The sequence below is a fragment of the Hoplias malabaricus genome, chromosome 17 (genome assembly GCF_029633855.1).
Source record: "Hoplias malabaricus isolate fHopMal1 chromosome 17, fHopMal1.hap1, whole genome shotgun sequence".
NCBI lineage: Eukaryota > Metazoa > Chordata > Actinopteri > Characiformes > Erythrinidae > Hoplias > Hoplias malabaricus.
Window position 1 is genome coordinate 31,063,020 of NC_089816.1, and position 141,745 is coordinate 31,204,764.

The 141,745-nt window shown below is 41.1% G+C and overlaps 10 protein-coding genes across 16 annotated transcripts in view; 7 read left to right on the forward strand and 3 right to left on the reverse strand.

Moving 5' to 3' along the window:
* The window catches only part of LOC136673386 (cytochrome P450 2D3-like), a 3,815-nt gene extending 3,090 nt beyond the window's left edge, over positions 1–725 (forward strand). The window contains exons 7-9 of the mRNA XM_066648812.1: positions 1–43; positions 128–269; positions 517–725. The exon at positions 1–43 is cut by the window's left edge and continues 142 nt beyond it. Of these exons, the coding sequence (XP_066504909.1) occupies positions 1–43; positions 128–269; positions 517–701 (370 nt within the window). The 3' untranslated portion in view covers positions 702–725. The remainder of the gene's footprint in view (positions 44–127; positions 270–516) is intronic.
* Positions 726–2,660: 1,935 nt separating this feature from the next.
* Positions 2,661–8,539, reverse strand: LOC136673429 (cytochrome P450 2D3-like). The gene is made up of 9 exons (XM_066648893.1): positions 8,375–8,539; positions 7,956–8,118; positions 7,664–7,816; positions 7,378–7,538; positions 6,198–6,371; positions 5,877–6,015; positions 5,470–5,657; positions 5,239–5,380; positions 2,661–4,519 (listed from the first exon to the last, which is right to left on the reverse strand). The coding sequence occupies exons 1-9, from the start codon at positions 8,531–8,533 to the stop codon at positions 4,335–4,337; spliced, it is 1,464 nt and encodes a 487-aa protein (XP_066504990.1). The 5' UTR covers positions 8,534–8,539; the 3' UTR covers positions 2,661–4,334.
* A 7,356-nt stretch (positions 8,540–15,895) lies between these two features.
* Positions 15,896–20,053, forward strand: LOC136673261 (cytochrome P450 2J6-like). Of its 2 annotated transcripts, XM_066648622.1 has the most exons (10): positions 15,896–16,062; positions 16,326–16,488; positions 16,628–16,780; positions 16,906–17,066; positions 18,082–18,255; positions 18,438–18,485; positions 18,558–18,576; positions 18,798–18,985; positions 19,075–19,216; positions 19,551–20,053. In XM_066648622.1, the coding sequence occupies exons 1-10, from the start codon at positions 15,904–15,906 to the stop codon at positions 19,733–19,735; spliced, it is 1,392 nt and encodes a 463-aa protein (XP_066504719.1). In that variant the 5' UTR covers positions 15,896–15,903; the 3' UTR covers positions 19,736–20,053. The 2 variants fall into 2 exon arrangements, with proteins under 2 accessions (XP_066504719.1, XP_066504718.1); XM_066648621.1 differs by having other exon boundaries at positions 18,438–18,576.
* A 1,061-nt stretch (positions 20,054–21,114) lies between these two features.
* On the forward strand, positions 21,115–25,410 carry LOC136673260 (cytochrome P450 2D3-like). Its single transcript, XM_066648620.1, has 9 exons — positions 21,115–21,355; positions 21,930–22,092; positions 22,310–22,462; positions 22,579–22,739; positions 23,688–23,861; positions 24,000–24,138; positions 24,314–24,501; positions 24,578–24,719; positions 24,898–25,410. Exons 1-9 carry the CDS (start codon positions 21,194–21,196, stop codon positions 25,092–25,094), a joined length of 1,479 nt encoding a protein of 492 aa, XP_066504717.1. The 5' UTR covers positions 21,115–21,193; the 3' UTR covers positions 25,095–25,410.
* Positions 25,411–26,943: 1,533 nt separating this feature from the next.
* On the forward strand, positions 26,944–30,635 carry LOC136673262 (cytochrome P450 2F2-like). The gene is made up of 9 exons (XM_066648623.1): positions 26,944–27,147; positions 27,412–27,574; positions 27,774–27,926; positions 28,033–28,193; positions 28,930–29,103; positions 29,212–29,350; positions 29,458–29,645; positions 29,814–29,955; positions 30,096–30,635. Exons 1-9 carry the CDS (start codon positions 26,992–26,994, stop codon positions 30,278–30,280), a joined length of 1,461 nt encoding a protein of 486 aa, XP_066504720.1. The 5' UTR covers positions 26,944–26,991; the 3' UTR covers positions 30,281–30,635.
* A 2,599-nt stretch (positions 30,636–33,234) lies between these two features.
* LOC136673258 (cytochrome P450 2D15-like) lies at positions 33,235–37,082 on the forward strand. The gene is made up of 9 exons (XM_066648617.1): positions 33,235–33,412; positions 33,806–33,968; positions 34,069–34,221; positions 34,780–34,940; positions 35,067–35,240; positions 35,348–35,486; positions 35,819–36,006; positions 36,095–36,236; positions 36,379–37,082. Exons 1-9 carry the CDS (start codon positions 33,251–33,253, stop codon positions 36,573–36,575), a joined length of 1,479 nt encoding a protein of 492 aa, XP_066504714.1. The 5' UTR covers positions 33,235–33,250; the 3' UTR covers positions 36,576–37,082.
* Positions 37,083–42,475: 5,393 nt separating this feature from the next.
* Positions 42,476–46,344, forward strand: LOC136673259 (cytochrome P450 2D15-like). Its single transcript, XM_066648619.1, has 9 exons — positions 42,476–42,651; positions 43,245–43,407; positions 43,503–43,655; positions 44,314–44,474; positions 44,698–44,871; positions 44,961–45,099; positions 45,424–45,611; positions 45,695–45,836; positions 45,969–46,344. Exons 1-9 carry the CDS (start codon positions 42,490–42,492, stop codon positions 46,163–46,165), a joined length of 1,479 nt encoding a protein of 492 aa, XP_066504716.1. The 5' UTR covers positions 42,476–42,489; the 3' UTR covers positions 46,166–46,344.
* Positions 46,345–52,915: 6,571 nt separating this feature from the next.
* setd6 (SET domain containing 6, protein lysine methyltransferase) lies at positions 52,916–57,611 on the forward strand. Its single transcript, XM_066650033.1, has 9 exons — positions 52,916–53,104; positions 53,344–53,433; positions 53,676–53,820; positions 54,218–54,359; positions 54,860–55,054; positions 55,516–55,642; positions 55,735–55,915; positions 56,093–56,235; positions 57,029–57,611. Exons 1-9 carry the CDS (start codon positions 53,078–53,080, stop codon positions 57,356–57,358), a joined length of 1,380 nt encoding a protein of 459 aa, XP_066506130.1. The 5' UTR covers positions 52,916–53,077; the 3' UTR covers positions 57,359–57,611.
* A 116-nt stretch (positions 57,612–57,727) lies between these two features.
* cnot1 (CCR4-NOT transcription complex, subunit 1) lies at positions 57,728–82,115 on the reverse strand. 3 transcript variants are annotated; one of them, XM_066650032.1, is made up of 49 exons: positions 81,979–82,115; positions 79,198–79,494; positions 78,458–78,565; positions 76,535–76,633; positions 76,311–76,379; positions 76,138–76,192; positions 75,745–75,948; positions 75,366–75,534; positions 74,883–75,009; positions 74,662–74,772; positions 74,339–74,509; positions 73,518–73,645; positions 73,101–73,341; positions 72,457–72,576; positions 72,235–72,357; positions 71,987–72,138; positions 71,136–71,280; positions 70,821–71,022; positions 70,582–70,707; positions 70,283–70,407; positions 69,879–70,165; positions 69,690–69,768; positions 69,147–69,353; positions 68,748–68,888; positions 68,441–68,620; positions 68,238–68,354; positions 68,043–68,153; positions 67,779–67,856; positions 67,508–67,685; positions 67,085–67,236; positions 66,466–66,762; positions 66,056–66,196; positions 65,784–65,888; positions 65,559–65,678; positions 65,205–65,399; positions 64,915–65,057; positions 64,711–64,819; positions 64,418–64,587; positions 63,618–63,849; positions 63,138–63,386; positions 62,847–63,010; positions 62,479–62,596; positions 62,282–62,383; positions 61,973–62,146; positions 61,707–61,856; positions 61,432–61,612; positions 60,810–60,942; positions 60,510–60,644; positions 57,728–59,507 (listed from the first exon to the last, which is right to left on the reverse strand). In XM_066650032.1, exons 2-49 carry the CDS (start codon positions 79,297–79,299, stop codon positions 59,429–59,431), a joined length of 7,104 nt encoding a protein of 2,367 aa, XP_066506129.1. In that variant the 5' UTR covers positions 79,300–79,494; positions 81,979–82,115; the 3' UTR covers positions 57,728–59,428. The 3 variants fall into 3 exon arrangements, with proteins under 3 accessions (XP_066506129.1, XP_066506127.1, XP_066506128.1); XM_066650030.1 differs by having other exon boundaries at positions 69,123–69,353; XM_066650031.1 differs by having other exon boundaries at positions 58,187–59,507; positions 67,085–67,215; positions 69,123–69,353.
* A 1,537-nt stretch (positions 82,116–83,652) lies between these two features.
* Positions 83,653–118,347, reverse strand: kdm7ab (lysine (K)-specific demethylase 7Ab). Of its 4 annotated transcripts, none has more exons than XM_066649679.1 (20): positions 118,227–118,347; positions 104,978–105,063; positions 103,435–103,552; positions 102,824–102,984; positions 99,025–99,166; positions 98,579–98,765; positions 96,913–97,075; positions 95,308–95,395; positions 95,042–95,148; positions 94,684–94,775; positions 94,384–94,470; positions 92,897–93,139; positions 92,644–92,762; positions 91,377–91,534; positions 91,086–91,174; positions 90,400–90,578; positions 90,123–90,271; positions 89,888–89,955; positions 89,538–89,766; positions 83,653–86,761 (listed from the first exon to the last, which is right to left on the reverse strand). In XM_066649679.1, the coding sequence occupies exons 1-20, from the start codon at positions 118,322–118,324 to the stop codon at positions 86,673–86,675; spliced, it is 2,652 nt and encodes an 883-aa protein (XP_066505776.1). In that variant the 5' UTR covers positions 118,325–118,347; the 3' UTR covers positions 83,653–86,672. The 4 variants fall into 4 exon arrangements, with proteins under 4 accessions (XP_066505776.1, XP_066505774.1, XP_066505775.1 ...); XM_066649677.1 differs by having other exon boundaries at positions 90,367–90,578; XM_066649678.1 differs by having other exon boundaries at positions 91,377–91,564.
* Between the last annotated feature and the right edge of the window lie 23,398 nt (positions 118,348–141,745).

Sequence of the window (141,745 nt, forward strand, 5' to 3'; positions counted from 1 at the left end):
CACCAACAGAGATACTCAGCTCAAGGGCTACAGAATTCCCAAGGTAAAAAATTCAGTTCATTTTTACCATTGAACAGTCACTAACTGGTGTCAATTGTTTATTTCTGTCTTCTCTTCTGTGATCCAGGGTACTTTCGTCATTGCAAACCTCTCCTCAGTGCTGAAGGAGGAAGGCCAATGGAAGTTTCCTCATGAGTTCAATCCAGCAAACTTCCTGAATGCACAGGGACAGTTTGAGAAGCCTGAGGCTTTTTTACCCTTTTCTGCTGGTGAGATATCAAAATAACATAAAGCACACTACAATTTCTCAAAGTGTTTTTGCAATGTCTTAAATTTTACAATAATTTCTCATTGTTTAAGGCCTACTTTATATCACATTCTCAGTGCTGATTAGTATATGTTTATATTCATTTGAACAAATGTGGCCGAATTGAATTTGTGCTAACAAACGATGGTTCTATTTCAATGGGAAACAGACTGATGAACTGACATTTGAAATTTGTTAAATGTCCACAGGGCCTCGTGCGTGTCTTGGTGAAGGTCTGGCTCGTATGGAGCTCTTCCTCATCTTGGTGACTCTGCTGCGCCGGTTCCAGTTCTTCTGGCCTGAAGATGCAGGAGAACCAGACTTCACGCCTGTGTTTGGCGTCACTATCAGACCCAGGCCGTACAGGATGGGAGTCAGACTAAGACAGAAATAGAGAACTGTAAAATATAAATGGAGAATGCAGAAATTTTCAAATTTAGGATAAACATGGATAATAAATAAATAAATAAACAAACTACATTTTTTAGGTGAACACGAATTACAATACTGAAGGAATGATTCAAAATCTTATGAAAAAAAAAACAATTAAATCCAAATCTTACAATGAAATATATTTGAAAACTAATTATATATTATATTTCAATGATATATTAAAAATATAATCAAAATGATAAGTAGAATATTTATTTTTTTAAAGGCCATAGTATTTTTCATATTTACTTTACCTGCTATTAGGCAATGTAATTTGTGTAGCCTGACCTTACTACTAATAGTCGGTGGATATTTGACTGATTGAGGGTGAGAGATTAATGTAAAAGTCAGTGTGTGTTCCTATAGAGTGGCTGGGTAAAGGTGAATGGCTTAACAACATTGCTTGAGCGAATACAGTTTAATAGATGTAAACGTTTACCTGGCATGCTTAAGAATCTGTGCAATAGGTTACTGTTCAACTGAGTCCTGCCCTCTGCCCTGAATCAGCTGTTAGCTTGGTGTTTGTTTGTGCTCATTTTGAACAAGTTCTCCTATTTTTTTGTCCCACTGGCTAGATCTCTCAAATTACACAAATTCTCATTCAACTGAACCAGTTTCAGCTAAACTTTGACAGACCACCGAAAGACTTTGAGTGTGTACAGTAGATTGCTCTGCCTATGAAGATTTAGCACTAATGAAACAAAATATTAACCTCGAACATTCTGAACACATTGGAGTTTTCTAAGCTTTCGTCTCACCCCAATTGCTTTGATAGTGATTTCTTTGTACATATTTGAAGTTACTGAGCCACATGAAAGCCTTTCTTCAAATTTCCTTAAAGTTAACCCTTTTTCATACAATAGTTTATGGTACAAAACAGTAGTTTATGGTACAAGTCCATGAGCCGTAACACGAATGAGTTCCACGCGCTCTGGATCGATCGTTTTCCTGATCATTAATTGTATCCTGTGAAACTACATGCCCTCTTCTGAAAAAACAGGTTCTTGCACCAATTCAGGTTTTAAATACTAATCATAATCTGGTCCTGATGTGGCAGAGAGCTGAGAATTTATTCCTGAAATCTATACCATAGTATGACTTCAGCAACACACTGCATTCCTCAGTTACATTGTGGTTGTGTCTGCCCCATTATATGTGGCCCATTCCAAAATTGTGGGTACATTTCATGTCTGCCACATAAATTTCTTGTTATTTATCATAAAAAACTTTATTGAATCAGTTTTAAATTTTAATATTAGTTACATTAAACATTCAATAATAATGACGTTTGATGTGAATTTAAGGCTTAATTTATACATAACATATTAAATAAATGACTTCCAAGCCTCACGTTTTTGACTGTCTTCCATCCTTGATTCATACAGTGAACTTGAATGAACATGAAATAATTAAGTCTAATTTTCTGATTTTTTGGATTAAATCCTTTATAGATGTTGAAATAAGTTGAACAATAATTATATTTTTTGTTTACTATGTAATATCAGTAATAAGAAAATTATGATTTATGTCTGTCCCAATATTTTTTGTCAACTCTGTCACTTCTGTTTTAAAACCACATAAAAATCAGAAAAATTCTAATAAAAATCATGTGACCTGCACCCGGCGATGTCACTTACTTTGGTTGGGTGAAGTATGTAAGCCCTTTAGAGTCATACTGTTTGCTGAAGAGCTGTTCCTTCTCTGTCAGTTACATTCACAATTTCCCCTTTTTTTTATCTAGAAGAGACTCTCATTTTGACAAACTATACTTCTCCAAAATATCCAAAATAGACAATAAAACTCTGTTTGAAAACAGACAGGAGATCTGTGTAATTCCTTGTCTAAACCAGTTGAGGAATCCTACAAACTGGATTCCAAAAAAGTTGGAAATAAAAACTGAATGCAATAATGTGGAGGTGCCAATATCTATTATTTTATTCAGAATCGAACACAAATCACAGATCAAAAGTTTAAACTGAGAGAATGTATCATTTTAAGGGAAAAATATGTTGTTTCCAAATTTCATGGCGTCAACCAAAAAAGTTGGGACAAGGCCATTTTTTACCACTGTGTGGCATCCCCCCTTCTACTTACAACACTCCGACGTCTGTGGACAGAGGAGACCAGTTTCTCAAGTTTAGAAATAGGAATGCTCTTCCATTCATGTCTAATACAGGCCTCTAACTGTTCAATCGTCTTGGGCCTTCTTTGTCGCACCTTCCTCTTTATGATGCTCCAAATGTTCTCTATAGGTGAAAGATCTGGACTGCAGGCTGCCATTTCAGTACCCGGATCCTTCTCCTACGTAGCCATGATGTTGTGATTGCTGCAGAATGTGGTCTGGCATTATCTTGTTGAAAAATGCAGGGTTTTCCCTGAAAGAGATGACGTCTAGATGGGAGCATATGTTGTTCTAGAACCTGAACATAGTTCTCTGCATTAATGGTGCCTTTCCAGACATGCAAGCTGTCCATGCCACAAGCACTCATGCAACCCCATACCATCAGTGATGCAGGCTTCTGAACGGAGTGTTGATAACAACTTGGGTTATCCTTGTCCTCTCTGGTCCGGATGACATGGCGTCCCAGTGTTCCATAAAGAACTTCAAATCGTGACTCATCTGACCACAGAACAGTCTTAAATTTTGCCACACTCCATTTTAAAAGACCCCTGGCCCAGTGCAAACATCTGAGCTTGTGGAGCTTGCTTAGAAATGGCTTCCTCTTTGCACTGTAGAGTTTCAGCTGGCAACGGCGGATGGCACAGTGGATTGTGTTCACTGACAATGCTTTCTGGAAGTATTCCTGAGCCCATTCTGTTATTTCCTTGACAGTGGCGTTCCTGTTTGAGGTGCAGTGACGTTTAAGGGCCCGGAGATCAAGAGCATCCAGTAGAGTTTTACGGCCTTGACCCTTACGCACAGCAATTGTTCCAGATTCTCTGAATCTTTTGATGATGTTATGCACGGCTGATGATGATAACTTAAAGGTCTTTGCTATTTTACACTGGGTATAACCATTCTGGTATTGCTGCACTATCTTTCTGCGCAACAATGGTGGAATTGGTGATCCTCTTACCATCTTGGCTTCAGAGAGACACTGACACTCTGAGAAGCTCTTTTTATACCCAATCATGTTGTCCCAACTTTTTTGGAACCCGGTTTGTATATTATGCAATTGAGAGGGAAAGTCAGGGTTGGGTGCAAGTGGGGAAGACAGAGAGGGACATGTTCAACATCTTTACCATCTTTCAAAGTCAGCAGGGTGTTAGATACAACAAAAGAACAAGAAATATTTTTCAATTTTTCCACATTATGAATAAATGGTAAGAGGTGAAGTGAAAGAGTGGAGCATGCCATGGACTCCATATTAATATTATTTTGGAGCATTTCTATTGGCCCTTTATCATGACATTTTCACACAGTGTAAAGGACAGCTGTTGTGCTCAAATGATGTAGTAAACTGAAAATGGAAACATGTTTTTCATTGTACATCGACAAAATACATACTGTACATTTAATGAGAAATGGTCATTACAAAACTACTTTTGCAATGGCTAATTTTGCTTGGAGAACAGGGCAATGTTCTACATTTCTTTAATTGGCTCTCAGCCTGACTCCCATCCTGTATGGTTTGGGTGTCATTGTGATGCCAAAAACAGGAGTGAAGTCTGGTTCTCCTGCATCTTCAGGCCAGAAGAACTGGAATCGGCGCAGTAGAGTCACCAAGATGAGGAAGAGCTCCATGCGAGCCAGACCTTCACCAAGACACATACGAGGCCCTAGGTACAAGTGAAAATACATAAGCACTATATGTAATTGGTTTCTCTCCTTTATTATAAAACAGTTGGATGTGAGATTAAAGTTTTAAAAAATCAAGCAAGTTCATTTAAAGAGGCCACTTAGCTCTCTCAGTTTCCCCCTCCTTGCTTGTACATTCACTGTCCATTCTCCCAGCTCCACTGACCATACAGGAGCACTTTGTAGTTCTATGGAGTCCACTCCCAAAGGACCCCATACAGAGAAAATTTGATTTGAGTGCGAGTGGTGGATCAATTTCAGCCCTGCTCTGACACCGACGTAGTGGTGGTGTGTAAGTGTATTACTCTGATATGAGTGGATCTGGCACAACAGAGCTGCTCAGCACCACTGCTGAATTGAGAATAGTTTATCGACCAAAATTATTCAGCCAACAACATCCCATGCCCACTAAGACCAAAGAGCAACGAAAGCAAACTGTGTAGTGACCGATGAGCTACTGTCCCTGATTTGACATTTACAAGGTGGACCAATCAGGTAGGACTGTCTAACAGAGTGGATAGTGTGTGGACACAGCACTGCTGTATCTGATCCACTCACACGAGTGCAACAAACACTATTGAAACACTTAGGAGAATTCACCACCCAAATAAGTTCTGTTCTCTACCTCAGGAGGTGGTGATGGTGTTATGGCTGATCTCTGTGTCTAGCAAATGGTTTGGTGATTAACATTGTCTCTCACCAACAGAAAAGGGAATAAAGGCCTCAGGTTTCTGGAACTGCCCCTGCTGATTCAGGAAGTTTGCTGGATTGAACTCATAAGGAAATTTCCACTGGCCTTCTTCCTTCAACACTGAGGAGAGGTTTGGGATGATGACAGTGCCCTGGATCGAAAATAAAAACAAAGGAGGTTTGGAAATAATTCCAACAAAAAAACTTTTAAAAAGTTAATAGAAATTGTTTCCTTTTAAACCTTTGGGATGTTGTAGCCCATGAGATGAGTATCTTTACTGGTGGAGTGAAACACGCTTAGAGGGACGGTATTAGCGACACGTTGACACTCATGGATAACAGCCTGAATGTATGGCATGTTGACTCTGTCTTCAAAAGATACATGATCTTTACCTTCCAGAACATCATCAATCTCCTGCTGACATCTCTCTATAGAAACATGAACAAAAGTGTATGCAACATTCATCTGTTTGAGTTCTATTTGCAGTGAGTCCAGGTTTTTTTTTCTTAAAATACTACTTTACACTTTTTAAGAGTTCTTTCTTTTAATGTTCTTCCAAATTATTCATGGCCTATTCCACTTTTAATTTAAGACTATTCACAAACAATAACGACAACATGACAGCTGTCCTTAAAGTCCTTAAAGACCTTGAATGTCTGGATGGGTCATGAGGTACAGGAATGCTGTTAGCAGGGTATTGGAGCTGGTATCTACTCCAGCAACATGCAGGTCTATAATAAATCTCACAAGTTGTCTCTCATCAAAGGAAGATCCATCATCTCCTCTCTGTTGAGAAAATAGATGCTATCAGATCAGGATATTGGCATGAATATATGGCTTATTTGTGAGGGGTAAAGACAACTTTAGTGGTGCAAGCGCTCTAATTAAATAAGCCCTCTTACACCACACTAAACCAACAAAAGCTATACTACTACTGCTACTATTACTACAGTCACATCAACACACACCTTTTCAAGCTCATCCAGGTAGCAGTCAACAAAATCTCTTGGTTCTCCTGGAACTCTTGAAGTCTTGTGGTTTTTAAGCATATTTGTTGCCATTTCCTCAACTGCACTGTAATTTTCGAAGGCCTTCTTAAAGGGAAGGGGCAAAAATCTCACTATAGGAAGTGTGTCATAGATCTGCAGAAAGAAAATTGCAAAAATAAGAATATTTGATTTGATCATTCTTTTGAAACTTTATTTAACTGGGAGATGTACAAACAAAATACTTACTATGTTTTCACTTACCAGCTTATAAAACTGTATTTTGTAAATGTAAACAAATTTAGAATTTGACTACAAATAATTTGGGACAGAGGCATTTTTCCTGTTAATTACACATTTTAATCATTTGGGAACTGAGAATACACCTTTGCTGAAGTGTTGCAAGTAGATTTGTAGCTCATTCTTGCTTGGTACAAAACTTTACCTGGTCAACACTTCATGATCATTGTGGTCTGATTCTCCTCTTTGTGATGCTCTATACATTTTCAATAAGAAACCAATCTGGACTGCAGAAAAGTCAGTCAAGCAAACACACTCAGTACTTGCCTCACCCTTGCAGCCTGTACAGGGTTTTAAAATCTGTAGTGGTTTATTAAGTTTACTGTACTGTGCCTGAGCCCGTGTAGCTTTATTTATCACAGTCGCATGACAGTCTCTCATGCAATACTGTTTGAAGGCTCAAAGGTCACACATGTCAACAGTGCTTTATGGCCTTACCCTATGGCCTTACCCTATGGACTGAGCCTTTGCAATCTTGCATTACGGAATGTTCTTTTTGAATTTTTTGTCACTTCTCTCAGAAAGAAGGGAGCCATGATTCATCTTTGGTAAGAGTCTTCGGTGGATGCTCTTTTTATGCCCAATCATGATAAATGTTGTCACCTGTTTCCCTTATTACTCAGATTTTGCCTCTATCCCAGCTTTTTTGATTGTGATGCTGTCGTGAAATTACAGATTCTTTAGAATTTCAAAATAAAAGCATGTTGGTCAGGGAAAATTTTGTTATTTTTAATTTTTTAATTTTTTGCATTTTTCTCAGTTAAATTAAATGTAAGAAATGGAACATATCAGATTCTTTTTTAAATTCCATTTTACAAAATGTCCCAACTTTTCTGGAAATGGGGTTTATACAGTAACTCACCATTGCCCAGGGTCCATTCGCCAGCTTTGTATTCTCAGTGTAGGCCTGAATATATTTTTTAAGAGTGTCATCATTGTAATCATAACGAACACCAAACAAAACCAGGTAGATGATGTTTGATGCAGCCTCATGAAACAAAGTCTGAGGATTCAGGGAACATCCTGTAACATATGTTTACAATTCTTCATTGATTAATTGGCTAGCTATAGTCAAAAAGTTATCAAACAGTTATCTATTTAAGGGAGTAGTAACAGAAACATGATAAAGGTGACAGAGGTGCAGTTACCAACACTTTTCTCCAAACGTTCAATAAGATGTTCAGTCTCTCCCAGAATCCTGTCCTCCATTGACTGCTTCCCCATGCCGAAGTTCTTCAAAGTCATGAGAGCAAAGCGTCGATGTTCCTTCCATCGAAGACCATAGTCAGCTAATATGATTCCTGTTGTGTTTTACTTTTATCAGTATGTATAACTTCATAAGTACGTGATAAAACAATTATTCATTTCATGAAACCACAGTCTGCACAAGGTGCAGTACTTAGGCCTCAGTTTTATTAATAAGACAGCGTTATGACAGACCTTCCCCTTCTGTTACATGGCTGACAAGGATATTTTGTGGACGTCCAGAATATTCAGCAGAATTAGTCACCAGAGCTTCCTTAACAGCCTTCAAACCAGTAAGAACCACTGCTGGTGTTCTTCCAAAGTACAGACTGTACACTTTCCCATAGCGCCCAGCCAACTATAGATATAAAATACATCAACCAGAAAAATGATACAGTCTTTCAATACAAACCTCTTCTAATCCAATAGAAAAACTACCCCTGCTGCATTTTATTGGCCCATAAGCTTCTTACACAGTGTTCCATTATGGTTTTTTTTGCATACAATTACTGAAATACTTTACTGGGAAATTTCAAGAAAATTAATTCTTGACTTTTACTAAGTACACAGTACACTTTATGGTTAGAACAGCATTAAAAAAAATGGTACTGTACCCTCTCAAAGTCTTGCAGAGGATTGGTAATGTTCAGATAAAACAGATTCCCAAAGATGGGTACAGGCCAGGGTCCAGGCGGAAAATTCCTGGGTCTTTGTATCCTGAAGAAAAAGAAAAAGCAGATAACTATCCAAAGCAGCAACAAGGATCCCAGCATGGTGTCTGTTGTTTCACTGCTCTTTAAATGCATAACTTTGCCAAACTCTGGGGAAAAAAACAAAACAAACAAACGCCCACTGTATACCAGCCTCTACTGTTTAATTAGCTTACTGCAGGTAAATCATTCACAGGGTTGTAGAACAGAAAAAACTGGGTCTTTAATAAACAGGTCCATGTGGACTGTTCCTGGGTCTCAGGTCCATAATGAAAAGCTACAGGCAAATTACATTTCAACAAACAATGGATGTGTCTTTATGATGTTTGTGGTGTTTTTCTATTGGGGCTTTCTGCTTGTTATGTCAATGTGAAAGGGTTTTCCAAAAGCACAGAGACCTTGCAGATGCAGTGCCTGTAGTGAGAAGAGCTGAGGAAAGAGACCCTGATGATTTTCTCAGCTGGGATAGTTCAGAAAAATCCAGTGGTGGACAAAGTACCCAAAACATATACTTGAGTAAAAGTACAGATACTCAAGGTAAAATATTACTCCAGTAAAAGTGGAAGTCCTCATTGTAGATCTCCACTTGAGTAAAATTTCAAAAGTATTTACCTTCAAATGTACTTAAATATCAATAGTAAAAGTACCTTGATGTATTATGGGTCTAATGTCCTATTAACATTTTGTAATGAGATTCTTAACACATTGCAAGTGAAAAGACTCTAGTGTCACTCGTGGTTCCCCAGTCTTTTAATAGAATGTCATTAATTAGTCTGACACTGAGGAACACAACAGAAATAGACAAAGAATAAATACAATGAATGATGTTACAGTATCTCATAAAAGTGAGTACACCCCTCACATTTTTGTAAATATTGTATTATATCTTTTCATGCGACAACACTGAAGATATGGCACTTTGATACAATGTAAAATCTGTCTACAGCTTGTACAACAGTGTAAATGTTCTGTGCTATCAGAATAACGCATCACACAGTCATTAATGTCTAAACCACTGGCAACAAATGTGAGTACACCCCTAAGTGAAAATGGCCAAATTTTGCCCAACTAGCCATTTTCCCTCCCTAGAATCATGTGACTCCTTAGTGTTACAAGGTCTCAGGTGTGAATGGGGAGCAGGTGTGTTCAATTTAGTGTTATCGCTCTCACACTTCTTATACTGGTCATTGGAGGTTCAACACGGCACCTCATCTCTCTGAGGATCTGAAAAAAAGAATTGTTGCTCTACATAAAGATGGCCTTTTACAAAAATGTGAGGGATGTACTCACTTTTGTGTGATACTGTATATCAACTATTACATACACCCTAGGTGCTGCCCCTCCAAACCAACAGACGTTGCTGTCTCCAGAATATTAAGCCCAATTTAAGCGTATGTGTTGAATCTATGCTTGAAATATAACTTGTCACAACTACGCAGACCACAACGACCGTGATTGGTATGCAGCTGGATGAACATGGTTCATGTTGCTCAAGTCAAGAAGTCCAGAAATATTAACTGCTTTACACTACACTCCCTAAAAAGTGCACTTTAAAGATTAGGTAATATCTAATTTAATATTTAATTCCCTTTAAAAAAGAAAACAAGACAGAGAAGGTGTGTGTGTGTCTGTGTTGCCCTGTGAAGGACTGGCGCCCCCTCCAGGGTGTGCTCCCGCCTTGCGCCCAATGATTCCAGGTAGGCCTTCTACTTCTCACTAACCCGACTATTATAAAAAGTTCACGCTTTGCTACCCACGATACACAGAAATGCTCAAATACCCTTGAAGCTTATGTCTAAGTCACACACCCAAAAAGCTACAACCAACTCCTGTGATGCTACTGCACACATGTAAACCACTGCACACCAACACCCTAGGGTCTGGGTCATCAATCTTATCCACAAAGGGCTGGTGTGGCTGCGGGTTTTCATTCCAGTTAAGCGGCTCACACTTGATTCTCTTTGTTTAATCAACCAGTCTCCTCTCTAAACAGCCAAACCGTGTCCACTTTCCTTTAGGCAGGGATTGAGAGCGTTTATGGAAAGGTGTTTTAACATTAAATTGTGCGACTGGATTTAAATTACAATCTTCTATTCATTTATGACTAGACACAATTCTAAATTAAGATATCTCTAATTAACAATAACAATTTGAGATATCTTTAATTACATTTTTATTAGTGTAAATGACGTCAAATTTACCACTGAATTCAATGTAAGCTCCAGTTAAAGATAAATGAAATTAATTATTGCCTTAAACCTACAAACCGGATTCCAAAAAAGTTGGGACACTAAACAAATTGTGAACAAAAACTGAATGCATTAATGTGGAGGTGCCAACATCTAATATTATATTCAGAATCACAGATCAAAAGTTTAAACTGAGAGAATGTGTCATTTTAAGGGAAAAATATGTTGTTTCAAAATTTCATGGCATCAACAAATCCCAAAAAAGTTGGGACAAGGCCATTTTTTACCACTGTGTGGCATCCCCCCTTCTTCTTACAACACTCAACAGACGTCTGGGGACAGAGGAGACCAGTTTCTCAAGTTTAGAAATAGGAATGCTCTCCCATTCATGTCTAATACAGGCCTCTAACTGTTCAATCGTCTTGGGTCTTCTTTGTCGCACCTTCCTCTTTATGATGCGCCAAATGTTCTCTATAGGTGAAAGATCTGGACTGCAGCCTGCCATTTCAGTACCCGGATTCTTCTCCTACGTAGCCATGATGTTGTGATTGCTGGAGAATGTGGTCTGGCATTATCTTGTTGAAAAATGCAGGGTCTTCCCTGAAAGAGATGACGTCTAGATGGGAGCATATGTTGTTCTAGAACCTGAACATAGTTCTCTGCATTAATGGTGCCTTTCCAGACATGCAAGCTGCCCATGCCACAAGCACTCATGCAACCCCATACCATCAGTGATGCAGGCTTCTGAACGGAGCGTTGATAACAACTTGGGTTATCCTTGTCCTCTCTGGTCCGGATGACATGGCGTCCCAGTGTTCCATAAAGAACTTCAAACCGTGACTCATCTGACCACAGAACAGTCTTCCATTTTGCCAGACTCCATTTTAAAAGACCCCTGGCCCAGTGCAAACGTCTGAGCTTGTGGAGCTTGCTTAGAAATGGCTTCCTCTTTGCACTGTAGAGTTTCAGCTGGCAGTTAGTTAGTTCAAAATGCAGCAGCCAGGGTGCTCACTAGAGCTAGAAAATACGAACATATAACCCCAGTTCTCTCGTTCCTACACTGGCTACCTGTAAAATTTCGCATTGACTATAAAATACTCCTGTTAGCTTACAAATCTCTAAATGGTTTAGGCCCGCAGTATCTTACTGAACTTCTCATACCTTATCACCGTCACATACACTTCGTTCACAGGATGCCCATCTACTCTTTGATCCTCGCTTAAAAAAAACACTGCAGGAGGAAGAGCCTTTTCTCACAAAGCTCCTCAACTCTGGAACAGCCTTCCGGTTACTGTTCGGGGCTCAGACACACTCTCAGTCTTTAAATCTTGATTAAAAACCTACCTTTTCAAACAAGCTTTTGGTTAATCATTCACTTTCAGGTTACTCCTTCTCTATTAGTGTTCGAGCTGGTTTTCATATTATCACTGTTCTGTATTAACCCTGTCATATGACCATAGCTACAGCTCTTTTAGTTAGCTTTCTAGTAACCGCCAACACGCTGTCTGTCGCTGGGTTCTCTTGCCTGACCCGTGGAAGCTTTTTTCGCAGGACAAATTTGCCTGTTCCCCTTCATCTGTCATCATTTCACTTTTACCTCTGTTCTGTTCTCTGTTGTGTCTCCGTTGTCGACCCGAGGAGGATGGGTTCCCCGTATGAGTCTTGGTTCCGTCCAAGGTTTCTTCCTCGTGTGCTGAGGGAGTTTTTCCTTGCCACTGTTGCCCCTGGCTTGCTCATAGGAGGTTTGGACCCAGATCTCTGTAAAGCTGCTTTGTGACGACTTTTTGTTGTGAAAAGCGCTATATAAATAAAATTTGATTGATTGATTGAACGGCGGATGGCATGGTGGATTGTGTTCACTGACCATGCTTTCTGGAAGTATTCCTGAGCCCATTCTGTTATTTCCTTGACAGTGGCATTCCTGTTTGAGGTGCAGTGACGTTTAAGGACCCGGAGATCACGAGCATCCAGTAGAGTTTTACGGCCTTGACCCTTACACACAGCAATTGTTCCAGATTCTCTGAATCTTTTGATGATGTTATGCACGGTTGATGATTATAACTTAAAAGCCTTTGCTATTTTACGCTAGGTAACACCATTCTGGTATCGCTGCACTATCTTTCTGCCCAACAATGGTGGAATTGGTGATCCTCTTACCATCTTGGCTTCAGAGAGACACTGACACTCTGAGAAGCTCTTTTTATACCCAATCATGTTGTCAATTGACCTAATTAGTGTTAATTAGTCTCCCAGCTGTTCGTTATATGCTCAATTTCCTTTTTCCAGCCACTTATTGCTACTTGTCACAACTTTTTTGGGATTTGTTGACACTGTGAAATTTTGAATCAACATATTTTTCCTTTAAAATGTTACATTTACTCAGATTAAACTTTTGATCTGTCATCTATGTTCTATTACGAATAAAATATTGACATTTGCCATCTCCACATTCAGTTTTTATTCACAATTTGTTTAGTGTCCCAACTTTTTTGGAACCCGGTTTATTGTATATTATGTAATTGAGAGGGAAAGTCAGGGTTGAGTGCAAGTGGGGAAGACAGAGAGGGACATGTTCAACATCTTTACCATCTTTCCAAGTCAGCAGGGTGTTAGATACAACAAAAGAACCAGAAATATTTTTCCACATTATGAATAAATGGTAAGAGGTGAAGTGAAAGAGTGGAGCATGCCATGGACTCCATATTAACCCTTAATGAGTCAGTTCTATTGCCACACCAACTGAGGACGTGTTTAATCTGAGCTGATCAGTAATATAATTGCATGTTTGGTACACCAGCGCCCCCTTTCTCTTTAGGGTTCATTAAATTAGCTAATTTAAGTCTGTTTTTTTTATTATTCCAAATTAACTTTGAAAAGTGACTATTTAAGTCTTTTAAAAATAAACTGGATATATAACAAGGGAGAGAATGAAATAAATATAGAAGTATCTTAATTTCATTCACAAGGGGCAAATAAGTTTTGGAAAAGAAATTCTTAAGATTTGGTGTTAGAAAAATGCCCAAATAATTAAAACCATCAATAGCCAAGTGAAATGGGAAACCGTCCCCTAGAAAAGAAGCCGAAGACATTAAACGGTAATGCCATGGATTTTGAAAGGTTCATTTTGTATCCGGAATATATATTATATTGAGCAATATCATCCAGTATTATAGGAAGTGATAAAACATTGTTGGCGTAAAGAGAAATTCTATGTTCCTCATCTCCCATTTAAATACCTGAAATATTGACTGTTCTAATCATCTAATTTAATAATCTGTTCTAATCATCTCGTCCAGTGGTTCGATCACCAAAACAAATATTAAAGGTGAGAGAGGACATCCTTGTCTTCTGCCTTTTTTAATATGTATAGCTTGTGAAATTTGACCATTGGTTAGAACTGTGGCTTGAGGTTCAAAATATAAAAGTTTAATGAAAGTAATAAAATTTGGTCCTAAATCAAATTTCTCAAGTGTGGTGAAAACAAAAGCCCACTCCACAAGCAAATCATGAAATCCAGCACAGTGTCAACTTTAACTTTCATCTTTAACTGGAGCTTCCATTGAATTCAGTGGTAAATTTGACGTCATTTACACTAATAAAAATGTAATTAAAGATATCTCAAATTGTTATTGTTAATTAGAGATATCTTAATTTAGAATTGTGTCTAGTCATAAATGAATAGAAGATTGTAATTTAAATCCAGTGCCTTTCCATAAATGCTCTCAATCTCTGCCTAAAGGAAAGTGGACACGGTTTGGCTGTTTAGAGAAGAGACTGGTTGATTAAACAAAGAGAATCAAGTGTGAGCGGCTTAACTGGAATGAAAACCCGCAGCCACACCAGCCCTTTGTGGATAAGATTGATGACCGAGGCACTAGGGTGTGGGTGTGCAGTGGTTTACATGTGTGCAGTAGCATCACAGGAGTTGGTTGTAACTTTTGGGGTGTGTGACCTAGACATAAGCTTCAAAGGTAATAGAGCATTTCTGTGTATCGTAGGCTCTTTCCCAAGGTGTTTTTTTTTAAGGGTTTTATATCTATTAGTTTTATTCTGAAATAAAGTGTTGTCCGTTGTCTACACTCTGGTGCTCTGTGTCCTGGGGCTAAAGAAAGGTTTGCTCCTTGGGGTGAAGTCTTGTTTTCATTTTTTAAAAGGAATTAAATATTAAATTAGATTTTTCCTTGTCTCAAGGCAGGTGTGACACAAACATGTCATTTCAGGATGGTATCTGTGATACTAATTCTATACCCTTACTTTGTGCAAATACACTTAATGTTTCTGGTAAAGCTATGTGTAGCTGAATGAAGCATGTACTGATTCATTACTTATTTCATAATCATATTTATTAATTTGATCTATTCCAACAGCAGCAGTGTTTAGCGCCACTTAAAGCTCCACATTTTCTCCCTCTGTACCCGGATTGTGCCTGCCTGCAGCACAGAAGGACTCTGCCAGAGACCAAAGAGAAGCAGAGCTGAAATAGCTCCACGCATGACTCTGTTCACGCTCTGCCATTGGGTCTGTCTTTAGACTGAGTGACTGGCTGCCGCTGCTTTGACTCAATGCAGAACTTAAAGCCGAAGCCTGCACAAGTGTCCTATGCCATTGTTAAAATTTATATGTGAGGGGTGTACTCACTTTTGTGAGATACTGTAACATCATTCATTGTATTTATTCTTTGTCTATTTCTGTTGTCAGACAAATTAATGACATTCTATTAAAAGACTGGGAAACCAAGAGTGACACTAGAGTCTTTCCCTTGCAATGTGTTAAGAATGAGTCTCATCTTATCTGTACTTTTAGTCAAGTATATGTTTTGGGTACTTTGTCCACCACTGGCTTTTTCCGAACTATCCCAGCTGAGAAAATCATCAGGGTCTCTTTCCTCAGCTCTTCTCACTACAGGCACTGCATCTGCAAGGTCTCTGTGCTTTTGGAAAACCCTTTCACATTGACATAACAAGCAGAAAGCCCCAATAGAAAAACACCACAAACATCATAAAGACACATCCATTGTTTGTTGAAATATAATTTACCTCTAGCTTTTCATTATGGACCTGAGACCCAGGAACAGTCCACATGGACCTGTTTATTCAAGACCCAGTTTTTTCTGTTCTACAACCCTGTGAATGATTTACCTGCAGTAAGCTAATTAAACAGTAGAGGCTGGTATAGAGTGAGTGTTTTTTTTTGCCAGAGTTTGGAAATGTTATGCATTTAAAGAGCAGTGAAACAACAGACACCATGCTGGGATCCTTGTTGCTGCTTTGGATAGTTATCTGCCTCTTCTTTTTCTTCAGGATACAAAGACCCAAGAATTTTCCGCCTGGACCCTGGCCTGTGCCCATCTTTGGAAATTTGTTTTATCTGAACATTACCAATCCTCTGCAAGACTTTGAGAGGGTACAGTACCATTTTTTTTAATGCTGTTCTAACCATAAAGTGTACTGTGTACTTAGTAAAAGTCAAGAATTAATTTTCTTGAAATTTCCCAGTAAAGTATTTCTGTAATTGTATGCAAAAAAAAAACAAAAAACATAATGGAACACTGTGTAAGAAGCTTATGGACCAATAAAATGCAGCAGGGGTAGTTTTTCTATTGGATTAGAAGAGGTTTGTATTGAATGACTGTATAATTTTATGGTTGATGTATTTTATATCTATAGTTGGCTGGGCGCTATGGGAAAGTGTACAGTCTGTACTTTGGAAGAACACCAGCAGTGGTTCTTACTGGTTTGAAGGCTGTTAAGGAAGCTCTGGTGACTAATTCTGCTGAATATTCTGGACGTCCACAAAATATCCTTGTCAGCCATGTAACAGAAGGGGAAGGTCTGTCATAACGCTGTCCTATTAATAAAACTGAGGCCTAAGTACTGCACCTTGTGCAGACTGTGGTTTCATGAAATGAATAATTGTTTTATCACGTACTTATGAAGTTATACATACTGATAAAAGTAAAACACAACAGGAATCATATTAGCTGACTATGGTCTTCGATGGAAGGAACATCGACGCTTTGCTCTCATGACTTTGAAGAACTTCGGCATGGGGAAGCAGTCAATGGAGGACAGGATTCTGGGAGAGACTGAACATCTTATTGAACGTTTGGAGAAAAGTGTTGGTAACTGCACCTCTGTCACATTTATCATGTTTCTGTTACTACTCCCTTAAATAGATAACTGTTTGATTACTTTTTGACTATAGCTAGCCAATAAAACAATGAAGAATTGTAAACATATGTTACAGGATGTTCCCTGAATCCTCAGACTTTGTTTCATGAGGCTGCATCAAACATCATCTACCTGGTTTTGTTTGGTGTTCGTTACGATTATAATGATGACACTCTTAAAAAATATATTCAGGCCTACACTGAGAATGCAAAGCTGGCGAATGGACCCTGGGCAATGGTGAGTTACTGTATAAACCCCATTTCCAGAAAAGTTGGGACATTTTGTAAAATGGAATTTAAAAAAGAATCTGATATGTTCCATTTCTTACATTTAATTTAACTGATAAAAATGCAAAAAATTAAAAAATGAAAAATAACAAAATTTTCCCTGACCAACATGCTTTTATTTTGAAATTCTAAAGAATCTGTAATTTCACGACAGCATCACAATCAAAAAAGCTGGGATAGAGGCAAAATCTGAGTAATAAGAGAAACAGGTGACAACATTTATCATGATTGGGCATTAAAAGAGCATCCACCGAAGACTCTTACCAAAGATGAATCATGGCTCCCTTCTTTCTGAGAGAAGTGACAAAAAATTCAAAAAGAACATTCCGTAATGCAAGATCGCAAAGGCTCAGTCCATAGGGTAAGGCTATAAAGCACTGTTGACATGTGTGACCTTTGAGCCTTCAAACAGTATTGCATGAGAGACTGTCATGCGACTGTGATAAATAAAGCTACACGGGCTCAGGCACAGTACAGTAAACTTAATAAACCACTACAGATTTTAAAACCCTGTACAGGCTGCAAGTGTGTGGCAAGTACTGAGTGTGTTTGCTTGACTGACTTTTCTGCAGTCCAGATTGGTTTCTTATTGAAAATGTATGGAGCATCACAAAGAGGAGAATCAGACCACAATGATCATGAAGTGTTGACCAGGTAAAGTTTTGTACCAAGCAAGAATGAGCTACAAATCTACTTGCAAAACTTCAGCAAATGTGTATTCTCAGTTCCCAAATGATTAAAATGTGTAATTAACATGAAAAATGATGTAACATACTGGTAAAAATGCCTCTGTCCCAAATTATTTGTAGTCAAATTCTAAATTTGTTTACATTTACAAAATACAGTTTTATAAGCTGGTAAGTGAAAACATAGTAAGTATTTTGTTTGTACATCTCCCAGTTAAATAAAGTTTCAAAAGAATGATCAAATCAAATATTCTTGTTTTTGCAATTTTCTTTCTGCAGATCTATGACACACTTCCTATAGTGAGATTTTTGCCCCTTCCCTTTAAGAAGGCCTTTGAAAATTACAGTGCACTTGAGGAAATGGCAACAAATATGCTTAAAAACCACAAGACTTCAAGAGTTCCAGGAGAACCAAGAGATTTAGTTGACTGCTACCTGGATGAGCTTGAAAAGGTGTGTGTTGATGTGACTGTAGTAATAGTAGCAGTAGTAGTATAGCTTTTGTTGGTTTAGTGTGGTATAAGAGGACTCATTTAATTAGAGCGCTTGCACCACTAATATTGTCTTTACCCCTCACAAATAGGTCATATATTCATGCCAATATCCTGATCTGATAGCATCTATTTTCTCAACAGAGAGGAGATGATGGATCTTCCTTTGATGAAAGACATCTTGTGAGATTTATTATAGACCTGCATTTTGCTGGAGTAGATACCAGCTCCAATACCCTGCTAACAGCATTCCTGTACCTCATGACCCATCCAGACATTCAAGGTCTTTAAGGACTTTAAGGACAGCTGTCATGTTGTGGTTATTGTTTGTGAATAGTATTAAATAACAAGTGGAATAGGCTATGAATAATTTGGAAGAACATTAAAAGAAAGAACTCTTAAAAAGTGTAAAGTAGTATTTTTAGAAAAGAATAACCCTGGACTCACTGCAAATAGAACTCAAACAGACGAATGTTGCATACACTTTTGTTCATGTTTCTATAGAGAGATGTCAGCAGGAGATTGATGATGTTCTGGAAGGTAAAGATCATGTATCTTTTGAAGACAGAGTCAACATGCCATACATTCAGGCTGTGATCCATGAGTGTCAACGTGTCGCTAATACCGTCCCTCTAAGCGTGTTTCACTCCACCAGTAAAGATACTCATCTCATGGGCTACAACATCCCAAAGGTTTAAAAGGAAACAATTTCTATTAACTTTTTAAAAGTTTTTTTGTTGGAATTATTTCCAAACTTCCTTTGTTTTTATTTTCGATCCAGGGCACTGTCATCATCCCAAACCTCTCCTCAGTGCTGAAGGAGGAAGGCCAGTGGAAATTTCCTTATGAGTTCAATCCAGCGAACTTCCTGAATCAGCAGGGGCAGTTCCAGAAACCTGAGGCCTTTATTCCCTTTTCTGTTGGTGAGAGACAATGTTAACCACCAAACCATTTGCTAGACACAGAGATCAGCCATAACACTATCACCACCTCCTTCTTTCTACACTCATTTCCTTTTCTCTGAGGTAGAGAACAGAACTTATTTGGGTGGTGGATTATCCTAAGTGTTTCAATAGTGTTTGTTGCACTCGTGTGAGTGGATCAGATACAGCAGTGCTGTGTCCACACACTATCCACTCTGTTAGACACTCCTACCTGATTGGTTTTTAGTTTTAAGTTTGATCTCACATCCTACTGTTTTATAATAAAGGAGATAGACCAATTACATATAGTGCTTGTGTTTTTACTTGTCCCTAGGGCCTCGTATGTGTCTTGGTGAAGGTCTGGCTCGCATGGAGCTCTTCCTCATCTTGGTGACTCTGCTGCGCCGATTCCAGTTCTTCTGGCCTGAAGATGCAGGAGAACCAGACTTCACTCCTGTTTATGGAGCCACACTCACACCCAAACCATACAGGATGGAAGTCAGACTGAGAGCCAGTTAAAGAAATGTAGAACATTGCCCTGTTCTCCAAGCAAAAATTAGCCATTGCAAAAGTAGTTTTGTAATGACCATTTCTCATTAAATGTGCAGTATGTATTTTGTCAATGTACAATGAGAAACATGTCTCCATTTTCAGTTTACTACATCATTTGAGCACAACAGCTGTCCTTTACACTGTGTGAAAATGTCATGATAAAGGGCCAATAGAAATGCTCCAAAATGACTTTGAATAAATTCAATTTACATTAAATTCAGTTGAAAGTTATGAAGGATTTTTACATTCTTCTGCTGTGTTGCTATTTTTCAATGGACAGTGTTGATGTGCTTAATAAATAACATAGAATTATATGTGACAATATGTAGAAAAACTATTATTTTTTAAAATATTTAGTCAAAGCTAAATTTTATAGCTGTCTCTCATTAGATACTGTGTTTTGTACCCAGTAGAGAAGTAAGAGTTCTCTAAATTCTTAAAAAAAAAACAGTAAAGACAACAACACGTTGTATTAAACAAGTCAGTGTAATAATTGTAATAACAGTGAAATGAATGAGGAATAGTCCTAATGAATAATCCTAGTGAAACTGCATTGTCTATTCTTCACATAAGGTACCATTGTGCTTCATGCTGAGAGCTGTTGAGTGGGGCATCTTGACTTTAATAGATAAGCTGCATTGGGACAGAGAGAGACATAACTGAAAGAGCCTTTACCACATAAGAGGGCCCCTCATAAACATACAGAATCATCAAGTCATTTAGGTCAAAGTAAGTGGGTTAATGCTGTTATACAAAGTGAAAGATGACATCTAGTGGCATTAAAAATGGTAACAATGGGCATGACTAATCGTAATTACTTAATCATTGAAGAGAAAATGAGATCGGAAAATAGTATGAGCTGATCAGATAATATTATGATGCACCTTCTCTGATACAGGGAGATGTAGCTTTTCCCTTGCTATTCGCTCATTTTGTTTATTACTTTTATTTCATTTGCCTTTGGTGTCGTATTTCAGTTTAACTTTGAGCCTGAACCTAGAAAAATTAATAAGAGTTAAAGAAGGCATTAGCAACTTCTGATAAAGAAAGGGTAAATCAAACAGAAATGAAAACCACATAAAACCCACAGCCCTTTTTCAATAGAAAAACCTTGCGTTCAAGGTCTACTACCTTGCCTTTCTCTCCGTGTAAAGGAGAGAAACTTATTCACTTATTCATTTCCATTTTAAACAGCTACAAGTTGTTTATTTTCGGGAGGTATTTCTGAGGAGAATCCAATGAAGCTCAGAAGCAAGATGCTATGCTACTACTAGGATTTACCTATGGGCAAATCTGAGGGGCTGCCCTCATATTACTGATTCATCTGCTCTCACAGACATTGATCCTACAGGGTTATTGGAGCTAGAGTGTTTATGGTTCAGCCGTTATAGTAAAACCAAGCCAAGCAGAACCATTACCAACAACATGCTGGTCTTTTTCTTTCTGGTTTGGATTTTCATCTGCCTCCTCTTCCTCTTCATCAGGACCCAGAGGCCTAAGAACTTCCCTCCTGGACCCCGGCCTGTGCCCATATTTGGGAACCTGTTTGAGCTGAACCTTTCTAATCCTCTGAAAGACTTTGAGAGGGTACAGTACCATGTTCTCTAAATTTTAGCCTCATCGGAATTACCATTAAAATTACAACCAGGTGACTGGGAATTTACTAAAGCCACAAGCAGAAGCCTGAAGGATGTTATCTGTACATAGGAAGAAACTGAAATGCTGGGCTTTAAAGGCAGAACCAACCTACAACAGTTCAGTTACATATTTTGTTGAGTGGAGTAAAACATGGCAAAGAGGTTATAAGAGTCATATAATTTCAGTGGTATACACTATAAAAATATGTGTATAAAAATATAGATTTAATAGTTTATTTTTAACGACATGCAAAGGTTCTGCAGTGTGTGTTAAAACTTTTCTCTTCCTGCACTAAACGTGTATGTAGACTGCATGTAATTCTACAAATATTGTCTGCTTTGCTGGGCTGGACTTTGCTGTTTATTTTGATTGTCTTCCAGTTACTTTACCACTGTGTGACTTTGACCACTTTATTTTATTTGGCTGTATAGAGTTTCTGATGGTTGTACTAGACTTGGGGAAAATATTGTCTTGAATGTCAGTACATTTTCTTTGTTCATGATGGTTTGGACTGTGTCTTTAGTTGGCGGAGCACTATGGGAATGTTTATAGTCTTTATATTGGAGGAAGGCCAGCAGTGGTCCTTACAGGTTTGACTGCTGTGAAGGAAGCACTGGTGACCAAAGCTGCAGACTTTTCTGGACGTCCAAAAAACCTCCTAATCAGCCACCTAACAGAAGAGAAAGGTGAACTTTTTAAACAGTATGAGCTAACATTATACTCTTCTGTTGACAGTCTTTAATCATAGCATAGTCCTTGTAGGATAGTCTACCCAGTGTGGCCGCTAAGCTGAATAAAAAGAAAAAAAAATTGGCTGATGGCTGATTGATTCACTGATGAACAGGCAGCATAATGACCATTATGATTTTCCTATTTATTTTGGACCAATGTCCAAATTTACAGGGCTTGTATTTCTTGAATATGGTTCTGCATGGAGGGAGCACCGGCGTTTTGCCCTCATGACCCTGAGGAACTTTGGCTTGGGTAAACAATCGATGGAAGACAGGATTCTGGGAGAGACTGAACATCTTATAGGACGCTTGGAGAAAAGTGCTGGTATTAGAAAATTGTACAATATCTGAAATGTTAAAAGATAAAAGTTGTGCTGTCAGCATTACACATTACACATCATTATTTAAAAGATAAATTTATAAATTGATGTGTCTTTGTAGGAGGCTTCATAAATCCTCAGACATTATTCCATGATGCTGCATCGAACATCATTTACCTGGTTTTGTTTGGCATTCGCCATGACTATGGAGATGAAACCCTTAAGCTGTTTGTCAGGGGCTTCATTGAATCTACGAAGATTGCCAATGGACCCTGGGGAATGGTGGGACATTTCACTCATAATATAATCATAAACTTATCACTTCAGGTTTTGGTCATTGTTTATGTTAAAGTATGAATCTAAGATATCTACAAACCCCATTTGCCTCATTTTTCCCCATAAATTTTTCAAAATGAAACAAATACAAGAATCTGTTGTTTGTAAATTCTCTTAAGATTTTATTTAAATGGAAAATTACAAAGAATGACATTTGTTTTGTATATTTAATAAATATAGAATTTCCTGCTTATAACAGAAAAAAATACACATTAAGAAAGCCATTTGTTAACAGATGAAGGTGTCTTGACTAGATATTAAAGGCTCAGTTGTTGCCAGCAAAAATGGGTTTTGCAGCATAAATATGTATGAATTTGGAGAAATCTCAGTGCTCACTGGGCAAGGGCAGGAACTACTCTTGAATATGTGTGATTTTCAAGCCTTTTTTATCTTATGAGTTGTGCAATTCCCACAGCATGACTTGAATGTACATTTGTAAATTTTACATTGATGTGGAGGCATCTGTTTGGGTTTTAGAAAGAAATATTTTGTTTGAGAGAAGTCTTTCCAGGGAAGTCCACTGTAATTACAGCAAGACAATTACAGGCCTCATTCTGCACATGCTGCAACCCCATGACTTTGTACTATATATTATATTTGTATTATATAATTAAAGAAAGGTGACACAGTGGTAATAATGCCTTTGTCCCACCTTCATTTGAGTGTATGGCAGACGTCAAGTTTTAAATATCATTTTATTCACAAAATATAATCAGATCGGTCAGTGAAAACACTGAAAAGTTTGTACATTCCTCAGTTAAATCTGAGTTTAGTTTTAAAAAAAGCAAAAGAACGAACACTTTTACAGAAATAAGGTTTGTAAAACATACCTGTAGTGTGCAGCAAATATGTTTGCTTTAATTGCATGAAAATCCAAATGTGTTTTTCCTCTAGATCTATGACACACTTCCTATTGTGAGAAATCTGCCACTTCCCTTTAAGAAAACATTTGAACATTTTGAGAGAGTGAAAAAAATATATACAAACATGGTCAGCAAGCAAATGTCAACAAGAGTTCCAGGAGAACCGAGGAACTTTGTGGACTGTTACCTGGATGAGCTTGATAAGGTGTGTATGTGTACGTATGACGATTGTCTGTTAATATGGAAGTTCTGTAAACGTGGCACTTCTTCAGCGGTGATGTATCTTGCATGCAATATAAACTCCTGTCAGTGATCTGATCAGAGGATTCCTTCTCTTCAACAGAGAGGAAATGATGGATCCTCCTTTAGTGAGGGACAACTTGTGAGGTCCATCATAGACCTGCATTCTGCTGGGACAGACACAACCTCCAACACCCTCCTAACAGCATTCCTTTACCTCATTACACATCCTGACATTCAAGGTTTGAACTGCGAAACATCCAGTTTGCTCCATTATTAGGACAGCATTGTCTCTTGAACTTTGCAGCAAATGCAAGAAGTTGGACACCGTTGACAGAGTGGTTTATTTGTTGATACAGTTGGCCAAGAGACAAGGCGAAAGCTTGTATGGGCTTTTCTTCTACATTTTTTCTACAGAGCGCTGTCAGCAGGAGATTGATGAGGTTATGGAAGGCAAAGCTCATGCGTCTTTTGAGGACAGACACAAAATGCCGTACACACAGGCTGTGATCCATGAGACTCAGCGCATCGCCAGAACTGTTCCTCTGAGTGTACCGCACTGCACCACTAAAGATACCGAACTGATGGGCTACAGCATCCCACAGGTGAAGTTTTTTTTTTTTTCTTTTAAGGCCATATACTTATCTATTCTCCTGTTTGATTGCTTTCTCTGTGATCCAGGGCACTCTGATTATCCCGAACCTCTACTCAGTGCTGAGTGAGGAAGGCCAGTGGAGGTTTCCTCATGAATTCAACTTAGCAAATTTCCTGAATGAACAAGGACAGTTTGAGAGGCCTGAGGCCTTCTTGCCTTTTTCTGCTGGTAAGAATTCTAAAAAGAACAATTGCTGAAACAGGTAAAAAAAATTAAGAAAAAAGAAAAATGTAAAATATGTAAAAAACAAACAAAGATTTTTACTTAGTACTAGACTAGAGATTATATTGAGAATACCATCTTTTTGAAGACCCAACAACCCATGTCATAGTATGTCTGTCCACAGGGCCTCGTATGTGTCTTGGTGAAGGTCTGGCTCGTATGGAGCTCTTCCTCATCTTGGTGACTCTGCTGCGCCGGTTCCAGTTCTTCTGGCCTGAAGATGCAGAAGAACCAGACTTCACGCCTGTTTATGGAATCACTCTCACACCCAAACCATACAGGATGGGGGTCAGACTGAGACAAAGTGCTAGGGAAATGTAAATGCTGGTTCCAGATATCTTTGAATTTGTCTGTGAAAAAGTCTTGTTAAATACAATGACGTAAGTTCATAATCCATGAGTTAAAAAGACAGATCTAGTTTAATGTTACAAAAGTTAAAAATGTTATATTAACCTTGACTGTTTTTATTCATTTAGACTCATGTGTAAGTCCTGTGTTTAAAAAACTTGCCAAAAATGTGACATTATTCTTATATTTCATGTTACCCTGCCTAATAAACACCAAAATACTTTTCTAATGTGTAAAATCATATCAGCACCATACAGTTATGCATAGACCCCCCAAAAAAATCATGTAATCCTATATTTTTGTTTATTCTAAAGTTTTGTAATGTCTACACTGGAAGACACCTATAAATATTAAAAATGCTGGTTTAATTCTAGCTTCATGTGGACTGCAGGATTTTGCTGAGCTTACAACCAATGCTGCTGCAAAGTCTCTTTTTCACAGTCAGCGTGAACTCTTATTTGAACTCTTTCTTTCTGTGCTTCCACTGTCTTCTAAAATAATCATGTAGCAGTTGTTTAGGTTAGTGTGTTTAGTCCCTAGTTTGCTCAGATAGATCGACACACACACACAAACACATCGCAAAGACTTGCCAAACTCAACTTGTGGGTATTACTCGTGCAGACAAGAATTTCCCCAGAATGTGAGTGTGTAACATGTTTTCACTCGCCATAACGTGATATATTCCTGATACACACACAGAGACCGGTCAGAGCTCCCTATTTAAAGAGTGAGGTTTGTTTTCTGAATAATGAGCTCTTCTGCTTTGCGGTGACAGTGGGCAGCATGAACAGGAAAGTCCTAGGATCGACAATTCAAACATAAATATTAAGACAATTCTTTAAAAATGACTTTTGTGTAGACACAAAGTCTCTTGTCAAAATTGTGTTCACTATCCTATATGCCACACTTATTAATTCCCAGCTATTTTTAACCTCTTATTATTTTGAAAGAAATATTTTATAAGACAATTGGATGTCTGTCTTAATTTTGAAGTCATAGTGATGTAAAAAAAAAAAAATAATAAATAAATAAATAATGTATATATTTTTTAAATGACCAGCGCTTCGGTTTAGCTTCTTCTTAAAACATTCATTTGTTCATTCATTATGCGTATTTTTAAAAATTACATTATGTAATTTTTATTATGGTCGGGTTAGTGAGAAGTAGAAGGGCTGTTTCCCAAGTTGGGTTTTTTTAAGGGTTTTATATCTATTGGTTTTATTCTGAAATAAATTGTTGTCCATTATCTATACTCTGGTGCTCTGTGTCATAAGGCTAAAGAAAAGTTTGCTCCTTGGGGTGAAGTCTTGTTTTCTTTCATTCATTCATTCATTCATTATCTGTAACCCTTATCCAGTTCAGGGTCACGGTGGGTCCAGAGCCTACCTGGAATCATTGGGCGCAAGGCGGGAATACACCCTGGAGGGGGCGCCAGTCCTTCACAGGGCAACACAGACACACACACATTCACTCACACCTACAGACACTTTTGAGTCGCCAATCCACCTACCAACGTGTGTTTTTGGACTGTGGGAGGAAACCGGAGCACCCAGAGGAAACCCACGCGGACACGGGGAGAACACTCTTCTTAAAACAGTAACCGTTAAAAGTTTGAATTTCTCACGTGTCATAAACCAATCAAATCCCGGAGGATAGCAGCTCGAATTTGATTGGCTGCCATCGTCATCTATGAGCATGTTTTTCACTCATTGTTGCCGCCCCCTCCCTTTACACAAACTGGGCCATCTGGGGACAAGGCTCTATCTAATCAGTCGGGAACGAGTCGTGTTTTTGGAGAAGTGCATTCAGATTTCTGGTTCTCAAACACTTTCCGCGTACTGGTTTGATTATTTTGGGGGCACGGACAAACATGCTGGCCTTGTTTTTTCTTGTTTGGATTTTCTTTTGCCTCCTCTTCCTCTGGGTCCAAAGGCCTAGGAACTTCCCTCCTGGACCCCAGCCTGTGCCTGTATTTGGGAACCTGTTTCAGCTGAGCCTTACCGATCCTCTACAAGATTTTGAGAGGGTACAGTACAGTGTTCACTTCAAAATGCATTGTGTTATAACAGTCAAAAAGGAATCTAATAAAAGCAATATATACCATAAAACTGTTCATACAATAAAAATCAAAATACACCACACCGTTGTGCATCTAGATTGCATCAATGTTACTGTATTCAGCTTATATTATATAATGCCTAGTTTCAATATCTTTTATCTAAGGAAACCTTCTTGATATCTCCTGTATGTTACCTGTGCTTTTTCTGTTTTGTGTACGGTTGGTCTTTAGTTTTCTGACCTCTATGGGAATGTGTACAGCCTGTACTTTGGAAGAACCCCAGCAGTGTTTCTCAATGGGTTAAAGGCTGTGAAGGAAGCTCTGGTTACCAAGGGTTCTGACTTTTCTGGACGCCCACAAAACATCTTGATGAGCCATCTAACACAAGGGAATGGTAAAATCCATTAACAATTGCAGCTCTTCCAGACAGAGATCAAACTCTTATGAACTCTTATGAACAGACATGTGCATAATCTATATTTCTCTAAAACTGTAATTTTTTGTTTTGACTCAAATTCAGCAATGAACAGGTGCAGATTTGAAAAAAAGCAAAACCTTTAAAATGGGTTACTTATTTGAGTAAAATGTGACAGGGGTTGTATTTCTCGACTATGGACCTGGATGGAGGGAGCATCGGCGCTTTTCCCTCACAAACCTGAGGAACTTTGGCATGGGGAAGCGGTCGATGGAAGACAGGATTCTGGGAGAGCTTGAACATCTTACTGCATGCTTGGAGAAAAGTGCTGGTATTGTTTTTGTGCTTCTACAGTTGGGTGAATACAGCAGAACACTACAGTGTTTAGTGAAGTCAATTTAGAGAGCAATTCATGAGCTTATATTTATTTTGTATAGGAGGCAGCTTGGATCCCCACATTTTGTTTCATGATGCTACCTCAAATATCATCCACCTGGTTTTGTATGGCACTCGCTATGAATATAAGGACAAAATCCTCCAAGAGTACATTACACACTTTGCTGCAGTTGGGAAGATTGCCAGTGGACCCTGGGGAGTGGTGGGTCATCTTATTATGAAAATAGTTTTTTTGGTTTTATTATGTATACGGTCATAATTATTAATAAACGTAACGCCAATGAGGTCTTTTTGCTCAAACTCATTGTTGTGTTTTAAGGTTGTTTATATAGTAAACCCTTGGCTTCCTGTTTCAGTGTAGTGTAGTTTAAACATTAGTCAACACAGAAGTGAAAAGCCCTTGGAAATTGAACAACACAAGAAAGATTTGAGAACACACACATCAGAGAATGTAGACTTTTTCAGTTTTGGCAATAGCTATAAAAATTGCTACATGGCTGAACATGTATATAACCAGTTTTAGAGCAATTATTATGAAGTTTAAAGCTATGACCCTATAACAAACCAGCCTGGAAGAGGGCACAAGGAGTGATAGGAAAAGCACTGTCCAAAATTAGAGGAGCTTGGAATCTTTAGGATCTGGACAGAAGTATGTTTGATACATGGTCTTATTGGTCTGTTATTATTTTAAAACCTTAACAATCATTGTATTAGTTTAATTGTCCTTTTTTCAGGGGGAGATTGATGTTATTTGATGAGGGTTTTTTTCAAAATTTACTTTGAGATTAAATTAAGTTAAAACACATTTTTTTCTTGTTTTTTTTCCTCATATATTTAACATATGACTTATCTGCACTGATGACATGTTTCAGTAACTTTTAAAATGTGATTCCCTTTTATGACAGTTCAACTAACTTTTTCCCTCTTCTTTTCTGTAGATATATGATACACTTCCTATTATAAGAAGCCTGCCTCTTCCTTTTAAGGATGCCTTTACGCATTTTGAGGCTATCAAAAAAATGATAGCAAATATGGTCAGTAAAAATGAGACAGTAAGAGTCCCAGGAGAACCAGAAAACTTTGTTGACTGCTATCTGGATGAGATTGAAAAGGTGCATGTTCTTTTTGTGTGAAATTCTGCAGATGTTTTATTGAAAACATGTAACATCACTTCCTCTGGTGTAATGTGAATTTATCGTTTGATGCTTTCTGTTGAGCAGAGAGGAAGTGATGGTTCCTCTTTTGATGATGCAAATCTTGTGAGGACCATCATGGATCTGTATGGTGGTGGGACAGAAACTATTTCCAACACACTCCTAACAGCTTTCCTCTACCTTATGAATTTTCCAGACGTCCAGGGTTTAAACTGTGAACTAAACCCCATTCTTCATTTATTAATCTACCAGGAAACTGGTTGTGTTGCAGTCAGTAAATTTAATATATACATTTTTATATTGTCTTTCTAGAGAGGTGTAGGCAGGAGATCGATGAGGTTCTGGAGGGTAAAGCTAATGCATGTTTTGAGGACAGACACAACATGCCATATACTCAGGCTGTAATCCATGAGGTTCAGCGCGTTGCTAATATTTTTCCCCTAAGTGTACCCCATTGCACCACTAAAGATACAGAACTGATGGGCTACAACATCCCAAAGGTGAAGATTTTTGTTTTTATATTATTTTACACGTTTTAAGCCAAATATTTCACTTTTCCTCTCTCTCTCTCTCTCTCTCTCTCTCTCTCTCTCTCTCTCTCTCTCTCATATAAAATGTGTGTGTATGTTTTGTATTTTTTTTTTTTCTTCTTTTCTTTTGTAATCCAGGGCACTCTGATCATCCCAAACCTCTCCTCAGTGCTGAGTGAGGAAGGTCAGTGGAAGTTTCCTCATGAATTCAATCCAGAGAACTTCCTGAATGAACAGGGACAGTTTGAGAAACCAGAGGCCTTCATGCCCTTTTCTGCTGGTGAGAATTCTGTTAATGAACTGAATGAACACAGAAATCATATATATGTAGCAGAGCAACGTTTTCAGAGTAATTTAGAATAAGCGTTTGTATCAAGTCTCTCTTGAACTAACAGATGTTGTATTTCTGCATGACCACAGGTCCCCGTGTGTGTCTTGGTGAAGTTCTGGCTCGTATGGAGCTCTTCCTCATCTTGGCGACTCTGCTGCGCCGGTTCCAGTTCTTCTGGCCTGAAGATGCCGGAGAACCGGACTTCACGCGTGTTTATGGAGTCACACAGACACCCAAACCATACAGGATGGGAGTCAGACTGAGAGCCAATTAAAGAAATGTAGAACATGACACCAGACGCATGTATGGCAAATCTAATGCTTTCTGGGTGCAGTGGGGTGGTTCTGGAGTTCATTGGAGACCTATGGATATATAGATCGCCATCTCCATACAGTTACCAGACTGCACATGGGTGTGTCCCACTGGCGACTTATTGGCGATGGAGGCATCACTCCAGTGCATGATTCTAAGGGTTAGGGCAGCTTAGTTCATAATGATATTCAAATGTTGTAGAAAGAACTATGAACACAGATTTGTTTGAAACAGTGGCTTGCAGCACAGAGGAATTTGATGGTTCATTATCTTGGTCTAGATTTTTACATTCTGTTTTATGAAGGTTGTGTGTATGTGTATTGTCTGATTTTCAATCTACGTAACATAAGCAAATAAAATATGCATTTTTAAAAAATTACTTTAAAATGAATTGGAAGTTTGGATGTTATTATCAAGTGCTTCTGCAGATCACTATAGTGTCACTATTTTAATTAATGTTTTTTTGGTTGTTTTCCCCCTTCCTTCAGTTGTTCAATATCCATATCCTGTTTACATCCCGTATAAAGTGGCCCCGCACCAACAACTCAGAAGGCAACTTTGGTATTTTTGTTAAATAATTCTGTAACATTTACCCTGAAAACTTAACCTGAAAACTTGTTTTCCTTTTGGGTCTTTGTGCATTCTAGTGATAAGCAAGTGGTCTTTGGAGTCTATTTTAACGTATAATAACTCCTTCCTGTTAAGATAGACTTATTGGGGAACAGAGTCCTGAAAACAGCAAGAGGCTGAAAGACTCTAATATTACTGACTTGCAAGACTTTATATACACACACACTATGGAGAGGGAAAAATCTCTGCCAGGATCCTGCTAACCAACATTATTGGTGAATTTGGTGTTAAAAAAGAAAGGAAGGTTATATATAAAATAACCTAATTCAAAGTATCAAGAAATATTCAGGATTTGTGGCAGCCTCTGCCAAAAACTGAGTTTAGGTTGTGTTTGGCCATCCCAGTGTGAGCAGAGTGTGCTGAATATTAGAGATCTTGAAGGTGTGGAGATACTGTATAATGGAGAGGTCTTAGAGGCCTTGCTCGTTGTCCTCCATAATGTTGAAGCACCATAAGAAAATAGAGTAAACCTTTTCACATTTTCAGTGTGGGTTTGAATGAATCAACTACAAATCTATAGGGCAATGTTGTCAGTATCTGTGCTGCTTCTGATTTTGGACTCCAGAGGGCCACATCCCCTAAATTCTAGCAGCTATCACAAACCTCTGCCCAGTAATGCTCCCTTTAGACAACTATCCAGACCAGAATGTCACAAATGGCTGTGAATTCATAGCCTTTCTCTAATGCTCCTGAACACAGCCCACCTTTAGACAATTACAGTATGATTACCTAGAGACTGGCAACATGCTACACATAGCACACCAGTCATCAGTATGTTAAGCAAATGGCCTGTTTTCTCAAAGTCATCTTTTAAGACTTCACCAAAACTTATGAGGTTTTACCAATGCCACACACTGCTGGGCTAATGGTGCCCACCCACATTTGGAGAGCATGGGAATATTCATTCATTATCTGTAAGCGCTTATCCAGTTCAGGGGCGCGGTGGGTCCAGAGCCTACCTGGAATCATTGAGCGCAAGCTGGGACCACATCCTGGAGGGGGCGCCATTTCTTTACAGGGCAACACACACTCACACATTCACTCACACCTATGGACACTTTTGAGTCGCCAATCCACCTACCAACATGTGTTTTTGGACTGTGGGAGGAAACTGGAGCACCCGGAGGAAACCCACATGGACCCAGGGAGGAAACACACCAAACTCCTCACAGACAGTCACCCGGAGCACGACTTGAGCTGGAGCTGTGTGACTGTGACACTACCTGCTGTGCCACCACGCCGCCCTTAGCATGAGAATATGTTGGAGTCTATGTTGTTGTTTATTTCTACTGTATAATGTCTGGAGAAGAATGTATTGTCCATCCAGTGACTGTTGTCCCATTGCTCTCTGTTCAGTCAACAAACAAATCTTATTAAATATTCACGGTCATTTAATTTCAGACACTTTACAGCCTTAGAGTATTCAGAATCCAAATTTTTTAAACATGGGACATGGGCATTGGACACTGTCTCCAAGATTTGTTTGTTTCCATAAGTGCACAGAGGAAATATTTATAAGAGCATTAAAGCATTGCTCATGCATGTTTGACCAGGCTTTTTGAATTTCTGAAAAGATTAACAATTTTTAAACATTCATCAGGAGGAAAACAAATAACAGAAGATAATACTGTATCCCCGTAAATAAAGTGGGTTGAACTGGATAAGGGTTATAGATAATGAAAGAGCATGAAAACTGAAAAATGAGACAATGGAATGTAAAATAGTCTCTGAATAAAAATATTTAAAGGTTAGAAATAGTGACGATTTATTCTGTATGCAACATAAACTGAAACAGTCTAAAGTAAACCTATTTTAATATTGTCCCAACACAAGATAGTTGCAATTTTGCATCAGTGTGTAACAGCAATTTCTTGTTTTATAAGCAATTTTTTGAATGTTCTTAGATGTGACTAGACTTTTAGGAGCTGAATTGTTAAATTAACAAGTCTGGGAAGTTGTTACAGTAGTATGACAATCAACTATCGAATCTCCTCAGACACCAAGACATAAATCTTTGTCCAGAAAACAGCCACATCACCACAGATCAGAAGTCTGTATTTTGAGAACACAAAGTGCCGTTATTCGAGTATAAATATGTCAGCGTGCTTAAAAACAGACTGAATCCACACACTGCTTTATCATCACCAAACACTCAATCAGCCAAATTCATGTCAATGATTTAACTACTCACACAAAAGTTCCTCCTACTGAAATGATACAGCTATTTGTTGAAATAGATTTAGGGCCAAAAAGAGAAGCTTTATGACAAATCTAATCAGAGAGCAGTACCACACCAGACACAATGCTCGGTTCTTTGGTCCTGATTTGGCTTTTCATCTGCCTCTTCTTCCTCTTCATCAAGATCCAGAGACCCAAGAACTTTCCTCCTGGACCCCGGCCTGTGCCCATATTCGGGAACCTGTTTCAGCTGAACCTTTCTAATCCTCTGAAAGACTTTGAGAGGGTACAGTACCATGTTCTCTAAATTTTAGCCTCATCAGAATTAACATTAAAATTACAACCAGGTGACTGGGAATTTACTAAAGCAACAAGCAGAAACCTGAAGGATGTAATCTGTACATAGGAAGAAACTGAAATGCTGGGCTTTAAAGGCAGAACCAACCTACAACAGTTCAGTTACATATTTTGTTGTGTGGAGTACAGTATCGTGTACTTAGTGCAAGTCTAAGGGATACAACCTAACTAACAAGGGATGTCCCATTACATTGCTGTAAAGTAATTTCTCAGTGCTGTATTTAGTCTGTTTTCTATGTCTGTTACTTATTCTTGTGACACAGTCTGGTCTTGAATGTCCCTACATTGTATCTGTTCTTGATGGTTTAAACTGTGTCTTTAGTTGGCGGAGCGCTATGGGAATGTTTACAGTTTATATATCGGAGGAAGGCCAGCGGTGGTCCTTACAGGTCTGAAGGCTCTGAAGGAAGCTCTGGTGATTAAAGCTGCAGACTTTTCAGGACGACCACAAAACCTCCTAATCAGTGATATAACTGAACAGAAAGGTGAAGTTACATTTACAGCTGGCTGAATATCCTGATATTAATGTTTTAGAAATGTCCTTATTAACATTTAAATACTTAATCTATAAATAACTTTGGGCAGGGATTGCACTTGTCGACTATGGCCCTCTGTGGAAGGAGCATCGACGCTTTGCCCTCATGACCCTGAAGAACTTTGGCATGGGGAAGCAGTCGATGGAGGACAGAATTCTGGGAGAAATTGAACATCTTGTGGCACGCTTGGAGAAAAGTGCAGGTATTGATATATATCTGAATTTTTAGCCCCCTCTCTCTCCCTCCCCATGGCTGCAGCACAAAGCCACTTCATAATGTCTGTATGGTAAAACATGTGGGTTCATGTGGGAACCACGAGACACACTACCCTCCCTTAAAAGTCCACAGACCCCTGCGACCAGCAGCACAGTCCAAGCTAAAGTTTGATGCAATCCACAATATCTAAAAGTCCCAAACATCTTTTATTCTTCTTCCATGTGCCTTCACCTGCTTCTTATTTATCTGCTCTGCGATGCCACACCAGCCATCAGTGTTATTTGTTTTGCTGACAGAGCTGCTGCTACTACTAGCTTTTCCACTGGAGGCACTCTTGCTGCCAGGTCTTAGGGCAAGGGCCGGGAGCTAAGGGCAGTAGGGTCTCTCTTATCTAGCTTTATCCTGCAACTGTGATTTTAGGCACCATATCAAGGTCCACCAACATGTTTTTCCTTGCTCCTTCCTACAGTGTGTGGTCAGGTGGGGGCCACTCACCACAATATTTATTTATTTAAAAGTTTGTTCATTTTATGTGTCTTTGTAGGAGATGTCATGAATCCTGGCACATTGTTTCATGATGTTACATCAAACGTCATCTCCTTGGTTTTATTTGGCATTCGCTATGACTACGGGGATGAACAGCTTAAACAATTTGTTAGTCGTTTCACTGAAACTACAAAAATTCTCAATGGACCCTGGGGAATGGTGAGACATTGTGTATTCAACAGTAAAACCAATGTTTGTTACTTCAGATATCGAGCTGTTTAAAACTGATAATCATACAGGAGTACTAGCAGGTCGACAGTTAAGTTTAATTTTTTTCCCCCACAGTTATATGATACACTTCCAGTTTTGAGAGCTCTGCCTCTTCCCTTTAAAAAAGCTCTCACAAACTTTCAAGAACTTAAAGAAACAACAGCAAATATGATCAGCAAACACAAGGCATCAAGAGTCCCAGAAGAACCAGAAAGTTTTGTTGACTGTTATCTCGATGAGCGTGATAAGGTGAGTGAATGTGAAGATTTAACCTGGTTTAATCAAAGACAAATTCTGACATAACTCCCACCAACACAGTATATCACATCATTTATTTTGATGCTTTTTTTTAACAGAGGGGAAATACTGAGTCCTCGTTCAGTAAAGATCAACTTGTAAGGATCATTATGGACCTGCACCTTGCTGGGACAGAAACTACCTCCAACACACTCCTAACAGCATTCCTCTACCTGATAACACATACTGACATTCAAGGTTTGAATCCACTGTACTTCACAGTCCAACAGTTCCTTTAAAGATTTAACATGCTCAGCATTTGTAGCATACTGTCGCTGTCCAATGGAAAAACATGAATATCCCAAAATGGTAACTTTACAGTAGTAGGAAAAAACACCTTTACTTTCTATGCAAGTCAATGTAAATAGATTATATCCAAGAAATTTAGCATTTCTACTGCTCCATTCATCATGCAACATTCACACAATGTGTAGCTGCTGTGTTCAAGTGATGTGGTAGAATAATTAAAAAATCAAGATACTTGTTTTTAATAGGATGGCGACTATATGTTTTCTGTCTTGTCTTTCTAGAGAAGTGTCAGCAGGAGATTGATGAGGTCCTGAAATGTAAAGCTGATGCATCATTTGAGGACAGACACAAGATGCCGTACACACAGGCTGTGATCCATGAGAGTCAGCGCATCGCCAGAACACTCCCTCTAAGTGTGCCTCACTGCACCATTAATGACACTGAACTGATGGGTTACAGCATCCCAAAGGCGAATATGACATTTTCTTCCTGTTTTTATCTTTCATTGTTTAGAGCACATGCTAATTTTTAGAACTATTATGACTTTTTTGATCCAGGGCACTCTGATCATCCCGAACCTCTCCTCAGTGCTGAGTGAGGAAGGTCAGTGGAAGTTTCCTCATGAATTCAATCCAGAGAACTTCCTGAATGAACAGGGACAGTTTGAGAAACCAGAGGCCTTCATGCCCTTTTCTGCTGGTGAGAATTCTGAATATTGTAAATGAACAGTAATTAATCATCAGGACATATCGTCTGTCTTATGACCTATTTTAAAGGTTCCTAGGTGTTAGGTCTCTCCATGAAGTGATGAAGTGACAGAGTGTCTTTTATATGTCCACAGGGCCTCGTATGTGTCTTGGTGAAGGTCTGGCTCGTATGGAGCTCTTCCTCATCTTGGTGACTTTGCTGCGCCGGTTCCAGTTCTTCTGGCCTGAAGATGCAGGAGAACCAGACTTCACTCCTGTTTATGGAGCCACACTCACACCCAAACCATACAGGATGGGGGTCAGACTGAGAGAGTCAGCTAGAGAAATGTAGAACATGTCACCAAATGCTTGTAAAATCTTAAATAAAGCTAAAACTGAGACTGGGACAGCCTGTGTGGCACCTAGAGTCACAAGGGATTTGACCATTTGAGCTGTTTAACAAAGGCAGCTAAATTACACGTAGAATTGCAGCCACAATCTGCTTTGGACTTTATCTTCAAATAGGCCTAACACACTGGTTAAAAAACAATATTTATTCCAAAAACAATATCCCTGACAGCAAGGATACGGCGGACCACTGTTGACCCACTGAGGGGAAAGTTGGAGGTCCACTAGTGTTTTGCACAGCATTTTCTGGGCGGACCACTAGTGAGTAAACCGAATTTTAGACACAATGCCACAATTTAGTATGAGAGGCCTTCTAGGACAAAATACAATGAAACACTTGCACACTACACACTGAAAAATCTTTATGTGCACACTACATTGAAACACTTGCGCACTACACAGAAACACTTGCGCACTACATTGAAACTTGCACAACATACTGAAACACTTGCACATTACACTGAAACACTTGTGCATTACACTGAAACACTTGCGCACTACACTGAAACACTTGCGCACTACATTGAAACACTTGCACAACACACTGAAACACTTGCGCACTACACTGAAACATTTGTGCATTACACTGAAACACTTGTGCAATACACTACAGAGTAGTGCGCATGTGTTTCAGAGTGGTGCGCATGTGTTTCAGTGTAGTGTGCATGTGTTTCAGTGTAGTGCGCATGTGTTTCAGTGTAGTGTGCATGTGTTTCAGTGTAGTGCGCATGCGTTTCAGTGTAGTGCACAAGTGTTTCAGTGCTGTGCACAAGTGTTTCAGAGTAGTGCGCAAGTGTTTCAGTGTAGTTCCCAAGTGTTTCAGTGTAGTGTGCATGTGTTTCAGTGTAGTTCCCAAGTGTTTCAGTGTAGTGCGCAAGTGTTTCAGAGTAGTGCGCATGTGTTTCAGAGTAGTGCGCATGTGTTTCAGTGTAGTGCCCAAGAGTTTCAGTGTAGTGAGCAAGGGTTTCAGTGTAGTTTGCAAGTGTTTCAGTGTAGTGTGCATGTGTTTCAGTGTAGTTCCCAAGTGTTTCAGTGTAGTGCGCAAGTGTTTCAGAGTAGTGCGCATGTGTTTCAGAGTAGTGCGCATGTGTTTCAGTGTAGTGCCCAAGAGTTTCAGTGTAGTGAGCAAGGGTTTCAGTGTAGTTCGCAAGTGTTTCAGAGTAGTGCGCATGTGTTTCAGTGTAGTGCGCATTTGTTTCAGAGTAGTGCGCATGTGTTTCAGTGTAGTGTGCAAGTGTTTCAGAGTAGTGCGCATGTGTTTGAGAGTAGTGCGCATGTGTTTCAGAGTAGTGCGCATGTGTTTCAGTGTAGTGCCCAAGAGTTTCAGTGTAGTGCGCAAGAGTTTCAGTGTAGTGCGCATGTGTTTCAGTGTAGTTCGCATGCGTTTCAGTGTAGTGCACAAGTGTTTCAGTGTTGTGCACAAGTGTTTCAGAGTGGTGCGCAAGTGTTTCAGTGTAGTGTGCATGTGTTTCAGTGTAGTGCCCAAGTATTTCAGTGTAGTTGGCAAGTGTTTCAGAGTAGTGCGCATGTGTTTCAGTGTAGTGCGCATGTGTTTCAGAGTAGTGCGCATGTGTTTAAGGTGGAACTGAAAAGAAGAGTAAGAACATTTTATAGTGTACCGGTGTGTTTGGGGAAGTTGAAACGACTACTAGACAGTATAAAAATATCAGTATATGTACACTTTTCTGCTTCAGAGCTGGTTCATGACACGGCACTGCGAGGCTTTTAAGGTTGTGGAGAGCAGCTGCCCAGTGCACGCCACTTCTAATCAGACACGAGAAAGCCTTCATTCATTTACCGGGCCCTACGCAGAGTGCGTAGTGAGCGTATAGTGCGGCCAGCTCTGGGTCTAGTGCTAGTATAGTATAGTAAGTCACAAAAAGAGAGAATGGCTGAACTTATAGGATTCGTGTTTTTTGACCAATAATAAAACGTTACGTTTTTTCTGTAATTTGCAATTTAATTTGTGAGATGCTTATCGGTATTTTGAAATCCTTACAATCATTTTAAAGCCATCCCATGTTTTAATTGTATTCCATATTGACAGTATTTGAGGACAAATTTGAGGACAATAGGGCAGGTAGTGTCTGTCACACAGGTCCAGGGTCCTGTGGTTGTGGGTTTGAGCCCCACTCTGAGGAGCAGTTACAGACAAGGAATCAATGAATGAATAGAGCAATTTTTAAACCCACGCGGACACGGGGTGAACACACCAACTCCTCACAGATAGTCACCCGGAGCAGGAATCGAACCCACAACCTCCTGGGGCTGTGTGACTGCGACACTACCTGCCGCCCAGCTAAGAGGATGTATTTTGCAAAAATGATATTTGGGGGACATAGAGCAACATTCATTAACTTTCCGAGATCCCATAAAATAATATGTTTGCAAGTTTAAAGAATGGTTTAAAGGTATCCTTTAATTTACGGGGAACCCATTGTATGTAGAGTGCTGTGCAAATTATCTTTCAAAATAATTATTTAAAAAAATATATATATACTTTTTTATAAGTTTGTATAAAATTATAGAATTACCATAAAAAGAACACTATTTTTAACAGTATTTTTTTTCTTAATAGTAGTAGATATGTTGTGAGCTAGTCTGAATATCTGTTCTTGCTGATATTTTCCTTGATCATATGGATTTGTTAAATCTACAGCACACTTGATTTAATATAGTTCATTCATTCATTATCTGTAACCCTTATCCAATTCAGGGTCGCAGTGGGTCCAGAGCCTACCTGGAATCATTGGGCACAAGGCAGGAATACACCCTGGAGGGGGCACCAGTCCTTCACAGGGCAACACACACAGTCACACATTCACACCTACAGACACTTTTGAGTCACCAATCCACCTACCAACGTGTGTTTTTGGACTGTGGGAGGAAACCGGAGCACCCGGAGGAAACCCACGCGGACACGGGGAGAACACACCAACTCCTCACAGACAGTCACCCGGAGGAAACCCATGCAGACACAGAGAGAACACACCAACTCCTCACAGACAGTCACCCGGACCAGGAACCCACAACCTCCAGGTTCCTGGAGCTGTGTGACTGCGACACTACCTGCTGCGCCACCGTGTCGCCCATTTAATATAGTACATTATTTATTTACTAGTAAAACTAGGTATTGGATCATAATTTGAAATAATACTGGACTGCCACAAGACGAGATTTGTGAAGGGTTAAACCCAATTCACATACAGAATATCATTACTTACTGTAATTAAGTTATGTATTTATATTTTAATATTAGGGATTATGTTGTTTGTTTTTTGATCATAAAAACTCTTACTGCTCAAATTAATATGAAATTTAATTTTCTCAGGTTTTGCACAGTATTGTACTTTGTTGTAAATGCTGTATTGGTTTAATGCTGTTTTTATTTGCATGTCTGTTACTTATTCTTGTGACACAGTCTGGTCTTGAATGTCCGTACATTGTATCTGTTCTTGATGGTTTAAACTGTGTCTTTAGTTGGCGGAGCGCTATGGGAATGTTTACAGTTTATATATCGGAGGAAGGCCAGCGGTGGTCCTTACAGGTCTGAAGGCTCTGAAGGAAGCTCTGGTGATTAAAGCTGCAGACTTTTCAGGACGACCACAAAACCTCCTAATCAGTGATATGGCAGAACAGAAAGGTGAAGTTACATTTACAGCTGGTTGAATATCCTGATGTTAATGTTTTGGAACTGTCCTTATTAACATTTAAATAACTTAGGAAAACACATGAACTCCTAACAGACCTGCTTCTGTTGTTATGGCTCATATTTGAGCTTTGTAACAGAAACCTACATCAACAGACAGGCTGTAGGGAGAATGGGCAGTTGTAAGTACTTGGGTATGTCTTGATGAAAGTTATAATCAGACAACAAAACACAGGCAATTTTAAAAATTGGGTCTGCAACACATTTGTTTTGTTAGGGAGCTATAATATTTCCCCCCTGTGATTCCCTCCATATTGGGCACATTTTACAGCTCTTCTGTTGAAATATGTTTTCATTCTTTATCACTTGCTGAATTCATTCTTTAAGCTTAACATTTAAGAATTGCCTACACAGCATTTTAATCCACATGTTCCAAAAAGGTTGATCTTTGACTCAGGTCAGTGCCTGTATTATACAAACAAGGAGTATATAGAATAGACAATCATTAATGAATTTGGGTCACTGCTATAAGACTGTTTTGTTTGCTTGAAGAGGCCAATGTTTCTACAAAACCCATTTTCAAAAAAGGTGTATTTTGTAAAAATGTAATAAAAACAAGCATTTGTGATGTTTTTAGATCTGTTTTCAGTCTTTATTCAACTGACAGTAGTGCATAGAAAATATTTCTAGTGTTTACACTGACTAACTTGATGCCTTCCACACACTTCAAAAAGTCGGGGTAGGGGTGCGTAGGACGAACTTCAGGAGCGAATTGTCCAGTAGTTCAAACAAAACACTTCTCAATGTAGGATAGCAAAGATTTAAAAAAAAAATTTTCCTCTACCATACATTATACATACATTCCTCTGCCATACATTATATTGTGAAATGATTCAGAAAGTCTGGAGAAATACCAGTCCATGTAAGGTAAAGGTGGTCCTTCTGGTTCTCTCCTTTTAGTTAAAGCTGTCATAGTCAGATCTGCCAAACTGATTCACATTCACCCAAACAGATCACAACTAACTCCATTCCTCTACCTTTTTCTGAGTAAACGACCGCCCACCTGTCCGTCTGGACACTGATGGATGACTGTCGAGCTCATGCTCCATGCTTCAGACCAGCTGCCCACGCTCCAGCAACCACCTTGGACCTGCCCCTCCACTGAAGTTTGCATGGACTCCTAACTGTTATTACCAGTAGATTGACCAGAGGAGGATAGGTGACCCCATGTGAGCCATGGTTCCTCCCAAGGTTTCTTCCTCACCTGAGGGAGTTGTTCCTTGCCACTGTCGCCCTTGGCCTTGCTCACCAGGGGATTTTTACCTCTTTACATTCTTTACATTTTTACATTTAATGTCAAAACTCTGTCTTTACCATAATTCTGTGAAGCTGCTTTGTGACAACATCAGTTGTAAAAATCGCTATACAAATAAATTTGATTTGATTTGACACCGATGTGGAATGGACTTGACCTTAAGAGGTCACTGCATAATAAACTGTCATGCAACAGATATAAATATTCTTACATAGACATTGGATTACTTCAAAACTGCTTTTAACAAAGAATGCCACTGAATCAGTAATTTCAACCTGGAACTATATTTGTTAAGAAACAGTAATACATCAATTCTATGTGAAACAACTAATGAGTTCTCTGGGCCTAAGCTAATCTCAAATGCTCCAAAACACAGTAGAAATGTGTGCAGTGGTCAGAGGAGTCCATGTTTCAGTTTGTTTTGATTAAAACTGTTGTGTTTTGGGGTCCTAATGACAAATTGGATCATCCAGACAAAAATTAAATATATATATATTTTAAAAATGTAAAATAGTGCATAATAGCAACATCAGATTTCATACCATTCTTGGAACAGAGCAGCTTTCAACCAATTGCCAGCTATACGGCCAAATAAACCGAACATGTTTATAAACCATATAGCCACAATTAAGTCTTAGGTCATTCAGTATGAATAGAATCTACTTGGACATGTCAAATGTCTTCAAGATATCAGCAACCCCATCACAAAAATAGTGCATAACAACAGAGGGTGTAATTATACAATGATTTATCATCACCAGACAATCAATCAATCTCCCTCATGTCAATGATTTACCTGCTCACACACAGGTTAGTCCTCCTAGTTTCACAAGGCTATATATTATTGCACTCCTATGGTAAAGACAAGCCGAGGGCAGTTCCACAACAGCCGCCATGCTGGGTTCCTTCATACTAGTTTGGATTATTGCCTGCCTCCTCTTCCTCTTCATCAGGATCCAGAGACCCAAGGACTTTCCTCCTGGACCCCGGCCTGTGCCTATATTTGGAAATCTGTTTCAGCTGAACCTTACCAATCCTCTGAAAGACTTTAAGAGGGTACAGTATCATGGTCTAATTGAAACAAATTATTGTACTTGCAGTATTTTAAAAACGTTATCTTCAAGATGTATTTGACAAAAACAAAGTTAAAGTCACTATGGATCCACAGTAGTTGTGCAAAGAGTATCAGGTTTTTTTTTTTGCAGTGTTTCTGTCTGCTTTGTAGTCCCTTGATTTTCTGCATGTATATTATATTTCTATAAATAAAAGTAATAAACTGGGCAAAACGTAATGAAGGGGCACTGTGCAAAATTTAAATAAAAACCGGATGCAATGATGCAATCACTTAAAATAATTTAAATCCTGTATTTAATTTACATCTTTACAGAGTCAACATTTCAGATGCTACAACTGAAAATGTTTTTTTTTTAAATATATATAGACATTTTAAATATGATGCTAGCAACACTTTAAATAAGGTTAAGACGGGACACTAAAGAACATCCGTACATTTTGAAATGTGTTGATAGCATCAAGTTAAACATCAATAGGGATTGTATTTATTCAAATTCTAAACCACTTGTGACACAGTCTGGTCTTGAATGTCCGTACATTGTATCTGTTCTTGATGGTTTAAACTGTGTCTTTAGTTGGCGGAGCGCTATGGGAATGTTTACAGTTTATATATCGGAGGAAGGCCAGCGGTGGTCCTTACAGGTCTGAAGGCTCTGAAGGAAGCTTTGGTAATTAAAGCTGCAGACTTTTCAGGACGACCACAAAACCTCCTGGTCAGCCATGTAACAGAACAGAAAGGTGAAGTTAAATTTACTGCTGTCTGAATATGCTGATGTTCCAGAAATTTCCGTATTTACTTTAGAATGACTTGACTGCTGTGTAACTTTGGGCAGGTATTGTGCTTGTCGACTATGGCCGTCTGTGGAAAGAGCATCGACGCTTTGCCCTCATGACCCTGAAGAACTTTGGCATGGGGAAGCAGTCGATGGAGGACAGAATTCTGGGAGAAATTGAACATCTTGTGGCACGCTTGAAGAAAAGTGCAGGTTTCATTTAATATTTATTCATTCATTCATTCATTATCTGTAATCGCTTATCCAGTTCAGGGTCGTGGTGGGTCCAGAGCCTACCTGGAATCATTGGGTGCAAGGTGGGAATACACCCTGGAGGGGGCGCCAGTCTTCACAAGGCAACACACACACTCACACATTCACTCACACCTACGGACACTTTTGAGTCACCAATCCACCTACCAACGTGTGTTTTTTGGAAAGTGATAGAAAACTCCTCACAGACAGTCACCCGGAGGAAACCCACGCAGACACAGGTAGAACACACTACACTCCTCACAGACAGTCACCCAGAGGAAACCCACGCGGACACAGAGAGAACACACCAACCCCTCACAAACAGTCACCCGGAGGAAACCCACGCAGACACAGAGAGAACACACCAACTCCTCACAGACAGTCACCCGGAGGAAACCCACATGGACACAGGGAGAACACACCACACTCCTCACAGACAGTCACCCGGAGCGGGAATCGAATCCACAACCTCCAGGTCCCTGGAGCTGTGTGACTGTGACACCTACCTGCTGCGCCACCGTGCCGCCCGTCATTTAATATCATTTAATATAATTTATACATACTATATTAATATAAATATGATATTAAAATGAGTTGCTTTTATGCGTCTTTGTAGGAGGTGTCATTAATCCTGAGACTTTGTTCCATGATGCTACATCAAACATCATCTACTTGGTTTTATTTGGTGTTCGTTACGACTATGGGGATGAACAACTTAAACAATATGTTAGCCGCTTCACTGAAACAAACAAGATTGTCAGTGGACCCTGGGGAATGGTGAGAAATATTATTTTCAACAGTAACATGAATATTCCTTACTATAAAGTTGACAGCTGTTTTGATGTTAAATTGTTACACAAAAATATACAGGAATATGAGAATACTGATTGAATCATATGTCATTTTGTAAATAAATGTGCTTTGACTGTAGTTGAATTCTATTTCCTGTAGTTATTCTGATTGTACAACAGTTAAAACATTTTAATTTTTTCCCCCACAGATATATGATACACTTCCAGTTCTGAGAGCTCTGCCTCTTCCCTTTAAAAAAGCTCTCACAAACTTTCAAGAACTTAAAGAAACAACAGCAAATATGATCAGCAAACACAAGGCATCAAGAGTCCCAGGAGAACCAGAAAGTTTTGTTGACTGTTATCTCGATGAGCTTGATAAGGTGAGTGAATGTGAAGATTTAACCTGGTTTAATCAAAGAGAAATATTCCCCAATATTTCCCATTTATTATGATGCTTTTTGTTTAACAGAGAGGAAATATTGAGTCCTCATTCAATGACAGTCAACTTGTAAGATATATTGTGGACCTACACCTTGCTGGGACAGATACTACCTCCAACACACTCCTAACAGCATTCCTCTACCTGATAACACATACTGACATTCAAGGTTTGAATCCACTGTACTTCACAGTCCAACATTTCCTTTATAGATTTAACATGATCAGCTTGTAGCATACTGTCGCTGTCCAATGGAAAAGCATGAATATCCCAAAATGGTAGCTTTACAGTAGTAGGAAAAAACACCTTTACTTTCTATGCAAGTCAATGTAAATAGATTATATCCAAGAAAAGTTCTACTGGTCCATTCATCATGAAACATTCACACAATGTGTAGCTGCTGTGTTCAAGTGATGTGGAAGAATAATTAAAAAATCAAGATACATGTTTTTAATAGGATGGCGACTATATGTTTTCTGTCTTGTCTTTCTAGAGAAGTGTCAGCAGGAGATTGATGAGGTCCTGAAATGTAAAGCTGATGCATCATTTGAGGACAGACACAAGATGCCATACACACAGGCTGTGATCCATGAGTCTCTGCGCATCGCAAAAACAGTCCCCTTAGGTACACCCCACTGCACCACTAATGACACTGAACTGATGGGCTACAAAATCCCAAAGGTGATTTTTTTTTTCTTGTTTGACCTTCATAATTTAAGCCACACGCGAATACTTTATTTCCCTTTCTTCCTTTTTTGATCCAGGGCACTCTGATCATCCCGAACCTCTCCTCAGTGCTGAGTGAGGAAGGTCAGTGGAAGTTTCCTCATGAATTCAATCCAGAGAACTTCCTGAATGAACAGGGACAGTTTGAGAAACCAGAGGCCTTCATGCCCTTTTCTGCTGGTGAGTGTTCTGCAAAGTGGTAATAAACAGCAAATATCTTTGCTGAGTAGATTTGTTCTGCTTTAATATTCTCAATTTACAAGTGTCTAAGCCCCAGTCCTCGCCTGAAAATGAATATTGGCATGTCCACAGGTCCCCGTGTGTGTCTTGGTGAAGGTCTGGCTCGTATGGAGCTCTTCCTCATCTTGGTGACTTTGCTGCGCCGGTTCCAGTTCTTCTGGCCTGAAGATGCAGGAGAACCAGACTTCACTCCTGTTTATGGAGCCACACTCACACCCAAACCATACAGGATAGGGGTCAGACTGAGAGAGTCAGCTAGAGAAATGTAAAATATGTCACCATTCATTCATTCATTATCTGTAAGCGCTTATCCAGTTTAGGGCCGCAGTGGGTCCAGAGCAGCAGCGATTGCTCTAAGACTGCAAGGGAAGCTCAGCTTCCCCTGAAATGTCAAACAATAAGTGATCAAATATATACTGTTGTGTGTACATGTCATTGAATAAATATGCACTACAACGCACTCAACTTTTGTTCAGAATCAGCTTCTTATCACTGGTAAAGACGCGGCTTTCCTCTCAATCACTCCCACAGCTTCACAGTGATTTAAACAGTGAGGACGCTGACCGTCCACAGAGTTCAATAGCGAAGCAGCGAAGTGCAGCGAAACGAGACGAGTCATTGGATAAATGCTGGGCTTTGTCCCGCCCATCGGACGCTCAGCGTCTCTGGGGGTCTATGGGGCAGTGGGCCGGCCTCGGCTGGGCCGGACGCTCAGGTTCTGCATGATGATTGGATGATCTGTCTGAGGCTGAATCCCTTTTTGATTGACAGCGAAATGAGCGAATCAGCGATCATTTGGTGTAAAGATCCGTGGAAGCACAGGCGGACACACTTCACATGGGCCAAGGCCGTTTAAGCAGCCTAGCTCTGCTGGCCATTGAGAGGACACTAGTCAAGTCCCTTGAAAAGACGTTCTTAAAAAGGAACGGAGGGTAGAATTTACGTATAAATAAACCGACACATTTTATGATGTAGGCCGAAATTGAGCTTCCCCTCCTTGAAAGACCAGCATCCGCCACTGCTCCAGAGCCTACCTGGAATCATTGGACACAAGGCGGGAATACACCCTGGAGGGGGCTTCAGAGGGTGACACATACACTCACACACAGTCACTCACACATTCACACCTACGGACAATTTTGAGTCACCAATCCACCTACCAACGTGTGTTTTTGGACTGTGGGAGGAAACCGGAGCACCCGGAGAAAACCCACGCAGACACAGGGAGAACACACCACACTCCTCACAGACAGTCACCCGGAGGAAACCCACGCAGACACCGAGAGAACACACCACACTCCTCACAGACAGTCACCCGGAGGAAACCCACGCAGACACAGGGAGAACACACCAACTCCTCACAGACAGTAACCCAGAACGGGAATCGCACCCACAACCTCCAGGCCCCCTGGAGCTGTGTGCCTGCGACACCTACCTGCTGCACCACCGTGCCGCCCAGACCTGGTCCATTCTAGCAAAATATCAGTATTAAGAGCTATCTTGTCTTAACATTATCAGATCCATAGGGGGTGCTACACATGTTTCAGAGATTAGACCTTGGACTTTGGGATGTGTGATGAGGTAGAGGAATGCTGTTAGGAGAGTGTTGGAGGTGGTCTCTGTTCCAGGAAAGTGCAGCTCCAGATAATACATCAAAAGCTGGGACTCGGTGAAAGAGGAAGCCTCGTCATCTCCTCTCTGTTGAAAACACCTACATATATTTTTAGTGCATCAAAAGGTTATGGCAGGAGAAATACATTGAGAGAAGTTCCTTCAAACTGCAGCAAAACATCCTATGCACACACCTTATCAATCTCATCCAGATAGGAGTCGACAAAGTCTCTAGGCTCTCCTCGCACTCTGGTGGTTTTATGTTGGTTGACCAAATCTGCTACCATTTTTTTTCATTATTCTGACAATTCTGAAAGCCCTCATAAAGGGAAGTGGCAGATTTCTAACCATAGGAAATGTATCATAGATCTAAAGGAAAAAGAGGTATGTTGGTTGTTAAATTTCTCAATGGACTAGTGGCATTTTCTAAAACTAGAACACTGCTAGCAATAGTAAAAAAATGACTATGGCTATTATTTTGAATGCTATTGCAATTTAGTACAATGCAAAGTCAGAAAGCGTACTTTCTTTTACCTAATTTCCAATCAGGGTGTGATTATTTGGATTGTGAGAAAGACAAAACCACAACCAATTACATATACGCTCAGAAACATGTTGATTAGGCTGAAAATATTATATTTCTTTGTTCAGAGTTCTGTGTACTTTCCTGTTAAATATAGGTTTCCCAAATATCTCAGTGGTTGTTTATTGCCTGATTAAATAAAGAAAATGACTCTGAGATTTGGACATAATTGTAGATTAACACAAAAACTTGTGACCTATGATTCCCAGGGCTCATTGGCAATCTTTGCACTTTCAAAGAATAAAGGAATAAACTGCTTGAGTCTCTCGTCCTCATCCAATGGTCATCCATGGGGCCTCCTACACAGAGAGGATGCAGTAGTGTCGCAGTCACACAGCTCCAGGGACCTGGAGGTTGTGGGTTCGATTCCCGCTCTGGGCGACTGTCTATGAGGAGTGCGGTGTGTTCTCCCTGTGTCTGCGTGGGTTTCCTCCGGGTGCTCCAGTTTCCTCCCACAGTCCAAAAACACACGTTGGTAGGTGGATTGGTGACTCAAAAGTGTCCGTAGGTGTGAGTGTGTGAGTGAATGTGTGTGTGTGTGTGTGTGTTGCCCTGTGAAGGACTGGCGCCCCCTCCAGGGTGTATTCCTGCTTTGCGCCCAATGATTCCAGGTAGGCTCTGGACCCACCGCGACCCTGACCTGGATAAGTGCTTACAGATAATGAATGAATGAATGATACATCCAGATCTATTTGTCACAGCTGAGAGAGTCCAATATCTTGGATTTTGCTCATAGGGTGATAATAAAACAATTCAAATTAACATAAGACGACGAGCACTTTTCTCCAAGTATGCAACAAGAGGTTTAATTTCTTCTAGAATCCTTTCCTCCATTGATTTCTTCCCCACGCCAAAGTTCCTCAGGGTCATGAGGGCAAAGCATCAGTGCTCCCTCCGTTGCAGGACCATAGTTGAGAAATACAACACCTGCTCATATTGTTAATTAGGTTCTAATTACAAAGACACTCTTTGATCATTCTCTGCTCTTTATAAAATTGTACATTGCTGTACAACAGTAACTGATTTAAACGCATTTCCAGTCAAATCTAAAGTCAAAGCTATTATATTTTTTAGATGTTTCTGCGTGCATAAAGAACATTTCATAACAAACATGCAACATGTTGCTGACCACTGAACTTGCCACCGAAGGATAAACCATATGTAAGGCTTCTGTATTTCAGAAGAAATCAAACTCCACATTTCAGTTGCTTCAGATCTAAGAGCAATTCACAGTACAGTGCTTTTGTACAATAAAACATTTTGTACAACAGTGACTATCTAGTGTTGTTTAAATAACAACAGATGTACCTTTCCCTTCTGTCGTGTCGCTGACCAGGATGTTTTGTGGTCGTCCTGAAAAGTCTGCAGCTTTGATCACCAGAGCTTCTTTCACAGCCTTCAATCCTGTAAGGACCACTGCTGGTCTTGCTCCAATATATAGACTGTAAACATCCCCATAGTGCTCCACCAACTAAAGACATACAAGAGAAGTCCTCTTGCTATAAAACAATCAAAAATGATTAAAGCATTAAAGCCCACTGAAATCAACTGTGTTATTGTACCCTCTGTTAGTGTTTTAGAGGATTTCCAAGATTCGGCTGAATCAGGTTCACGAATATGGGCAGAGGCCATGGTCCAGGAGGTGAAGTTCTTGGGTGTCTGGGTCCTGAGGAAAAAGAAAAGGAGACAGAGGAAAAGCCACAAAAGAAAGCTGCTGTGGTGTCCCTCTCTGATTTATTTCTAGATCTAGAAGGATTCACAGCACAGACTCCTCCCTCTGTGGCCTGCAAGAGGAAAATGTGCTATTCTCCAGTTAAATTACTATATCGTTTATAAAGGATGTGTGATCTGAGGTGTCACAGTCAAATGGAAAATGTCATCCACGGTCTAGTGTAGGGCTGTAGGACTATCTACAGACTCTGTGTAGACTGTTTGGATGACTATGTTGTCTCCTAATGAAACTAGCTTCCATTGTAATTTCACATTTCACTATCGCCCATGAAAACATGTTAATTTTAAAGGATTATTATAACTACAAAAATACACCATGACTGATAATTCTTGAACAAAATTAACAAATTGAATTAAGATCTGGTGACTGCAATAGGGGTGGCATGGTGGCGCAGCAGGTAGGTGTCGCAGTCACACAGCTCCAGGGGCCTGGAGGTTGTGGGTTCAATTCCTGCTCTTGATGACTGTCTGTGAGGAGTTGGTGTGTTCTCCCCGTGTCTGCGTGGGTTTCCTCCAAAAACACACATTGGTAGGTGGATTGGCGACTCAAAAGTGTCCGTAGGTGTGAGTGAATGTGTGTGTGTGTGTTGCCCTGTGAAGGACTGGCGCCCCCTCCAGGGTGTATTCCTGCCTTGCACCCAATGATTCCTGATTCATTTTTATACTCATGACCTCACTGTGTGGTCTCTTGTGCCTCGTAGACAGGTGCATTATAATTCAACAAGAAACCACACCCTACTGGACAGAAAATGTAATCGGTGGATGATGGTGATCAGTTGAAATAACGTTATTGGCTTGCAGGAAAATTTCCCTCTAAGAGGCCAATTGGACCCGACCCACTCTAGTAAATGCTTTCCACAGCCCAAAACAGCAACTGAGTTTTCCCACTGAAGAATGGCACATTTCACAGTTGTGAGGAATATGACTGAACAAGGACTCGTTGTGAATATCATTCACATCATAGTGAGTGCAGTAGACTGTGCTAACTAATAGACTGTGATACTTGTTTTCTAAGTTTTTTTCATTTGTAAACATATCCTAATGATTACAACTGATGAAGGTTATTAAGTTGCTTTATCAATACAACAAAGTTTTACTCAGACACAGTGGCAATGATCAACTTTTTACTTTGGACACAGGCCACCTGTTGTTTTGAATGACACTACTATGATGATGGAGGTTTTGGTTGTTAGGCAGTGAATTTTGCAGAGAGATATTTTGTTTCCTTTGATTTAACTCATCCAAGGAAAAGGCTGATCATTTCAAACAATAAAATCACAGAATTATTAAGTGAAAATATTTTTTTAATTTGGAGGGTAGTGTTGATAGCTTGATTTATAAGTAATTTATTTAGAAATTTTTGACATAACCATCCATACTGGAACTCTTATTTGATATATACCAATGTTTGATGTAGTAATAAAAAAAATTAAATGTACTAATAATGTATTAATAAAATGTAGTAATAAAATAAAGTTATAATATAATGTAGTAATAAAATGCATTAATAAAATGCAATAAAATGTAGTAATAAAATAAAGTTATAATATAATGTAGTAATAAAATGTAGTAATAATATAGTTATAATATAATGTAGTAATAAAATGTAGTAATAAAATGTAGTAATAAAATAAATATAAAATATAATGTAGTAATAAAATGTAATAATAATAAAAATAAATAAAATAAAATGTAGTAATAACATTTCACATTATAATAAACGGAAGTATTGTTAATATTTCATAGTCTGACCTATGGTTTTAACATTCTGTTTGGAAATAATTGTGGAACTTGCCCCATCTACTTACCTGCAATATTTGTGTATATACCATAGAGTTATAAATGGAAATACCTTTATGTTCTTGCCCATATCTGTTTGGGGCGTCATGAACGTTTATCATGTCGTATTCATGTCTAAATGAAAGGTTACTGAAATGGTCAATGACAGTTCTGAGACACTAGGTAATAATTAACAAATGTGATTCTGTTACCAATGGGGTCTATTTGCTTATTGCTACAGTGTCACATTTGCTGACAGACAGTGGAGTGACTGGGGTGTTAGCAATTATTTGCACATCCAATGAAATGTCACTGTGGTTTTAGCTCTGTTCTTTTTTCATGACCTTATCTTCTTTTATTTATTTATCTTAGTGTAATATTACAAAATATAAGAAAGCAGCCTTTAACTCGTAGGACACTTAATGCACTCCTGCAGTCAACTACACAGGAAACTACGACGGAGTTTTAGGGCCACAGCATTGAATAAAAAACAAGATTCAGAGATTAATGTCAGAATATAAAAAAAAACTCGGAATAATTCTGAGGAAAAAAACTCGGAATAATTCTGAGAAAAAATCTCGAAATAATTCTGAGGAAAAAAATCTCGGAATAATTCTGAGGAAAAAAACTCGGAATAATTCTGAGAAAAAATCTCGAAATAATTCTGAGGAAAAAAATCTCGGAATAATTCTGAGGAAAAAAACTCGGAATAATTCTGAGGAAAAAAACTCGGAATAATTCTGAGAAAAAATCTCGAAATAATTCTGAGAAAAAAATCTCGGAATAATTCTGAGGAAAAAAACTCGGAATAATTCTGAGGAAAAAAACTCGGAATAATTCTGAGAAAAAATCTCGAAATAATTCTGAGAAAAAAATCTCGGAATAATTCTGAGGAAAAAAACTCGAAATAATTCCGAGTTTTTTTCTCAGAATTATTCCGGGATTTTTTCTCTGAATTCTGACTTTAATCTCGGAATCTTGTTTTTTTTTTTTCAACGCTGTGGCCCTGAAACTCCGCCGTAGGAAACAGGGACTTTTTTCTAATTCATCGGTCTTTTAATTTGAAGCGTGGTGATTGTGATGACTACAGACGTCAAACACATGCGTCTTGGGGAACTCACGTGGGGGTGAAAGGGGTGTGTGTGTGTGTCTCAAAACCCTCCATGCTGCCTACGAAGTGCACGATGTCGTTCATGAGAAAATGCACAACCATGTTTTAAAAGTGCAATGTGAGTGCAGTATAATTCCTCCATAATGTAAGCGACCCCCGGTCTAATAAGATTTGCACTGTTTTTGTGCAGGCGTATGACAGTAGTGCACTTCGCAGGGAGTAGGGAGACATTTGGGATGCAGCCGCTCTTTCCGGCCCAGATAACACTGGTTTTCATGTTCTTAATATTGAAGAGGTTTATTTGAACTTCAGTGCAGTCGGGAGGGTTGCCTTTGTCTGTGATTAAGTAAAATTAGTTTTAAAGAAATGGTGACAGAAGCAAAAAGAGCAAAGGTTAGATTGTTGAGTTGAATAAATATGAATCAAACAGTTAAAATTACGGAGAATGTATTCTTCTTTAGTAAAAGCTATAACGTTTAATATTTTAATTCTAATAGTCAATTCTGATACCGAGAAATACTTCAACACAGTAGTTAATCCCCTCAAAGTGACTTCTGTAAAGGTACAGATGCTCTTCCTTTATAAATGGCACTGACCAGGCTTAACCCTTTATGTATGTGATCTGATTGTAGGGGGAGGATGGGAACTCCCACGGTGAAGATGAGCCTCTGCAGAAATTCTTACAGTGGTGTGACAGAGTGAACCTAACGCTCAGCAACAAGGCAAGTTTTTACCTGTCCTCTCCACCCCATTCATTTGAGGTTAACCAGGTGATCAGATCAAAGAGAGATTGAGGTTAGATCAGCAAAAGATACAACAAATACAAAGATCAGTCCACTTCCAAAACACAGCGCAGAAGACATCAACATCAGAAACATCCACAAGAACACTGCGTATGTTTGTGATGGCACCAGAGCTTTGACATGCTCTGAAAAAAAATGTTAACCTTTCTCTGCGTCTCCAGGTGTATTTAAGTAAAGAAGGCACAGTAGCAGAGTATGGCATGCTGGCGAAAGAGGACATAGAGGAGGGTCACGTCCTCTTCTCCGTCCCCAGACAAGCACTTCTGCATCAAGGCACATCCAAAACCAAGAAGGTCCTGGAAGAAGGTAGTCCAGAAGACTAAGGGAGGGTTCACTGGGTTTTTAATTAGAAGATGTACCTCCATCCATTATCTGTAACCCTCATCCAGTTCAGGGTCGCGGTGGGTCCAGAACCTACCTGGAATCATTGGGCGCAAGGCGGGAACACACCCTGGAGGGGGCATTAATGTATGATTTGCACATAATTAATAAGACATCAGTACTGTGCACTGCACTTCTGCCCACATTCTCATGATCAAATCCTAATTTTACTAATCCCTACGTACATGTGAATTTTCCGCTATGAGAATTTTCAGATCAGTGTCACTGCCACTTGAGCGAAGAGGAGGTCGTCTGCTGCCTCTGTAAACTCTGGTGTGGTTTCTTCATGCAGTTATGGTTTACCGAGGTTATTTCTTTGCAGGAAAGGGGAGTTTAGAGAGCCCCTCAGGTTGGGTTCCGCTCCTCTTAGCCCTGATGTATGAATACACCTGTGCAGAATCACACTGGAGACCGTACCTGTCCCTCTGGCCTGACTTTAGAATGCTGGACCACCCCATGTTTTGGTAAGTGGCTTTAAATTAACTAAATTATAAAATGAATTGTTGTATATAATTGAAGTATAGATATAATAAACAGATATTCAAAACTGAGTAACAACCTCAGAAAATGTTCTTTAGCGCCGTCATGTGGACCCTGTTTGAAAACACGTCTTACAGTCCTTACTGGGTTAACAATGATTGCTTTAAAGGGGATGGATACATTATACTGTTTTTCCACAAGTGTGCACAGTCCCCTGGTGATCTTAACGACAAGGCTGTTATATACTGTATTCAAAATACCACAGGGATCAAACAACACAGCACTTTTCTCTCAACCCGTTAAAAATGGCACAGCCATTATATTTTCATCTATTTGTCCTTTGTCAGAGTGAATATAACCCAAATAGAGTACTGAATAATAATAAATATTAAGTAATACATATTGTTTTGTAATTTAAAAAAATCAAAATAGACTGTACCACTGGAAGAGCTGCTGATAGAGATGAAACATTTATATCTTGTAGGTCCAAAGAGGAAAGAGAACTGCTGTTAAAGGGGACGGGTATCCCTGAGGCAGTGGATACGGACCTGGCCAACATCCACAAGGAGTATAATGATACAGTTCTACCCTTCATGCGCTTGCACCCAGAGCTTTGGGACCCTGAGCGTCACACACTGGAGCTCTATCAGAGCCTGGTGGCATTCATCATGGCCTACAGGTGAGCTGATCTCCCTCTACGGACTCTAGGGTGTAAAGTACAGCTATTCACAGTTTAAAGTCTGCAGTACATTCAGTAAAACCAGAGGGTAAACAGGTGTTGAACAGTTACTACTGTAGTCGTATAGTCATTTTAGTCTGCTGTAGAGTAAGATACCTTCATCTGTTAGTAATTTCTATACTTTTCACATAGTGCTTTATTATAAATACTAATAGAGCTAAAACATAGTGTGAAAACAGTACTGTATAATTATGCCAGGTGGCGCTGTACAGTGTTTTTGTTTGCAGTGCTACCTGCCCGCTGGCCTCCTGCAGTGTTTGATGTTAAAAAACACACCATTTCTGATTCAACTTTTTTACACCTTAGGGTTTTCGTAGTTTACGAACAGCTTTAACCCGATCCTGGATTTTCCTTTTTTGCCCTGAGACCGTCTATAAACGGAGACCTTTCTTTGTTTGAAGTTTCCAGGAGCCTGCTGAGGAGGAGGATGAGGAGGAGGATGAAGTACCCAACCCTCCCATGATGGTGCCGATGGCAGACATGCTCAACCATGTGTGCAACCACAACGCCAATCTAGAGTACACGCATGTAAGCCTCCTTCACACAAAGTAACACAACATTTTGGTTTCGGAAGCTGTATATTTTATATCCAATCCATTAATCACTTCCCCCGTGTTCAGGATTGTCTGAAGATGGTGGCAGTGAGGCAGATCAGGAAAGGAGAGGAGGTCTTTAACACCTATGGTCAGATGGCCAACTGGCAGCTCCTGCACATGTACGGCTTCACGGAGCCATTTAACTCCAACAGCAACGACACAGCAGATATACAGATGTCCACTGTGTACAAAGCAGCTGTGCAAGGTACCAACAATAACATCAGGGCTAAATGCAGGGTAATCTTTTAGAATAAAGAACAGAATTACTTAACTTCACTGTGGCTACTGAACCCTTAGTTAGCAGCTAAAGGAGTCTTAGAGCTCAGTGGGTATATCTCACTATTATGTGGAATGATCCAGTTTTTCTGGCTCCTTCCTGTAGGAGTCCAGAGCGCTGCAGAACAGCACCTGCTGGAGGAGAAGTGGAACACACTGTGTGAGATGGAGACGGTTGGGGAGAAAGGTGCCTTTGTTTTTGGCAAGAATGGCTCCCTTACGGACACAGAGCTATACACAACCCTGAAGGTAACTGGAGTTACACTCAGTGTGTAGAGACCAGCTTTATTTAAATCCCACAGGTGTTAAATCACTCTGTGAAACTCGGTGGAGGAAAGGTCAAGATCATTCCAGACTGTTTTGATGTAAAATGGTTCAGGGAAATTGACTTGTGATATTTTTACAGTGGTTTTGATAGGAATAAGGAAATGCATCTACAGCAGGAATATAGCCATTTAATATATTATCCAAAACATCCAGTGAATCTACACGTTCTCTGAGTTTTAAGCTGGAAAAAAAGGCTTCATTTGCATGTGAGACTCAGCTGGTTTTTCCCCCCCACCACCGTCTCAGGCAACAGGAGGCATATGTGTAAAAGGAGTGTTTAGGAGCATAGAACATCTCAGACGTCTGGTTCCTTTCACTACCACTGTGAACTATCCTAATCAGCAAGGTTCTCTAGATTAGTAGTGTAAAAGGCCAAGGCTACAGTGTGGTGGACTTGTGTTTGAGTGCAAAGGTAGATTGACTCTTGGTCTTTAAAAGAACCCCAAGTAAGATTTGGTGGTTTTGCTCCTGGGCGCTCTCCACAGTTGCAGAGTGTAATTCACCTTTATAGCACTGTCCTGAATTTAAGGGCGAGAGGGGAGGAAAGGGGATGGTTTCCTACCCTCTCCAAAAGTTATATAGTGCAATTTCTGCAGTGCTTACCCCATGAAAGGCTCTGTTCTCCTGATTACATGTCAATGGATCATCATCATGGTTATGAAGCTGTGAAAAGTACATTTTGATGGTTCTAATAGTAGTGTGAATTTGTTTTTAGGTTCTGTACATGAGCAAAGAGCAGTTTAAAGGCTTCCAGGAGAATGAGGGCTGGGAAGATGATGATGGTGAGGATGAGGAATCCAAAGCAGCTGAGGCTCTAAGCTTTGAGAAGCTGTCAGCACTGTCTCCAGACTGGAAGAGGCTGCTGCACATGGCTGCAGGCTTCACTCTGGAACAGTACTCTGAGGACATGGAGTCTGACCTCAGGCTGCTGGAGAAACCAGGAGCATTGACCAAACTCAGTTCCAGGGAAAAAAGGGCACTGAACGTACGGCTCGGACAAAAGAGCATCCTCCACCGCCTACAGCAGCTCACCCAGACCCTTTAATATACAACCCCAGACTGTTCTCTCAAACGTCCCTGGACTGCTTTCAGCACCTAAACCTTAGAAGGCAGGTCTTTTGAAGAGTTGAAATACCTGCCAGGACGGCCAGATCAGACACTTTCTGTAAGGGCTTTTAAGAGGACCAATGGTTAGACAGCTGATCACAAAAACCTGTTTTAGTAGAGTTCCAAATTTCTGTATGGTTCAGTCAGTGTTGTGAGACATGGTTAACTGGAGCAAAGTTACCAATAAACGTTTAATGTAAAGATGTTAGTATGACCATAAAATCTTTGGTACTAATTTCCCATACAAACATTCTGCCTGTAGCTGACAGTAAACAGTTTGATAGAGCCTTTTTAGAGGCATTAAACACTTTGCACATATGGTTTGTATTTAGCATGTTTCCTCAGGACAGATCATGTAATCTCCAATCACTCCATATGACAATGTACATTTTAATAATTAAGTATTCTCTGTAATAGGACATTAACTCTTAAAAGGGCAGCATGGTTGCAGTTCCTCTCTCTGCTCTGGTTTTCTCCAATCACCTAAAGAGAGGGGTAGGTGTGTAAGTAATACATTAGTGCCCTGTCAGTGCAAAAATTAAGCGAAATACATTTGGAAAAACCCATTAAATTGTGAGCTGAAACACTTTAATTTACACATAACATTTGGCTTTGGCAAAATGCCCTACACAATTCTGTGAAAGTCATGTGTTTAGAATAGGGTCTCAACAACAGACACTGCCCTGAAACCTTCAGTGCACTAATCTGGCCTCACTGGCGGAACCCTGACTATGTGCTCCAGATACCACGAAGGTGTTATTAAAATGTGATTCATGCTCATCTACACGCACTTCTGTGTATCGTTTATGCCGGGCTCTGGTACTGGTCTGACATAAGACTACCTCCACATGTCATGCCAAAATAGCAGACTTGTGATTGGGACCTTTGCATGTCAGTCAAATTCCTTTTCCTGGCATAGTTTTTGGTCACATTAAGTAGTAACAGGTACTACTCTCCCTCAGGGAACAGGAGACTAGGGTGTACATGCATGGCACTGTTTTCTGCAGGTTGCACTTAGTGTTCGTCTTGGAAAGGTTTGAAGTGAAATCAGTATAATCAATCTGCACTCCATGCTGCAGTTCAAGTGTTTAATGCAGTAACTACAGAATGCATACATACAGGAAATAAGTAGCAAGAACTAAAGGCAACTAGAAAGTACTACAAAATACAACACGCGGACCAATACATTTACAAAACATTCAAAATCCTTACAAAATGGGCTGTATTGGTCCTCCTTTTTATTCTGCAATTTGGATCTTTGTATAAACTTTAAAGATTCAAATTACCATCAAATTCGAGTATGTCCACAATTTTACAAGTGCCAGGGAGAACCTCCTACCCACTGTCAAACCGGTGCAAACCAGTGACCTCAAAGCACCACTGCACTCTTGGACAAAAATCTGCCCATACCTTCCCCTCTCCACACCAATAGCTCTCCCCTTAAAACAAAATCTGGGAAAAAAAACAAAAAAAAAAAACAAACAAAAAAACCCCATAAAACTAAGAGCCTCCTTAAGCCAATAAGCTTCCAAAACAAAAACAAAAATCTGTCTTGAAGGCAAGAAAAATAAAACCCAAATTAATGGTGGTGGAAGAGGGGAGCCTGACAGGCAGATGAGAGAGTTTATATTTATCCATATGTGCTCCAGATACCACGAAGGTGTTATAAAGCATGTGATTCATGCTCATGTCAGATTTGAGCTTTGGATAGCAAAGGGAAGGGGTATGGTTATGCAAAAACTGCTCTTAAAATGTCCCTTTTCTTAATATTTACACTTAGGCTTTGTTTTTAAACTGTTTAACAGCATGCCTCCCCTTTGCAAAATAATACCCCTAAACTCTTTAGTCTGGCAAGAGGCAGTCCCCGTAGAAGGTAGTCCAGTGCTGGCTGAGATGAGATGATCTGATCTGATGGGAGCAGGGCTTCAGTGGAGGGCTACAGGGGAGATGGGAGGTGTTCTCTCTCCCTCTCCCTCTTTCTAGGCTCAGGAGGGATGCCTCCCGAAGCTTAACTGGCACCCGTTCCTTCCATCACCTGCTGGGCCTGTTTCTGCCCCATGCAGCACTGAGCCACTGACTGGAACAGCCTAGATTGACACAAGAGACAAAACTCAGTTTCTAAACAAGGGCTTGGTATCATTTGAAAATCTTCAATACTGATACCAATACTACATATATTTTTTCTACCCATTTTCCCCTAATTGAGAAATTAAATACAGAACATGAATAATTTACATACAATTTTTTCTTACAACCTTCTGTACATTGCCACTTTCACCTACAAGCTTCTCATTACTTATTTATATTCTGACTTTAACCACAACCTACCTACTTTTAAATAAATCTTTTCCCCAAATCTGAACGATATTGCTGTCGTTTCTTCTCTCTGCGCTCAGTTTAAATTTACTTTTTTGGACCAAGTCCTGGCTACTCCTGCCTGACTGGCTAAAAGCAGTCAAGAATATTCATTTCCCAACTTTCACTTCATGATTTTAACTCAGCACAACACACTGCTGAAAGAAATATAAAGTGACAAAGCAAAGCTAAAGTGGGCACAACATTAAGGCGAAGCTCAGGCGTTTTCTATTCATGACAAAAGGGATAGCACAGTGGCTTTTTGGTTAGCACGCGTCTCTCTCAGTGCTGGGATTATAGTTTCATGTTCTATCTGAGTGGAGTTTCCTCTGGGGTCTCCAGTTCCTCCCACAGTCCAAAAACATGGAGGTTAGGTGAACTGGCGTCACTAATAACTGTCCTTGGTATGAGCGAATATGAATGAATGCCTGTATGTGTGTGAGAATGTGTGCATGCACAGATTGGTGCTCTATCCTGGGTGAATCCTTGTACCTGATGTAGTCCTCCAGGTGAACAGACAATCCTGGTTGAGTGCAAGTTGTGTGTTTGGCTGCTGCTTCTCGCCAGTGTGTGGATGAAGTGTTAAGGCGTTCTGTGTTGACTGAAAGTGTCCTTGCATATCGAAAAATGATACAAGTGTACGAATAAAATAACAAAAAAAAAAAAATAATAATAATAAAATAAATAATAAAGAAACCATGTCCTGAACCAGGTGCTGAAATAAAACTACTCACTTCTCAATCTCTGGGGCACAGTGCACAAAGTCATGGCTCCAGAACTTGAACGCTGGGTTCTTGATCAGCTCAATGAAGGTGATGAGGAGGCCCCAGGGGTGTGGCCTGTTTACAATTAGTCTCTCCAGCAAGACCCTAAGCCAGGAAATATGCAAAGGGGGATCTTAACTATGCAGCATGAATTAGTCTTTACATATTGATCAAGTGAGTTTACAACAATATTCTGAAATTGGGTGAATTCATTTTAAAAACTAAAAAGCTTCATTAAATAAAAGTCTCCCATGACAGAGTAAAATCTACCTTGTGATCTGCTCCTGAATGGCCTCGGCATTGGCTTCAGCAAACAAGTATAGCATGGTGCAGCTGAAGTAGTGCGTGTGGCTGTTTGGGTAACGCAGCTGATTGGCTATCGCATTCAGGAACAGATAACGCCCTAAAAGTAGAACAAGAGAGAGACAGGTTAGGAGTAGCAATAAATTAGCTCTACATCCATCTGTGCATTATGGCAATGTCTACAGAGCCGAGTACACGCAAACCTGTGTCACTTTCATATGATAGATCAGCTACATATACGATACATGGAAATTCAATGTTGAAAAGAACAGCTGGAGTTTCACTGCATATGGACTGGATCATTATCCACAACTGATGGCATTGCACAACTGTGTAATGTGTCTTGTAATTCAAAAACGTACAGGCTCTGCATATGATTCTGATTGATAGATTTTCCAATTGGAATTCGACTGGAAAGCTAGCAAAATAAATAAATAAACAAACATTTAAAAATGTATGAAAGGGATACTCCTCCGAAACTGTTCGCAGTGCCTTTAACTGGAAATACACCTATTTAAAATGCCATCATGAACATGTCCATCTGTTATGAGCAAGAATAGCCTTTAATATTTTTCTCTCTCCCCCTCACCCTCAGTGTCCAGGTCCACAGCAAGGTTCTGGAAGATGTCCATGTGTGCTGAGTGCGTGATGGTGCTCATGGAGGGCGTGCTGCCCTTGTTGTGGATGTAGGCGATGGCCTGTGTGCCCACATACAGCACTAGGGCATTGATCAGCTGGATGTTGTAGCGATTACCCGGTTCATTTGACACCTAATATAATCAGAAAAGAAAAATGAACCCAAGTCTGATACTCTCAGCTGACTACACAAACAGAAGTGATTACACGAGTAGTCTTATCCCATACCTGGAGGTTGCTGCGCAGTTCAGAGAGGAACGTCACAGGAGACCGGGTCTTCAGGTACGAGTCCAGATCCTTCTTGAACTGGGAGGGCATCACACCAGTAAAGTTTGTGAGAATGCGGGGGGCGATGTTAATTTCACTTAGCATGTCCACCTGGGGAAAGAGACAGACACAGTCAGCATATATTTACATTCAGCAAAAATGGTATTTTGGAATACTGGAAAATAAGTTTTAGACCATTTGGGTTTTATAAATTATGATGCGCTGACCTTGAGGTTGGGAGTGAAAGGGTCTGGAAGCCTCATGTTGCGGGGGAAGGCACTCAGTATCAGGTTCCTAAGCTGGATGCAGTTTGGCGGTATGACGTCACAGAAGCCATAGTGATAGTCACACAAGAACTCTGGGAAGTCGTGGAGCAAAACCAGAAGAACTCGCAGTGTGCCCTAAAAATAAACCCCACAGATTGTTATATTTGATTCTCAAAGAAAATGCAATTTTAAACAAGCTAAATGATTGAGGAAACAATCCTGAGCAATACGTCATGGAAACAGCTAACAAAGCAAGCTGTGGGCTTATACCTTATAAAGGATTTGCATAGGTTTGTTAAGCTCAACATTCCTCAGAAAGGGTGCCAGGTACTTGAACAGATCAATCAGCAACTGGGCGTACATAGGCCAACCCTGCCGTGTCATAGAAAGAAAACCAATTAGAAATATAGATGGTGTTATACAATTCAGTGTTTTTCTATCTTTTTGCATGCTCCTGAACTACCAACCTTCTGCTGCGGTGTGTGCGCCAGCATCCTGGCAATAAAGATCCGGTGCGAGATCAACTCTAGCCAAGCATAGACAAAGCCAGGTGCTTTAGTAGGCCTCAGGATGTGGAAAGTGTTGCTACAATGAGAAATATTAAGACACATGAGTGTGTTTGTACGATTTCCCCATGTTTCACCAATTCATGTGAGACACTGATCGATTTTTACTATAATTTTGCTAAATTTTGATAAGGCAACTTAAACAGCAGCAAGTGAAATGTATAGATTATTTTGTACAGGATGGAGAATTAGTTCATCTTTAGCTTGTTGATCAATAAATAATGGTTTTTGATGAAAATGAAGTGCACCTCTCAGATAAAAGGTCTTACCAGAAGGCTGTGAGCGTCTGGAAGTTAATGGTTTCCAGTACATGTTCTGGAGCATTCAACTCTAGCAGCAGCATAATGAAGATGCGGTGGTATGGCAGCTGCTGGAACTCAGTCTGCCGTACATCATGGTCCTGGATCAGTACACCCACCACAATGCCTAGCACCTACATAGTTGAACAAGGTTATTTAGAAGGATTGACGACTAAATACTACAGGTTTGCCCTTTAAAAGAACAGTCTTTGAATAAAGCAGTATCATTCAAATATCAACAAATACACAAAGTAACCTGACCTTATTGAGAAGGTTGATCTTGGTGACTGTATTTGTTGCCTCTCCAGAGTGCTTGACGAGTAGTGCAATGAGCCGGACAAAAGCATCCAGGTTGTGGTAGCACTTGGCACGAATGATGGCGGCGCTTGCGGCCGGGTTGTGCTGCTGCTCAGCCTGCGCTCTGTAACTGATCTCCACACACATCTCCGTACATAGGCGGAAGAAGCGGGTGATGAGGTCATCAGTCTTTAGAATGCCCTGCTGATGCATCTGCAGATAAGCACAAGAACAAGGGAATCAAGCAGAACATATGAAGATAAAAGCAAAGCTTCCAGGACGCTAGCTTGAATATGTATTATTCAATAGATACAATAATACAATACAAGCCTTCTACACCTAAATAAAACACACCCATGGGGGGGTGGGGGGTCACTTAACAACAATTTTACTACTCTCCCCTGGTTTACCTTCACATTTTTCTAAATAAGAAAAACTGCTAACCTGTCCCACAAATGCTGAGAAGGCCTTAGTGCTGTCCCTGCCTGCAGCAGCAGAGTGGTAGAGGTTCACCCACTCTCTAAGCAGATACTCGGCTTTCTCACGTAGACCTGGTGGATCATCGTACTCTGATGCCTGAGAAATACCAGAGTGCATCATGAAGTTGGGTCCACCATGATGCCGGTCAATCATGGCTTCATAGTTGGAACGGACCACATCCATTAGCTGCGGCAGGCTGGAAAAGAATGTACACTTTTAATCACTATTTCAAAAAGGACAAAATATTCACAGGTTTTAGTGTCTAGTATCAGTCATAAATCATGCATAGAGGTTTATCATAAATAGACAAAAATCTACAAACAGCTTTGTAGAGCTCATCACAAAAATTATTCTACAGATAACATTCCTGCTTCGTTTCCTGTTTACAGAGCCAGGGTTGGGTAAGATCCCTGGGCTGCATAACTGAGAAAAACTTAAATTTTACAGACATGAACTAGATTGAAAACATGTACTGCACCTTTAAAATAAATAAAGCAAAACAGGATACATCTTCACTGCACTTTTTCAGACTATTCGTCTTGACAATAACAAACTGGCTACCAGCTCTTTTACCTTTACTCTTTTGACCTGTGAAGCACCTGACTTTCAGAGCCAGGCAAGTTAGAAAGCTCCAGGGTAGAAACTGTTCAGGACCATAGTTAATGTGGTTTTGAATACCCATCTGTGCTTCAGCAATGTTAACTAAATACAATTTACACCACAAGTAATGGAGTGCACCAGCTGCAGTGCGCAAGAAGACTAACCCTTCGGGTGCATTGGCTCTAGAGTGTGCACAAGTCCTCATCAGGGTTTCAATAGTGTGGAAAAGGTCTGCTTCTGTGATGTGGCTGACACTGCGTTCGTCCACCAGCAGCAACTTTACCAGCTGCATAGCAAATGCCACAGCCATGTAATGCAGTCCATTCTCCATTGACTGTGTAGGAATTAGAAACGTTATATACATATATAGCAAAATATGAAAGACCATTATTTAAAAAACAAATTTAACTGCAGTTAATATGGCCATGAATATGCTATCACTAATATATATCACTACCTGTGCGAGGTGAAGGTCATACTGCTGCATGTTGACCAGGTGGTTTCTGATCAAGAGCTCCACTGCTTCCACATTGTACTTATACTCATCACGGCACTCCATCAGGCACCTAAAACATTTCCAGCAACATATTGCAAATAAAGTTGTGTAAAAAGATCATATTGCTGACTAACCCTGTGTTCAGTTTGTGGAATTGGCACTGACCTGGTGATCTGCTTGTTACACCACTGTGGCCCATAGGCACGACTGTCCTGCAGCGCCTTCAGTACAAGCAAGTGGCACTCTCTGTAGCTTAACAGCAAATCAGCATCTGCACCACTGGTGGCATCCAACAGGCCCTCAACAGCCTGCAGAAAAAATAAAATATACAAAGTGAGCAAGTCTGAAACGGGGAAACGAGGGATAACCTTTAAGTCAAGCTCACCATATATTAAAATAAATAAATAAATAAATAAGGACACTCCAGTTTACCATCCCCCTTCAAATTCCCTTACCTTCTGCAGCAAACCCAAAGCAGTGATTCCATCACGGGAATTGCGGGCCATTACTACAGCCTCCAGCAGGCTGCGGAGGGCCTGTGCCTGTGGGTTCATGGCCAGGGCTGGAGGGATGGCATGCAGATGCTGCTCCAGATCAGAGATGCATTTGTCGTAGATGTGAGCCATATCATCTGTGGGCCATGCCTGCTGCTGTAGATGCACAAACGAAAATGTGAGATTTAAAGTTTTATATCAAAAACAATACTCACATGAAAATCTAGAATGCTGGTTGTACCAAAATCACATGACTGACACTTAATGTAACTCAGCCCAAAAAATGCAGGAGTGTGCTGCTCATTTTGCACATACCTTCATAGGCTGGGCCAGGAACCCAGTGGGTTGAGACAAGTCATTGCTGGGCAGAAATCCTGGAACATTTCGAGCAAACTCCTCATAAACAGCCAGCTGTTTAGGGTCCACACCACCCACCTATGGAAAGACAGCTCGTATGGTTTAGACCAATCACATGCCACAAATCCGTACAGATTTCAGTGCTCTCATTAAAAGACCAGGGCTTCGGCATAAGAAACCCACCTTGAGGCGGATTTGCTCCGGCATGCGTTCTGCTTGGTAGGTGAGCACCATGGGGTCACAGTAGCGCCGTCCCTCCTGACGAGCATGCTTCCTCAGTTCAAACTCCTACAGCAAAGCAGCATCGCAATTAAGCACACAAAAAATTAAATACTGCACACTTAAACCAACCCCTGGCTAAATTACGTCCCATATTTTGCTCTCATTAATTTCATGCAGAAACTAAAAATGTAGCAGGTAATTAAAATCTGTCCTAAAAAACATGCAGTCCTTACAGTAGCAAGTCTCTTGTCCATCTCAGGTCCAGCTTTCTCTACAGCAGTCTTCTGGATGAAACAGCAGGCCAGTTCGCAGTTGTCTTGAGCAATGCGAGCAGCTGCCTCCTCCATCATCTCCCTCTGTTGTGCTGTGGGTGCCTGTGGAAGAGTTAAAGAGGATTAGAAACTCATGTCGTCATAATAAACAGCCTTGAAACCTGTTCAAATATCTGTTGTCAAATATTAAAGAGACATGCTTGAGTATCATGTCCCACTGAGTGAGACAGCAGGGTTCTGCTTAAAGCTTTTACTTCACCACACTAACGTAACTGTTCTCTACCCAAACTGCCTTAATTCATCTCTTTAAATAAATTATAGAAGGGAAAGAGAGCACAAAATTGTGTAAGTGGGTGCATGGGCGAACATACCCTAAGGGCAGCAGTAAAGCTGTTTTTCAGATTGGTGGCGATACTCATCAGTAGTGGCTCTCTGCAGGTGATCATAGCCATTCCGGCAGTCAGGTTGCGCATCATGTGGTGAGCAGCAACACGCATGTGAGACTCCTCTGAGTCCAGAGCAAAGTCCTTCCTGACAATCTGTTCACATGTGGTCATGGCAATTTTGATAGAGCGGTCCACCACAGGATGAACCAGCTCTTGCACTGCACGCTCGATAGCTTGCCTCACACACTGTTTCAGCTGAGGGTGTGCCTGCAGCAGGGGGATCTGTTCAGAGCGGGAGAAAGAACACAATTGTTATCTCTAGGCAACAAATTGTTTATAAAATTTGTTTGACTATTTGCATAAATGTAGATCTAGACTCGTTTTCACATTCTTTCATCCAATTTGGTCAAATTTACTGGAATTATCCTTGAAGCCATAATATTACTAGCCATTTTCTTTTAGCATATATAGCCATGTTTACCGTTTGTTTGTACTTTGCATAGCTTTGCTGTTTATATGCCATGTTACATGTTATGTTGACATGTTGAATAACTGTCTGAAATATCTATGGGTTTGAAACATATTAGCATTAGAATTTGCTTACGTTAGCATTAATGTTGATATGTGGGGCAAGACCTGCCAGGGCATACACATTGATGTCATGGTAGCTGAACTGTGGTGTGGGTGGTCCTGTTGTTGCAGTGGTTGCAGTTGCAGCTGGTGCAGGAGGGACAGCTGCAAATGGAAGACAGACTCCTGTTGGTTAAAAACTATAGGGTTTAGAAAATCCATGCATAGAAAAGGTTAAAAAAGCAGCATTAGACAAACATGAAAACCAGTACTAAAGCCTATCAACACACTACAAGTTAGAGAGGAAAAAGAAATTACCAAATCAAAATAATGACAAAATACCAACCAAATGGGCGGTACTCAAGTTACTTTAAAATATGAAAAAACAATTGGAAATAATGCATAAAAAGCAACAAACATTTTCAATAATCAGGATTAATATAGTTTCATTGCGTACCTGGAGGGACTATAGGCAACATTTCTTCTGGAGGCTTAGTTTCTTTCTTTGGTGCAGAAAGTTGCTCCTCCAGATTCTTCAGCTTTTCTTTGTCTTTTAGCAAGTTGCCTGGCTTCAGGTCATTAATGTCCAGAGACAGATTTTTACACAGCACCTCTATCTCAAACTTCAGGTTTAGCTGTTAGAAGCAGCAGCAAAAGATAAAAAAAAAATGGTTTGGGACCCAGAGTATTTAGCACAGTATCATAAAATTTAAATAAATGAAAATCACCTTTAGATCATGTTCCTGGTGAAGCTCAGCAAGTACATTCATGATGGCCATGGTCCAGGGGTTCTGTGGTCTGAAGACCTACACAAATGTGATGTCAGAATGATATTAAACACTATGAAAATGAATAGACTTGCAGTGCATTTAAAACTTAAAATAAAACATATTTAAAAAAAAAAGGAAGTGTGTGCAAAAATGTTGATACTTGAGTAATTTCAAATGGTACGTTTGAAAACGTACTAGAGAAACTGTAGTATTAAGTATTACCACACTACGCAGACTGGACTCCAATACTTTGGCCACAAAAGGGACCACATAGAGCAGCTCTTGCTGGCCTTTCACATAAGCTTCGAGTAAGAGAGACTTCAACTCCAAATCCTGTACATCATAAAATCACAGCATTGGCATCAAGCATAACATCACAATTCAACTAAAAAACAACAACAACCCACAACTACTCACAGTATAGAGAATAGGTTTGTTTTTGGCCAGGGTGATCATGCCAAGCCAGTGGCCCAAATTCTTCAGCAGGGATCGGTCAGAAAAATTAGCAGCTGCCTTGTCTGAGGTTAGGAGAACCTAAAAGGAAGCAATGACTTTATTAACCTTTTGAGGGAGGTCTTAAAATGTAACATTTGTTTTTCCTTTTTCTTGCTCTAAACTACCTTAATGTTCCTGTATGTCTCATTAAGAACCATTTTGACAAACTCTGGATTTTTCAGGGTGTCAAGAAAATTAGAGTAGAGGCTGTGGAAGTTTGGCTCAATGCTGACACGTTTCATCACCAGGTACTGAGACACCCAGGGCATAAATTCTTCCTTCACAGTCTCCTTCAGTTCTTCAACCTGACACACAAGAGAGTGAAGAGAGAAGAAAACTTTACACTTACAAATCTAATTTCCTTTGAGAAAATGTACAGAAGAGGAAAATTAAATTCTGAAAAGATTGTTGAATTCAATGTTTTATTTGTACCTTTTGAGACATATTAGACTGGGAAAGGTTGTTGAAAATGAAAGCTATCTTCTCTTGCACATTCTCTGGAGGCTCCACAATTCTTTCAGTCTGATCTGTTGCCACCAGCAGTGTGTCTATGTTTGTGGTGTTGATTGAGGGCTGTGGATAAACAAAAACATTTATTTAGCTAATAGATTAAGAAAAAAGATTAAATCTCCCATCACCACAATTCAGACGTGGAGTCCAGGACACAGTGCTGCCAGACAGCTACAAAATGCCTTGTCCTATAAATTACAATGTCATAGAAAAACACATACACTCCACGACCAGCACCAAGAGCCAAATACATGCATTTACTCTAGCAGGCACACATTCTTATAGGGGTCTACTCACTGGCACATCCTTCTTAAAACCTACTGCAGTGGGCCTGGAGATGGTAGAAGTTTTGACAGCAGTGGTGGTCGTGGTCGTGGTGGTAACCAGTGTGCTGGTCTGGCCAGGCTGAGGGGCTTTAGGAGGTTGAGACTGAGCCTGGGCCTGGGCTAGAGCAAGGCTGCCTGGTGTTGTAATAGAGCCCTGCATCTTCACAGGAGGGTCACGTGACTGCTGGCCATACTCAATGTACTGTACACACAAACAAAAAGCACAAAAATTTAAATAGATTCTCAGTCAAGGATGATTTAAATTTGGGTTAGATACAAGTGAAAGTAAGGGTGTATTTATACTTTGTATTTGATATAGTGAAACATAACACAAAACAGCAGCATATAAAACACAATATGCATTTGTGTGGTTGGGGGGGGCAGGCAAACAAAATCACAGCACATTAAAATATACCACCCGTTTTACATAACCCTGATACTGAAATTTATTAAACCCAGCATGGTGGAAACTAAGGGAATCAAACTCAATTATAAAACACAGGCTTAATGCCACATATACCAAAAACTATTAATTTACCTCTTGCAAATGATGGGGAAACTGTAGAAAATGGCCTATGGATGCCAAGTGCTGGCAATACTGTGGATAATCCTTCAATCTGCAAAGGAGGGATTCATGTGAATATTAAGGGTCATGAAGTGAATAAAACTTAATTTCAGATAATCCCAAAAGGAATCTTTAGAAGCTAACATGGAGACAAAATCGTACCTATTCTTAAACCGATCCAGGGCGGCAATCCCAAAGTAATACATTTTGGAGCCATAGGGTTTGCGTAGTGCCTCCAGGACATAGCGTAAGGCAAGGCCAAGGGCCATGTAAGTGACTAGACCCTTCTCTATGATGCCCCCAAACAGGCAGGCGGTGATATGCAGCTCTTTGTCTGGATACTGAGGGAAAAAACGGTACTCTTCGAACAGGTTACGCAGCATGCAGTTAAAGACTTCACGCTCCCGCTTTATGTTAGAATCTTTAAACCTCTGCAGCATCTCCAGAACCTGAGACAGAGAAATATTTAAAGAAATCAACCATCTATTACAAGTGCTCTTAGAGTAATGCCACCTTAAAAGAACAGTACTGCCTCAGCATTGACTTAATGTACACTGGTCACTCACCTCATCCACAGACATAGTGGGGTGAGGTGGGTGGTTATAGATTCTCTGGAAGTAGCTGTTGGCCTCATCGTCAATCTCCTTACTAAAGTGCTGGTTTGCCTCAGGCCAAACATGAGAGAGGTCAGCTAACAGACAAAAATAGATAATTAATAAAAACTACTGTTTAGCAACTAATATTGCAGATTTTAAGATTCACATATTGTGCAGTGGTCTTATTTTGGTGGAATTTATAAAAAAAAAATAAAGATGAGGATCCTGGCTCTCTTAACCACATCCACACTTATAGGATCTTAACATACAATGCTGGAAGGTCGGTGGGTTCAATCCTGGTGTGCTCATCTTCCTTGGGCCAAACGGGTCACTGCTCACAGCTGGCATGCCCAGACCTGAACCAATCCCACTTAAGCTGCCTGAACCCAATGGACCTGGCAGGACAGAACACAGATTTACCTGTGTGTATATTATAAATATTTTATATTTGTGTTTTCACATGTCAAAATACTAGATCGGCTCAAGGGAGTTTGATAGTTGTCATTACCTGGGAGCTGACTGGATAGTCCGCTGATGCCCCCAAATGGAGTGCTGGGGTTGGGGTTGGTTAGAGGAGGAAAGGCCTTGGCAGGAGACTGTGGATTGCTAAATGCTGAACTCAGTGGTGGGGGGAAACCTTGCATGTTCTGTGTGTGGGAGGTGGCTGAGCTACCAAGATTCAGTGAGCTCATTGCAGTGAGGGGATCCACCTGAATTACAAAAGAGAAAGCAACCATTTGTTCAAACATTAAATCCCTGTATACAAATGTGTAAGAGCATGCTGTAAAGCAAAGTTTAGAAATTCACTTCTAAGTAGCCCTACCGGAGAGATGGCATCCAGGCTGCTGGTGCTAGGTGCCCGACCCTTTGGCATGACCCCTGGTGGAGGCTGACGGGCCTTGTTCATCACGTTGCTACAGTTGGCCACCATGGTCAAGATAGTCTCTGACAGCTCTTGAGATACACTCCTGTTTGATAAAAGGACGTATTTCAAAAAGATACATCTTATAATGCTGGCTCTTTTATGGTGAAGACAAGCAATGATCATGTCAGTGATGGCTTTAAATATTTACTAATCAATAACTAATGGTGCACAATATATCCACAGAACAAATATGGTTTTATTATTGGTTTAATATTGGAATATCTGCAAATACTTACAATCAACAATTGCCAAAGAGGGGCATTACTACATACATAATCTCACGTGGATAAATGTACTTATGACCTGATTGTCAGGCAGTTCATAAATCAATGATCACAATGAGCAAAAGACATAAACAGAAGTGTAAAGCAAAGTGTCAAGATAGGGGTGGGGGGAGGTATGAGGAGGAATGACAGTGAGACCGGAGGATTAAAATGTAAATGTTCAGTCAGAGTATAGACAAGGGAAATGCAAAGAAGAACTTTTAATACCACTATCAGTCTGTGTGTATGTTATGAGGCTACATTATCTGTGTACTTTACATATAGATTTTTTTTGAGAATGCTTTAAAATGCATAAAAAGTGAAATTGAGTCACTGATACTGTTATCTACCACAACATGTTAACGATTGGCTATTGTATCTGACCTAGGTATTTAAAAAATGGTTTATAAACATAACTGATATGAGGAGAGGGGGGTGGACAAAGGCATTTCTTTAAAACCCATCAATATCATAATAACGTCTTACCCTGCACAAGACTGTAGACAGGCTAACATGGTGGCCAGCGTCTCAGGAGGCAGTTGTGCACTTTTAGGTTGGTCTTTTTCTGGGGCCAGCCCACCCATGATGGTGGGACAACGCCTCTTCAAGAACGTTACGCATGCCTGGATGAAGGGCTCCTATATTAAAAAAAATATATATTATTTTTTTTTTTTAGGTTAATTCTAAACTTGACCCCACCAATCATAAGGAGTCAGACCAGGGAGAATACTTACACCATGTTCTCTGATTTTATCAGTCAGCCATTTGTCCAGTTTGAGGTATTCGCGGCGAGAGGCAAGTGCAGCAAGGTCAATAACAAAGGCAAATGGAGTACCATTTAGCAGCATCGATAGAGACTAGAAAACAAAAACGGGAGTGAGTAAATAGACCACTGCACATATTAAGGTTTGTTTTATGATAACACATTGAGGTTCAAAATGAGAGTGTGGCTGCACCTTCAAGTCCTGAGCCACGTCCAGGATGCGCGAGAGCTTGGCCTGGTCAAACTGCTCCCCCCTTGTGTACCACTCTGCCATGGAGCGCATGATGAGTTGGCGAATAGAGGGTGATTGACCCTAACAAACAGACAGGCATATGCAATATTTTTTTATAATTCACAAGCAAGGTTAATATCAAATCATTAATATTTGGGGGGGGGTTCACTGCAAAAAATGGATGAACATTACTGAGAGAATTTTATATATTTTTTATTAAAATGCCTGAAATATATTTTAGAAGTGGCCCATTTCTGAGTCTAGTCCTCTGTTATGCTAATCTACCGTTAAACCCGTCACCAAGAAGGTGTAACACTCAGTTTGAAGCTAGATTTCGTTTCTGACTATAACAGATATGTGATTGTTGGAAGCAAAAAGATAAGTACTGAAACATTTATAAATCATAAATAAATAAAAACAGCTGCACTGAGAACCAAACTTTGGACACCTACACGAAGGCCATCAGTGACTGGACAGTGAACAGTAGGAGAACATCAAATATGAAAAAATAAATAATTCCAGAACTATAAGTAACCCAACCATAACTTTCCACCTACAACGGAGGAGGGAAAAAACGTCAGGTGTCTGGTTATCAAAACTTTTACCTTCCCATGCCAGGCAAAATGCAGGATGATGGCAGAGTTGGGGTGGTTGCCCAGGAAAATGGGCATAAGTGTAGAGATGAGGTCATGCCGCAGCGTGTGCCAGGAAGTGTTGATCTGCAGCAGTGCCAAAACAAGCATGTCTGGGCAATGCTTGATGGGAAAGGTGAAGAGCTGCTTGACCTGATCATACTGGCCCACCTCAGATAGCCGTAAAAGACTCTCAACCAGGTCCAGGCTCTTCCTGTAAGACCCCACAGAAACAACCATTAACTTTAAAAGCAACAAGTTGTTAGAAGCAAAATTTATGTCAAATGCGCCCAAAGAGAAATCATGTATTCAATATACTTAGTACATACTGAATTACCATGACTGACTAAACATGTTTATTTATACAGCACAAAAGAAACTGGTACAAACCATGTGGCTATCTCTCTATTGTCATCTTCAGGTGGAGCTTTGAGAATATCGGTGCCAACTGTATGACAGGGGTAATCAGCAAAACAGAACACCTCTGGGCTCATTAGGGACTGCTGGATGAAGGAGAGCTGGAAATAACAGTAATGCATTTAGAGATAGCCATGACATAAATGTTTAACAATTAATAAAAGTTGCAGCCATCAGATAAAAGGGAAATCTGCATAATGAATATGTTGAGGTGCAGAAAAAGCAATTGTGTGGTGAAAATGAAGGGGAATACCAATACATGACAGACATTTTTTTCATGAACACAAGCATGGTTCACCAGAAGAGGGAGGTATGGGAATTTGAACAGGGAGAAAGACCATAATAAATCATAGTATATTAGTAAAGCCATGTGACATGTTTCTGCAGAGATCAATCAACCCAGTGCTGTAATTGCCAGCTATCTAGATTTTTGTTAAGGATGGATAATGAGAAAAGGCTGAGAATTTATGTTTTACATGAAAATGATGAAATTGCAGGGCGCTGCTATAAGTTCATCACACTTAAATTTAGTTTAAAAATATCAATATTGACAAAAGGTAAGAGGCTGTTTGACGGTCATGTTGCTTTCAGTTCTTGTCAGATTCTGCTTTTTTTTGTTCATATCAATATCAGAATATCATACTGACCATTTACTGTGATAAATTCTGGCCATATCGTTCAGCTCTACAACACAGGTTATCCAATTTGATTTAAAAACAAGCTGACTGAATTGAAGATAAGCATTCACAGCTTTTGTAATTTGTAACGCCACCGATAATCAGGAAATATTCTACCTGGCCCTCTGCATGCTTCCATGGTCTGTAGATGAGATCCACAGGGAAGACCTCCAAACCCAATCCCCTCTGAATCCCATATACCACAATCTGCAGACCTTTGCTGTCCCGGATGATGAAGCCTGGGTGGTCTAGCTCATAAGTAACCTCTTTGAAGTTCAGATTTGGGTTCTGACAAAGAACAAATTTGAACAGTTAACATAGAAGAGCCATTTAAATATGTAAGTAAAACTGAAAGAGGGGAGAGAAAAAAAAAAGTTGCATAAAACAAAACAATTCTCAAACAATCTATTGTACAACAAATACCAGCTAAAAGGACTTACAAGCTCCTTCACAACATCAATCAGAACTTCTACATTCCAGGTATGGGGCTGAGAACCATCGCTTTTGTCCTTCCCATCACTCCAGATGCCACTGCCTGGAGCTGAGATAGACTGCAGCAATACAAAATATTAAATATTCAATAGCTGCATTTGGTACATATTCTTCAGAAAACACATTACAGATCATAAAACCAGCTTGTGGTGAAATTTTATAATTGTACCTGTAGAGGTATTCCATCTGAGAGGCCAGAGTGTGTGCGAGCCATCATGCCCAGCACTCTGGCCACTTGGCTTGCTGTCACCTCACGCACCCCATACTGCAGGATTATGTTCCTACACTCATCAACACTGGACAAACACACACACACACACACACAAAGATATATATAACTTCAGTAATACACAAAATACAATGCATGAAACCGAATTGGGCCTGTCAAAAACTTACCAAAATCATTCTTCTTTATAAGTATATTTTTAGTTTTGCATGCCTATGTCCTAGTATTTCAGCTTAATTATTATTTCTTTGCCACACTTATACATATTTTATGCAAAGCCTTCCTGGCTTCCTTTGGTTTACCAATAGTGTTTTATTATTCGCAAGCATTCCAATGCTTACTTATTCAGTCAAAAACTTAATTGTAAATATAATTAATGAAAAATCTAAATTGAATTTGAATAAAAAAAATAATAAATAAAATCACCTTGCACAAAAGCCATAGCCAACTTCCTGCATAAACTCTGCAAGGGAACTCTCCATCATGGTCTTGGCTAACTCTCCAGATTCTGGTAGGATCCTGTCCATGAGAATGTCCCGTTTCTCAGGATACAGCAGTGGTGCGAGCACCACAGGGCAGCGCTCCTGCGGGAAATCTGCACAAGGCCAGCACAAACAATGTTATTCCCCCACCACTTGTGTCAAAGACCAGTGTCTCAATAGTCCTCACCCAACTAATGGAAGGTTCAAAGTAATGATTAAATGATTCCAAAGACGTAAGCAGAAATGCTTCAAAAGCAAAGCATCCTACATATTATTAGCTGCAGTTTAAGTGGACTTCTCTTTAGTGTTTTCGTGTTGCATACCTCTGCACAGCGTTTTGAGGAAGGCGTCAATCTGTTCTTGCCCGACTCCGCTGGAGCCCTTCTGCCCAAACAGGAGGTGAGAGAGCAGCAGGTGCAGAGCCTCTATGGCAATGTCCTGGAAGCCACCTTCCTGGCTCCCTCCAAGGTCTGCGTCCACGTAAGAGCGTAGGAGGTCTGGTAGCTTCTGTTTCACAAATTGGGCAGCTGCCAAAGCACAGGAGGAGGATAAAAATTAGCTGAGTGCACTTATGTAACAAACTTGCTAACAAAAAAATATAAAGCTTATTTTTAAATTAAGGAAAGAATAACACCACCGCAACCTAGAGAAGAAATCAGGTAGTATTCCACAGCAACAGTCCAAAACAAAGAGGTAGAGCTACAAAGAACACTTACCAAACCCTCGGAGGTCTGAGTTGCTCGAGTTCAGAAGACCAAGGCCAAAAATAACCTGATCAAAGAGAGTGGGTTATTTGACAACTCAAAAATCAGGTCTCAGTTATGAAAGCAGTTACATATTACAGCACTTCCAAAGATTTCTTGCTGACGAGGCAATCATTTTTGCTTACCTCCTGAACCTTGCTTAGTTTGAGTACTTTACTCAGTTGAGGAAACAAGTGCGGTGATGGCTTCAAACTCTTAAAATACGGAGAAAGAGAGACAAAAAAGGCAGAAAAATTATGGACAGGAAGTTATTAGTTATAACTGGTGACTGATGACCAAATGAAATCAACATCTAAATTTATTCCTTCAAGACAAGAGCTTACAAGCATATAGTGCAGCCAGAACATACCTTCTGATAGTGCAGAGGATTGTCAATGGCGTAGCAGAGAGTTGAAATAAAATTTGGCTTTGTGATAAGAGACACACACTCCTGGATCAGAAACTGTGTCTTTAGCAAAAAGATGAACAAAAAGCAGAACATAATATTAATACAGAAAAACACAAACTTATTTTATGTTTAAAAACTACCTCTGAACTGGTTTAGCACAAAGACATTTCATATGTTGAAACTGAAAAATATTATCAGTATTTTCTTTAAATATTTGGCTATTTTAACTCGTTGTTTTAATAAATACATAGAATGAAAAAAAAAAAGTTAGTAAATAAATAAAATAAAATGTTTGGGGAGTGGACCAAAAAAATAGAAACTGGAAAACTTGTACAATGTTATCACAAAAATAAAATTACGTTAACTGGCAAAAGGCATTTTTTAAAAACATAAATTCGGCAATATATCAGTACTTAATTTTCTGATCATTTTTCAGAGTTGCTCATTCACACATATAGCACTCAGTCAAAGAGATTCAGTGTCCAACATTTTCACAACAGGAAATGCACATGGGCTAGCGCAAGCGTAGTGCATTCAGGTGGCACAGCATGAATTTGGTGCAAGTTCTCTGGAAAACTACCCGAATCAACGTACTGTCCAAACAAGCTATGGGTTTCTAAGAAATTTCTGAAAAGAAGAGAGGGAGGGGTTCACCACTATGTCAAAGACTGCACTGGCAAATAATCAAACAATTCAAAAATCACATTTCTCAATGTAAAATAGCAAAGAACTTAGGGATTTCTATATTTCATCTACAATATATAACAATTAAAAATTCAAAGAATCCAGAAAACTCTCTATGCAAGACAAGGCCCAAAAGCAGAACTGACTGGCTGTGACCTTTGGGCACTCTTCATTAACACTTCATTAACACTTCATTAAAAATGGACATTTCTGTAGCAGAAATCAATGCATGAGCTCAGAAACCTTTGTTGCATCCACAAACGCAAGTTAAAAATATCATACAAAGAAGAAACCATACATAAACTCAATCTAGAAATGCTGCCTTTTGGTCCTAAGCGCATATAAGATGGACTGAGTGGAAAAGGGTTCCATTTCCCGACAAATCAAAATTTGAAATTCCAAATTCAAATTTGGAGATGCCACTTCCTCTGGGCTAAAGAGGAGAGGGAACATCTGGCTCGTTGTATTGAAAAGCACAGCATGGGTGTCTTGCCCATCTGTGAAGGTAGAGTTAATGCAGAATGATAGAGGTTACAGAGCAAGATACTGCCATCCAGAGCTTGTCTCTATCAGGAGGGAAGGTGTTGTTATATTAGCAAGACAAAGGCAGTCCACATTCTGCATGGATTACCACAGCAATGTTCCATAGTAAGAGGTGTTGAACCAGTTCAGAGGTATTGACAATTTCTAAAAACAGATACACAGAAACAATATGATCTTTGTTTCAACAATTCAGTTCTTGTAAAGTTTCAATTAAACATAAGGCTTAAATGATTTGCACATCATTGCATTCTGCTATTTGCATTTTGCACAGCATCCCACCATTTTTGGAAATTGGGTTTAAACAGTACATTTCAAATTACAAACATTGAAATTAAATCATCTTCATTAAATGTATGTTGCCCAACAACCCTGGTTGCTGTAAGTCACTTTCGGCACACAAGCAGGATGGTCACCAGTTTATACTTTGTTTCAATATGCAGAGTAAAATGGTATATTCAGTGCAGTGGCTCATAGCTCATTGTAAATTTCACAGACTTGCATTTATTCTAGAGAAACTCCAAATTACAGTGAAGCCACTTCTGACCTGAAATCAGAACAGTAGCTCCTTTTCCAAAGCCATCTCTTCAAATCAGATATAATCAAGAAACACTGTTACAAAAAAAAAAAAAGTTATCCAACATGCTGAAAAATAAATACCTGATGGAAATCTTTGCCACTGCTTTTACCATCGCCACTGAAATCCACATGGGAAAAGAGACAGCGTAATAGATGCCTGTCTGCTTCAGGGCCGTGACGATTCACAATCTAAGAAAGAGAGAAAGTGTGAGAATGCTGAATGCCAGTCAACACACTGACCTTCCGTCTTAACACTTACTGCATCCGTGAATGATATATTGTTGTGACAGTAATAAAGCAATCCATTAGAGAACTGAGATTTAGGGTAGAACAGATCCTGGAATCATGGGCCAATACAGCCGTTTTCTTTTTACCCGTGTTTGTCTGCTGATATCAATGGACAAACATTAAGCAGCTTTTTGCAGATACTCATATCACATACATATAAAAAAAGGACTTTGAAACAATTGGTAAAAATTTTATCTACATACAACTAGCAAAAGTATAAACTTAATTTATTTCCATATTACACTTCTGTAATTACCAGAGCTGCATCAACAAAGGAGCTGTGGGCCTGCACATGTACAGCCGATTCAGCAAAAAGACAACTTTAAATGGATTAGCCTTACAGAGAAATAAAATATTTGTATGTTTACAGATGCTGTAAAATGAATACAATGTAGACATTTACAACAGTGTCACCTAATTATACACAATACATCATAAAAACTTCATTGAAATATATTTGATGATGATGATGATGATATGATCCTGATATTGTCCACCACTGATTAAATCTGCAGTAAAACAGAGGAACTCACATGCTGTATTTCTTGCTGGCTGGCTCTGTAGTTTTTCTTAGTTAAATTGTCCACCAGGTAGCTGATTTGAGACAAAGCCAGCGAGAGCGAGTCAAGATTCATTGCTGGTTGGGGCGGAAGCAGGCGGCCGAGCCCGGCGCAAAATCACCATTATTCCCCTTTAGTCACTTCAGTGATAGGTTACTTCTGCTCCCCCCCCTCCCCAGGTGTAAAAATGTCTGTGCGTCCAACAAGCGGCTTCTTTGGGTGTGTCCTGATTCAACGTGCGGTCCTTTAGTGCAGCTTCAAGAGTGACATCTGAATAAAGTAGTTTGGGGGGGTGGGGGAGTGGGGGGGTAGAGAAATGTATTAATTCCACGACATGAAATAAGAATACGGACAAAACAATAATAGTTTATTTAATAATTGTAAAATTATTATTAAATAATTGTTAAAAAAAAAGCTTAATTTGTATATCGTCGCTGTCCAAATAAAAATATTTCTCTCCATTTTTTGTAGATTTTAGTTTACTACATCTGTACACAGCAGCTCTCCTTCAAACTGCATGATGAATGGACCGATAGAAATGCTTCAAAATTATTTGGAAGAACATATTTTAAATTCACTTTTATAGTTTATACCTAAACCATAACTAACGCAGCAAAAGAACAAGAGTCTTCAGCATTTTCAGAAGCAGATTTCAGCAGCACTATAAACTGGGGGGAAGGAAAAAATAAAATAAATAAATACATAAATAAGGCAAAGCAAACAATCTTTAAATCTTTAAAATGTGTTAACTGGTTAGGTTTTTTCCTTGACTGACATTAGCAGGCTAACATTACCACATTCACAAGATTTGGCAAAACAAAATAAGACCCCATACCTACACAACTTGGAAAAAGTTAGAGCTAGTGCAACTCACATTATGCTAGTTATGCTTGGCTAGATCTCAGATAGCCAACTTATTCCCTATACAGTGCACTGAATTTCTTCACGTTAGGTAACCCGAACAGTTGTTTATTTATTTCAAGAAAAGTAGCAATGAAGTTTGAGGAGGGGAAAAAAAATGATATATATATTTTTCCACTGGCCTTACTTAACCAACATTTGGGATATAAGCCATTATCTACTTACAGAAGACAATAATTTAGATTCATCACTAATTTGACAAGAAAAGTTAAGACGACTGATTAATATTTTCATACACTAACAACAAATATTAGAAGCGTTGGAAATAAAACCTGGTTTCTATTCACAATGGAAGGTGGCTTTATGGTTTCCATTGAAGAACACTATTTACTTTCCTGAAGAGTATCTCTAGAACCAATTTTATAACTCATCATACACATCAAAATACTGTCAGCTTACATGAGCAACCATTAGGACACTTTACAAAGTTATACCCACCCAGAAATCAGAAACACACTACAACAACAACTGAACATAATCAAATTCAGATATGTAGCCCCTAAAGATTTGACCTGAGATTCTACATGGACTTCAACGTCTTTCTAAATGTATCCTAAAGGTAACCGGGGGCTGTTCCACTAAGCAGGATTTATGAGCTGGCCAAAATAACGTAAGTCCAGAGTTAAGGGCTGTCCACTGGAAACATTTGACTAAAGGCTTAAATTATCTGACCAAACTGAGAAACCCTGCTTTGTGGAATAACTCGTGTCTCTCTAAATTATGACCTTTAGGTATAACGTTACTTTACATTTGAGCAAAACAATCAGTTATTAATCCTAATGGTTATTCTGGGAAGCGAATAATAGGCCTGAGACTGGGAAAGAGATATAGTCACCCAGCCAGTATTCCCTAAATTTATCTGCTTTACAAGATAAACTCCTAACGTTCTCAAACTAAAAAAATCGTGTTAACCATTAGTCACACGACCTTTATACAAACCTATTTTTCCCTTCAAATCAATCGCTAGCTGTGGTACTCGCTCACAAGCTAACAGTAGCTTTAGCTTGCAGTGGCTACAGCTAAATCAGCTCCGGTCATCTATCCACTGAACGCACTTGTGACTCCCTTGCTCTGAAACACTACGTTATCTTAAAAAGGGTTAATAATTCGGTTACATTTGTTGGACCGTGAAAAATTAGTCTGCATTTCAAAGGGGGCCTCCAGAACTGCAGCTAAAACATCTCCGTTAGCCAGCCTAGTCATACCAACATGCCCCGAGTGGTCTAACGTTACAAGGGAAACCCCAGTTCACAAAGAACTGTTATATGGGATCTAAATGGTCTAAAACATGTTCAAAACCAACGACAGATTAACGCTGTATGTGTATTTTTTTTTTCATTTTACCAGCTGCACATTGGAATCTTCCGTTCCACCTTAAACGCTGCGGTAGTTGCATTGGCGCTTGCTATTTAAGGTGGACCGGAACATTCGAAGAAGCTGGTGGAAGCTAATGGGCCTCATTGGTTAACATCAACTAGCTAAACAGAAGCTAAGCTAACTTCAAGTGAAACTGACGTTAGCCAGTAGTGTCTGAACTACGAATAGAAGAGTCGTGTGTTATTTTAACCAGACCTTTCTCATCATAAACTGGGAAAACAGAGGCTTACTGAGCCACACAGATCTTTCCCAGCTCTTGCGGGTTAAACTGACTGGGATATTAAAATGAGAAGCGTGCTGGAGTCGTGTGTATGAACGGCACTGAACTAGTCTCTTAGCCACAATCAAACCGTCCCCGACTTTGACCAAAAACAAACACTCGCCACAAACGCGTCTGTTAGCCCCGTTCATAAACAATAGTCGCTGGTCTTCATGTTTACTCTCTCACTCTCTTACGTTTCTCGGTTCGTTCCCTTGTGCTGAAAGGTCGCTTTTCCTCTCCGGCCCCGTTCAGTTTTTAGAAAATAAAATGGCGCTGCTCTTCTTATTAGCGACGTCCGGACTCGAGTACGAGTCGGTTCATCAGAAAAGGTACATTTTCAGTACAATTGGATGAACCGATTCTCCATAGAATCGATATTTTGTGACGTTCATTTGATTTCGGGGAAAAAAAAATAATCGCGGTTTTTCGCACCAATAATTATCTTCTGTCTTCTTCACTCACTCAGTCATTCACAGTTACTCACACCTATGGACAGTTTCACAAAGCTGACCTACCTTGTGTTTTTGGTTTTTGGGAGGAAACGTAAAAAAAGAAAACACTCAGACACCACTCTTTTCAGACAAGTGCCCAGCTCTCGATCTTGGTCTTGTCAATGTATCAATATAATTCTAAATGGGACTGTTTCTCACTATGTAGGAATACACTCAAGACAGAGTACCAGTCCCTCAGGGCAGCATGAACTACAAATGAGTACATATTCATTTTTCACATTCTTCTTTTAATGTTTATGTTTTAAATAATTATACAACTGTTTATTGATTTGACTCAGTATGTCTTGGCCCTGGTCCCAGTTTTACATCAGCACATATAAGGGATTATGGTTTGTCAAATTTGTTACCACTGAAACTGAATTTTAGATATCAGTACATTTCCACAACATGCACGACGACTCTACTTTGCAAAAAGACCAGTATATCCTAAAAAAAAATGTTGGTTTACAAAGCTTTATAGTGTACGTTTTCCCAAAACGAATTGCAAAAAAAAAAAAAAAGTATCCAGCTGTCTATTTCCGTGCAATAAACAATGTAAGAACATTATATCTTATTCTCGCTTTAGTCCATTAGCTGGCCTCACTAGGTGAACCCAAGTACAGCTCTCTCCAGTCTGGCGAGTGTTTATTTGTGAATCAATGAATCATTGAATCAGAATTTTTTGAAGAATCGGTTCAGGTAACTGAATCGATCTGAACCGTTGCTAGTTCTTTTGCGCGTGCCCGAAGCGCGCGATTCCACAACCTATCAAATAACGCGCAAACATGAGCGAAACCGGTTCGCGACGTCTTGAGTATTTACATATTTTGTCATACAAAGCTGGTGTCTTAAGTTAATTTACGATTTTGAAAACAGAAAAATATGAGCACAATGAAGAACTCTATTTAACACCACTATTTCTAAGAATACTTATGACGATGATATTAATGACTGTTGTTGGACTCCAGTTGCTAAAATACCAGATTAAAACCTAGGCCTACCAAAGAGGAAAACTGTTAGAAACAAATTAGTGCAAAAAATATTCTAATTCTTCTTCTTTCCCTATCAAATATTTTTGACTACCAAAGACCTGGCCAAAGAAGTAGCACAGGGTTTTAAATAAAGCATTTAAGCCATTGCAAATGATATTCCTCCAATTCCTCCTCCTCCTTCATGAGGTTCAACCTAGGGCAGCCTGTCAGGGATAAGTACTTACATATAACAAACCGTAAGGGCACATGACCGAAAATCAATTTCTTAAATTCTTTAAGACTATAAGAGCTTTGCAGTAAATGTTTGGTCATATTTAAATAAGTAATTTCATAATAAAATGGCAGACTCAAATTGTGACACACAAGCAAGATGTATTCACTCATAAATTTTTTAATATGTACAGGCCACATTGTACAACTGAAACTTACTATTAAAGTCCATTGAAATTTACAGTGTGACAAAAGAAATAGCTGACATAAAATTAGAAAAACCAAAAACAATAACAATCCAGAATTTTGAAACTAGCAAAGTACACACTATGACCAACAACAATTTCGTTCTGTGTAAAACTGAGCAGAAGAAAGGAGAAATAAAATAGAATGCCAAATAAATACTGTACAATATAAAGTACTGCATGATACAAACCCTGCCTGCAGGCCAGTAACATTATTGACAGATTCTGAATTTTGCAGAGAGTTTTTAAAATAATGTGGAACAGAGTAGTGTTACACAGCTATTCAAGGCTTGGTTAGTGCAGTATTTCTGTGGTTGGAAAAAAACTGAAAAACAGCACCATAATAAGTGAAGGTGTGAGTGTATAAATACATGCACGTCAGACATTACGTTAAAGCTGCAGTAAGGTTATGCTGCAAATGGAATTCCATGACATTCTGGATAAATGTATATCGTATTTAGATCTTGTAATTGCTGTTCCTGGAGACGCTCTACTCTGAAAGGTGAGAATCTTCCAGAAGTGGGTTACAAAAACCAATGCATTGTAAACGGTTTTAATGAAGGTGTTTTGAAAGCTAGGTAGAAATTAAGTTAGTGCAAGCAAGTTGACACTGGGAAATAATAAATCTGCACCTCACTGGAGAACTTAATTCAAACACAATTAGCACAAGTCAGAATGCCACAAATTGCCCTGAATTATTTGAAAATTTGCCCTTCCAAACGTAAATAAAAGCCTGTTTTCAAGTCCTTACGTACAATAAATATAAAAAGTTGTCTGTTACAAAAATCACATGAGCCCTGAGTGTTAAACATTGTACCTCAAGATCGAACTGTGAAGTTGGTTTGGTTTGACATGGAATGTACCACATCAAGATACGTCTGGAAGCCTGGGGCAAAAGTGTTTTATTGCCTGAAGAAGATACCGCTTTCAGTTTCCTGAAAATATTTGTGAAAAATATTCTAACCTGAACTAACCATAGACATCACTGTGAAGTATTGATACTGTAATAATGAGTATGGGAAGACTGTGTCCTGTATCAAAAGTTAAACCTGAATTCAGACCAAAAATAAAGCAAAAAACAACACTTTGTTTTGCTGCCGGTGCTGGTGACATTTTCAGGGCTGACTGTAGAACCCTGTGGGACACCACAATCAAAGAGTATGAACTTGAAATTTGAAATCAAAATGTTATTTGGCATTTAGAAGGGACCAAATCCTTAGGCTCTGGTCTGACAATTACCTGAGGTTGTTCAGACTAAACAGAACCAGAGCAAAGTCAAAATACACACACACACACACACACATAGCCTACTGTTACATGAAGCTATAATTTCAATCAAAAGTCATACACATTGTTGGTACAGCTGCAGAACATCTCTCTACGTGGATTAGAAAAATAAATACTCTTTGAATTCTTTATAAAAGCACGAGGATTAGCCAAATACAAAATCAACAAAAGTCATCCCATCACTATTTTCTTAAAGAAAAAAAAAAAAATCTTATTTTACAATATTCAGCACCAATTTTGACAGTGTTTTAATTAAATCCTGATTGATGAGGCAGCAAATATTATATGGTGTTTGTGGCAAATAAGCATTGCTGCGGAAAAAGAAATCCCAAAAAATTATAATGAAAACAAGTATAAAAACAGTTGACGTGGTCAGTTTAGCAGCAATGTTAACACTCCTGACAATGAGATAACTGTTCAGTGATAGGGCAAAGTAAGAGCTTACATAAAGCCAGCTGTACTGGGTCTCAAAATGCCTGTGTATTGGAACCATACAGTCTCTTAGTTATAAAGAAAAGAATGTTTCTATCCATTCTTTAAAGATTGAAATATTAACAATGTTTATGAAAAGTGGACAAACCCATAAATGATGGTATCCTTATTGTGTTGCAATGTGTCAAAAAAATGCTGCTCTTTTGGACAAAAAAATAAAAAATAATAAAAAAAACCAAACAAACCATATATCTCATTAAAATAAATGTTCACTCATCTATAATAAATACAAAATTAACGCAATATAAAGAGAACAAAACAATGAAACAAGCACCAAAAAAATGTAAATATTGGAATAAATTAAGAGGAAATCTTCATATTTAACTCCCCATGTGTAGATTCCACTGTACATGACAATTGATAATCCTTACAACATGCACTCTGACCACCAGGGGGCGCCTTCAGACTGTTCACAGATTCCATGCATAAAAACACAAAAAATGTGATTACACCTGAAATACACGTGTAAAAAGCAAACAAAAATGTGTTTCTTTACGTTAACACCTCTAAAAAAATTGAGAACGTGATGCTCTGATTGAGCCCCCAACTCCTGCCCCTGCTGAGGACAAAGAGCCAGGTGATTTCTGAAGCAGTCATAACCACTGAGGAAGAGAAGTGAGGAAGATGAGGGGGTTCTTTCCTCCACACTGAGACTGTCCTTGCACACACAGCATGTGTACACAATTCCAGCGCCACTTCGAAATTAATTCATCGCTTGTGCGTTTTTTTTATTTTTAAGTGGTATATTTTTACACAGTCTTTGAAAGCGAGAGGCAGGTGTGTATGTGGCACAACGGATGCAAGTGAACTTTATGGCGCTGCCTCTTATAGGAAAGATAGCAAGAAACCTTGCTCCTGTAGAACACTGGTAATGATGTTCATAAAAAGAAACATTTCAAATTTAGCTGTCCTGTGTCTCTGGAACACATTTAGTAACACATCAGATTCTGGACAATTGAAGCTTGTATGTATCATCCACTCTGTGTTTGACAAAATGAAGTGGACTTATTCTCCGCTCCCAATTAAACAGCTGTACGTGAGCCACTCATGTTTCTGATGTGCCTCTGAAGGACTGAGTGTGTGAATCTGTGCTCTTTAAATACCCTGTCTCCTAACAAATAGAAAAAGGTTTGCCCATGCGCAAGCTGACAATGCTGCCACCTCTTAATTATTATACAAAAAATGGTTTATGTCTGTTCAGCTTGAGAATCTTCCCCAGTCTTTGTTTCGCTGTGGCCATGCCTTTCTTAGGACGTTTTCCTGAGGGGTTAAAAAAAAAAAAAAAAAGGTTAAACAAGTAACAAAGCTGAACTGCCACCTCACCAGACAGATGTCTATACATTTATTACAGTTTCTGTACTGAAAAAAAAAGATTTATGCACTGTAAACCTGAATACGTTAGCAGAACTCAAAAACATTAAGGCAATCTGTTGCCATAACATTTTTAAGATCATAAACTCAAATAGACAGTCACACAGCTTCAGGGACCTGGAGGTTGTGGGTTCGATTCCAGCTCCGGGTGACTGTCTGTGAAGAGTTTGGTGTGTTCTCTCTGTGTCTGCGTGGGTTTCCTCCGGCTGACTGTCTGTGAGGAGTGTGGTGTGTTGTCCCTGTGTCCGCGTGGGTTTCCTCCGGGTGACTGTCTGTGAGGAGTTTGGTGTGTTCTCTCTGTGTCTGCGTGGGTTTCCTCCGGGTGACTGGCTGTGAGGAGTGTGGTGTGTTCTCCTTGTGTCTGTGTGGGTTTCCTCCGGGTGACTGTCTGTGAGGAGTGTTGTGGGTTCTCTCTGTGTCCGCGTGGGTTTCCTCCGGGTGACTGGCTGTGAGGAGTGTGGTGTGTTCTCCTTGTGTCTGCGTGGGTTTCCTCCGGGTGACTGTCTGTGAGGAGTGTGGTGTGTTCTCTCTGTGTCCGCGTGGGTTTCCTCCGGGTGACTGTCTGTGAGGAGTTTGGTGTGTTCTCTCTGTGTCTGCGTGGGTTTCCTCCGGGTGACTGTCTGTGAAGAGTTTGGTGTGTTCTCTCTGTGTCTGCGTGGGTTTCATCCGGGTGACTGTCTGTGAGGAGTGTGGTGTGTTGTCCCTGTGTCCGCGTGGGCTTCCTCCGGGTGACTGTCTGTGAGGAGTTTGGTGTGTTCTCTCTGTGTCTGCGTGGGTTTCATCCGGGTGACTGTCTGTGAGGAGTGTGGTGTGTTGTCCCTGTGTCCGCGTGGGCTTCCTCCGGGTGACTGTCTGTGAAGAGTTTGGTGTGTTCTCTCTGTGTCTGCGTGGGTTTCCTCCGGCTGACTGTCTGTGAGGAGTGTGGTGTGTTGTCCCTGTGTCCGCGTGGGTTTCCTCCGGGTGACTGTCTGTGAGGAGTTTGGTGTGTTCTCTCTGTGTCTGCGTGGGTTTCCTCCGGGTGACTGGCTGTGAGGAGTGTGGTGTGTTCTCCTTGTGTCTGTGTGGGTTTCCTCCGGGTGACTGTCTGTGAGGAGTGTTGTGGGTTCTCTCTGTGTCCGCGTGGGTTTCCTCCGGGTGACTGGCTGTGAGGAGTGTGGTGTGTTCTCCTTGTGTCTGCGTGGGTTTCCTCCGGGTGACTGTCTGTGAGGAGTGTGGTGTGTTCTCTCTGTGTCCGCGTGGGTTTCCTCCGGGTGACTGTCTGTGAGGAGTTTGGTGTGTTCTCTCTGTGTCTGCGTGGGTTTCCTCCGGGTGACTGTCTGTGAAGAGTTTGGTGTGTTCTCTCTGTGTCTGCGTGGGTTTCATCCGGGTGACTGTCTGTGAGGAGTGTGGTGTGTTGTCCCTGTGTCCGCGTGGGCTTCCTCCGGGTGACTGTCTGTGAGGAGTTTGGTGTGTTCTCTCTGTGTCTGCGTGGGTTTCCTCCGGGTGATTGTGAGGCGTTTGGTGTGTTCTCTCTGTGTCTGCGTGGGTTTACTCCGGGTGATTGTGAGGCGTTTGGTGTGTTCTCTCTGTGTCTGCGTGGGTTTACTCCGGGTGACTGTAGGTGAGGAGTGTGGTGTGTTCTCTTTGTGTCTGCATGGGTTTCCTCTGGGTGACTGTCTGTGAGGAGTGTGGTGTGTTCTCCTTGTGTCTGCGTGGGTTTCCTCCGGGTGACTGTCTGTGAGGAGTGTGGTGTGTTGTCCCTGTGTCTGCGTGGGTTTCCTCCGGGTGACTGTCTGTGAGGAGTGTGGTGTGTTGTCCCTGTGTCCGCGTGGGTTTCCTCCGGGTGACTGTCTGTGAGGAGTGTGGTGTGTTGTCCCTGTGTCCGCGTGGGTTTCCTCCGGGTGACTGTCTGTGAGGAGTGTGGTGTGTTCTCCCTGTGTCTGCATGGGTTTCCTCCGGGTGCTCCGGTTTCCTCCCACAGTCCAAAAACACACGCTGGTAGGTGGATTGGAGACTCAAAAGTGTCAGTAGGTGTCAGTGAATGTGTGTGTGAGTGTGTGTTGCCCTGTGAAGGACTGGCGCCCCCTCCAGGGTGTATTCCTGCCTTGTGCCCAATGATTCCAGACAGACTCTGGACCCACGTGACCCTGAATGTCAGAAGTACGCATAAACTTTTACTTTAAGTGTCTACAACTTCATTAAATGCTTAATACAACTCAAAAAATACCATTAAGTACTATTAATGAATTTAGCCATAAATTCATTCATTGTCTGTAACACTCACACCTATGGACACTCCTGCACAGCCTGTCCACCTACCAACGTGTGTTTCTGCATCGTGGGGGAACACACCAAACTCCTCAGGGCAGTGACCCGATGCGGGTCTCGAACCCCCAAGCCCAGGACTCTGGATCTATGTGATAGTGATTCTGCCAGTTACGCCACCACTCCTCGCTCTGAAATAAACATGAACCTCTACAAATTCACTAAAAGCAGTGAAGCCCAGACCATCCACTATCATGGTTGAAAATTGTGGATGGAAACTTTTTGCAATTTTTCACTCGAACTGAATCGAACGTAAAACATACCTTGATGATGATTATGTCCTTATTTCATTTAAAAACGATTCTTTCAAAGTTACAACACTTCTTCAGTGAGGAATTGAAGAAAAGTCCTAGCCCTGTACCTTTGGTGGCCTGGTTGCTGATGGGTGGAGGGTTATGCGTGGGCCGTTTGGAGGGGTGCAGTGGTGGGGAGAGGGAGGTCTCGCAGTACTGATAGCCTGATGATGGACTGTTCACATGCCCTGGAGAGTGATTGTGGTTGCCCCATGCTTCACTGCTGCTGCAGCTGCCCTGGCTGTCCATGAGGCTCTGATTCTCTCTGCACTGTTGCTTCCGTACCCGATGCTCTTCCTGCTCCACTCAAACACAAAAATACAGCATTAAGTACGACCCCCTCAGAAATGTCGAGTTTTGGAGAAAAACCGAATGGCAGACAATCTGGTTGTGTTCAGTTGCAAGATCCTGGAATTACCTGGCTGCTGATTGTGGAGTTGCTGTCGGAATCAGGATTCTCTTCTCCAGAAACAGGCTCCTTCCCATCTAGGAAAAATAAAAGTGATTAAAGCACATGTATAGATTTCACCATCAAAGTGCATGCATTTATAACTTCATGGCTAGATTACTGCAATGCGCTTCTGGCACACGTCCTAGTGCTTAGTCCTTCAAGCATAAACATAAACAGAAAAACTTTCCAACCAGACCCTTACTGTAGTCAGGGGAAGGATGGGTGGTGCAAGACCACCAGGACTCCTGGGAGTTAGCACCCTCCTCTGAGGAGTGAGGGTACAGCAGCCCTGCCATAGATAGCATGCCCTGAATAGCATCCTCTTCTGTACTTGGTGAAATAGAAGGGTCTCTGCACAAATACAGAAGATTAAATTGCATTAAAATGGAAAAGCTCTCTCAAGTCTATCATCACACTTTGAATTCTAATAACTGTCATATAATCACCTGTGACCATACAAGGGGAAAATCTCTTCTGACCTATTAAGAGGTTTGTCCTGATGTCGCTCACTGATGTGGCTGGAATCTGCTGTGCTTCCAGTGGTGCACTTGGCCATATTCTTCAAAAAGTCATTCTTCTTCCTCACCACATCCTCATACTCTTCCTCTTCCTCTTTTGCTGAGCTCTCAGAGTCTTCAGACGACAGTAGTTGCCTTTTCTGTGGAGCACAGACAGATTATTCTACTACTCGCCCTAATGAGAGTATTAGCACAGAGTAGTACATATAACCTACAGAGTTCTTCTTAACCAAATCTTTAAAAAAACAGGGATGATTTCACAAAATCAGGCTGTATTCAGTTTACAAGGTCACATAAGCCAAATATGTCCATTAAAAAAAGATGAAGGACATTCCTATTGGACCATTTTAACTTATGGGCAAACACACATTCAAAAGTGAGGGTGTGTGTCTGTGTGTGTGTGTGTTGGGTGGGGGGGGGGGGGGGGTGGTGTCAATTAAATAAAAACCTCTCAATCTGCCATACAAGCCACCTGAAACCCTATATTTCTGAACTCAAAACACCAGCTATAAGATATATATTCTGATTTGGGGGAAAAGGTTTACAATTATATGAAGCTTCATATTGCTTTTCTATTCTCATGTAACAACAGAGAAGATATGTGGTTCTATAAGCATAGTATAGATGTGATGACTATCGTAACTTACCCGTTTAGCACAACGTCCCTTAGCATCAGAATCAGATGATGCGTCTGAATCGCCATTCCTGAGATCTGAGCTATCGTGTTTACAAAGCTCTGAAAACAAAAAGATACAGATCCCCACATTAGACCCACACTAAAGCCCAGCACATCTCAGAAAGCTAACATAGTTTAAGGGTTTACATTATACCCATTCACTGTTCTTACTAGTATTACTCAATATTAAAAAGCAGTTATCACTATGGTAAAGGGTCTCCACCACAGCACATCAATAACCAACTTTTCAACAGCAACTTACTTCTAAATGCAGTGGGTTCCTCTTGACCTGTTGTACATCTGTCTTTCTCCTGTGCTTCATGCTTCACCTCCACCTTCACCTTCACCTTGTACCTCTTCTGCTCACTAATGTCTTCTTTCTCTGGGCTGTTCTTTTCTTGGATACGCCACCTCTCATCTCTGCAAGGACACCACACACTCGTGAAGGACCTTTCATACAAACGAGGTGTAGATTATGAAACCATTAAGCACTTAATGCTACGTTCATTCTAACTGTCTAATGCAGATTAGGAGTCAGTAAAGAAAGTTTCGGAAAACAATGTCTGATAAATATCTTTAAAACAACGCTGGTTTCAGAACAGTGGAGCTGCAGGTATTCAGTGATTTTGATGCTAATAAGCTCAGTAGCAAAGTTGACAGAGACAATCTGTTTAGTTGGATGTGTCACATTTGCATCCCGCTCCGGGTGACTGTCTGTGAGGAGTGTGGTGTGTTCTCCCTGTGTCTGCGTGGGTTTCCTCCGGGTGCTCCGGTTTCCTCCCACAGTCCAAAAACACACGTTGGTAGGTGGATTGGCGACTCCAAAGTGTCCGTAGGTGTGAGTGTGTGAGTGAATGTGTGTGTGTGTGTTGCCCTGTGAGGGACTGGCGCCCCCTCCAGGGTGTATTCCCGCCTTGCGCCCAGTGATTCCAGGTAGGATCTGGACCCACCGCGACCCTGAACTGGATAAGGGTTACAGAGAATGAATGAATGAATAAATGAATGAACGAACGAACGAACGAACATTTGCATCTTTTCTAGATAAACAAGATATGATATATTTTTGAATGGCTTTCCTTCGGTGGCTTTCCATTGTAGCAAGTGCAGGTGTGTGCCTGCCACATGGGGGCTGTCTTGAGTACAAAAAATACACGGGATACATAAGGACAAACACCACTTTGATCTGACCTGGAAAATCAAACCACAACCTAGCACCCTCTCACTGCGTTAACATTATTGGTATAAGTCAAGCTAGTGAGTCTTAAAATACAGATTGGTTTCCTTTGTGTGTGTGTGTGTTTAATGAAATTGTTTATTCTTTAAATATGTTAAGATTTTTGATTACATCACCATGCACAAGTGGGTAGGGAAAACAATATTAACCCGTTATATCATATTTTCCCTCCTCCTCCCATCAACCAAAGAGACTTTGTTTCAGCTAAGATACACATCACAGTATGGAAGCAAATGCTATCATTTCTGATTTATGGTGAACCAATATGATTTGCAGATTGGGAACTTTTTCGTACTTGATGATGCGGCCATTGCACAGCACTAGATGCAGGTGGTTGTCCAGACTTCTCTCAGCAGCTGCGGCTGAAGCTGTAGACACCTTATTGAACTTCACCTTGAGGCTGAAGGACGAGTCCTGAGCGGAAGAAGAGATAGTTACACAATTACAGAGCACCAAACATCAGTGTATTGCTACATTTATATGTAATTTTCTCCTTTTTAGTTATTTGTTTGAATACCTGCATAATTTCAGTTATTGTTGAAAAGTACCTCATCAAAAGGGTCCATCTCCAGTCTCTTTAGAACCTCCTGAGTGTGCTGTTCAAAGATGTCTAGGTTGGAAGGAGCCTTAGGAGTCTGGGAATGATGATGATGATGATGATGTTGATGTCGGAGACGCCTGCAGTTCCTGCGGGACTGGAGCCCTCTCTCATGTGATGACCTCAACGATGGACATGATAAGCTTCCCTGAGTTTTCATTGGCTTGCTTGTGCCACTCCCACTTTGCTCTTCCTATAGGATGTTACAGAAAAGTTTGCTAAATGCTTGTCTAGGAAATACATACAGTAATAGCACAAATCTTTAAGCTGTGTTATCTGCTCAAATAAGTAATTTGGCTAAAATGGCTTTGTCATTCCTTGTCTTTCCTATATTAATGACATGGTGATAGTGAAACTGAGTCATGTCAGTGTGCACCTCTGTATGTCTTTCATGGGAAAAACATAATTAAATGGCAAAATATGTAAAATTATGGTGAAAATAAGCTAACTATATTAAAAACATAAGAACAGATTTCATTGAGATACAATATGGAGTAGTACTCCCCCTCTAAATAATTTTTTAATCCTGTTATTTTCCAGTGAGGACATACAGAGGTGCACACTGACATGATTCCCTTCTTTAACTATGAAACAAATCCTTATATACATTGGGATATGGATGATGGGCACTGGGTGCAAGGCAGAAAGACACCCTGGATGGTGACACACATTCACACCTACGAACAATTTAGAGTTGCCAATCCACCTGAAAAAGTGTTTTTTTTTTCTTTTGGACCATGGGAGGAACCTGGATAACCCGGAGGAAACCAATGCGGACACTGGGAGAACACACCAAACTTGAACCCACAACCTCCAGGTCCCTGGAGCTGTGTGACTGCGACACTACCTGCTGCACCACCGTGTCGCCTTACTGTGCAGATGTCTCAAATCAAATTAGTCAAATCAGCTTAAGCTGTTGATCCACGACTTCTTGTTGTTGGCAAGGGATGGAAAGCTGGCTATGATCTAAACATCTAAATGAATGTAAGCAACATCTTTTGCCAGCTACCTTCCTTTTGTGGACTTGAGAAGTCAGACACAGAGCATAATTAAAAGCAAATATCTAGTGTGTAGTGTGTTGGCCATCTAAATACTGACCTTTCTGATAATTGTGTAGATATTTAGGCAATTATGCATTAACCGGACCACGTTCTTTTCCTTTGTGTATGTTGACAATATCCACATTAACTGCATGCACCCGTTCTGTCAGTGGAGTTTATTCACCAGCTGTCTCTCTGAGTTTTTAATTTTTCTCAAGTTTATTAGGGTGAGTTTCTACCAGATACTCTTACAGTCTGAATTGGACTCATTGAGGCCTTGCTAATTAGCTGAGGAGTTAACCCAAATGAGTTAAACAAGAGAGTGCCTACACTCTGAGTGCGGACTGGAGACTAGTTTTATTGACATGATTTCTACATTCTGACTCCAGAAAGATACCTCTAAGAAGCGGATTTCCTTGGTGAGCTCCTTAATGAGATGGTTGGGTCTGATATGATCAGGGACCTCGCTGGCTGGCTCTGTGACCTGGACAGGAAGAGGACACAAGAGAAGACAATGACTGGTCTGTTGTTGCTCTGCCCATGTAGAATCAGGTATCAATCCTGTCCTGCTGCCATTCATTACTGGAACCGTTTCAGGGAACTTCAGCAATTAACTCAGTGGAGCAAACAGATGGAGCCAATAAGAATTATTCAGGTTTTTCAGGTGAACACTAAAAGTGCTGAAGCAGTATTGTACCTCTCTTCTCAACCAGTTCTTCAGTGCAGTAATTAAAGCTTTGACTCCTTTTATCAGGTAGTCTGGAGGCAGACAGGTATCCTCCCGCAGTTCTGATAGAGACAAACAAGATGGATTAGGAATCAAGAATATGCTGGGTCTGACATTTTCTGTTATGGCTTTATTAAATTTTTATCCATTACAATGTTAAAACGCATAAGCTTATTCCAACCATAGGTTATGGGTGACCATGTGAAGAGATCATATTCATAAAGTGCTTCCAGGTTATTCCAGGTAAATTCTCCAAGTACGTTCTCCTCAAAATTATTTTTTCTACTAGGATCTAACATAACACCAGGTTTAGCCAATTGTTACAAACCTTTGAGGGTCTCCAGAAGGTTCTTGGCCACATACCAACATATAGCCTCAAAGTAAGGAAACTTAAAGAGGTCTGGCGTCTTAAGGCGACGTTCCATCTCATAGCACCTGGCAGGAAATTACAACAAACTAAATTCTTAGTTGGTCCGTGTACGTGTGAGTGTGTAGTGTATGTCTATGGGCGTACAAATTCTGTATCTGTATTTAATAACTTCAACTGCATTAATAATTTAATTTTTCAACTTCATCACTCTGTCGCTTCCTCACCTGAGCTGCATGCCAATGTTAAGGTTGTGGAGAAAGTTCCCTCCAAACGCCATACAATCCTGAGAGGTCAGAACTGCGTGGATCCATCCTGCAGGACACCACACACAATATTAAAACTTGACAAACACAAAGCACAACTTGCTATGGCTGCTCAGTTCAAATTCGGACACTACAGCGGTGTGTACCTATGGTCCCTTAGTCTCTGCTGCTCTACAGCTGTTAAGAAAATCCTGGGAGCCTACTGGATCACGCACACAGAAGTGAGTATGTAGAGTCATTTTAAAAACACTGTGCGAGTATAAGATGCGGTGGCAAGCTTTACATGTCATAGAGGAAGCATATTCTTGTGGTGCTAAATGATAGGGAATTAGGAGGAACTGGCAATTTTAACAGAGAGACTCAAAATTGTGGGAGAGAAAAAAACAAAAAACAGCTGACCAACAGATGCGCGCATCCATGTAGACTATTGCAGAGTTCACAAACAGCTGGGTGGCTGGTCAGGTGTCAGCTGTTCCTACTTTTCCAGCTGTAAGCCATTCATATCCTGCTAGGAGCTCAACTAGCCTTGAAACTGATAGCTGACCCTTATGGAAGATACACCTTTAAAAACTCTCTACTCTGTTCTATGAAGTAAGGGTCTATTTTGCCATTTTTGCAGAAAACCTGAAAAATACACTTCGATATTCTGGGCAGGAATAAGAATTTCATACATAGAAAATGGCCTATTTATTAGAGAAACATTATCCCCCCCTCACAGTTTGAAGTAGAACATTAACACTCTAAAACTGAGCAGATTCTCTATACATTTTGTATGCAGGTTATTTCCAATTATCTACATTTGTTATATCCCAGGAACGAACACAATTACATATTCAGAATATGGCAGTTTAGCTCTTTTCATTCATGATGCAGGAATGTTTTAGCCAGGACTGCTTTCCGAAAACAGTGTCGCGGATTTCTTCACATATATACAGGTCTTAACTGTATGGTAACAAAACGGCCTGATTAATTCTAAGATATATAATCATTATTTGAACTATAAATGAGTGATTTGGTATCCAAGCCTGCACTGATATTATAAGCATCCTGATGAAACAGAAGGTGTTATACACAGCCTGGCCCAAAATGTTAATTTAACTAATTTGAATAATGCACCATAATCCACTCAAATTGACAATAATTTATCCTGAATGGATCATAATAGAGCTCAGACCGCTGTGGGTGTGTGTTCAAAAGGGAAAGCATTGGCCTGGGTAGAGTGCCACAGCTCAGAGAGGAGGGAACAAATCAAAGCGGGCCTTTCTGTGGACACATCAAAGCCAGCTGTTCAGCTTTAAGTGGAAAAGCAGATGCTTTTTTAGGCAAAGGGCTCTGGGTTTGGAAACTGACACTTTCTTTCTTTATTCTGATTGCTCACTATGAATATTATTCTTGCTGGGTAAGACACATTGTCCAGATATGTCTAAAGAATTCAGATTTATATACAAGTTGTTTAATCGTCCTCTACAGAAAGTCATTACAGTTGACCATAATAACTACAAAACTGACAATCAATGGTGCGGTCAGAACATGCCTCGCTATTGAAGTATGAGATGAATGGATCACCTGTGGGGATGAAAAGGGTGGTTCCCTGCCGAACAACACACTTGTAGCACTTGTCCACTTTCTCCCCAAAGAACACCTCACTCTGGTTCGGAGATGAGCTCCACTCCTCATACAGTGCAAGGTTGGTTGGAGTTGGCTTGATCAAGTAAAAAACCTTTTCACCCTATGAACAAGCAAGAAGCACAGTTATAGTGCAATCAGGATCACACCCATCTTGCAAAAAGCTTGCAAATATATTTTGTAAATTATCAAATTAGAATGTTAAACAGATGTTAAACAGAATATGGGAAAAGGATCAAACTTGAGGGTGATATCTGGAATGTTATTATTTAGTACCACTTAATTCCTTGACAGTTTTTGCACTTAAAACCCTTGTTTGAGGGCCTCACCAAAGTAGTTTCCATTTCAACTTTATGTAACTGCCTTTAACTGTTAAACTGTTTACCACTGTTGAATCTTGCGGACTGTTGCTTCCTTGAGACATACCCAGCTATAACAACAATACTACAACGTGTACCGTTCTATTCTACATGCATACCACCATTCTGAGATGGTCAGGTTTCTTAATTAAGCAAATTCCAAATACATTTTCAAACCAGAGAGAGTCAAACTTGAAGTAGCAAGGCTGAATGCACATTCCCTAGATGTGTGCTGAAGGGAGTAATTACAGCTGCTCTAATGCAAAACCTATTGTGAGAATGTAAACAGACATAATGGCACTGTACAAACCAGCTGTTAGGTGACAAAGCAAGGGCAAAACACCACTTGAGAAGGTGAAGAAAAAGTAAAAGTAATGAATACCAATAACTAGTACTGGATTTCTGTGAACAACAACATCAACAACAACAACAACGCTCTAGCCAAGGGTGATATCAAGGTATGAAAATGGCTGCCGAGCTATGTGTGAAACCACAGAGAGGCTAAATTCATGCTGACTTTTTTTGAAACCACCCAGTGTGAAACAGCTTAGCTGAGATAAAGGTATTCAATTTAAATTCTTCATTTCTTAAATGCCATTTACTTACGTAAAAATTATATAAATTAAGAGGTTAATTAAATAACATGGATAAACAACTATTACCCTCCACTCAACATGGTAGATCAATCAGTATATATATATGCATGTTGTTGTCAGTTACATCCTACATCATTCCATAGTTGCAATTTGCACATAAGCAAGTCTGTAAGTCTCAAAGTGAAAGCTACAGCTAAGTTAGGAGAGTCAGCTAGCACTGGTAAACACTATTTTTAGTACACACTTGCATATCTGAGATGGCCTGAGGAGGGCACAACATCTGGCAACTTGCAGCTCTTTCTGCCGTCTTTCAAACAGTTTTGTGCAGCACATGAAGATTTGTATGCGAGTGGAGCTCTTAAGGCTTCTCCAGCTGATTCAAAGGGTTTGACAAAATCCAACCTTCATTGAAGTAACAACTGAGAAATTCAACTTTTCCTGGCTTTAAATGCACCTTATAGGAGCTACTCCTTACAGCTACGGTGCACAAAGAAAGTACCCAATTTCATTACAAGGGATATGTCAATATACTCCTCTCGCAATCAGAGGCAATGCAATTTACAGCATCCCCTCAACATTAGCAGCATGATGCAAAAATCATACATACACAATTACAGTATGGAATCCTACTTAAGATAAAGGGAAACTTACCCATAGTACATGGTACCATACTGATGTGCCCCCAAAGTCAATGTGGAAGTCAGTGTAGCTGTCCTTGACACTCATGAGACAGTACTTCTGCACAAATGGCTTTGGGAAATACGAGTCATCAGGCCAGTAGTTCTCCACCCAGGACATCTTCTGTGCAATATCTGGCACCACCACCAACTCTGACATCCTGAAGCACAAGAGTGGGGTCAGTTTAAATCAAAGAACTGAGCTGACAGCCTTAGGCATTGCCTATAGCACAACCCTGAACTCAGTCAGCACTCAGGACTCAATGCTGTTAGCCAGCATCAGATTCCTCTCCCTGTGTGTGCGAATGTGTGCAGAGGTTTGTTGTACTCTTCAATAAGACATAAAGTTTAAGATTAGCGGTACAGAATAACAAAAATCTGAGTGAAAACATGAAGAGGGTGGTACAGATTAAAGCTTACTTGGTGTCAGAAAACTCGAGGCTAATGACGTTGAGCACTTTTGGCCGGTGGGGACTGCAGTAATACTTGACGAACTCTTTCAGTTTCATTTTGCTGTCTGCTTGGCGAGCCACATCGATGACGTCAATCACTTTGTTGCCACCTGAATGCAATCAACATTTTAGCCATTAAGGACTGTAATCAGTATCACAGCTACTTTACACCTGGATCTGGAGTGGTTAAACAATTAATACAATTAATAAGAGACATGTTGTGCCATGGGCGGCACGGTGGCGCAGCATGTAGTGTTGCAGTCACACAGCTCCAGGGACCTGGAGGTTGTGGGTTCGATTCCCGCTCCGGGTGACTGTCTGTGAGGATTGTGGTGTGTTCTCTCTGTGTCTGCGTGGGTTTCCTCCGGGTGCTCCGGTTTCCTCCCACAGTCCAAAAACACACGTTGGTAGGTGGATTGGCGACTCAAAAGTGTCCGTAGGTGTGGGTGTGTGAGTGAATAAGTGTGTCTGTGTTGCCTTGTGAAGGACTGGCGCCCCCTCCAGGGTGTATCCCGCCTTGCGCCCAATGATTCCAGGTAGGCTCTGGACCCACCGTGACCCTGAACTGGATAAGGGTTACAGATAATGAATGAATGTTGTGCCATGTTCCTGAATGTAATCTGCTTTATGGATATGTGAACTACTTTACTTATTTTTTTGTGAATTTTCTCCCCAGCTAACCGGTTTCTTACCTTTAGAAATGTTGTATTTACCTGCAATGAAATCTTGTAAAATTGGCTTACTTGTCTATTGAAAAACGAATATTTCACGACTAAAATAAAATATTTGACTGAAAATGTGCAATGACAATTGCTGTGCAGGTGCTATTCTTTGGAAAAACCATATCAGGGTCCTAATCTACACCTGTACCATTTAGTGTTTAGTGTTCCCCTAGCTCTGACACCCATGATTCTGCTTATTAGCTCAGCAACAAGCCATTTAGAAAGTAAGTCGAGCAAGAGCAGAGAAACCCCTAAAACTCAGAAGGGATCCCCCCACTGCTTCACTGAAGCCAAACTGCTTACTGCATGGATATGGACAGCTGGCAGACAACAAATCAAGCCCGTCGGAAAGGTGCTGTGAGTTAGACCACCACAGAGAGTGGGGCACGGCAGCTGGTGTATGTGTGTGATCTCACAGTGCTAGAAAGCAGCTGGCCAGGGCCAGATGTCAGTCAGAGCTGTACTCACCTCACCTCAGGCCAGTTTTACTATCAATAATCTATGATCAAGGGAGGATAGAGGCACTAAAGCTTTTTACAATGCAGGAGCATATATCTAAGATACATTTATGCCTTTTCTATTGTATGTAAATTACTTTATAGATGAGGAGCCTAGATATGTGCTCCTATTCAATAGGGTTTTTTAATATACTGGCTCTGTATCTACACTGTAATCCAGCGGACACTGAAGACACAGAATGTTAACCAAAAACAACAACATGAGGGACGGAGGCCAATGCTCTAAAAGGAAATCGTTCCCCAGACACAGACTATTACTTTTTCTACTTCACCTATATTATATATACACTGTTAAATTCATCCTTCCAGCTGGAGACGTTATATTAAAGATCTGGAAATGGAAAACATTTCTTTTATGGCCAACATCTGGCAGTGTGAAACTGACATTTTTAAAGCATAAGCTGCATGAGGACAAAGGCACTATTTCATGAAACAGGTGGAGAATGTGATTCATCATTTCAGAGTAAATGGAGATGTGGAAAATGCCTAATTTTCAATACAGCGAGCCGGACGGCCCCTCATAAGCGGATCAGACACACGGCTCGCCGAGTTAGACGAATCAAATGGGCAAATAGTTATATATATATATATATATATATATATATATATATATATATATATATTCAAAGAAGCACTAAAGACCTGAGGCTGAGAGCTTTTAGCACAAGCCGCAGACATAACGTCTGTGTATATTTTATATTCATCATGCAATGGTACTACAGAACATACCGAGTCCTCTTAAAATGTGAAAGAGTAATGAAATGTGTATGCAATCAAAGAGAAACAAAATGAAGAGCTCTTAAGCCTCACAGCATTGAGTCGGAACCCAACCTGAACCATATCACCAAGTTTTGAGTGACTGAAACTGACATTTACTGGCCCATTGCTAAAAAAAAAAAAAGAAAAACAAACTTTGCTATTAATAGGAACACTTTTAATTAATTTAAAAACAATTGCAGTTAGATTATTACTTTGTCCCCTTTCTAGATGTTTCTTCCTGCTATTAATCCAACAATGTGTTCTTCTTATATAAAATTAACAGTCAAAAAATTATTTCATTCATTGTCTGTAAGCGCTTATCCAGTTCAGGGTCGCTGTGGGTCCGGAGCCTACCCAGAATCACTGGACGCAAGGTGGGAACACACCCTGGAGGGGGCACCAGTCCTTCACAGGGCGACACACACTCACACATTCACTCACATCTACGAACATGTTTGAATCGCCAACGTGTGTTTTTGGAGCGTGGGAGAAAACCCGCGCGGACACCAGGAGAACACACCACACCGCTCACAGACAGTAACCGGAGCGGGACTTGAACCCACCAGCACAAACATTTCTAAATTAATTAATATATGGATGATTGTGAAAAAAGTGTGATTTCTCTGGTGCCTGTGCAATGACTGTCAGCTAAGCACAAAAAAATATTATCACGAGGTTCATGAGATCTGAGAAGCAAGAACACCCCTAATATAATTTCTTCCATCTCTCAGTGCAGTCACTGGTGTGTGAAGAGATACGCAACTTAATCAGAAGCTCTACTGATGACAAAAAGCCCAACCAGCTATTAACAGAAGCCGACCCTACCCTTAGCATCATGCTTTGAGTTAGAGACTGCCTTAGCATGTCTGTCAGTGAGGTTGGGTTTGGACAAGAGGATTTTCATCCAGAACTGATAGTAACCAGGTCTCCCCCCAATCACAGCTTGGATGGGTGAGGGCAAATGCATGCTTCCTTTCAGATATGTGAAGCCAACTTCTGCTTCTTTTAGAACTGGTGACAACAAATCCACTGGAAAGCTCAGCAAACTGAGGAGAACGTTAACTGTCCAGATTTGTTTTGCCAGTTAACAGACGCCCACGCTGGCTAGCACTGTTCTCGTCTTGAGGAGGGGACAGAGTCTGCAACTGTGCTGTCTAGGATCTCAACAGCTTCCAGAGATGTCAATAATAATAAAAAAAAAACACATCAGCTGCTTCACTGTTAGGAGCACATCTGTTCTTTTTCTATCTGAAACAAATCTGAAGTGGTGTGAACTGGCTTTAAAAATGCAACAACCACCACCTCCGCGTAAATATGGAAAACAGCTAAGTGTTGGCTTTGTTTACGTGTGAGTGCAGGTGTCGGTGTTGTAACCTAAACTTTACAGACAAAGCTCTGTCTGGAGTACACAAATACAAGCTGTCTGTGTAAGGTGGTGGGCATGTAACAGGACACATTCAGTTGTGCCAAATGAGCCCACTGTAAGCCACACCGCTTTTATCCGCACACTTATTTTATTACGGCAGCATTCTCGCTAAGAGGTTGAACCCATTCAACCCATAATAGTCACCTGACACAAGCTACAGGGTGATCCAGTTACTGTGCTACAACACAATCTCCATTACACAGACGAGACACTTATCAAAACGAATATTTAAAGCTACGTAAACACTTCAGCAAGAAGTCTAGGATGCGAGCAACGGCAAAACCGGGACACAGTGACCTAGTTACATTTCCCATTCACAACCCCACCCCCACACCTCCTTACCAACATAGCGTTCTACATCCCTGACTGAGAAGTCTGAAGGGGGAAGGCGAAGACCAAGCCCATCCATTTGGACCACAGCAATGGGGTAGCGGAAACCATGTCTCTCCAGATAGCGCTGGGTCACCAGACTACCCTGCATCCGTAGCAGGATCTCTTCCGCACTGCAAAAAATAAGACAGTACCAGGACTAAATACCCAGCAGTCAACAATATAAGTACTACTACTACTACTAATAATAATGGTATATTTTCATCTCAAAACCAAAACCGTGCATTTCTGTTATCAGTTTGTTGATTGTACCATTTAAAAATGTCAGCTACCATGAATATTCTGTAACCAATAATCAAACAGAAGCAAATTAAAAACCAATAATCAAATACACATTTAAAAAATTTTGTATCTATCCCTAAGCCAGTTGTTTACAAGGATTCCAGCTGTTTGATGCAAAATCTAAATAAGCATTGGTATTATTAGTAATGTAGTGCAGCACTGAAAACGCATGAAAGCTGACATTAGGGATGATAATTTTGGTTAAAACTGCTGTTTGGTTTTGTAAACCCTTATAAAAACTAAAAAAATAACAAATATATAGGACTCTTAAACCCATGTACCTTACGAAGGTCCTGTTCTGCAGCTCTTGTACAAACTTCAAGGTACCGGCCTGCACAGGCTTGTTTCCATCTTCCGGTTCTGTGTAGTCATGCCTGTGCCAGTTGTTTCTCTGTTTCACTAAAAATTGTGACGTTTCAATCATAAACACAGCAGAAGAGAAGAGTGTTGCAGTTAATGGCACCGAATGGTTCAGTTAAATCTTTGAAAAATGAACAGTTGATTCAGCTCATTTAGAGCTTTAGCATAAAGTGTCCTTGGACAACACAAAAACGTGTGCTGAGGAATAATCAATGCTATAGATGTCATTATTAGAAACAGTATGTATTATCAGCGGCTTTTTATATTATGAGGGCGCTTCTTTAGATCAGTTGAAAGGACTAAAAAAATATCTAGACCGGGGGTAATTAATTAAAATTAATTAAGGTCCTGTTACACAAACTGTTCTCAAGTCAAGGTCCAGAACATATTGTATCTCTTATGTGATCAGTGCCAAACGCTTCATACTGAAATAGCCTCGTAGTTATGTCTACATTTTATGCAGTTAACAACTGAATGTCAAATCAAATTACCCTTTCAATTACATTTCAACATTCATTCATTCATTATCTGTAAGCGCTTATCCAATTCAGGGTCGCGGTGGGTCCAGAGCCTATCTGGAATCATTGGGAAATACACCCTGGAGGGGGCGCCAGTCCTTCACAGGGCAACACAGACACACACACACACACATTCACTCACACACTCACACCTACGGACACTTTTGAGTCACCAATCCACCTACCAACGTGTGTTTTTGGACTGTGGGAGGAAACCGGAGCACCCGGAGGAAACCCACGCAGACACAGGGAGAACACACCAACTCCTCACAGACAGTCACCCGGAGCTGGAATCGAACCCACAACCTCCAGGTCCCTGGAGCTGTGTGACTGCGACACTACCTGCTGCGCCACCGTGCCGCCCCACATTTCAACATATTTTAAAAAAATTATAAATAATTCATACTCTAATTGAAATGTCCTTTACTTGTTTCAAGTAAAATTTACAAATAAAACAATTTATTCATTCATTATCTGTAACCACTTATCCGGTTCAGGGTCGTGGTAAATAAAACAACGATTTGGTTTAAATAAAACAAAAACGACCCATGACTTGTCTTGTAGTTGCAGTTGACTTAAATGCTTTTCCATAACCAGCAATCTGATTGGCTCTTATTGCTGAAAGGTGGGACCCTATCCATTAGCAGCAAGCTGATTGGCTCTTTATGATGAAGAACAGGACTTTATCCATAAACAGAATCCATGTTCAGCATTACAAGAACATTTCGACTTAAAGTTCCCGGTTTTACGTCGTCCTGAAAGAGTCCCAAAAGAGTTTTTATCATGTCCCTTGGGCTATTTTTATTGGCCCCAGGACAGCAGTGTCCGGAGCTCTGCCCCACTCATCGTAATTTGATGATTACTGTGTTTAATTAGCCTAAGAAATGTCTGCTCTCGAGGAGAGGAGAGAAGCGCGGAGAGGTGACAGGTAAGCTAAATTACATACTCAGGGAGGGTCCATGCGAGTTTTCACAGTTGGGACAGTGATAAACATCAATATCCACTGCATGGTGCTCTTCAACCTGAACACAGCTGAAACAGAAGAGGAAAGAGTAGTGTTAATAACTGTGCAAAAGTCTCCATAAATATTGCACACGATAAAAATTTTGTTTAATGATAGATTATATTCAAATCAAAATATATTTGTCATACTTTGCAAATCATACTTGGACATAAGTGAGTGGAAATCTTGTGTGTTTACTACTTACATTACACACTATACTTATGAAAATGTTACATAAACATTCAAAAGGGGGCACTGCAATTTTGAGAATAACCGCATGCAAGGCAACTGCGGTAAGTTTATAACACACAAACCCACTCAAAATTACCGAGGCAGAAAGAGTACAGTATTCATTTACAACAGTACTGATTGCAGCTGTTGACTTTGGAATGGTAACCGAGTCTGGCAGTGGTGTACGTCAGAACTGACTGTTATGATACACACATGCATAAAAATGAGGTGAAGTCGAGCTGTGGCGATAAACCAGTACAGATCCCAAGCGGCAGCTTTATGTTAATGCACTACCATCTTGCTCACGGAGCTCAGGGAGTTGCGTAGGCTTGTCAACAAACATCTTGTAAGGCCTAATTACATCTACAGACTTATCACTGCTATTGTCTCTCACGTGTTTTAAAATGACCCCTTTTCACCAGATTGTTACACGGCACTAATTTGTATTTTGTACTCTGTATATCTGTAATTCTGATACAAAGCCTGAAAGTTGTGGTTTATTAAACTGTAACTTGAACACCTACCAGTACAAACTTGCAAAATGTTTTACAGGAGCTGATCAGCTTGGTGAAAGACAAAACAAATAGCAGCCCATACCCTCAGACTTCAGGCACCACATTACAATCCTGATGTCCAGAAAGTTCAAAGGACCTGGCTCCCATGACCTGCGAGTGACTCGGAGCAGGGTCAGCCCTGGCTGATTACGGTTAAACCCAGACAGGCCTAGTTTAGCTGGAGCTCCAGATGTGTGGTTATATTTGTGTTTGCTCTAGGGTGAGGAAGTGACAGAGCATGCATGCTGTGGAGGGGGTGCAGCATGTGGCGTGACACGGTTCAGCGCTGGAGATGGCGCGGCAGCAAGTGTCCACCTCAAAGCTTTGGCTTGGCCCTCCTGCTAGGTTGAGCGAGGTGGGAGTGTGTTTGCCAAGGGGTTATGGTGGGGACGAGTGTCTAAGCGCACATGGGCTGAAAAATGTGCTGACTGACATAAAAAGATCATACAGTCTCAAGAAAACATACAATTGGTAGTTCACAGCTGTAACCAAAAAACACTTCAAAAGTTCTGATGATGTTTCCTCACCATTTGCTAGCTCTCCGGTCTGTTTGCATGCTGGAAACTAGTCTGATGTGTTTACGAAGCCCATGTCTGTAAATAACTAACTGTCTCTGTCCAGTATGGTAGGCTTTCTCTCTCTCTGCTCACGGCAGAGGCATCTGGAGTATATTTAGACAATAGAAAGAATAGTTGGAAAGCATGAACCAAAATGAGGATTATTGTTCATGACTGCTCCACAGGTTGGTAATATTGATTTATTTTTGCTATTTCGAATCACTTAAGGTGAAAATGTCTCCAAATTCAGGAGATGACTAACTGCATTGGCGGAAGAATAAAAACGAAACAATCGCAGTAAAAATGAGTTTCTGGTGGTAATTCAAACAGAGAATAATAACTTACAAACAAGTTCAACTTCATCCACGTACAAACACACTTTTCCACCTTAAAAGATGCTTAGCTTTGGAATGTAAACAGAATGTAAGCCTTATTTAAATGAAAGTCTTGGCCTAAATCTTATTTACACCATTTTCCCACTGGCTGAAATAAAGGATTACTGAAAATATGTGATGGCTCAGTGTCCAAAGACATAAGTCCAAAAGTCCAAATGGCCTCTTACTCTGGGTGTGTAGGGGGGTCCTACATTGTTTCTCAAAACAAGAACAGTTAGCTGGCACAACAGATCTTAGCACAGTCTTCTCTTTCAAGTGTGTTAAGCTGTCCAGTGACATTGTGTTAACGGTGGTTTAAAAAATAGCTGGTCTGTCCAGTTCAGTACTGCAGTGGATCTGGAGCTAAAATAAATGAGTGCTAGCGAGAGGCGGTATCCACAGTTTTCATACCGTCTCAAAATAATAACACCATATACAGTATTACTGTTGGTTGAGGGAGAGGGTGGGGTCAGAGGTGCACTTTTGGGCTGCATGAACTTCATCAATGTGAGTTTTGTGTCAAGTGAAGGGTTTTCGGCGCTGTGCAGTTCAGCTCAGCACAGCCCCACAATGCACACAACATACCTGCTGACAAAAACCTATTCCTGAGAGAGGGAATTTCAGTGAATGCTGCTGGAGGAACAGAAAAGAACATTTATTTTGTTGCAATAGCATGTTGTAGAGATTATAATTTTTTTTTTGTGTTTTAATTATAATTATCAGAAACATACATGTACATGATGGCGCACAGCTAAAATCTGGCTCCGGCGGAAAGCTCGGAAATGACCGAAATACACCCACATCCACATTCCCTTTCGGTCAGTTTACTTTATCAAAGAAAAACTCTGAACAAAACAGCTCATTGAAAATGTTGACAGCCATCCAAATCAGTTTAGCTGCCTTGCTCCCTATTTGCTTCCCTGGGTGCTCTAAGCTGACCACTAAATCAGTGCCCTTATTGTGATGAGGTAAAGGAAAAGAACGCTCCGGAAGAGGTTGTTATGTCATGTCGCTGGAGTTCCCGACCTACTGTAGGTTGTGCTGTTTCATGCAGGAGAGGGGAGGGCTCTGGACTGTGGAATGAGTAAGCTCCATGGAGCACAGGAATCCATGAGGCTAAAAACAGCCTGCAGGAACAAGAATGTGGGCTAGTGGAGCATACAGAGAGTCATCTATCAGCTCACTAAGTAAGCCTCAGAGAGTACAGCTCATATGGAGCGTGAGAAACTTCATGGTTTCAGTTACCCTTTTCTTCATTCACGTGATGTTTGAAACACTCAAACGCTTTTAAACTGTGACCCAAGTGCTGAGAATCAAAATCAACTATTAGCCAAAAATACCTTTACACTGCTAATCATATTCTTGGCCTATTAATTAGTCACAGGCAGAATGGAACGGTGAACTATTATTGCATTTTATCTAACAGTTATCACTGGAAACACTGGTTTATTTTTAAAAAATGTCCTCAGGAAAGCTTTTACTATCAGCTCAGAATTTTCGTATCATTGCATCCCTACCTCCAACAACACTGCAGCACAGAGCAATACCAGTTATAATACCCCTCTGTCCTCTGATGTGATTTGAGGGAAGTGAGTTTACTTGGGAAATGGCTTGCTGGCAGTTGCTGGGCTGCTGGCCCTACAAGAGAGTTCCTGCAGAGAGAATGATGCAACAGGCGCTCAATGTGTGTCAGTGAAGCACAATGGAGCTGGCAGAGACTCATCAGGAGGCTGAGGGAGATTTTTGGAGAATTACACAGACTCTGTGGCAAAACTGCCTCTCGCCATGCTCTAATTTTATAAACAGCTATTTTGATGTTATAGTTGAAAGTAATTCACGTTGACTGACACTACTCCTAACAATAAGGGGCTAGTTTTCAATTATCAACAGTTAGTTCTCTGACTCAAAGATGAAGGCAAAAAAAAAAAAAAGCTCCACATAAGATTATCTAAACTAGATATTTCTGATCATTAAGCAATGTTCAGTATGAAATACCATGACAACAACATTAATTTCACCCTGTTTTGTTGCCATAAATCCTACTTAGTGATTGCATCCACTTGCACTGGTATTGCATGCTGTTGTTGTGAATCAGAAGATCTTGGTCATCATGGGAATCAGAGAACGTCTTTGCTTTATCTAAGACTTAAATCAGAAATCAGAAAAGCTACACCACACTTCTACGAAAAGGACATTATTCTCATGTTCCACAAGATTACACAGTTCTCTGGGGTCTTAAAAAATGTCAATGACATGCTTTGCTCAAAATACCACAAGGATCAAACAACGTAGCAGCATTCTCCCCCTGTCTAAACAGCCTGATTCAGAATGACCAATTTCAGCTCCTGTTCCTTTAAATGTAAATGAGCCTCTCTTTGCGCCAAACACAAGGCAACAAGGAGTCAGGTACGAGGAGCTGAAAACGTGGTAGTTTTTTCAAAATATGGCCCCTTTAACAGGGTTTTTTCCAAATCTATCTGGATGTCTGTATAAAGTCTGTATAAAATGTCTACTAAGGCGTGTCAGACGACATGGAAAGGGTACATATACGTAGTTTAAGCTTATTAATGTTGCCCTTCAGTATTGTTACAATGTCACCATACAACACTTTTTTTCCTACAGTATGCTACCACATTGTGGTCCAATGAATGAGCACACTGGCTGAGCATTTGAACGAGAACTGTTAATGTAATTGGCCTGAAGTAAAACAACAACAACAACAACAGACAAACAAGTCCCCAGATGCTGGCCTCTGTGTATTAGATCCATCACTTTAAAACCCTTAAATCTCTCTGGAGAGTGTTTGTGTCTGGAAGCGAGACCATTACACCCTTCCAAAAGACAATGGGGTTTGAAAACCACAGTGAAGAGAGCATAACAAAGCAGCTCTTCAGAGACAGAAGGGGAATCCTTTCCTGCTGCCCAACATTTTCCCGACAACAGCAGCTCCCTGCTGGCAGCCCGTCTTCTAACCTGCTCTTACACTTGAGTTGAATTGGTCGTTAGTCAGATGAACAGCAGGAACTTCATTTGGTAGATCTGAAGGTGGAACAAGTCCAGGCAAATCCTGAAAGGACATGTCCATTCTGCTTAATGACTCTCCCCTCAACAAGAGCCTAAGGGCGTCCAATCAAATGGTTGATGGTTGACCCAGATAAAGTGCAAAGCTGGCTTCTGTGTAACCGAACAGGTCAAGCACAGAAACCTTACGCACGCATGCGAATGCCCCGCAGCGATTGACTCGGTGGAGTATTCTCCTGAGGCATCTCATTCTCAGGTCTGTCTTTTGAGGAGCTATGATGAAAGCAGTATAGCACTTCAGCCAATGGGTCTCTTACAGATCTATCCAATAGTTCACCTAGAGTGAGAGAAGAAGAAACGTATCTCCATGGTGATGGCAAGGGTAGAGGCAGGATTCTCAAAATGTCAGTTAGAGCGGGAGAGGGGTGGAGTGCTCTGTTTGCGCACGCATGCTCATTGAGGCCCAGTTAAAATACCTCAGCAGGTGAAAAGCACACCCAATTTGACACGGCCCGTGTTTAACCTTCAACGAGCTGTGATTTGCAGCTTGCCAGGAGTTCTCACAGAAGAGAAATCACTCATTTTTTCTGATGGAGTACAGATTTGCTTCTCTTCAGTCTCGAAAAACTCAACACACCTGAGGGAGCAGTGAACAAGGTCAGCTCCTTGACTTGAATTCCTGAGCAAAAACACACAGGTGCCTTGTTAAGCAGGGTTAGGGTTGGTGTTGGGTTTCTGTTGTCTCATGAGGGGCTGTGAAATATGAGAAAAGTGCCAAAGCAGAACCTGACAATGAACTCAAGAGTGCATCCATCACCAGTCTGACCAAAAAAACTGGGCGACAGAGAAGGGTGAAGGTGCAAATGCATAGATATGCCAGTGCTAGGGGTGGGAGGATCAATCCAAATATCGATAGTATCGATAACAATGCTGGTATTGGTATTGATCAATACTTGTGTAAACATATCGCATGCGGTGTCGAAGACTAGCGGTATCGGTATCGATACCGGCCCTCTATTTACTCGGTATCGGATCGATACCAAAATTTCCGGTATCGCCCACCTCTAGCCAGTGCAGCTATGAGCTAATGTGCTAACAGTGAGCTAATGAACTGACAAAGATATGAAGCCATAGCTCTTGAGCTAAAACACTGACAGCAACCTCCAGTCTCCTGAATGTATTATTCAATGCTCTGCTATGACCACAGTTTGTCCATGGTCATTTTCATCATATAAAAATTAACCAACAAACCTACCTGAAATCATTGGTCGCAAGGCAGGAACACTTCCTCAAAAGGGTGCCAGTCCTTCTCAGGTCCTTATACCAGTCACTCACTCACTCAGCTTTTACACCATGGACAATTTCACGCAGCCTATCCACCTACCAATGTGCGGCTTTGGATTGTGGTAGGAAACTGGAGCACCCGGAGGAAACCCACACAGACAGAAGGAGAACACACCAAATTCCTCACAGACAGTGACCCAAGGTGGGGATTGAACTCAGAACCCCAAGATCCTGGAAATGTGCAAGTGAAACACTGCCTGTATTGCCACCATGCCGTCTCAAAACAGACTGATGTCTGAATACATTTACACAAATAATTTACAGTGTGTGTGTGTGTGTGTGTCAAAGATGAGGGGATTTTAATCACAAAGCAGAATTGCTCAGTTAACCAGCTTAAGCTGCCCAACAGGAGACGAGACAATGGACAGCCCTATAAGACAATACACGGTTTTAGCTTAGGTTTTCCAGTTTATCTAAAAACCTCGCACTGATGGTGAAACACCGTCCTTAATCACATTGTATGAGTTATTCATGCAAACACCCACACAATGCCAATGGGTTCACAAGCCTCTAACAACAGTCTGGCTGTGCCTTCCGCCCAAGCACAGCCTTGTTGACAGACGCTGGGGAGGAAATCGTCCACACACAAAAAAAAAAGAAAAAAAAAGGAGCTCAGTGAACAGACAGTGAAGCGGCAGGAAGTGTGGCATAATAAAAAGGGTTAGGAAAGATAAACCAAGGCTTCCTCCTCATACTCTGCTCCTGATGGTCAAGATCCAGCCAGCATGAAACTATTTGAGTTCTTAAAGGTAATGAGAGTAGGAAGTGCTGCAGAGGAAACGGGCCTCTAAGGTTTCAAACCCGCAACACAGTCAAGACCATCACTCAGTCTGCAGCTGGAGACTTCCTCTGGCAGTTGTCATGGTGTGTGTGCACAAGCTCCGTGGGCAGGTGAAATGTCAAATGAACCCGTTTCACAATTTAGAATAAAAAGGTCTTGTTGTTATTGTTCAAAACCACCTGGAGTTTCAGTCGCAAGCTCGTGAGTGCTTTCGGTGTGAGGTGTCTGCTTTAAGGTTACAAAGATGGCCGTGCAGCAACACATACGAATTTGAGAAAACTAAACAAATGATATCATGAAGAAAGCCATGCTATTGTCTGTCGACTCTGTGTTGTTTGTTTGTCCTTTGTGAATGGGACCACACTGAAAAATAAAAGCTTGGGGCTTTGTGTTTTTATCCTCGGGGATTTTAACTGTTGTGCAGTAGTGTTTTTCTAAATCGTTACTAGGATGTTTTAGAGCAAAACCCATACAGCAACACAGACCAGGTCTGATTTTAGATCGTATACACATTTTTATTTTTTGCTCCTGAAGCTCTGTCTAATGTAATACATTTTTTACAGCAATGTACTGAAAACAATCAGGAGGGAGTAGTTTTAAACCCTCCTCCAGAAGTTACAGGCAGTTCCTGCAGGGCTGAGCTCAGGGTAGCAATGAAAGAAGGTCCTATTCTCCCTATCACAGGTCAGTGAAGCGTCACAACATTTTAGGGTAAATTATTGAATAGTGATCTATTAGGATCTCAGGAGACAACTACTGGGTCTCCTTCATTCTTAGACAGCACAGGGAAGTAAACGACATGTAATGTGTGACCAACATGTAGGTGAACATGAAACGATGTGAACTCCAGTAAACCAAAGGCATCCAGAAAATATTCCACTTTGAGCAAAATTTCCAGTTTGTAGCCAGAGCTAACTTTTCCATACACCGTATCCCATTATACAAAGCAGCCATTCAGGAGGCCACGACTATGAACATGACATGACGGCGACTGTTGCACGGTGAACCCAACACGGCATGCTAAGGCTGAAATCCATAACAGGTTTTAATTTTGCTTTATTTATCATACTACAATCACAACAAAAACAATCAGCAATGGCATTATATAATCACGGTAAACGTTGGGTATTTACTAAGTGTCAATTCCCAGAATGCTGTCACCATGTCATCAATATCAACATCAACGTGTCATCAATATCAGCTAATATTATTAGCCAACCAATAATATCCAAAGAATAAGAAATTCTTTAAACTTAACAACCTTTATTTGCAAAATAATATATTTAAATTTTCCCTTTAAAAGGGAATATTTTCTCTTGCTTTTCCTCAACCGAACACAGTTCTGGAGTCTTAATGCACTGTCTGAGACCTGCTTTGGTCAAAATACCACAAGTGTCAAACACCACAGCAGCATTCTCCCCCTGTCTAAACAGCCCTGTTCAGAAAAGCCACTTTCATCCCCTGATCCTTGAAATAGTAATGAGCCACTGTTCACCCTGACCTGAGCATACAGACGTGATTTTAGTCAAGTTTGCTTGCTCTCGATCTTCTCTGCGCTTTTTTTTCCCCCCCATGTTTCCATTCAACATTCCTATTTCTCAGTACTTGGTGGTGTTCGTTGTGTTCAGTTTAATCTCTGCACTCCACTCTCACATAAACACTGGTCCTGCACTGTAATCGGAGAGACTCTTCTAAAGTGTCTGCGCTCTTCTTAAGAAGCAGCAGAAAACCAGAACTTGTTTTATCCCATGTTTACGGAGTTAGGCAGCCCACAAAACTGACAGGGTGTGGGTTGTGAAACTCCAGATTCCCAATAAAATGTACAAATGTGTGGAGAAATAAAGAGCTGTTCATAATATGCCTTTGTTAAAGTCACGTTCACAACTGAGTGCTGTTTGCTCATGTATGAAATCAGCTCCACGAATAAAGAAATTAAGCATCACAAACACTGGTCTAGTGAAGCAACACGTGACTCCGTTCGTGCACACTAGTCCTTGAAGACTAAGGCATCTCTGTCTCACTTTAAACCTGCCATTTCCGAGAGGTTGGCTGTATTTAAAGGAGAACCTATCAGACTAAACATTCGGGTAGAAAGACAGACCATCTATCTCCCCCTCTCCATTTTCATCACTGAGAGACAGTGATGAATGGGGTTCTGAACTTGCCCGTGGCAAACGGGGGCCTCCATCAATCTTCCATTGCTTTTCCTCCTGCACAAATGCTTTAGCACATATATATACATAAATACATATTCTATCATTTAATTATACATGTAACAGCTATTTTCCCAATATCCCAGTCCTAACTAGAACTGTGAGTGGGAACAATTATAGGATAATCAATCAATATTTAGAAAAAAAAAAAGAAAATCTAACACCATCCCCGTTATAGGCTTAAGCAGCATTATGGAAAGGGGTGGCTGGTGCGCTCACACAAAGGCAGCTGAAGGCTGTGGAGTTACTGTAAAGCTGATATTAGGCTGAGCCTCTCATCACTGTCAGGAATGAATAGGACAGAGGCTCATAATCCTCAGAGCTCTTCACCCTCAGAGGCTGCTGCCTCCCGAGTGGGCCCGTGAACACGGCCAGATAACAGCCCAGCCCCCTGGCCCCAGGCCCCTCAGGCCCCAGGCTAGACAGTATAATCCCACTGGAGGCCGGAGACTGTTCCACACAACACAAAAAAGGGTAAAGACAACAGCAGGGAGAGACTCCAAGATAACGAAGCAGCTAAACAGCAGCGCCAGACCAATAACAGCGTAAAACAATGACTTTAACAAAGAATTAGCGTAAAACATTGTGCCTTGCTTAAAACAGACACAGTTCCAGCTTTTCTGGACGTCTTTTCGTTTTACGTTGATCAGCTCTGTCCAAGTGTCTATAGTCAATATCATTAACTCACATACAGTGATTCATTTCAGTGCCAGAAAAATTATGATTAGTCAGTGTCGTACTCATTGACATTCAGCGAGTGAATTCGATGTGGCCACGTGCATTTACTCAGAGAAACAAGGACCTTTCTGAGCTCTTCAAGCATTCAGATTGTAAAACTGATTAAATTAATAAACAACTGCCGACGATTGTTTTGTAGTTCAATTCAGCAGGTTCCGTAGGTTTCAAGAAAAAAAAAATAGTAGAAATGTTATCGTAAATCGCCTGTTTTCCCACAGTCTGGGGATATAGTTTTGACTTAAAAATGTTCTTTTTAACAAGTCTAAAATGAGGTTGTACATGCAGGGAGTGTGTGTGTGTAGATTCACTAGTGGTTTTGGATTTTAAAAAATGGCTATACATTTATGGTATCATTCAGCACCTGGTCCCTAACACCACCAGGAAAACACTAAGTAAGTGTTACAAAGAAACTTCATTCATTATTTGTAACCCTTACCTCTGGACCCTTAATTCAGGGTCGCGGTGGGTCCAGAGCCTACCTGGAATCATTGGGCACAAGGCGGGAATACACCCTGGAGGGGGCGCCAGTCTTTCACAGGGCAACACAGACACACACACACACATTCACTCACACACTCACACCTACGAACACTTTTGAGTCGCCAATCCACCTACCAACATGTGTTTTTGGACTGTGGGAGGAAACCGGAGCACCCGGAGGAGACCCACATGGACACGGGGAGAACACACCACACTCCTCACAGACAGTCACCCGGAGGAAACCCACATGGACACGGGGAAAACACACCACACTCCTCACAGACAGTCACCCGGAGGAGACCCACATGGACACGGGGAGAACACACCACACTCCTCACAGACAGTCACCCGGAGGAAACCCACATGGACACGGGGAAAACACACCACACTCCTCACAGACAGTCACCCGGAGGAAACCCACGCAGACACAGGGAGAACACACCACACTCCTCACAGACAGTCACCCAGAGGAAACCCACATGGACACGGGGAGAACACACCACACTCCTCACAGACAGTCACCCGGAGGAAACCCACGCAGACACAGGGAGAACACACCACACTCCTCACAGACAGTCACCCAGAGGAAACCCACGCAGACACAGGGAGAACACACCACAGTCCTCACAGACAGTCACCCAGAGAAAACCCACATGGACACGGGGAGAACACACCACACTCCTCACAGACAGTCACCCGGAGGAAACCCACGCAGACACAGGGAGAACACACCACAGTCCTCACAGACAGTCATCCGGAGGAAACCCATGCAGACACAGGGAGAACACACCACACTCCTCACAGACAGTCACCAGGAGGAAACCCACGCAGACATAGGGAGAACACACCACACTCCTCACAGACAGTCACCCGGAGGAAACCCACGCAGACACAGGGAGAACACACCACACTCCTCACAGACAGTCACCCGGAGGAAACCCACGCAGACACAGGGAGAACACACCACACTCCTCACAGACAGTCACCCGGAGCGGGAATCGAACCCACAACCTCCAGATCCTTGGAGCTGTGTGACTGCGACACCTACCTGCTGCGCCACCGTGCCGCCCTACAAAGAAACTTAAATCTTTTAAATTAGTTTAACAAGTTTACAGCACGGAATTAGGCCAAAAGTACAAACTCACTATTCCCATTACACAGCGTTAGAGCTGCGAGGCTTGGAGGTGAAGGATTGACTGTTCTTGTTCGAAAATCGCTACGTGACAGAGAGAAACGCTCCGAAACGTCTATTTTAATGATAGCCACCATGTTGTCAATGTTTCCTTAAAGAATTTTCAGAGAGTAAATTTAACCTAATAAAATGGAGCTGGTGAACTGACTGCAGAAGAGTCTGTCCCATCAAAACAACCAAACAGCCATGTGCTGAGACATCTCAACCACAACTTACTGGCAGTCTGGAACACTGTGCTCAGCTCCACAACCTCTGCAGCCTCAAGCCAGCTGCTGTCTTAAAGAACACTGTATATACAGAAGGGTAACATCCCCAATATGATTTTAACAATCATTGTGTAATTTCTATTGTTTTCTTTGTCGTTAAATTAAATCAGAGCCAGACTAATACTCTTTCATGAGAAAAAGCAATGATTTTAATGTTCAAAAAATATGGGCGTACTTATCCAACTTCCCCCCCACCACACACACACACACACACACACACACACGACACTGCCCCTTTTAGAGGGGGTTACTCGCGTGGCCGCTAGGCGGCTCTCAACACGTGCCTGTATTTGCCAAAGAGAGGCATTTAAATGTCCGACCCCCGCTGCCAAAGCAAAGACCAAACAGTCCCAAGCAAACAGAACAACCTTCAGTGTTGCACCTTGGAACCGCACACAGATCACAGCCAGTCTTTTAGACGGAGAGAGACAATGAAAAACAACAACGGTGCTCTGTAAACTTGTGATCATCCAACAGATAGAAATACTCAATGTATGGACTACTCCGCTGCTCTTTGTTCAGAGCCCCCCTCCTTAACGTGACTTCTCCAAGAAAATACCTCTCCTCTCTGTTTCACCGGTTTACTTCACGATCAGTGACAACACCGTAAACACTGAAACAGCCCCGGCCTGGCCACTCTCCAACAGCTCCCACATCAGAGACAATGACGACAGAAAACAAAGCCATGTTAATACCACGGATTACATAATCCATTCGGATTCTCATGGCACAGACTTCGGAAAAGCTTCGGTTAGTTGTCTGTAAAGGGAAACAGCGCTTGAGCTGTGAACAGAATGAATATATCAAGTCTAACGGCAGCTTCGTTTATTTAGCCCTGAAACTTTAGCGTCATGACACAGTAAACAGAGCCGAACTGCTGTTCTAACTTCTGAAACCCTGTTCTGTTCGGTTTCTATGGTTCCCGAAAAACGTAGCGTCAAGGGAAAAGCCTGTGTTTTGCGTGTAGTCTTAAAAACTCTAAGAACAATACTTATTTACTCGCCCAAAATACAAATACCACATTAAGAACGCGCAGCGCCAGTCAGCTGAGGACAGTGGCCGCAATGGTAACCAGACGGATTAGCGAGTTAGCACGGAATGCAAAGAGAGTCTGTTTAGTGTTTTTGTCTGAGTCGGTGCTGGCTGATTTGAGAAACGCACTACAAGGAGCCTGTCAGGCTTAACGAGCAGGGAAAACGTATGAAAACACACAAACTACGATAAAACAAAGCGAGTTATACACAGAGTTAAGGCAGTACCCCCCCATTCTCAACGTTAGTCCGCATAACAACAAAGCTGCTCCACATGAAGCTCAGCTGCAGCTCCATAAACACAGCTGAGTCCCACTCTCGGCGAATATTTCACAGGGAAAAACTAACACGGTGTGAAGGAAGAGTCCCTTATGGGCGACATGTGCCACCAAAATCCGTTAACCCCTTACCTGCCGTGAAACCAATCCTTACAAATGTCGCATTCAATCATAAACCGGCTCACATCGTACGGCTGCCGGCAAACGCAGTATAGCGGAGCCGTCGCCATCTTCGCTCTGTTCGCCGATAGAAGCGGCGCTGTCCGAATCACCAGCGATGAATCGATTCCTTTAAAAAGACGGTTGAATCGGTTCGCGAGTCACAATTAAATGTACAGCTTTTCTGCAGCTTTCGTCTCAGTCCGTGTATTTCCAATAAAAGCAACCATATTCCACTTTTGTGTCTTTTTGACATTTTGTTCTGTATGCCTCTTTCCTTTAGTATTTAACTGAATTATCATTCAATGCTAAATATATTTTTTTTGTATGTTTACTTACATGTGTTGACTGTTAAGTGAACAGGACCCTTCAAAAATTAAACAACGTTGAACAACATTAATTCCCCTTATTGTCTGATACACAACACTAACAACGTACTGGAATTAAAACGAATCAACGAATTGAGTACTCAGATCAGTATTGAAACACACCACAAGCAGGGCAGCCCTGTGGGGCGGGGCTATGTTTAATGAGGCGGAAAGAGTCGAATGGGGTTTTAAAAACCGATGATACACGAAAAGAGTTTCTGTGTGCTTTAACGTACCCAGTAAACGAGGAACGTCCCTGGACGTTCAAAATAGGTCTAAAAGTAGTCTGTCCGTCAAGGACATATTTTAAACGTCAACGGACGTCCAAAATCCATCTTAATAAGTTAGTTAAGTGGTGACCAATCGATAACGTCAGTGGACGTCCAAAACGCGTTTTATACAAGTGATTTATTTCGAGACCAATTAATAACGTCAACGGACGTCCAAAATACGTCTAATAGTCGTCTTTTCAATGTCTGTGTTTGGACGTCTTTTCAACTTTCATTTTCAACCTTAAGAGAACGTTGATTAGACGGCTGTCATTACGTCATTTCAACGTTGAATCAACGGCTAATTGTTTACTGGGTAATATCACAGGCATATTACGCCATCAAATTACATAACACGCTATAATAACACTAAGTCTGCATTAATGACACAAGTACACACAATCAACCAGCCAGCGTCATGAATATATAAGGTCTTCTAGCAAATTCCGTGTCGTCCGAACAACTCCAGGCACCGGGCTGTGGAGCAGTGGAACTGTGTGCTCTAGAACCTGCTTAGCCAACGTGTGTTCTAAATCGCGTATTAGTATGTGGATAGAACTCCTCTGCTACACTAACACCCACTCTTCTGGGATAGATTCACATTAAAGGTTCAAACATTTCTCTGCGTATTTGATAGCATTCAGCCACATTAACATTGGAGTAGTTCTGGATTAAAAAGGCCACCCAACTCATCGCAGAGGCTACAGGATAGAGCTCATTCAATCCAGAGGAGTTAGGTTCCAGTGATCGACAGCCCATGTTGGGGTTTATACCCATATAATCCACACCTGGCACTGGACACGCGTGACTGCTCCGTGGTGTCAAGTTGTAATAGAGTATGCAAACTTTGTTTAGCAGAAGTCACTTACTAAAGCGTTTAGTGAGTGATATATGTCCAGCACCGGACATATAATATAGCGAGCAAAATGTGTAATACGTTGCAGTCAAACAGGGCTACACAATCCTTATACTGATCTTCCTAAACCCCATCTACCACAGTCACTATATGGAATGTGCTTTTGGGCTCCAGAAGGTTGTGAACTGGCTGGGTCAGATTTATTAACGTTAGAAAAGAAGGGGGCGCGTGTTCCAATCATGGTAAAGCAGTGACCCTCCAGTGGGAAGAATGTGATCCATGAGTGACGGTGCGGTGAGGGTAGTTTCTCAGTGAGGGCGAGAGCACCATCATGCGGTGGTTCTGTGTATCAGCGCAGATTGATGCCTCTTCAGCGGGGTTTGTTCTTCGGGGCGTCGCCGGTCCTCTCTGGAACCAATCGGAGTTGTGCGCTATACTTTGTAAACAACACGGTCGCACGTTGTCTACAAACTTTACTACGAGCGACAGCCTGAGACTTACCGAGCCAGCAGCCGACCTTCCGCCGCTCTCCATCGGGTAAGAGCCCCGCCGCTGACCGCCGAAAAACTCGGATAAAAAAAAAAACACTACCAGGGCAAGCTTCTATTGTTTTCTTCTCTCTCTCTCTCTCTCTCTCTCTCTCTCTCTCTCTCTCTCTCTCTCTCTCTCTCTCTCTCTCTCTCTCTCTGAGCGCTGGCAGACATCCGGGACGTTCGTGGGTGAAAAGTACAAAGACAAGTAGTTTGAGGGCTGTTTGGCAAAAAGTCAAGATAAAAAAGAGATTAAAGTTAGTGTTTCGTCTCAGACCCGTCTGCTGCCGTTTGCTTAGTCGTGTGACTTGTTATTTAAGGCTGAGACGGAACCTTTAAACGACTCTATGTCTATTAAATGAGGCTGTGTTGAACTCTTGCGCAACTTTTTGGTGTTGAGGTTTGTGTCGGGTGATGGTGGAGTGTAACATTTAGTCACGAGCTAACACTCCCTGGCTTTTACTGAATAATGTGTTGAAAACAAACGAGTTTGAGTTGTGCTCATAGGAGCTTTACTTAATATTATAGCTTTTTATTGACTTTTTGTGCTTCCTACATGTGTCTGAGGTGAGTGTGGTGAGAAACCACTGACAAACGGTTCACACTATGGTTTGTCTTCAGAACCTGACAACGGTCGAATCATTATTACCCGCCATTATTGTTCCCATAACAACTGCATGGTTTCTATATTCCCTGTAAATTATATAGGGAAATAACGTTTAAGTGTTTGTGTGTGTATGTATTCCAGTGTCCAAAGTTTCATTCAGTTTGTGTAGATCTATTACTATCCAATTAGCTCCCACCTGTATTTTCACAACCCTCTGCCACTCACCTGCGGCTTGAAATCCCTGCACCACGTGTTGACCAGATTGGTTCCTTCGGGCTGTGATGTAAGAAAGACTAGCTGCCTGAATCTGCATATTTGCTTATTTGTGACTGCCACTGCTTCACTAGTTCTAAAGCAGAAATTCTCAGCCATGGTGTTGCTTTTTATTATGCTCTTGATACAATGTCATGATTGTGTAATGGAGAGGGTCCTTAAATAATGTCTGAAATGTTATAAACAAAACACATTTTTGGTACTATTTAACCCCTTGTTACAAGGTTCTTTTAAAGTACCTTATAGCAGGTTTCTGTCATAGAGAAGAATAATCTGAACATTAAAAATGTTTCTTTTGAGTTCTCATGGTTTTATACACCTTTAAAACCGTTTAAAAATAACCTTTAAAAAAGCCTTTGAAGAATGTGGCTTTTTGAAAGTGAGGATAAATATAGAAACTAAAATTTTTATTCACAATTGCTGCTGATAAACTCTACATGTTGATTCTCATTTGTTTAGACTGGTAAAATATAGTGGCTATATCTACTGCTTTCCATCCCGCAGTTTGGGGTTTGATTCCAAGACCAGGCAAATCTTTGGGATCAGTCCTGAGCCCTAAAGCTAAGAGTTCAAGCAGACTAAACTGCATTTATATACAACTGTAACACAATTAACTGTAGGTTTAAGCCAGGTTCTGCACTGTACAATGCACTTACAACACAATGTTTAGGACACTAACAATATGACAAGAGTGACAGTAGTATGATGACCTACTCTAACTTTCATTCTGGTGCGTCAAGGCTTAAGTGTTGTTTGGGGAGATCTCCATGAAAAGTGTCAGTTGACTACTCTATCCAGTCATTATGAGACACTGGTCTGTGTGTGAAATACATTACAAACTGTATTTCTGCACGGAAATGTAAAAATAGATATCGTAAGGTGCTGACAGAGTAGTAGTTATTTTTTACTATGTCCCCAAACTACAATAAATTGGGATAGTGGGTTATGGAGGATGCAAATCAAGAAGTCATTCATTCATTATCTGTAACCCTTGGGTCGCGTTGGGTCCAGAGCCTACCTGGAATCATTGGGCGCAAGGTGGGAATACACCCTGGAGGGGGCGCCAGTCCTTCATAGGGCAACACACACTCACACATTCACTCACACACTCGGACACTTTTGAGTCGCCAATCCACCTACCAGTGTGTGTTTTTGGACTGTGGGAGGAAACCGGAGCACCCGGAGGAAACCCACACAGACACAGGGAGAACACACCACACTCCTCACAGACAGTCACCCGGAGGAAACCCACACAGACACAGGGAGAACACACCACACTCCTCACAGACAGTCACCCGGAGGAAACCCACACAGACACAGGGAGAACACACCACACTCCTCACAGACAGTCACCCGGAGCGGGAATCGAACCCACAACCTCCAGGCCCCTGGAGCTGTGTGACTGCGACACCTACCTGCTGCGCTACTGTGCCGCCCTATAAGAAGTCATTCATTTCATTTATTTTGAATGAACATATATTCCTGGCAGTAATACCTGCAACTCCTCAGTAAACAAAGTTGGGACAGAGGTTAATGATGTGATTTGAAACAGGGGATGTCAATATGTGTTTGTAATTTTGATTGGATGCAAAAGCAGCATCCAGGAAAGGAAATGTTTAAGAACAATCGAGGGATATGTATATTTTCCATATCTGCTGTGGACTGTCCGTGCGTTAAGGGCACGGGGTCAAACCTAAGCCAACTGTATAGCCTTTTATTAACTGTCGAGAATCACAGTTGACCTGTCTGTGTCAGAGGCATTTGGGAGAGACCATTGCATAGTGGAGCAACATATACTTCAATATGACATCTGTTCCAAACAGAGAGTATGGTACCAGTCAAATGTTTGGATATCTTCGCATTTAATGGTTTTTCTTTGTTTTTTAAATTATTTTCTACATTGTAAATTGATATGGAAGACATTAAAACTATGAAGGAACATACAGGGGTTGGACAATGAAAGTGAAACCTGGTTTTAGACCACAATAATTTATTAGTGTGGTGTAGGGCCTCCTTTTGCGGCCGATACAGCGTCAGTTGGTCTTGGGAATGACATACACAAGTCCTGCACAGTGGTCAGAGGGATTTGAAGCCGTTCTTCTTGCAGGATAGTGGCCAGGTCTCTACGTGATGCTGGTGGAGGAAAACGTTTCCTGACTCGCTCCTCCAAAACACCCCAAAGTGTCTCAATAATATTTAGATCTGGTGACTTTGCAGGCCATGGGAGATGTTCAACTTCACTTTCATGTTCATCAAACCAATCTTTCACCAGTCTCGCTGTGTGTATTGGTGCATTGTCGTCCTGATACACGGCACCGCCTTCAGGACACAATGTTTGAACCATTGGATGCAAATGGTCTTACTGGTGCAGTGTGCAGTTAATGAAGATTGACCACCAGGCTGCTCCAATTTAGCCATGAAACCTCCCACACTACAGTGACAGGTGTTTCACTTTCATTGTCTAACCCCTGTATGTTGTAAACGAAAAAGTTCATGTAGAATATGTTTCATACTTTAGATTTTCCAAGTAGCCACCTTTTGCTTTGATGACAGCTTTGCAAACTCTCTGCGGTCTCTCGATCGGATTAATAAGGTCATCACCTGGAATGGTTTTCAGTGAACAGCTGTGGCCTCGTCAAGATTCATTTGTAGAACTGCTCGCCTTCTTAAGGTGTTTGAGACCATGGCTCATGTTGTGTAGAGGTAGGGGATGGTACACAGTTCTATGCAGTGAATAAGCCCTATTCCACCCACGACTAATAAGAAGGTGTGTCCAAACATTTGACTGTATGTGGCTTATTTTGAAACCAAAATTGGACTGCGCTGTTGCAGCCTTTGAGACTTGTTTGTAGGAACAATATTACATATGAAATGCTTCATCTCTGTCTTCAGTCATGGTGAAAATTAACATTACAAATAGGTCGAAGCTTTATTGTCACAATTAAAAAATTTATACTTATTTTGAAAAATTCACTACAGTTCTTGAAATGAGTGAACATGTGCTGTTTTACTGTTTTAGTGAAGTACAGCCCAGGTCCCTAGTTTTACTTTTAATTTCATTTGAATGTGTCCCAAAATGTTCTCCCTGTGTCCGCGTGGGTTTCCTCCGGGTGACTCCGGTTTCCTCCCACGGTCCAAAAACACACGTTGGTAGGTGGAGACTCAAAAGTGTCCGTAGGTGTGAGTGAATGTGTGTCTGTGTTGCCCTGTGAAGGACTGGCGCCCCCTCCAGGGTGTATTCCCGCCTTGCCCCCAATGATTCCAGGTAGGCTCTGGACCCACCGCGACCCTGAACTGGATAAGGGTTACAGACAATGAACGAATGAATGAATGAATGTGTCCCAATTTTTCTACTTTCTTGTAGAAAGCTAGCATTTTTCAGTTTTTATTTCAGTGCCTGGTTGTCGATCATTGCCATGCATTTTGTGCATTTGTTTTCCAGTTTCTGTTCTTGTACCTAAGAAAGAACTGCTTTTAATGGAGTCAATGTGAGCAAGATTTATATAAGAGTAAGTTTCACCATTTTAATTGGTTTATTTGTTTTAATAATTTTACACAAAGTAACAGGAATCTGACACATTCAAACTAAACCCAGAATAAAAAGAGATTAAAGAATGTACATATATTTTAAACACTTTCTTCTCACCAGCTGCTTTTACAACATGTGAAAGTTTCATGACTAACGAAGCTTCAAAATGACTGGAGGGGAGAAAACTTATTGCCTCAAATTACATCATAATATAGGAATATTTTTGTATTTTGGCAAAATATGAAAAAATAAAATAATACTCAATAGTTTTAATGTAAATATATGTATATTCTTTATAAAGCACACTTGAAAATGGCAGGTGTTTTCTACAGTATTACAAGATGCAGTAGAGCATCTCTCTCTCTCTTTCTCACTCTCACTCCCCTCATAAAGCGAGGTGGGGGGGGGTCGTAGCTTCCTGTCACAGGCGTTCAGGAACACATTCGTCTCCTGCTCTGAGGAGATGGCTTCTCTTACACTCAGGGTTTTGTGCCACAGAGCTTGCATATCCTTTTCATCATCGTCTTCTTTGTGTGTGAGCGCGTGTGTGTGTGTTTTCAGTGAACCAAACACTCTGATAGAGGTTGGTTTCTGTGTTGCCCTAAAGCAACACGTGAGGAGGTGAAAAAAAATACCTAAATTAATGAAATAGTTTCAATTTGGACCAGTCTTAGTCCTCCCGAGTCGGATTAGGCAGAAATAAAAATGACTGATCACTTTATGTAGCTGTTGTGGTTAGAACTGATCTGCTCCATCACCTGCTGTGGTTTTCAGGACCTCACTTCTGAGAAATGACGTCTTTTGCGTTCTGCGTTCTGTAAACAGCTAACGAAAACATGTTGCCCACAGTGAGATATTAGTAAGAGAGCAGTCATTCATAACAGTTGGTGTAACCTAGTAACTCCACTGCACTACACATGACAGGCTGGGCCCAGCTCGAGCAGAAACACCATACTGTATCCGTAACACAAGCTTGGGCAGGACTGCTAACACTACAGAACCCCACCTCTGTAGCAAGATGTTAGAAAAAAAAATGTTAGTGTCTGAGGAGAAGAGCATCTGCCAAATTTTAAAAATGAAGCACTCTCAACAACCTGGGGATCCCTGCTGTTATGGTTCTTATGATAGAATAAGGTTAGTCATAGCTGAAGTGTTAAATCCCTCTTTAGAACCCCAGCACTGTCTTTGTTTCTTTGTTATTGTTTACCATGTTCAGGCAGGAAGTGACACGTTCTCATCAGCAGCTGCTCGGGGCTGTGGTGAAGAAGATGCCCCGAGAGATGCACCAGCTCAAATGTAACGTCAGCATTTCCTGGCTTAAATGGAAACGAAGATACGTGAGACATTGATAAACATGTTCAGTGCAACTAGTTGTCACAGTATTTTACAACAATAAAATGAAATTCTGTTGTCTGTGAAACACACACACACGCACACACACACACGTGCCGTCAAAATGAACATTGTAATACACACAGGACTTTAACACATACATTTTTTTAAACACTACTTAATTATTTACCAAATTTGGTAACAACTTCCTCCCATAACTCACTCATTCTAGTGAACTCTAGTCTAGTGATGTATTGGCACTTTTATACAACAATGTAAATGCTGAATAAAAGCAGTGATAAAGACTAAATATCATAGCTCTGTCTCTCTCTCTCTCACACACACACATTGAAATTAAGAGACTAGTTTGTCATGCATCACACACTATACATGTATCTCCCTCCCAAAAATAAGTACTATCATTTATTTATTAGACATTACTAATAAATCTAAATATAATTCCTTTGTGTTGAACGTAAACTGATTAATTCATTTTAGATTTAAAAATACATTATTAAAGGTCTGTGAAGAGTGTGGTGTGTTCTCCCCATGTCTGCGTGGGTTTCCTCCGGGTGACTGTCTGTGAGGGGTGTGGTGTGTTCTCCCTGTGTCCGTGTGGGTTTCCTCCGGGTGACTGTCTGTGAGGAGTGTGGTGTGTTCTCTCTGTGTCTGCGTGGGTTTCATCCTGGTGACTGTCTGTGAGGAGTGTGGTGTGTTCTCTCTGTGTCTGCGTGGGTTTCCTCCGGGTGACTGTCTGTGAGGAGTGTGGTGTGTTCTCCCTGTGTCAGCGTGGGTTTCCTCCGGGTGACTGTCTATGAGGAGTGTGGCGTGTTCTCTCTGTGTCTGCGTGGGTTTCCTCCGGGTGACTGTCTATGAGGAGTGTGGTGTGTTCTCCCTGTGTCCACGTGGGTTTCCTCCGGGTGCTCCGGTTTCCTCCCACAGTCCAAAACCCCACGTTGATAGGTGGATTGGCAATTCTAAAGTGTCCGTAGGTGTGAGTGAATGTGAGTGTGTGTCTTGCCCTGTGAAGGACTGGTGCCCCCTCCAGGGTGTATCCCTGCCTTGCGCCCAATGATTCCAGGTAGGCTCTGGACCCACCGCGACCCTGAACTGGATAAGGGTTACAGATAATGAATGAATGAATGAATTATTAAAGGTTCAGTCTTAAGGGACAATGCGATTATGTTAATTTCAGCAAATTGTGTGCTTATTTTTGTTCACTCAATCAGCAACACATATTCTTTTTTTTTTTTTTTATATTCTTTGAGCTGTAGTAAACACTGCCTCTGTGGGTTATTAAACATAAAACAATATTTGTGGCAAACAAATTCACATGTAGTTATTTTGAATATATATATATTCTTTTCTTCACAAATGCAAAATCTAAATCATCAGTGTGGCCTGTGCAAAAGTTTGGATGCTTTAAAGGGACATATCTCACCCCTTTGTTCACCTCTGAGCAGAGTTTGCGGTCTTAGCGAAGTGCCCGTGACAGGCTTTGGTGAAAGTAACACATGGAACAAACAATGAGTGGTTTCAGCACCTGTTCCTTTACATGGAAATGAGCCACAGCTCAGTTCAGCGTGAGAACCCAGGAGTGGGAGGTGAAGAACAAGCTCTGGTTCTAGGCCATTTTCACTCGGTTCTCTTTTCTAGTTTACTTCATATGTAACTAGTACCCTTATTTCTGAGGGCCCACTGCTGTGATCAGAGAGACTCAAACGAGGAGGCGGGACAGTACTGAAGTGCATGCACTCTACATAACAACAGCTTCTATTCCATGTTTACATTGGGCCATCCACAAAAACCTGACTTGGTGGTCTTATTTCACACTGTGTTTTGGTGAGCTCTATATCTACAAATGAATGTGCTGTTTGGTTTGATCCAACAGTAACACCCAAAAATGTAAACATAAATACTTTATGTTTACATTATGTAAACCTAATTTGGGGGGGAGGGGGGTGATAGGTAAATAAATCATAGGAATCCAGCCAGAACATTAATTATATAGAAGCTGATTTTTAAGAGATGTTTCCAAGGGGTTTAGATATAAAACAGGGGGGGCGGCACGGTGGTGCAGCAGGTAGTGTCGCAGTCACACAGCCTCTGGGTGACTATCTGTGAGGAGTTGGTGTGTTCTCCCTGTGTCCGCGTGGGTTTCCTCCAGGTGACTGTCTGTGAGGAGTTGGTGTGTTCTCCCTGTGTCTGTATGGGTTTCCTCCGAGTGACTGTCTGTGAGGAGTTGGTGTGTTCTCCCCGTGTCCGCGTGGGTTTCCTCCAGGTGACTGTCTGTGAGGAGTTGGTGTGTTCTCCCCGTGTCTGTATGGGTTTCCTCCGGGTGACTGTCTGTGAGGAGTTGGTGTGTTCTCCCTGTGTCTGTATGGGTTTCCTCCGGGTGACTGTCTGTGAGGAGTTGGTGTGTTCTCCCCGTGTCCGCGTGGGCTTCCTCCGGGTGACTGTCTGTGAGGAGTTGGTGTGTTCTCCCTGTGTCTGTATGGGTTTCCTCCGGGTGACTGTCTGTGAGGAGTTGATGTGTTCTCCCCGTGTCTGCGTGGGCTTCCTCCGGGTGCTCCGGTTTCCTCCCACAGTCCAAAAAAAAAAAAAAAAACCCACACGTTGGTAGGTTGATTGGTGACTCCAAAAAGTGTCCATAGGTGTGAGTGTGTGAGTGAATGTGTGTCTGTGTTGCCCTGTGAAGGACTGGCGCCCCCTCCAGGGTGTATTCCCGCCTTGCGCCCAATGATTCCAGGTAGGCTCTGGACCCACCGCGACCCTGACTTGGATAAGGGTTACAGGTAATGAATGAATGAATGAACTTGCATAAGGGGAAAGTCAAAGAGAAAAGGAAAAAAAAAAAACCTTCACTTTCCAAAAGTGCCCTTAAACAATGGTTGATCATGTTTCAACCGTCTTTTGTAAAAGTCGTGTTTTTTCAGTATTTTTTTTTTAATTAGCCTAAAAGATATAGAGGAAACAGTATTTCCTAAAAACAATGCAACTGGTTGACCACCATGTCATTGTCAGGTGAAAAGCTTTCATATTTTAGGAGAAAGTTTTTCTCTTGCTTCAGATATGTAAATAAATAAATAAATAAATTCTTTCCCTCCCCCCGGTGTAAGAAGTCAGTTCACGGTTATGGGTCTGAATGATTGCTGTCAAGAAGCAACTACTAAAAAAAGGAAACTGGTAAAATGCAATGCTTACCATCAAACTGAAGTTGCTAGCGTTCTCAGAACAATGGACGTATATTTACTGACATATGTACAGAAGGTGCATAACACAAAGCGTTCTTGTTTATACACGCCCTGGCCATTTTCTCAGCTGCACTGACAATACAGGAGCGCTTTGTATTTTGTCCACCTGTTGCTCTGCATGTTTTTGGTACTGGATCATTCTCAGCGCTGCAGTGACACTGACGTAATTGAAGTTTGTACTAATCTATATATATATATATATATATATATATATATATATATATATATATATATATATATATATATATATATGGCACGGTGGCACAGCAGGTAGGTGTCGCAGTCACACAGCTCCAGGGACCTGGAGGTTGTGGGTTCAATTCCCGCTCCGGGTGACTGTCTGTGAGGAGTGTGGTGTGTTCTCCCTGTGTCTGCGTGGGTTTCCTCCGGGTGACTGTCTGTGAGGAGTGTGGTGTGTTCTCCCTGTGTCTGCGTGGGTTTCCTCCGGGTGACTGTCTGTGAGGAGTGTGGTGTGTTCTCCGAGTCTGCGTGGGTTTCCTCCGGGTGACTGTCTGTGATGAGTGTGGTGTGCTCTCTCTGTGTCTACGTGGGTTTCCTCCGGGTGACTGTCTGTGAGGAATGTGGTGTGTTCTCCCTGTGTCTGCGTGGGTTTCCTCCGGGTGACTGTCTGTGAGGAGTGTGGTGTGTTCACCCTGTGTCTGCGTGGGTTTCCTCTGGGTGACTGTCAGTGAGGAGTGTGGTGTGTTCTCTCTGCGTTTGTGTGGGTTTCCTCCGGGTGACTGTCTGTGAGGAGTGTGGTGTGTTCTCCCTGAGTCTGCGTGGGTTTCCTCCGGGTGACTGTCTGTGAGGAATGTGGTGTGTTCTCTCTGCGTTTGTGTGGGTTTCCTCCGGGTGACTGTCTGTGAGGAGTGTGGTGTGTTCTCCCTGAGTCTGCGTGGGTTTCCTCCGGGTGACTGTCTGTGAGGAGTGTGGTGTGTTCTCTCTGCGTCTGCGTGGGTTTCCTCCGGGTGACTGTCGTGTTCTCTCTGTGTCTGCATGGGTTTCCTCCGGGTGACTGTCTGTGAGGACTGTGGTGTGTTCTCTCTGCGTCTGTGTGGGTTTCCTCCGGGTGACTGATTGTGAGGAGTGTGGTGTGTTCTCCCTGAGTCTGCGTGGGTTTCCTCCGGGTGACTGTCTGTGAGGAGTGTGGTGTGTTCTCTCTGCGTCTGCGTGGGTTTCCTCCGGGTGACTGTCGTGTTCTCTCTGTGTCTGCGTGGGTTTCCTATGGGTGACTGTCTGTGAGGAGTGTGGTGTGTTCTCCCTGTGTCTGCGTGGGTTTCCTCCGGGTGCTCCCGTTTCCTCCCACGATCTAAAAACACACGTTGGTAGGTGGATTGGTGACTCCAAAGTGTCCGTAGGTGTGAGTGTGTGAGTGAATGTGTGTGTGTGTGTTGCCCTGTGAAGGACTGGTGACCCTGAATTGGATAAGCGGTTACAGATAATGAATGAATGTATATATATATAAACCCACATGGCTGAATGCCCAATGGCTATATTGTTACACATGCTTTGCACTTTTTGGGTTCAAGGCTCAGGCTTTTAAGATATACGTGGTGCACTTGGCAGGACACAGGGAGCTATCTGACTGAGATGAAGCCTATGAGTGGAAAAAGACTGAGAAGCATTTATTTTCGAATGCTGCCACCTAGTGGCTGAAACTGATGTGGTTGAAGATGTGGATCAGAGATTACTACAAGAATGGTTGGGACTTGAAGTTCTAGTAATAAACCACAGAGGGGCAGTAGAGTTCCATCACAGGGATCCAGTTCATGGGAGGTCCAGAATTGCAACTAATTCATGAAACATGCTTTAGTTTAGTGCAGTGATGCAGGTCTGCCATGTGTGTGCTTTTGATGTCCTTATATACAATACGATATGGTTCTCCTTTATATCCTGCTTTTTACAGAAAGCCTTTGTGCGCTTTATTCCCTTCTGTTTCACATTTGATACAATCAAGCAGAACATATGCACACAATAAAGTGCCTATTCCTTCCACATTCCAAAACTGAATGCATCGATCAAAACCACATTTAGTCCAGGTCTTAGTCCTATGCTGGAGCATGGCTGGGTAGTGTACCATCACTCCAGAGAACACAGATCCACTGCTCTACAGTCCATGCTGTGGCTTTCAACCCCTTTAGCACACATTTGGCATTGGGCAAGGTACCTTTAATCTCATGTGCTGCTGAGCAGGAGCGTGACATTCTATTGGTTAGTGGGTTTCCATGGAGACTATACAAGCTGCAGCTGAAAGATTGTGTAAGTGATGGGTTCACCTTAAATAAGCTGAAATCAACAGGTCCTAAACTTGGATCTGAAATATGATGCTGTGTGTGTGTGTGTGTGTGTGTGAGAGAGAGAGAGAGAGAGAGAGAGATAATCAGGGTTAGAACTCCTCAACTTCCTGTGTGACAGGATTTCTGGTTTTTCTGGCCTTTGCGGCTGAGAGAAGATGAATGGCTTCATTAGTCAAGCCGTTACATGCTAGCCTCGTTTAATTAGAACAAATAAATGCAGCTAAAAATGTGGGTGGATGGGGGTCTGTACGCTGGAGCTGCTTTTTACCTCCTCCCGAAGACTGAGGCTGTGTCTCTCCAAACACACACAGCCACTGGGGTCTTCATTAGAGGGCTTTCAGGAGCTACTGTGTAAATCCTACCTCTCTCAGTAACTTCTGGAAAGTGCATCTGAGATTTTCTCAGTTTGGGTGGATTTTAAGGGACATATTTAGAAAAAACGAATGACTTGCTCAGTGCATGTCCACAATTAATTTGGGGAGCCTACCAACACACAAACCTGTGAAATAAGACTTCTGGACTGTTTCACCCCCTCAGCTGAGTTTCTTCAACCAGTGGTCGACCCTTAATCATGAGAACACAAATATGAGCAACAAATAGTGCAGACAAAACATGAATACTTAGTAAAAACGGTGAAAACAATAACAGAGAAGAATAAGAGACAGTTGAAAATGGCTAAAAACCAGAGATTCAGCTCCTCGCTCCTGGAATCTAGGGCTGGGGTAATTAACACATACATTGGCCGCCATTTTGCTTTGTTAAAAGGACTAGGGAGCTATATCCTACCGGCCCAGAGAGAGTGAGACCTAAAGTCTAAGACTCAATCAACTTTTCTGTTCTTTTTCTCTTTCTTTCTTTCTGCTGCAAACTAACCTCCAAGCAGTAGGTAAACCCTGCCCTCGGGACTTCTGTAGTTTTGGGGGCTTGTCCGTCTCTGACGGTGGCGGTGCTGTAAAAGGCGCTCTTTGTGCCGAAGCAGGAGGCTACTGAGGCTTGTTTTTGCTGCCTCGCTACATAAGAAACGGCCATGAAAACAGACAGGGGAGCAAAAGTGCACTCAGCTGAACAATGAGACCAATCCAGAGCTCTTGCTCCATCCAGCCATTAGTTAATGGCGATTCCACAGCTCAAATGGAGCTGTTCTCCTGCTGCGTGGGGCTAAGCTAATGGCAGCGGCGCTCACCCGGGCGTCTGAGGGGCTTTGATGAACCTGAGGGCGAGAGACGCCTAACTAACTATACTCGGTGTAGTTCTGCCTCCAGTGGTCCACATCACTGCACTTGTCGAGACAAGCTGCTTGGGCTGGTGGCAGGAAGTGATAGGTTGGAAGGGCTGTTTTAATATAAGGTTTAGATACAAAAGAGAGTGGTCTTTGTCTATAAAGCTCTGGACGAGTATCCAGACAAGCGGAGGAAAGGCCAGGAGTAACCAAAGATTGTCTTTATAATAACATTATTTAGTGCCACCTTGTGGACAAATTAATATCCAGTCAATGATCAGCAGGAACATTTACATCAATTGGATTTATTTTATTTGTTTTTAATGAAGAGGGGAATTGTAATTTCAGGAATTCTGCTGAACAATGGGAGATATTATGGCGGTGCAAAAGAAAGAAATAAAAAAGGAGTCTCTTTAAACCCAATACTGAGAAACACTCCCTGAAAGCTCACTTACAAAGCCAAAGAAAATCATTGAGAGCATTCAAGGCCTCATTAATAAAACAGAATTTACACAGAGCTTGAAGCAAACTTTGTGGTGGATGCAGCACCCGCAGGGTCATTTGTTTTTCCACAGCCAGATTGTTTTTAAAAGAATTCTGTTTTTATAGCTTCAGAGAACCGTCGGCCAGCTCCCCTGGCAAGCCGTGCTGGAGCGGCACTGGACAACAGTGGACCTATTGCAGCGCACTGTGGAGGGTTGTTACTCAGCTGTTTTTCGGCTCTCTGAAATCATGAGCTCATGCTCTGCACGAACATTTACGCCCTGATTCAGCAGACAGCTTGAACAGCCTTCACCAAAGCAGCCAATCAGCAGACTCTGATTCTGTGATGTCACCAGACACCAGGCTTAAGGTCAGACACCACATGGTAATTAGATCATTTAAAAAACAAACAATAAATAGCTCAGTGAACTTTTATCAAAGCATTAGTGACATTAGTGATGACGACAATGAGATGATATTATAATTCATCTTTATGTTCCTTTTGGGGCAATAAACTAATCTTCTCAAGTGCAGCATAGTAATAAGGAGCTGATCCCCCTTTGATGAAGCCTCTACTCTCCTGAAATAGCACTACACTAAATGCTGGAACATTGCTGTGAGGTTTTGATGGCGTTCAACCCACAGAGAATTAGTGAGGTCAGGTCCTGATGTTGGAAAGCCAACTTATCCCAAAGGTACTCCATCACTCATGCTTAATTCAGTACTGCTGTCCATATTTATTGATTACACTATGAGGTCCAGTATCTACTGTGTAGGCAAGTCTAGATTGCATACACTGTAAGTCATGCGTACTGTAGCGTGGGGTCCTCAGGTCTCCCTCCAGGTCCCGAAGCCCCGCCACAGCACGGCGTCCCACGAGGAAGAAGGTGGGGAACAACCGCAGCCTTTGTTGGCCACGCCGTGGATCTCACACACAGTTAATATAGACTTTTCCCACTGCCTCTGCCAGCAGTCTGAAGTCATTTAATGAAGGGGCGCTGAGTTTGGAAGGGACCAGTGTGCTGCTCGCCGCTGACAGAATGGAAAAAGCGTCTGCTGTGCGTGTGTTTGTGTGTGTGTGTAGAGTGGGGCCCTGATAGCCAGTCACTTCTATGCTGAGCAGCACAAGAACACTATTGAGGCGTGGGGAGCTCCAGTTGCAACTCTAACACTCCCACAGTCACTTGAGCAAAGCCCACGCACAGTCACGCGCACGGGGGAGGAGAGAAAGAGCTTTACGGCTGTAGGACTGGAGACTGGCAGTGAAACCGTCATAGAGTGGCTGTCGCCAACAGTGAAGAAAACAATAGCTTAATAAAAATCCCCCGCAACTTAAGTTAAAGTGACAGTTCAGTCAGAAATCAAATGCATGCAACATTCCCCTTCTCTTTAATGGAGATGCAGCATATGGCCCCCTAGTGATCCATAATTCTTTGAAAATAAAGGCTATTAAAAAGTTAATTTGTCCTGCTTTTCTCCGAAAGCTTTGCCCAAGACCTTTGAACATTGTTGTTAGGATTTGAATGCATTTAGCCTTAGAAGCAGTAATAAGGTCAGGTATAGAATAGATGAATTTTGGATCACAAGATATTTAATGGGGATCCATCCTTCCACAGAAAGTGGTTACAGAGCTCCACAGCCACAATGCTGCGGTTCTTTTTACCTCTCTAGCCAACACTTTGCACTTATCATGGTGACCTCAGCTCATGTAGAATGCTTCTTACATAGAGTGCAGGCACATTAAAGGTATACCACCACGCACTGCACCCACATGCAAAGACAGGGTTAACTGTGCACACGACCAGTTTGGTGACATGAGAAAACAGTCCAAATGAGAAAGGAGGATTGAGGAAACTGGTAAAACCAGCAAAGACCGTCAGAGAACCAAGACAACTAAGGTAAAACAGAGCATCTGTTTCACTTGATTAACTCGGTGGCTTCGAACTGTGTGTGGTTCATTATCCTTTAAATAAACAGGTGCTGAAACTTCTTGTTCTAAACAAGGCTGTTTAGACAGGGGAAAATGCTGGTGAGGTTTTTGAACCTATATATTTTGACCAAAGCATGTCAAAGACATTTCAGGCCATAAGATGTACAATATGTCCACTTTAAATTGATTGATTTAATTTTCACAGCGCAGAAGATGCTTATACTAACTTGTAGAATCACAATTTCACAGAAATAGCATAACATTTCTATATAGATACTGGCTTCTATGGTCTTTTACGGAACCTGACTAGCCATATCATGTATCTGTAATTCTGGCATCCCCAGAATCTTCCCCTTGTCCATTCACATGCATTCTACCAGCATATTCACACATCTCCTATCACTTATCACAGGCTGTATCTCTTTTCCCGACATTCTAGAGGGTCATCATCCCTTGAATTGATCCCTCTCTTATCCTCCCTCTCCCTCTCTGGACTCTCGCTGCACCTCCTCACCCCTTCTCAGCGAAACTTCTCTGAGATGAGACGGCTCCGTCGGCCCCTTTCAGAGGATGCCTTGTTCTCATGGAAGCCATAAGCCTCTTTAGAAATCCTCACACAATGTCGTTTTGTGCAGCTCAGGATTTTTGACGGGAGATGCCGGGAACACATCTTGCAGCATCTGCAGAACCTGAGCTGCAGTGGCCCCTCTGACCAAGCGTAATCTCTGTTCATCAGGGTAAAACTAGCAACTGTAGCTAGTAATTGATCTAGGTTACAGAATGTGACTTTGACAAGATGACTACGCTGTTTACTTTCCATTTTACATGTAAAATAACCTAGCCAGCCAACTACCTCAGTATGGGAATGGTGAAAGCTAACTTAGAAGCTATCGGCTAGCTTAGAAAACAAAGATATTATGAACACTGAGGAAATATGTGAGCGTCATGAAGCCTGGTTTGAGAGCCCCTGAGCTAGTTAATCACCATGAGCTAGCATAGAGCCTACAGCTAGCTTAAACCAAACTAGCCAGCCAAGTGGCTTTACAGAGTGTAAACAAACCCATATATTCACTGTCAGCATAGAGGCAGTGAATGGGACACCAAAGCTTTGTCAACATGACAAGTTCTTGATTTTTCAAGTACATATATGACTGGAAATTATTTGTTTTCCATTAAAAACACTGTGGCGTGTGAGTGACGTTATCCACAGCTAATGAACCTGTTGCTTTTATATCTGTGCAGTAGGCCCCCAGCTGTAAACGTGATGTGGGTGTAATTCTTATTAATATCACTGTGCTGCACTGTTTAATTGTGACAGTAATGTTACTAAATAATTAAACGTTGTTTTTAAATGTGGAAATTGCACAAAATATTACTAAGTGTAAAAACAACAGTACAAGATAATATATATTATAAGTGCAGAACTACCCTTATATTTCCTAGCTAAGGGGTATTGAAGACATACCATTGAAGGGAGCACCACATTGACATGAAGGGTCCCACCCAAGTGACATTTTTGTATTTGAAATTTTTAGCTAAAATATTTATTCTTATTGCTGTTTGCACCTGAAGTGAAATAAATCACATGGTCTCTGAATTTGGCACAGTGCAGTACACGTGCATCTTTTCCAAAATATTGTTTGTTCAGAATGTACAGGTCAGTAAACAATTTGAGCAGCTGTGTGAGCAGCCATTAGTCGACAGTGCTCTGGCCCTCATCATATCCGTAACCCACTGGCCTGTACGTCGCCACATGTAAACAAGCGGACCCTTGCCATCGATTCAGTTGGCCTCTCAGAGGTACATCAATTTGCTCACGAAATGACAGATTGGGTGTTGTGTGAATGTGGCTGGCTGTGGGCGATGTGTGTATTTGAACAAGGCCCCCGATTGATAAATAAAAGCTCGGGCCGTACAGGATACGCTGTGCAGACGCAGCCGAGCGGGCAGACAATATGTAATGGAAAGGACAAACTCAATCAGTCTCGCTGGACGAATTTTCCAGGCAGCCTGCTGCCCTATTGCCAATCACGGCCACATGATTAGCACAAAATGATTATGCTAATGCATATGTGCATGAGTTAGCACATATTAGTTAGACGGGCCATCACCATGGAGACCGTTGGCGGCATCCTGGTAGCTCCGCCCTCTCCCTAGTCTCTCTCAATTTAGAAAGATGGATGAGGTTGAGCAATGAATCAGCTGTGAGCGAAAGCGTGCGTTCCCGGGCCAGGTAATCACGGGCAGGTGATTGATTCACATTTAGCAAGCGGTTCCAACCGAGCTGTTTTCCCAGCAGCTTGAAGGCCACTGGAGCCTCTTAACAAGCTGTTGTTTGTCTCCCACCCATTTCAGATGACAGGATGTCATTAGAGTCCTGTTGTTTAGTCTCTGGTCAGTACTGCGAGATGTGGCATGGCTATGATGGATCCTCAAAGCATTGGTGAGAATATATCACTTAGTGATCGATGACTGATGGTGTTGTATACATCACTGTGTCTGAGCAGCCTAAACGGCATAGCTAGTTCAGTTTCCTTTCCTATAGGCCCCATTTCTTATGACTGTATTCTTGTTTAAACCTTAGTACTGTTCATTTACAGAAGAATGAATATTTACCTTCAAAATGTAAAATCTGCTGTTTCCAAAGAGTCTCCAATTTAAGTGATGGATCTTCATTTACTGTGTTCAAAAGACCTACATACATAATACTAACAACACAATTAATAGCATAAAAAATATACAAGAAAGTTGTTGAGATCCAGATCCTTCGTTCGCAGTACTTAGTGGAACAAAATCATGTGTCAAATTAAACTCTGCACATTCAGGACCAGAGTGGCATGGTTAATAGCCTGTGCCAAACAGAGGTAAAGTGATGACAGAGAATGGACAAGTCTGAGTGTATGTGTGTGTGTGTGTTTGTTTGGGAGGTGGGGAGTGCAGACATGTTCACCAATTCACCACCTGGCCCAATGAGAATATGTGCTGCGAGGGGTCACGTCAAACTCTTCAACACCATACACCTACGATCCACAGCTGCTGTTACTACTGTATTTTGTGTGTGTGTGTGTGTGTGTGTGCATGTGTGTGCAATTAAGAAACCAGTGTGCCCATCCTTAGTGACCTTTTTATTTCTTAAGTGTCAGTGATGTAGCAGCGAAGGCTAGCCCATCTGGTCTCACAGATAAGCTGCTGTAACACAAACGTGTATAATGTTGTCTATAATAGAAAGGTGGCAGAACTCACAGAGTCTCCCAGCTTGTTGTGACAGGGGCTGAATAGCTATACACAAGTCACAGTGCCCATGAAAGCCCCAGACCTTTACAATGGTAAAGTGAGCATCAGAACCGGACCATGGAGCAAAGGAAGAGGAAACCCTGATCTGATGAATCACCCACCCGTTCCCAGATTTTACATAGTGCAAATTCTGCATTGCAGAGCCTGGAGTAGTAACAGCAGCGCTTTAATTCTCCTATTACAGGTCAGTGGAGCCTCACAATCATTTTGAAACTATACATTTAAGGTACAAAAATAATATGTAGTTGTAGTCGCTGGCCATGTGTACTCTGTGACTGGTGTACTGCAGAACTCATGTTGCCTTAAGCTACCTGAGTGAGTAAGGAACTTTATGTTGAAAAGTTTAATCCTGCTGTGGATGCCAGCGGTCAGTGCCATTGGAGTCATGTGAGTATGTGACTGGGGCTTACTGTACAGCAGACCGCACACATGAAACCCCTTACACATCTCCAGACACCACCTCCCTATCCCCTCTAACAAACACACTCTCTCACAGCCACACGCACACACACACTACTCTGAACCCACAAAGGCATTCAAGCCATGTGAATGCATCTAGTGCTGGAGAGATGTCTGAGAAACATCAAAGGTGCTCTCACATGCAGACCTTCGCAAGTGTGTGTGTGTGGTTCTGCAAATAAATGTAGGACATTTAAAGAAAAACAAGGTTAAATTACACAGATGTTCCTGGCGTTGACTTTCTGTGCATTAACTGAAGTTAATTAAGGTCAGGGTTAAGACGAGAAACACCACCTAAATCCTTTAATATTTAAAAGATTTTAGGAGGTATGTGTGGTATTGGTTAAAAGTTATAAACATATCATGAAGGACATAAAGCATTAGTGCCAAGGCTGAGCATTTCCAGTTTGAAGTGCAGTGTAGTAAACGCAGTCTTAAACAGGTGGATTCAGAGAGCCAGGGTGTGTGATGTCACAAACCTAAGAAACCAATTGCATCAACAGTGTTGGGTTTCCAGCATAAGACAAGTTGCGTTTAAGTGGGTAAGTGGAGATAATGGAAGGTGCGTATTCATAGATGTGTACACACTAGTGATGTGTCGGTCGCGAATGAACCGGTTCAAAGAGCCGGTTCTTGTAAGTGAACGATGAGAGCCGGTTCCCGTCTAAGACCGAGCCATTTTTAATAAGGCTTGTAATTCAACCAATCAGAGAACAACAAGCAAGTTCCAACCCTCCAAGCTGAGACACTTGGTTTTCCTGAATGCCAATCTGCCTTCCAAAACATAGTTGAAGAAAATGTTAAATCAGTTAAATGTTTGTTGACAGTTGTGGTTGTTTTAATCACTACCGTTGAATGCTGCTGTTTTGCACTTTGCAGAGTATTTGTTTATTTTATTTCCCAGAAATGGATGATTATTTAATTTAATAAGCTATTTTGTAATACCTACCTTTTGGGTTCCATTGGCTGTATTTCAGAGTTTACAAGTGATTTTTTATTAAGGTGTTTAAATAAAAATCCAGTTATTTATACAATTGAATGTGTGAGTGCAATCAGTGAGTTATTACAAGACAGCCATAAAACAATTGGCCATTGCAACACTATTTATTATTTTTAATATTGAACAATAATATTGTGTCCATATAGTCATGTAAAATGTAGGTAATATTGTTCTGTACCAGTGGAAATAAGTGGTAAAACAGAGCCATTTAGGAGCCGAAAGAGCCGGCTCCCCAAAAAGAGCCGAATCACTAGTACATACCAAATGAATGCAAATGTGTTTTTTGAGGCTTTGTTTCCTTCTTCTTCTTTTTGGAAATAACTTACGTGATACATGATTATAATAGTTGACAAGAGATCAGAGCAGAGGGTGACCACTTTGCCTTTGTTACATTCTCTGTTTATGGACATTTTTAGTTTCGCTGAGACATATACATGGATATTTCCACATCAGTGAAGTTCAGTCTGAGAAGCCGTTTGCATTCTCTGCTTTTCACAATCCAAGCATGTTTGGACTTTTTTGGACTTTTTACTTTTTTCATTTTAAAGAAAAGAAGACACAAATATTGGTGCTTCCCTGCCAGAAATATCACCAAAACATAAAATTACTCATGTCCTCAGTATCGGCCAATAATATCGGTCAACTAATATATCGGCAAAGCCCTAATATATTAAACATATGGGACAAACCCGTACGTGCACGATCAGCTCACAGGCCCTTTAAACAGCAACATACACTTAAAAGTCTACCTGATTATACTGTTCCAGTCGTTGTAGACGGTCCAGCATTAAAAGACTTGAAAACGGCGTTCTCATCCATGGCAGGGCCCTGTGAGCCCTTTCAGAACGACTCCCTTGTTTTAACTGCAATGTGTTTGGAAAATGGTGAGTCTCGTGGCTTTGCTCTCGCTCCCTCTAATCCGGGAGATATAAATGACTCCTGGCAGCCAGACAAAGAAGTCTGCTTATACTTAAAGGCCATATAAGCTTTTATCGAAAGGAGGCCTTCACACACACTTGCCCAGTGGCTTCCCTCAAAGTCATAACAGAGCACAGAGAAAAATACATTTGTAGCGGCAAATGGAGAAATATTCCTTAAGGCTGGGGCTTATGAAAGCACCTCTGCCACCCAGAGAGAGCCCTGACCAGGTCCAGCACACTGGGTAAAAGGTGAGGAGGATGGAAAAAGGACATAATGTCACGCTAGTGGTCAGGCAGGCTGAGTGGAGGGAACTGGACGTTGGGGCCTCTCTGGATAGACGTTCCTCTGGCCAAATGTTCTTCAGTCCAAAACAAAGTGTATATTTTTGTGTGGGAACAAAACAGTGGAATCTCCAAAGAGGCAGCTATATATTTGAATGAAATAACATACTAAAGTGGGCGGCACGGTGGCGCAGCAGGTTAGTGTCGCAGTCACACAGCTCCAGGGGACAACTCTGGGTGACTGTCTGTGAGGAGTGTGGTGTGTTCTCCCCGTGTCTGTGTGGGTTTCCTCCGGGTGACTGTCTGTGAGGAGTGTGGTGTGTTCTCCCCGTGTCTGCGTGGGTTTCCTCCGGGTGACTGTCTGTGAGGAGTGTGGTGTGTTCTCCCCGTGTCTGCATGGGTTTCCTCCGGGTGACTGACTGTGAGGAGTGTGGTGTGTTCTCTCTGTGTCTGCGTGGGTTTCCTCCGGGTGACTGTCTGTGAGGAGTGTGGTGTGTTCTCCCTGTGTCCGCGTGGGTTTCCTCCGGGTGACTGTCTGTGAGGAGTGTGGTGTGTTCTCCCCGTGTCTGCATGGGTTTCCTCCGGGTGAC

Coding starts and splice junctions, on each gene's coding strand:
- LOC136673429 (XM_066648893.1), bottom strand. CDS start 8,533: ATGCTGGGATCCTTGTTGCTGCTTTGGATAGTTATCTGCTTTTTCTTT. Junction 5,658..5,876: donor GACCCATCCAGACATTCAAG/GTCTTTAAGGAC, acceptor ATGTTTCTATAG/AGAGATGTCAGCAGGAGATT. Junction 4,520..5,238: donor CTTTATTCCCTTTTCTGTTG/GTGAGAGACAAT, acceptor ACTTGTACCTAG/GGCCTCGTATGTGTCTTGGT.
- LOC136673261 (XM_066648621.1), top strand. CDS start 15,904: ATGCTGGGATCCTTGTTGCTGCTTTGGATAGTTATCTGCCTCTTCTTT. Junction 16,781..16,905: donor ACGTTTGGAGAAAAGTGTTG/GTAACTGCACCT, acceptor CATATGTTACAG/GATGTTCCCTGAATCCTCAG. Junction 18,577..18,797: donor GACCCATCCAGACATTCAAG/GTCTTTAAGGAC, acceptor ATGTTTCTATAG/AGAGATGTCAGCAGGAGATT.
- LOC136673260 (XM_066648620.1), top strand. CDS start 21,194: ATGCTGGTCTTTTTCTTTCTGGTTTGGATTTTCATCTGCCTCCTCTTC. Junction 21,356..21,929: donor CTCTGAAAGACTTTGAGAGG/GTACAGTACCAT, acceptor CTGTGTCTTTAG/TTGGCGGAGCACTATGGGAA. Junction 22,463..22,578: donor ACGCTTGGAGAAAAGTGCTG/GTATTAGAAAAT, acceptor GTGTCTTTGTAG/GAGGCTTCATAAATCCTCAG.
- LOC136673262 (XM_066648623.1), top strand. CDS start 26,992: ATGCTGGCCTTGTTTTTTCTTGTTTGGATTTTCTTTTGCCTCCTCTTC. Junction 27,927..28,032: donor ATGCTTGGAGAAAAGTGCTG/GTATTGTTTTTG, acceptor TATTTTGTATAG/GAGGCAGCTTGGATCCCCAC. Junction 29,646..29,813: donor TGGGCTACAACATCCCAAAG/GTGAAGATTTTT, acceptor TTTGTAATCCAG/GGCACTCTGATCATCCCAAA.
- LOC136673258 (XM_066648617.1), top strand. CDS start 33,251: ATGCTCGGTTCTTTGGTCCTGATTTGGCTTTTCATCTGCCTCTTCTTC. Junction 33,969..34,068: donor TGATATAACTGAACAGAAAG/GTGAAGTTACAT, acceptor AACTTTGGGCAG/GGATTGCACTTGTCGACTAT. Junction 34,941..35,066: donor TCAATGGACCCTGGGGAATG/GTGAGACATTGT, acceptor TTTCCCCCACAG/TTATATGATACACTTCCAGT.
- LOC136673259 (XM_066648619.1), top strand. CDS start 42,490: ATGCTGGGTTCCTTCATACTAGTTTGGATTATTGCCTGCCTCCTCTTC. Junction 44,475..44,697: donor TCAGTGGACCCTGGGGAATG/GTGAGAAATATT, acceptor TTTCCCCCACAG/ATATATGATACACTTCCAGT. Junction 45,837..45,968: donor CTTCATGCCCTTTTCTGCTG/GTGAGTGTTCTG, acceptor GCATGTCCACAG/GTCCCCGTGTGTGTCTTGGT.
- setd6 (XM_066650033.1), top strand. CDS start 53,078: ATGGTGACAGAAGCAAAAAGAGCAAAG. Junction 53,105..53,343: donor CAGAAGCAAAAAGAGCAAAG/GTTAGATTGTTG, acceptor ATCTGATTGTAG/GGGGAGGATGGGAACTCCCA. Junction 53,821..54,217: donor CAAGAAGGTCCTGGAAGAAG/GTAGTCCAGAAG, acceptor ATTTCTTTGCAG/GAAAGGGGAGTTTAGAGAGC.
- cnot1 (XM_066650030.1), bottom strand. CDS start 79,299: ATGAATCTTGACTCGCTCTCGCTGGCTTTGTCTCAAATCAGCTACCTG. Junction 76,193..76,310: donor AACTAAGCAAGGTTCAGGAG/GTAAGCAAAAAT, acceptor CTCTTTGATCAG/GTTATTTTTGGCCTTGGTCT. Junction 71,281..71,986: donor TGTCTACAGTCTTGTGCAGG/GTAAGACGTTAT, acceptor TTTATCAAACAG/GAGTGTATCTCAAGAGCTGT.
- kdm7ab (XM_066649676.1), bottom strand. CDS start 118,324: ATGGCGACGGCTCCGCTATACTGCGTTTGCCGGCAGCCGTACGATGTG. Junction 98,766..99,024: donor CTCGAGTTTTCTGACACCAA/GTAAGCTTTAAT, acceptor CTTGTGCTTCAG/GATGTCAGAGTTGGTGGTGG. Junction 89,767..89,887: donor ACTCCACAATCAGCAGCCAG/GTAATTCCAGGA, acceptor TGAGTGGAGCAG/GAAGAGCATCGGGTACGGAA.